At 39.6% G+C, this 144179-nt stretch overlaps 4 protein-coding genes across 14 annotated transcripts; all 4 read left to right on the top strand.

Annotated features, from left to right (window-relative positions):
• The first annotated feature begins 1751 nt into the window (after nt 1–1751).
• IL1RL1 (interleukin 1 receptor like 1) lies at nt 1752–45826 on the top strand. 7 transcript variants are annotated; one of them, XM_054056358.1, is made up of 13 exons: nt 1752–1909; nt 17186–17315; nt 21638–21751; nt 22611–22686; nt 25376–25577; nt 25873–26041; nt 26129–26291; nt 28887–28955; nt 30554–30686; nt 30772–30929; nt 39469–39612; nt 41425–41583; nt 45104–45826. In XM_054056358.1, exons 4-13 carry the CDS (start codon nt 22620–22622, stop codon nt 45448–45450), a joined length of 1611 nt encoding a protein of 536 aa, XP_053912333.1. In that variant the 5' UTR covers nt 1752–1909; nt 17186–17315; nt 21638–21751; nt 22611–22619; the 3' UTR covers nt 45451–45826. The 7 variants fall into 7 exon arrangements, with proteins under 7 accessions (XP_053912333.1, XP_053912336.1, XP_053912337.1 ...); XM_054056359.1 differs by lacking the exon at nt 1752–1909 and adding an exon at nt 9205–9273; XM_054056361.1 differs by lacking the exon at nt 39469–39612.
• Nucleotides 45827–53803: 7977 nt separating this feature from the next.
• IL18R1 (interleukin 18 receptor 1) lies at nt 53804–74628 on the top strand. 5 transcript variants are annotated; one of them, XM_054079849.1, is made up of 12 exons: nt 53804–53987; nt 54850–54935; nt 57512–57624; nt 58654–58889; nt 63949–64126; nt 65801–65954; nt 66431–66493; nt 68818–68974; nt 69146–69279; nt 70645–70806; nt 72395–72553; nt 74212–74628. In XM_054079849.1, exons 4-12 carry the CDS (start codon nt 58825–58827, stop codon nt 74571–74573), a joined length of 1434 nt encoding a protein of 477 aa, XP_053935824.1. In that variant the 5' UTR covers nt 53804–53987; nt 54850–54935; nt 57512–57624; nt 58654–58824; the 3' UTR covers nt 74574–74628. The 5 variants fall into 5 exon arrangements, with proteins under 5 accessions (XP_053935824.1, XP_053935795.1, XP_053935802.1 ...); XM_054079820.1 differs by having other exon boundaries at nt 58649–58889; XM_054079827.1 differs by having other exon boundaries at nt 54784–54935; nt 58649–58889.
• An 8365-nt stretch (nt 74629–82993) lies between these two features.
• IL18RAP (interleukin 18 receptor accessory protein) lies at nt 82994–101433 on the top strand. Its single transcript, XM_054084429.1, has 11 exons — nt 82994–83094; nt 86490–86621; nt 87755–88019; nt 88114–88288; nt 89578–89752; nt 91692–91760; nt 92016–92136; nt 94104–94258; nt 95121–95258; nt 99082–99252; nt 100908–101433. Exons 2-11 carry the CDS (start codon nt 86498–86500, stop codon nt 101279–101281), a joined length of 1767 nt encoding a protein of 588 aa, XP_053940404.1. The 5' UTR covers nt 82994–83094; nt 86490–86497; the 3' UTR covers nt 101282–101433.
• A 2089-nt stretch (nt 101434–103522) lies between these two features.
• Nucleotides 103523–134542, top strand: SLC9A4 (solute carrier family 9 member A4). The gene is made up of 10 exons (XM_054076705.1): nt 103523–103890; nt 106962–107425; nt 112684–112943; nt 115720–115937; nt 120195–120397; nt 121361–121447; nt 122802–122872; nt 125153–125314; nt 131528–131624; nt 133595–134542. The coding sequence occupies exons 1-10, from the start codon at nt 103632–103634 to the stop codon at nt 133739–133741; spliced, it is 1968 nt and encodes a 655-aa protein (XP_053932680.1). The 5' UTR covers nt 103523–103631; the 3' UTR covers nt 133742–134542.
• Nucleotides 134543–144179: the final 9637 nt, after the last annotated feature.

Here is a 144179-nt window from a genome sequence, read left to right as displayed (position 1 = left end):
ATTAATGTTTGTCTTAATAATAATGTTATTGTTACTACTGTTAATGTTAATATTAAGAAATACAGCCAAATAAAAAATCCTGCAATGGCTCAGGCAAAATGATTCTGAGTTCCAGAACCAATGGTGAAGATGAGACTTTGCAGAAAGTGATTAGAACAATTAGCACAGGATGGTTGCGGCAGAGTGGTTCATAATGCCATTATCAGCTAAAGAAGCTCTTGACAGTAGTTAAGATTTTGTTGCAAGTTCTGATATGTCAATTCTTGAAGTGCTATAATAGTATATACCTTGGGATACATGGAGATATCTGATGACTGAAGGGTCCAAGAGCAGGCCAAGGCATGCTTTCTCTGTAGGCTGTTATGTACAGTGCTGCCAAAGCTGAAATTTCCTTCTCCAGCTGTGGGAAGGCTAGTCGTCACTAGTGTCCTGAGGGAGGCCAAGAGTTATGGGAGTGAGGATCTTGGTAAGTTTGGTGGAGTGTTGGGAATCTGGGAGTTGGGCCATGCACTTGTTTCTCTTCTTTAGTCTCTCTCTCTCTGTTCCTTGAAACCCACCAACAGAGGCTGCTTCTTGCTGACCTCATACTCAGTGGCACAGAGCTTCTTCTCACAAAACCCAACCACCTTACTCATATGCCTGAGCTTGCAGGTTTGAACAAGTCCTAGCTAGAATTGGTCTAGAGCACTTGGGAAGGGAGTCACTACCTATATTTCTCTCAAGTATATGAACAATACAGGGTAGTGCGAGTTTCTATTTACAGAGTAAGGTCCTGGTGGGTAGTCGGAGATGGTCTTCCATAGGAAATAAAAAAGAAGTCTTGGCTGTATCGTACTGGGTGTTAAATCAAAGTGTATATTTTGCAAAAGAAAACATGCCATTTTAAAAAATATCCATATGACTCCTCTTTGGCAGCTAAATAACATTCCAACTGCCTAAGTGGCTAATTGGGAATGAAAAAAGTCCTTGTTGTGCTTTAAAAGTATATTGCCAATTCAGCCTAGACCTGGCAGCATTATGAAGTCTTTGTGGCCTGGCCTAGGGGAAAAGGAGGAAGGAGATGAGGAGGAGTAAAACCAGCAGCACCCTACATAACTGCTGATTAAGACTATGTGTAGCATTTTGAGCTACTTGTGGGACATATGAAGCAGTAAAGTGCCATTTATCATTTTATCTTTTACCTCTCTCTAACCACAAATGTACTTGCTATGGGCATATTTCACTGCTTTTGGCTTTTCTCTTTGAAGATAATTCCAATCAGCCCGGTGATCTCCTTTTGATTTCCCTAGAGAGGCCACCTCCTTAATCGCCATGTTCCTCTCACAAGACCTGGTGGTGTGGGAATTCCCTTGCCTTGGATGTAGAGCAGATTTTTTTTCTTCCTCTAAAAGCTCCTGGTTTGTTGTCAGCGAAGTATTTTCAAGCAGTGATTACAGAGCACTTTTAAGGGGAGCTGTGGAAGCAATTGTGTTTGACCTACACTGAAACCCTGCACTTTTATTTCATAAGGGAGTGCAGGATGTACCTACCTGCAGGTGATCCTAAATGCTTTGGGGAGGAAAATGAGGCTTTTGGCATGGAATAAATTTTCTTTACAGATGTTGTGAGTCTGTGTTCCTTCGGCCTAGGGCTTGTAAGGGCTGGAGGGAGATGTGCTGGCTGCAATAGCTCCAGCTGACCAATTCCTCATTCCAAGAGCTGTCTCACAGCCAAAGGACCTAGTTTATATAGGAGGGGTGCTGGGAAAAAGAGGAACAACAAATGTTGGAGAAGAGCTTGAGAAATACTCTGTAGAGTCTGGCCAGCAACTGACCAAGTCAGCCATTCTGTCTTCAGCAGCGCAAAAGGAACCGCTGAAAATCTACCAACATCTTAACAGCGGGGAGCTGCCCCAAGCCAGGGCAGGCAGGTAGGTTGCTGCTACCTTCTCCCCTCTCTGCCCAGCCTCAGTGTAACCCCAGCTTTGGGTGACATTTCTGAGGGCTCAGGTGGGTATCCAAGCTGAAGATACCCTTGCTCTGGTTCTACACCTGCAAGGACAGCCTTCCAAGGGTGCTGGCTCCAGCTACACCTTTTGTTGCTGTCAGCTCAAAGCAGGCTGGCTTCCACGCTGTGGCTGTGTCATTTCTGTGCAAAGCCAGGGAATGGTGCCAACAGTGGGCAGGCCCCTAAAAAGAGCCCTTCCTGTAGACGCTCCCACATGAAGTCTCCCTCCTCTTGCTTGACCTCCCCTTACCAAGCTTCTGCAATTGTTGTAGGAACACCTTGCACTGGCAGGGTAATACATTTTGTCCCCACCAGCTGTTAGATAAGACTAGCTGGGATGTTTTAGTGTTGCAAGATTCAGAATGCAGGGGTGCCTGAATAAAAGCAAATGGCATTGTCTGAATTGTCTTCAGTATTTTGCTTTCTATTACCCTCTGTACCAGCAAACAAAATCAAACAGATATGAAACCTGCTGGATTTTCTGTAGTTTGTTTGGCTTGTGTTGCTCCAGCATTTCATGGCATTTTGCCACTGCCTATACAATAGGTTTCAAATGAAGCTGTGTATGTACAGTGAGATACTTTATTGTGCTTACTCAGCAAATAGACTTGGGCAGGCTGTTGACTTTCTCTCCTGAGAGTGAAAAAAGAGTTTTTGCTTTTCTGCACAGTCTGTCGTTACTGGTGGGAAAATAAGTCCCTAGAGTGAAGTATCAAAAGTCAAACACTGTTCTGTAAGCCTTAAAATAACACAGAGCAGAGTTTATTTCCATTCAGATATAATAATGGTGAGTTGGTTTGTTGCTGTTGCCTAACACAATTAACCACATCCCCCCTAGAAAAAAAATAGAACCCTCTTCCCTTATTAAGGTGACTTTGGACCCCGGGAGGTATTGAAACAGTCAACTTTTGTCTTGAAGAAAACAGTGTTCTCCATTGGTTCTTGCTTAGCAAAAACGCAACCTGAAATTACTAGAGAAATATTAGCAGCTGTGTGGCCATCCAGTGCAATTGGATATCAGCAGAGTTATGATGCTTTTTTGCTATTTTTCTGGCACAGTCTGACAGGTGCTTATTCCCCGTCCCTCACTAGTTTGGACTGTCCTACTCCCTCTGTCTGCACACACCCTCTCTGAGGCTGCCCTTTCTGTCACGCCTACCTCTCTGTGAAACCTACCCAAAGAACCAATCCAGCTGAAAAATAACTGTGTTTCTGTTGGTCCTCTTGGCCAGTTATTTCTTAGGCATACCTGTTTTCTGAACTCTTTGCCATGTAGGAACACAAAATATTGAGACAACTGATGAAGCCTTCTTCCCCCAGCTACAGGCAGCTTCGCGCTTGCAAGCTCTCATCCTACTCAGGGTCTTCAACCACCCAGACATATGCTGGAGAAGTAGCACAGCAAGCTGTAGGCAATCCAGGACACTCCTGGAGTGCATCAATGATAATTTCTTAGTCCAGCTGATAAAGACCCTCACCTGAGGAGAAGAATTACTGAATCTTATGGTCATCAATACAAGTGAACTCATCAGTGATGTTAGGATTGGTGGCAGCCTGGGCTGCAGTGATCATGCACTGGTGGAAGTCAAGGTCCAGAGGGATATGGGACAGGTGAGGAGTAAAGTCAGCACACTAAATTTTAGGAAAGCAGACTTCCAGCTCTTCAAGAAATTACTCGGTAGGACCCCCTGGGACATGGTCCTCCGAGACAAGGGAGCGGAACAGAGCTGGAAAATATTTAAGGAAGCTTTCCAAGGGTGCAAGAGCACTCAGTCCCCATATATAGAAAATCAGGCAGGAAAGGGAAGAGACCGGCATGGCTGAGTTGAGACCCGCTGATCAAACTAAAAAAGAAAAAGAAACTGCACAGGCAGTGCAAGCAGGGACAGGGAACCTGGGATGTCTATAGAGATGCTGCCTGGTTGTGTAGGGATGAAGTCAGGAAGGCCAAGGTGGAGCTGGAGCTGAACTTGACAAGGGAAGTGAAGACCAACAAGAAGGGCTTTTATGGGTACATCAATCAAAAGAGGAAGATCAAAAAGAATGTATCCCCACTGATGCCTGGAAATGGGGATCATGTATCAACAGATGAGGAGAAGGCTGAGGTATTCAACTATTTTTGCCTCAGTCTTCACTGATAACTGCTCTCCTCTTCCCTCCTGCATCATGGGACAGCAAGATGGTGACCAACGGGGTAAAGCCCCTCCCACAGTAGAGGAGGATAAGGTTCGTGAACACCTGAGGAACCTGAACATATGTAAGTCCATGGGACCTGATGAAATGCATCCCAGAGTCCTGAGGGAATTGGCAGATGTGGTTGCCAAGCCACTCTCCATGATATTTGGAAAGTCGTGGCAGTCAGGAGAAGTCCCTGGTGACCAGAAGAAGGGTAACATTATGCTCATTTTTAAAAAGGGTAGAAAAGATGACCTGTCAGCCTCACCTCTGTGCCTGGGAAGATCATGGAACAGATCATCCTAGAAGCTATGCTAAAGCACATGGAGGACAAAGAGGTGACTAATGGCAGCCAGCATGGCTTCACCAAGGGCAAGTCCTGTTTGACCAACTTGGTGGCTTTCTATGATGGAGTAACCACAGCAGTGGACACAGGTAACCCGATGGATGTGATCTATCTAGACTTCTGTAAAGCCTTTGACACAATCTCCCACAACATTCTTCTCTCTAGATTGGAGAGATCTGGATTTGATGGGTGGGCAGTTCAGTGGATAAGAAACTGGTCGGATGGTCATATTCAAAGAGTAGTGGTCAATGGCTCACAGTCCAGATGGCAGCCCTGTGTAACTCCTTGCCAGTAGACACTGCCTAAGTGGGAAATCCACATGTGTTTCTGGGGAGACCAGACTTGGAAGTGAGATCCAATAGGATTAGACAAAAAAGGCAAAACATAACAGACTCAGGAAATCCCTGGCACCAAGAGTAATTGGAGACTAGGAGTAGGTGGAGTTACAGTGTATTTTAGCTATGATCTTACTCTTTTTTTTCTTCATAGTCCTTAATTTAGAAAAAGTACTGAGCTAGATGGTCTGAACCAGCACAGTTGTTGTTCTGTTTCTATGACTTGAACTATAAATGCATTACAAGGATGGAGGTATTCCATCGAAATTTGCCACATCTGCCTTTTAGAAACGTACTTTCATGTCATTTTTTGATGGTTTATTTCCATAAATGGCAAGCCTTGGAGAGAATCATCTTGCCTGAATTGTAGACTCTACAAAATCCATAATTGTTTTTTCTTTTGTCTATTACTGCCTGTTCCTTCATGTCAGTAAAATTTGCCATTGTCTATTACATTGGATCCACAATTACTTTTTAGGCTTGTGAAAATTTGTCATTTTTCCAAGATTTCAGTAACCCCAACTTGAACCAAACAGTTTATTCAAGATCTGAGATTAACAGCGTTTGTAGCAGTATATTTATTCTTTTTCTTTTCAAGATTTAATGCTCTATCTGAAGGGACTCTGTTGGTGAAAACTAGCTGGGAATATTTTGCTAGAGCAGATTCTAATTCTTTTGTCATCACTATTCTTTTGCCTTAGTATTTGGAATATAAATATTTATTTTCCGATCTTGATGCAGATGATGCTTTTACTGCTTCCTATTGAATATTACATTTTGACTGAAAATTCTGGATGCTTCTTCCTTCTTATTAATTTACCTAGTCATAAGAAGTCAGCTTGTTATTTCCAGATACTCTTTGACTCAAATGAGCAAAACACAAAAACCATGAGGTAGTAATAATTGAGTATAATTGAGCACATTGACCTCCAGTGAGTTGAGTTGAGTCTGGAATATATAAAGAAAAGGAAAAAAGGGTTTGTGTAACTTCACAGACTTTTCTGCCTGTGTGTTTCTGGGAAATGCATGGACTACCCAGAAGTGCAGTTGTAACTATGTATTTGGAGAGTAACTTCTCTTAGAGCCAGTTTTTAGTCTCTGAATAGTTATGGCAAATACTACTTACGGCCTTCTTTTTAGCTATGACGAAAGGTGAAACTGTCTATAATAATGATGTGCAGATGTTATTGAATGGTAGGATTTTAATTCTAGGCTCTCTGTTCTTCAGCTCAAATCAGCAACAAACCCAACAATGCATCCAAAAAAAAAAAAAGGAAAAAAGAGAAAAAGAGAATCAGAATTTTTCATTTCCATTTTAGCTGGAACAACACTAGAAATATTTACTGGCAAATAGAATTTCCAATAGGGAGTCAGAAGTGACGTTGATGGAAAAAAAATTACAGATGGAAAACTGGTTGAACTGATTGATTTTTTTGACTGATTGACTGAAAGGAAATGTAGCTGGAGTGTACTCAAGTGTACAATCTCAGGAGTTTTTCTTGCACACAATCTCATTCCTCTTCATGCTGGCTAGTAAAGGTTATAGTAACATTTGTTACAATATTCAGTTTTGCATTTGGAACTTTCTTCTGAAATCTGCAGGGCAGAGATATGTCCCTACTTTTTAATGCTGTTTCTTGAAAATGTAGCTGATACGAATTCTGTTATGCTGGGTTGATATGCTAATCTTCTGTTATGATGAATATGCTGGAAAACGTGCCAGCATATTGTTAATTTTGTACTTCTTTTGCTAAGTGTACGTAGTTGAGATGTAGATTTAAAGCATTATCACAGAATTAATTTTGCTTTGATCTAGATTTTCTCATCAGACACTTTCTTGTAGTGTAACTCAGTATTTTCTGAAACTTCATAATAAACTTTTCCAAAAAGACAACACAAGCCGAACAGGATATTTTGATTAATAACTCAAGGTCTTAGTGTCTCCCAGCTATTTTTCAAGGAGTTTGTAATTCAGCAATTGCTTTACAGATATGTTTCCTTCATTGGCTTATCAGTCACAGAGTTGCTGTTCTAGTAATGACTACTTTTAAATAGTGTCTTTCCATCCTTTAGCATATGAATTCATAGAAAAAGAGTGCTTTTGCTAGTGATGTGCAGAGAGATTAAACTTGTTTTCTGGTTTCGTTTAGTATGATAGACTGCTGTTTCTGCTGAGCTTTTAAATTTCAAACTTTGTGGCTACCCAAAGGTCAGATCTGATGCCTGAGGTTTTACTGGGGCAGGAAACCAACCTGACAGAAACTTTATGCTGACTTTACAGTATTGATGAGCTTTGTGATAAAAGCAGGAGGGAAGTCTGTAGAAAGAGCTCTCCACAAAAGCAGTGTCATTCAGAAAACTTCTGGTTGTCTGAGCAAATTAGGAGAAATTAATTTGCATGAAGGTAGGATTGCTTCTGTAATATCCTGCAGAGCTTATGGGCAACGTCCTTGCTTGAATTTAGACATGCGGCCCTCCCCTCCTTTCCTGAAGGGAAAAGGATGGTCTAATATGCTTATCTGGTTAGTGGCAGAAGGGCCTCTAAGCCCTGCAAAGGGAGCTCTACTCCCTAAGCTGGCTATTCTTGACCCTTGCTGTTGACTTTAGAGAGAACTATTAGGAAATGCTTACTTCCATGATGTAAGCTGGCTATCTCTCCTCCAAGATAGAGATGCTAACAGAGCAGAAATAGCTCTGATAATACAAAAAATCTGAATGCCTGGTGTGTCCCTGCTCAGTTCTTCATTCCCGTACTAATCTTGTGGTCAGAGCGGTCATCAGGAAACTGGTGAACTCTTGCCCTGAAGGACAGTCTGCTCTCTGAACTCCTCCTAGGACACTTTCTGCTTTTCCTGAGGTAACTGGGCCAATTTGTACCAGGTAGAGCAGTTTTGCTTCTTGAAAGAAAATGTGAGGGATGTCAACACACTCAAGGGGATTCAGAGCCTCAGAATACAAATTTCTTATTGATGTCATATCCCACATGGCTAGATTCAAATTTAGTTTTGTCTGTTCTCTGTCTTCCCCATGATTTATAATCCCCAATCTGAGTCATCCCAATTTCAGTGGGCAGCTTGAAGGGTGCTTGTTGTGATGTAGAAGCTACTAGATACCTTCGAAGCTGGGTCTTCTGGTTTCTGGATAAGTGTTCTGACTGCAAGTCTTGTCTGGGCTTTGTGAATTGTCAGTCTGGGTTGTAAATTGTAAATCGTTTTATGTTGGTGAGAAATCTTTGTCCTTTCCAGAGGATGGGTCCTGAGTGTGTAGAGCTCAGTGCAGTGCTACTTAAGTGGCGAGTGAAACCAAAGAAGAGATCTGTGCCATAAAGTCTGTTTTCCCAAAAGGGCTTTTGACACTTCATTGAAACTGGGATTTGGAACATAAAATAATCTCTTGGCATAAAATAATAGGTTTCTTTGCTCAGAAATGCAAAATCTTGTCACCTCACATTTATTCTCAGTGCTCAAAATCATATCTCTTCTCTGGAGGAACTTTTTTTCCCATATTTCTGCATTTCTCTATATGAGAAAAGAATTTTGACAAAGATTGGAAATTTGTTATTGTGTGCTCCTTTTTTTTTTTTTTTTTTTTTTTTACTTTACCCCCCCGCATGTTTTCTGCTCCAAAGCAAAAACAAAGGGGAGGAAAGGAACAAGCTTTTTTAAAAAGCACAACTTGAGACTTTATGGGAACAGATCCCCAAGCTCTGCAGAAATTCCTGATTTCAGGGAAGAAAAATTACTCTTTTGCCTCTTAGCAGAATTACTAATCACGGTATTTGTGAGATGAAATAAAATAACTGATGAAATAGGGAATTTAAACTCAAGAGAGTAACCTCCACTTTTGTGTTTCTTCTGTTTCTCTATTAATGTAAGAAAATAAGAACTATCATACCAGCTTGCACAACCTCCCCTACCCCCAGGTCTTTATCCTATCGCTAACCAAAACCATGATCAGAAACAGGCAAAGGAGAGGATGATGAACCCTGTCAGTGTCAGTCATGTGGTATGGACATCCTCAGTTTAAAGCAACTTGTCACAAACGGTAATCGAAGTATTTCTTCTTCCTAAGTTCGAGTCACACCTTTTGAACCCATTTGTGCATCTACTTTTGACAACTAGTTTCTGTTTCTACTTGAAAGCATACTGTTGTATACATGCCTTGTAGCAAAGGTCCTCTCTACCTCTGCTGTTCTTACTGCTCTTTCTAGTAATTTTTTTTTGTTATTATTACTCGCTTTCCGTCACTGGCAACCAGAATTACATCCAGTGCTCAAGATAAGAATTTGTTGCATCGGTATAACAACATTTCCTGTTTTGTTCTCTGTTCTTTTGCTGTAACTCCTCAGAATCTATTTGCCCTCTTAGCAGCTGCGGAACAACAGGCTGTTTTCAGAGAAAATTCGAAATGACCCCAAGATGTCCTTAGCAGGTAGGGAAAGCTGATCACTTTCCATGTGTTTGTAAGATTATTTCTCTGAGAATAGTGTTTTGTGTAGATCAGGGTCTAGCAGTATCAAACCAAATAAAGCTAGAGGACATCTGATCTCATGGGATTTCCCATGAAAATTCATCAATTGTCCAAAGGCAATCGTTCTGCTACAGAACTTACTAACAGGGTGGCCTTTGTATTTAAATTATTTACACAGGAACTATGAAACTTCCAACATTTTTGTTGTGTCCTAAAGCCTAAGTCCTGGACTGGTGTGCCTAGGAGCACCAGGGGGTAGTTAGTATGGCTGTCAGGCTCTGGCACATGATGAGGCTGCATTGTGTTGGGGAGAGAGACATCTCTGCTCATGCCATAGAATGCTGAGCATACTCTTCACTGCTAGTGTGGGAGGTCTTGAGCAAATTTGCTTCTGAATCCTATTAACTGTAGAGCAAAAAGTCTAGGAACAGTTTGGCCTCTGGTCATGGACTCTGAGAGCAATCAGGCTGGAGTGCTTGAAACGTGTAGCTCTGGAAGGCACTGAGGTCCTCAGAAGCTGCTAGGAGACCATGCAAGTTCTGCTGCTGGCTGTGGAAATGAGCTGGGACAGAAATGTTTCTTATCAAACACTTCTGGATAAAAAACTAGACATGAACTGACCTCTGATTTCTGGCTGAATCCATGCTGAGGACTTGTATTTCCAGAGCAGGCATTGATTAGCTGTGGGTCAACCTCCTCACAGAGGCTCTGGGGGAGCTTGTGTTCCAGTGTCTCTGAGAGCTGCTCCCCAGAAGTCATTGATGGACCAAAAGTCTAAAGAATAAAAGGCTTTGAAAAATGTTTGCCTAATGTGGAAGAACTCCACTGTTCAGCACTGAATTCCTGTGTTGCTCCTGTTATGCTGCCTTACTCTCTACAGGGAAAGCAGGTGAGGTATGGCTTCTCCTGTATCTTCCCAGCAACTGCAGCTTTTTATAGGCATCTGTCAGATCACGTCATTGTATGCAAAGACCTCTCAAACCTGTGAAGTAGCCCTGGTGAAGACCTGCTTGTGATTAGTACAAGCCATGGTTGCACAACACGTTGTTTTCCATGTAGAATCCTATGAAAATTAGGAGTTTGGCCTGGGAGTGAATAGAAAGGTGAACAATGAATACACCAAGATTGTCTCATGCAGGAAGAGTAGGCATGGTGACCATGGATGAGAAGAAATATCTCCTGTTTAGACTCATGGGAAAAGAAGCATGTTTCCTGGAACAGCTCATCTCCCAAGTCTCACACGAAATTCTGTGGAAAGCTGCAGGAAGGTTTTGCATACACAGAGGAGTTTTGGTTAGTGAGGAGAGAGAAAAAGTGTATTAAGTTTTTACTTAATGAAAAAAAGCAAACCTGAAACATCACATAATAAGTGCTGAAAGGAACTCTGTGGGCAGTTTAGTGTCTTCACCGCATACTGTCTATATTCTCAATATTTCACAAGCTGGTCAAACTGGGTGCATACAGTGTTAGAATAAACAGCCCAATTGCTGCCACATTTTGTCCTAGTTTCCACATAACCAGCTGCTGAGAGCCAAGAACAGAGAACATGTTCGTGCTCATAGCCCTGCCTGCTTTGACAAGTGCTCTAAGGCCTAAGGATTAAGGATCTCTGCACTCTAGGAGAGGACTCCATGCGGTCTGGACATCTGGCTGATTCAACGATAGAAAAACTAACAAAAACATTGATTCTTTTTATTCTAGAAAAAAGAAATTGGGTGACATTTTCAGAGGAAAAGTTTGGAAGTTCTAGTTTTTGTGAGAAGCTTGAAGACAAGGCTGAGATACTTAATGCCTACTTTGCCTCAGTCTTTAATAGTAAGGGAGGTTGTGCCCTCTGTGTACAAACCCAGGAGTTAGAGGAGCAGAATGAGCCTCCCATGATCCAATAGGAGGTGGTTAGAGACTTGCTTGCCCAGCTACACACCTACAAGTCTATGGGGCCGGATGGGATCCACCCAAGAGTATTAAAGGAGCTGGTGGATGTCCTCTCGAAATCCCTTTCCATCATCTTCCAGCGGTCCTGGCTGACTGAGGAAGTTCCACTGGACTGGAGGCTGGCTGATGTTGTGCCCGTCTACAAGAAGGGTTGCAGGGAGGATCCAGGGAACTACAGGCCTGTCAGTCTGACCTCAGTGCTGGGGAAAGTCATGGAACAGGTGATCTTGAGCGCTATCATGAAGCACACGCAAGAGAACCGAGTGATCGGGCCCAGTCAACATGGGTTTACGAAAGGCAGATCTTGCCAAACTAACCTGATTGCCTTCTATGAGAAAATGACTCGACTGCTGGATGAGGGAAAGGCTGTGGATGTAGTCTTCTTGGACCTCAGTAAAGCCTTTGACACAGTTTCTCACACCATTCTGCTTCAGAAACTGTCATCATCTGGCCTGGACAGGCGCACACTCTCCTGGGTTGAAAACTGGTTGGATGGCCGGGCCCAGAGAGTGGTGGTCAATGGAGTTAACTCCAGCTGGAGGCCAGTCACAAGTGGGGTTCCTCAGGGCTCAGTACTGGGTCCAGCCCTGTTCAATGTCTTTATCAATGACCTGGATGAAGGCATTGAGTGCACCCTTAGCAAGTTTGCGGATGACACTAAGCTGGGAGGAAGTGTGGATCTGCTGGAGGGTAGGGAGGCTCTGCAAAGGGATCTGAACAGGCTGGACCGGTGGGCCGAGACCAGTGGCATGAGGTTTAACAAGGCCAAATGCCGGGTCCTGCACTTGGGGCACAACAACCCTATGCAGTGCTACAGACTGGGGGAAGTCTGGCTAGAAAGCTCCCTGGAAGAGAAGGACCATGGGGTGTTGGTTGACAGCTGACTGACCATGAGCCATCAGTGTACCCAGGTGGCCAAGAAGGCCAATGGCATCTTGGCTTGTATCAGAAACAGTGTGACCAGCAGGTCCAGGGAGGTTATTCTCCCTCTGTACTCAGCACTGGTGAGAGTGCACCTTGAGTACTGTGTTCAGTTCTGGGCCCCTCACCACAAGAAGGATGTTGAGGCTCTGGAGTGTGTCCAGAGAAGAGCAACGAAGCTGTTGAGGGGGTTGGAAAACAAGTCTTATGAGGAGCAGCTGGGAGAGCTGGGGTTGTTTAGCCTGGAGAAGAGAAGGCTGAGAGGAGACTTTATTGCTCTCTACAACTACCTGAAAGGAGGTTGTGGAGAGGAGGGAGCTGGCCTTTTCTCTCAAGTGACAGAGGACAGGACAAGGGGTAATGGCCTCAAGCTCTGCCAGGGGAGGTTCAGGCTTAACATCAGGAAAGAAATTTTCACAGAAAGGGTCATTGGGCACTGGAATAGGCTGCCCAGGGAGGTGGTTGAGTCGCCTTCCCTGGAGGTGTTTAAGGGACAGGTGGACGAGGTGCTGAGGGGCATGGTTTAGGGAGTGTTAGGAATGGTTGGACTCGATGACCCAGTGGGTCCCTTCCAACCTAGTGATTCTATGATTCTATGATTATTTCTAAAATATTTTAAACTTTCAGGGAATGCAAGCTCCAAGTTGCAGCCAGATCTGTTAGTAAATATAATGAGATAATGATCACAGAAACTGTTCTTCTAAAACCCAGTCCATAGCCTATAGATAAACCAAGACATTTTCTTAAATAGTGATTTTATCAAAAATATAAATACTTTTTACAACTAAAGCTCTGCTCATGCATGCTGTCAGTACGTCATGACTCTTCTTTCATCAGTAAGACATTAACTTGAGTTACTAACTACATTAAGAAATAAACACCATTGTTTAGCAAGATGTTATTGCGAACAATATCTTTTATCAGCAAATTATCCTTAATAACTGGAAAAATAGCCTTGCTATTTCCAGAAAATCCCAACTCATTTTAGTTGTGTAAATCAGTCAGAACTCTGTCTTTAGCATCTGACACGATTTCCAGAATGTCATGCATTTGTAGAAATTTCTTCCTAAGAAATTGTGTAAAAAAAACCCAACTTAATCTCAGGAAAGACATTAGATAAGAACAATAGTGATGCGCTGAATAATCCTCTGCTCCACAGTAATGGGAAATGGAGTGGTTGCTGCATAGGAGGAGGGGAGAGTTAGCTGTAAGGTCTGGGCCTTCTGGAATTAGTCTTTGCTGTCGCACCAAACAATGACCTCTTGGATCTAATGGTCTTTGACTTAAAATTTGGAATATTTCACTTAGACACATCTTGTCTGTGCCCTGAAGTTATTTGAACACAGGAGGAGTGGTTTATTGAGCTATTCTTTTATGACTAAGCTTTGGATAGGTTTCTTGCCTGAAGATACTTGACTGTTTAGACTCACTTTCAACTCTGTACTGTAAAGCACTCTGACATCCCAGGACAGGGCCATCTGTGGGAATGGACAATCCTAGAGGCTCAGCAGAGTATTTTTATTTCCATAAGAGCAAGAGATGTACTGCACCGATACTCTTTCTGGTGGGCTTTGTGTTGACCCCATGGGAATCTAGCTGTTGGCCTGGTGACATTCAGAACAGCTGCTGTTATTTTAATTCTGACTGTATTGAGCCTCTATGGGATGGCAGTACAGCTGCTTTCTTTTTGTGGCAAGGTGTGGAGCAGACCAATTGAGAACTTCTTTAGAAAAGGAATGTGGTTTTAAGATAAAAATGGCTTTGGTGGTGGTATTAAGATTTTTGTCTGAGTATTGTCCTTAACCTGTCAAGGATAACTATCATTGTTAAGACCTTTTATAAACTAGTACTGATCAAATAGCTTCACAAGTAATATACTAATATATGACTCAAAGGTAAATGCATACCAGACACACTAAAAAGGGCAAATATCATTATTGTTACTTTAGCCAATTGCTTCCTTCAAGATACTCTCACCTCCATTTCGTATCCTCTGAACGTTAATACACTAGTTGGCAATGACACTGGAGCTAAAAAACAGATAAGAGACTTAATAGCTCTGTCTTAGTGTGATGAAGATAAAAGATGAGTATGATGAAAATATTGATGGCTTTGTAACACTTACATTCTTATCAATCCTTTCCTGTCCACAGACATACCCTCACCTAACTTTGTCTGCGACCCTGCCCTAACAGTTGACTGTTAGGCCAGCGGGCTTCACCATTCTCTCTATCACTCCCCCTTCAGGTGGAAGGAAGTACTATTAAAGTACTGTGTCTTCTTGGAATAACTGTCTTAATCCGGTCAATAAAAGGAACCAGCAGAGCTATCTGGGGACCAGTCCATTTGTCTTTATCATGATGTCAGTGGTAACAGGACTGCCTGATTACTGATAAGGATCAGGGACAAATCTTACCTTGAAAGGAGAGGAGTCCATCCTCTGCAGAACATTATAACCCCTGAAAAAAATCTAATTTCCCTTTTGCAAAAAGTATGAGGTGCCTATGCAAGTAAGGCACCACAAATAGAGGACCAGGAAAGACACCGTGACCTCAAGTAGGATGGATCCTCACCAGCTGAAACACATTAGACCTACCATGGTATGGACACACCCCACAACAACTTCCCTTGCCATCTGACCATTTGCTAACTCCACCAGTGTTCCCTAGGTTAGCCTCAACAAATGTGGGTAGTGAAACATTCCCTGCCAGGGTCACTTCTATCTTGGTGTGCCTTAGCGTGTGTAATGACTGCCTGTGAGTAGGGTGCAGAAAATGTGCACAGCGATAATTTTCTGGCTAGTAGAGGCAGGTATTATACAGCCAAGGATAATATGCCACTAGGCTAAGTACTGTTTCTAGGAGTAGAGTGAATCTGGATATTGCTGAGTTGCTGTTTTCCTATCTCTGCTTTTTATCTCAGGATTTTATCTTTTTTCTTTGTGTTCATCATCATTTTTCTTCTTGCATGCTTGAACCCCTAACTCTTACAATCTCAATAACTTAATTTGATCTGGATTTTTACTTTCTGTATCTAGCATGGCTTTAATTGCATACTTCTTACAGCTCAGGAATAATTTTGCCAACACAGTTGACTTAAGTTCATACAGCCATGGGGCGCCAAAACCATCCATTGAAACACAGACAGCTCAGTCTCTGGCCCATTCCCTCCTAGGACTAGTAAGCTGTCTACGACATCTCCTAGTACTGGAACCATCTATAGCATCTTTATTCCAACACCAGGCTTTTCCCTTGAAGTCTAACACCTAGTGGCAGCTCCACTGAGTTCCCAGCAAGGTCTTCCTGTGCTTCACTACCTTTCCTGTTAGAAAATTTTTCCTTCTTCCTGCCTAACGATACCCCGTTTCAGTTTAAGACCATTACTTCGTGATCTCTTAGCTTGGAGAACAGATGATTCTCTTGCTTGGTGGAATACTATGCATACGGGTTGTCAAGGGGACATAGGGCATCTAAATTATCAAATTTCTTGATGTATTTCTGTAAGCATAATTTTCCATATAATTTTTGATAGAATTTTTGTAGAAGCTGAGCCAAAAGTTATGAAGCATTCAACATTGATTGTAGCTTCTCAAGAGAGCTGCAAAATGTTTTTTACTCAGCTGGTAACTCACCTTTAGCCAGGACCTCATTTTCTCATCTGCATCCTGATCGGGGAACAATTTTGGCGTGGAGAACAGACTAAGGTGTGAAGTCCTCTTCTGAGGTAGGGAACAACACAATGAGCATCTCTGATTTAAGATTTAGTGCGCTTTATGGTAGAGGAACTAATTTTGTATCCAGGCAATGGAAGTTAGCTCAACCTGAATGGATTTTACATTTCTCTGAAGTAACCTGTCACATTGTAGTAAGAGGATGCTGAATCTAGCACTGAACACACATAGTTACTGCAGACTTTTTGCTTCAATCTCTAATGAATTGTGTCTGAAGTGACAAATGCTTTGATTTCAATGAAAATACACGAACCTGAGGAGGGTTTGTGAGTGAGTTTGTGAGTTTAATGACTACATCTTTGTGTACTGATGTGGAGTTTCTGCGTACTGACAGAAAGGTCCCAGGAACACAGGAAATGATAAATGGTATTCATAACACTGCCAGGGAAAGATAAGGGTTTGAATGACCATGGTATAAAATTTTCTTGCTAGGTTAAAGAAAGAATGAATAGTTGGTTCTCAAAATATCTTTTATGGGTTGCTCCATTAGGATGATTTGTCCTCTGGAATTTGGCTGATTTAGTACCAAAATTACCCCTTTAGACTGGCTGCTGCACAAGAAGGGGACAGTTTGGGACCTTTGGTCTCATGGGTCTAGGTCTAGTGCTGATGCTGGAAAGACTGCTCAACTATCTCGAGCACTGCTGACTAAAACTGTGTTTTCTGACATCCAGTCAACCGTATGGTCTCCTGAATACCTGTTCCTGTGGATCACTCTACGCTGTGTCATCTCTATCACTGCCTCTTGCTCTTGCAAGAGTGTCTCCCTCTCTCTCTTGCTTTCCCAGAGCTGCTTCTGGATTTTCCATAGAACTGCTCTGCCCCTCCAGCCTTCTTTTCACCAGAGACTTAATTTAGCTGCTGATGCAGCAGCCTTTTTTTTATTTATCAGTTCAACTTCAGTGCAGCAGTTTCCTTCACTAAAAACTGTTCCTGGTGCTCCAGGGACTTTTAGATCTGTTGCTCCGGAAGGCAAAACTTGTCACTTGTTTAGAAAAAAAATCTGTTTCAAAGCACCCTCTGTCGGCTGAGTTACCCTTCTTTGTTCTTCCCAGGCATGTGAGAAAGCCCATAACCAGCCAGCAGATTTACTGCAATACAATCATGCTAAAATGGAATAATTTGTCATTAAAGGAAAATTTTTGTTATTGGTAATAGATGTCTGATTAATCAGAACTATAAGATGTCAACTTTGATAGGTACCTGAGGTTACTACAGTAATTTGCCCGTTCTGCTCTGTTCAGTGGGAGGTGTCTCAAAATAAACCTGTTTATCTTGCCTCTACAGATATGAACTGCACACGCCAGATCAAATTAGTTCCCAGTAATATCTGGTACAAGCCACAGCAGAGAAATCAGTGTAAAGAACCCAGACGCAGAAAACAAGCCACTTCTCTGCTTTCTGAATTTTACAGATGGTAGGTTGAATTTTTATACTATCATTTAACCAAAAATAACTGGTGCTACTGGAAACAGTATGAAATATTTTATGAAGTTTATTTCTGTTCATTTATACTTCTTTATCTTAAGAAAAAGTATTATATTAAAATAAGATGTACACTTATGGTATAGAGAAATAATTTTGGAACTGGCATAAAAACTTATAATGAAGTGTATTTGGAAATGGATTTGTCCTCAGTCTTCTGGCTGAGAAGTTCAGTAATTTTTCAAAGACAGAGAAAATGCCACTGTGAAATGGATTTTTCAGAGTTTAGTATATTTATCTAGATTTTTTGCTTTAAAATATTTTATAAGAAGTAAGTGTATATAAATTCTAGTCTTTCTATACTTAAATATTGAAATTCCTAAATTTTCACTTACAGCTGTAACTATGTTATCTACCATGAGTGCTACTTCTGGGGTAAATTCAAAGTTACTTCTGTTATTTTAATAGCTTGTTTTAAGTCAGAATTGGCTTTCTAATGAAAGTAACTTTCAACATGTGAATGAATGAATTCTATGTCTTAGTAAACAAATTTCAAACAACTGCTATTTAACAGTCTGTCTATATTGTAAAGTGTGTTAAGCTTTTTAAAGTAGAAATTAGAATAACATTCCGAGTTTCGTTAGTATGCAAGGTATGGTAATTCTATAGTGTTTGTTCACTTACAGAAACAGTAATATAAACAGTTTGTTAACAAATAAAATTTTGGATAAGAAATCACAAATACGTTACATTGTGTTGCTTTTGGAGAAGCAAGGAGTTAAGCCCTATAGACTACTACTTCTGCAACAGATGTAGGAGGTTCCCAGTTCGTTCATCTTCCTTTGATAGTGGATCATTAGGGGCTAAGTTTTAACATAATCAGGTAGTTATACCAAATCTCTGTGTTTGTAGCTAATGCTTTTCCAGCATCATACTGAAATTTTCCTTCAGAACTTAGAATTAAGCTCATAACATACAGTTATTGTGAGCTACAGGAAGACAGAGATATATGGAAGATGTTTACTTTTTTTTTTTCCCCTGAATATTAGCAATTTAAATTTATTATATACTGAGGACCCAAACATCTATTATTATGCAAATTTTACTTCAGACAGGTATAATAAAGCATAAGTTCTAAATAAATCTGCAAAAGCAGAAAGAAAACTAAACTATTTCCAGAAATTATGGCCTTTGTCTCTCAGTGCTTCAAGCTATGGGAACTTCTTCCTTTGGACTGTGGGATGTGAGGTGTCTTAGCGCCTTTGCCTTGTGCCTCATAATACCCTTTTTAGTTGACATAAGAAACACAGATGTGTGAATACTTTAGTTTTGTTTTATGCAGAGTAATGCCGCAAGCTGTAAGACACTACTGAACCAGTCCTTCTCTTGCTATTTGCAGTCTAAAACTGCAAACTCTGACTCATTTTTTTTTATTGAGATAATTTTGCAATTTTCTGCTGGCTTTGGAAAATGCAAACAGAATCACAGTGTTCTTTTAATTGCCTACGCTCTTTGTATTTTCAGGAAACATTCCTCTTTAATTAGAGTCCCATATATTGCATGTATTTGCATGCACAAGCCAATTTGCTGCCAATACATGGTAACTTTAACATGTGGGGAAAAATCAATGAAGAAATCATCAAAGTTAGGTGGAAAGAATCTGTCTATTCAGCACAACTATTTTGCACAATTTTGGTGTAGTACACATACTGGTAGGCCAGTATGTGTAAGGTCCCTCAAAGACATACTTTTCCAAGAAATAGAAGGCTAAATACAACAACTGGCAAGTGCGATGACAGACAAATACAAATTTCTCACTCCTTGATCATTCTGGCACTTGTTTGAAGAGTTGGTGAGGGCGGGTAATGAGAGGCAGTTGTCTCTTGCTGGAAAAAGCTTTATCTCAAAAATGGAGAAAGCACATCTTCCAACATTTTATTAATCACCTGCATTCCCTCTTGGGCTGCAATAGAATTTGCAATAAGGGACTCACCAGTGTCTCCAATAATGGTATCAGTTGTTGCTAAATACAAAATAGACATGTACAAATAAAATATACAATAAGAAATAATTTCAGATAATCTGTATATCTTGTTTATGAAACTGATTTTCCTTTAAAAATCAATCATTTTACTTTTTGTCATCCTGTTGAATTATCTGCTTGCTTAAACAAAATAGCTCTAAAAAGTAGGAGGACAGTTAGTATAACTGCTGTTGTACCTTGTTGGGGGCAAATAAGTTCATGGACAGAACAAACACTTGGAGCGAAAAGGTTCCCAGCAGAGAAGGAATATTCAGAATACTTTTTGCTTGTATTTGATTAGTTAAATACTGTAATGATAATAAATTCTATTTCTTATTCAGCTTACAGATCTTCACTTAGCCCATTCTTAGGGTTGGTTTGGAGACTTCACCGTGGATGTTTAGTTGATATAGATGTCAGATATATTTCAATTGTATGAACTAGACCTGCTGCAGCTAGAGTTTTGCATATCACTTTAACTCATGTGTGTACACCTACATATATTTTCCATACTGTGGCATCAGACGCTGAATGCCTACAGGGCTCTGGAAGGCTGCATAAATACCCTTTGGAGGGATTCATCATCCCTTGCTACACCAGTAGTTCTGACTATGTATATCCCCTGCTGCATTCCCAGATGTATCAGGCAATCCCAGATGTATCAGGCAGCCCTTCTCCAGAAAAAGTGAGCCATTCTAAGCATATGTGGATGGACAGAGGACCTTTTAGGAAGAAATGCCAATGCTAAGTAGCAGAGTCAGAAGAATCTAGGAATGGTGAGCTAGTGGGAATGATCAATAGTGGCTCTTGTGAGCTGCAAGTGAAAAAAGTAATTTTGTTAAAAAAAGAAAAAGTGAGACATAGGCTAACCAAAGCTGAGTTGAAGCAGTAACACATAGTGAAAGACAGTTAACTGTGAAAATAAGTGGGGAGTATGAAGTGGTGTTTCAGAGTAGATCTATATCATAACAAACCTAAGTGAAAACAAGTCAAGGAAAATCAGTTCTCAGAAAGATCAGAGATAGACGATGTTTTTTCAGTTTTACCCAGAAAGACAAAAATGGAACGGGTAGATATTTCATGGATTATGGAAATGAGGTGTTCACTGCAGCGTGCCAAAGGAACTTTCACCGCTTGCTCCTGATGGTGCTGTTCAAGAAATTGAGAGACCATGTATCTATCAAATGTTGCCTATATCAGCTGAATAATGATCTTGTTTCCAAATATGTGCAGGACATTTGCTCTTTACTCTTCTTTCTCAGGACAATGTTGACCCACAAGTCCCCAGGTAGTTTTTCAACTGTGACTGAAGTATACATTAGCTGATGAATGAAGTCAACAGGGCTACTGGCAAATACACATATGTTTAGGTCCTGTTTTGGATTCAAGCCTCTGATAATCAGGATATGTGAAACTGCTTCCCATTCCCATCTGCCAGTCTAGTTTGCTCCCTGGTAATGTCAGAAGAGAAGTTCTAGGAACAATCTTTCTTCTATAAATGATAAACAGTGTTGGTGCTGTGGATTTTGTTTTGTGTTCTTTTGCTCTTTATCTTTCTTCCCTGAGGGCCTACCCTGTCCCAGGTCACTCCTGAAACTTCTCCTGGGCCAGCTCATCCTGGGCAAAACTCCTGATGCTTGTTGTGCTGAAAAGTGCCTTCTAAAAATCTATTAATCTGGCCTAAGATTTCCTTAAAATTAAAGAAGTTGTTAGAATGAATATGCTTCTATGTGGTGCTTTTCTCCAGCTCTGGGAAAGAGAGCAGCTACACATTGTTTCTAGGGGCTCCTGTCTGGTCACGCACTTCCCGTAAAAGGTATGGCATCAGCCTTGTGTTGACATTAATGCTGGAATGCTGGTTTTTTTAGTCTAAACCTCATCTTTTCTCTGATTTGTGAATATCCCTGTAGAATACCTACACTGAAATTCTCACACTTTTCCAACACTAAATTTTGTTTTTATTAATAAGAGTTTAAGAAGAAATTCCTGCATTTTATTAACACTTCTACAAGAAGAAACTTTCCATATCAATACAAAGCTGATGTCATTTCTGGAAGTTCAAAATTGGGTTTGTTCTGAATTTCAGACTTAGCAAAAACATAGGTCTTGATAAGGCCTGTCCATGTTTGTTTAGTCTGGAAATCTTGGCACTGAAATAAAGATTCCTTGCAGGAAGTATGACGACAGTACTTACCCTGCCTGTACATTTCTTGCCTGTTTTTCATTTCTCCTCGTGTTCACTATCTGAGAGATAAACTAGAATTTGTTTCTAACTTGATTTCTCTTGAAAGCATATCTGCCATCTGTAGTACCACGGAACCACTTCTTCCTCATACGCAATAGTAGAAGGCACCACTCTGTGATCTACAGTGAAGGACAGCATTCAAGAGAAGGGTTTATTAATAGTAAGTAGAATCCCTACATCTGGATTGCATGTCTGCTGTCTCCTGAGATATTCCTACATGAGGTCAATCTAATGTCCACAGAAAAATAGCCTGTTTCTTCAATAAAGGGCTTTGCTGGAGAGCATGTGAGCCACACTGTAAGGTGTTAATTATAGCAGTTGCATATCAATTAGACACAAATGAAAGCTTCAGTGAGGCATGGAATCTACCTAACTGCTGTTACACGGGTATAACATACATTCCTTTACCCATTTTTCCAGTCCATTTCTTCAGTAGCCCTTTGGGTTAACTTTGCTGATGCCATTCACCTGCTTTAGTTATTACTGATTAACACTTACCTAGAGAAGTTTTGTCACTGAAGAACCCTCCAATTCCATAGAAAGGCAAAAAGCTGTTATGCACCTAGGCAGTTGGTTAGATGTGAGGTTAATTCAAAGCCAAAGTATATATTTCCAAATCTCAGATCTATCCTTTTATGAATCAAAGTAGAATTTTTCCACACTTGACTATGAAGAGAAATCCAAACTACATTTAGCTTCCTCAAAAAAATAAGCAACCAAGCAAGAAGAGGCTTCTACCACGGCAGAGTAATTCCCCCACCCCCTTTAAACTAAGTCATAACAGTAGTTTCCATGGAACATCAACTATTGCATTGATTGTAGGACAAGGACCATCATCTCAAAGCTGCAAAACCACTGCTAAACACACATACACACAGTCTATACAGAGCAGCTCACATGATGCATATTATAGTATATGAATACGGTTTTCTGTTAGTAGATGTGCATCAGTACCACAGCAGTAGCATAACTGATGCAGTCAGAGTATACTCTGAGATACTATTTTCTTTTCCTTTTAGTTTAGAAATATGATGGGGCATGTACATTTGATCTTCCTGTCCGCCTTCCTCCTGGTTTCCGTGACATCTGAAACATGTAAGTTACATTTTAAAAATACTTTCTGCTGAGGTTTATACTATAGAAATGTGTAGGCTGTTTCTAAATTGGTAATTTCTTAAAAACCTAAACTACAAACCCACATCAAACTACAAATCACAGCTTAAAAACTAGCTTTATGTGTTTTCTCTGTATATTAAAATGCTCTGACTGCTGTCCATTTCTGTGACATTGAATCTAGGTTGTACTTCTACTCCTTGACATCTCTGCAAGCAGAAGGAGAACAGTCTTTTTCAAAGGATTCGAGAGTAGCTGTTGTTCCAGGCCCCAGCTGGGCAAAGTCTCCAAGAGCATGCCTAAATTGCACTGAACAGGGCATATATGTATGCACCCTGCTGGACATGGGACATAACTGGACACTTTGCTCACTAAAAATGCTGGGTTTGGGGGAGTTAATACACAAGTGCAATGTAACAACATTTCCCGGTACGCAGGGGATATTCAAAACAGTAAGCTCTTTCTGATGAGTTACCTCTGCTGGCTCAGCTATATAATGCTGACCAGTGCTAATGAGTGACACGGCATTGCATAGCTGTCACGCGATTCTAGTCCCCAGCTGAGCTGCTTATTTGCCTGAAGAATGCTGTAAGATATGATCTTTACAGTATGAACACTAAGTTTCAAACAGGTAAGATTTACTAAGAGGACAAATTCTGCTGAAGAATTTGCCAAGATAATTTTCACTGATGTCGCTGAGTTTAGATAATGCCTTTCATTTTCTGTGTACCCTCTCCTCATCTATTTTTCTCTGAAGAAAGCTGTGTTTCCAATGTGTTCCTCCTTTGGTGGGACAATGCCTTCTTTCCTGACACCCCTCATATGTCCCACTGTATTTGCAAGGCTTCTAGGTGGGAACGCTGTTAAAATGCCGGGCTTGAGCATACTCATAGCTGATGTGGGTAATTTAATTACCTGAACTAGTAAGTGAGGCAACATGTAATGTCAACAGAGAAAGACCACATTTTTAGAAAGAACCTGACCAGAAGCCAAGTGTGCACCATGTAGAGAGTCTCACCACCTGATTTGTGCACCAGTGTGTCTAAAGCCAGAAGGTGGTAATAATCCCACAAACTGTCACTTTGATAGAGATTATCTGTTTTGTTTAGCTGTTTGGTTACCTGCTCTCATTTTCATTCTCCCTTAGGTACTGTAACTCTTCTTCTGGTCTCTCTCTTTGTCTAGACTCCTTCCTTGATTATTTTCTCATCTTTCTCTTCTCCAAAATGCAGTCTAATTTTCAGATTAGTGTTTCTGTTATAGAATCATAGAGAATCATGGAATCATAGAATAGTTTGGGTTGGAAGGGACCAAAAAGATCATCTAGTTCAACCCCCCTGCCATGGGCAGGGACACCTCCCACCAGATCAGGCTGCCCAAGGCCCCATCCAACCTGGCCTTGAACACCTCCAGGGATGGGTCATCCACAGCTTCCCTGGGCAACCTGTGCCAGTGCCTCCCCGCTCTCATGGTGAAGAAATTCTTCCTTATGTCTAGTCTGAATCTGCCCCTCTCCAGCTTATACCCGTTCCCACTCGTCCTGTTACTAGAAGCCTTTGTAAAAAGCCCCTCCACAGCTTTCTTGTAGCCCCTTCAGGCACTGGAATGTTGCTATAAGATCTCTCCAGAGCCTTCTCTTCTCCAGGCTGAACAAGCCCAACTTTCTCAGCCTGTCCTCGTATGGGAGGTGCTTTTGCCCTCTGATCATCTTTGTATCCCTTAAATCAGCTGTCAGTTCACTATTCAGGTGCCTGGGCACTTAAATATCTGTCAGAACTGCTTCATCCAAGCTTCTCTGGCCCAGTTTCAGTACTCAAAAGTAGAAATATTCTCAGTTAAAAAAAAAAATAAAAATGACTTGCTCCCAACACTTTCCTTTTTCCCCCTTTTGTGTGACTGTGTGTAGTTTATCTTCCTACGCTTCTTATTTGCCTCATTCCTTTCTGTCATCTTCTCACCTTCCCATCAGATTCTTTGTTTCAGTCTGTTAACATTTCTTTTTTTTTTCTTTCACATTTTTGTGATCTTAGGAGAGAAACTGTCCTTCCTTCCTTCCTTCCTTCCTTCCTTCCTTCCTTCCTTCCTTCCTTCCTTCCTTCCTTCCTTCCTTCCTTCCTTCCCATATGATCTTATCTAGAGGCTGCCTCCTTTTCCTATTTCTCTTTTCTATATTAAAAGGCATTTCAGGAGCTCTTTTCTGTTGTATAAATAAATATTAATTATACTGAAGGAAGGAAAGCTAAGTTCATTGAACAGCATAAAAACCAGTGCTTTTCTTTGTATTTAAATTCCTGTTTTGAATAAACCCAGGATTTCAAGCAAGATTTGCATGAAAAGTTCATTTCAAGAAATCACTGTTTTTCAAAAAAGAACTTACTTTTTAGTGCATCTTTGGTTTGAATATAGAGAATTTTTTATTTTTTTTTCCCCTTCTGTCCCACACATCAGTTACTTTTTTTGTGAACAAATGGCTCCATAACTCAAGGTAAACAAAAATTTTTTTTGAGAAGTATCCATTGAGAATATTTGCTCTATGTAGTATCTGAAAATTCAAGAAAGGTAGTTAGAGGAAGATGATTGACCTAACGATCCAGGAATGCCAAGTTCTCAGCTGTCTTAGTGGGGCTAAGGTTTAATTAATCTGAGATATTTGTCTTTTAATCATTTGCAGTTGATGCAATGGAAGGTGAGGCTTTTACTATAAAATGTCCACGATGGAGTCCATCTGTGAAAATCACCTGGTATCACACCGTTACAAACAAAATGATTCCTACGGAAGAAGAGGGATCACAAATATTTTCCTTAAACCAATTTCTTTGGTTTTTGCCAACTTCTAGAGAGCATTCTGGAGACTACACTTGTGTTATACATTTGTAAGTGCAACATTGAAAAGTGAAAGGCGTGAGACTGGAAAAAAACCCTCATATTTTAATAATACAGTCTAATGTTTGTCTGTGGGAATGATGCCATTATTTTCATGTACAGTAATTGATGTAACTTTTAATTCTGCCATTGTTGTTTTCATGACAGGCTGTTAAAAATCAATCTGTGACTGAACTACAATAACCATTCATATGTTTATAAACCAAACCCCACATTTGTAGCAAATATTTTGTCCATTCCATATACAAATACTGTCATTGACATACCTTTATTCCATTTTTAAAGTTCAAACAATAGCACAAAGTTGTACAACATGAGCGTGCAAGTGCATCCATACAAGCAAGGAGTATGTTTCCCAAGTCAGATTCGTTACCCCAATGACACTGGAAGAGGGAAAATTGTTTGTCCTACAATTGACAATTATAAGAATGCTACTATCATCCAGTGGTATAAGGTAAATAAAACCCTGATTGTGCCAATTGTAGGTCATAATACTCTGAGGATGTATTTGCAGCCAAATAAAGGAAGTTTTCTTTTCCAGAACTGCAAACCTCTTCAGGGAGAGAGATACTTCATGGCAGAAAATTATGTTTATATTAGCAATCCAGGAAAGGAGGATGATGGTTATTATACTTGTCGTTTTACCTACATTCATAAAGGAAATGTATTTAATGTGTCAGCAACAAGGATTTTTATAAGTAAAGGTAAGATGGTCATTTTGTAGCTTGCTAGGATAAAAAGGACTGATGTCTACTCAAAGCAAAAGAAGTTCTTTTTGTATATTAAAGAGAAGAAGAGTTTCTGTTGGTTTGCTTCATCTTCTTAATGAAACTTTAGACCAACTTTTTAAAGTGAATGTGGTGGATGGGAATCCAAATGGAGCAAAATGGTGGTAAAATCAGACCTGGTCAAGTTCAGCTTATTGCAAAAACCCTCTGACAACTCTGGTTACAGAATATGGTTGGTAACACATATTTCTGAAATGAAAGGTCTCCTCAGTGGGGTGCCACAGAGCTTTGCTTTGTATTTGCTCAAGGCAAGAAGAATTTGTAGCTGGTGGGTATCATCTCGTGATTATTGGATCACTGATGTGTTGATAGCCTACAGCTCAATACATTTCGGTTCATCTTGATTATCTAGCATTTATTTGTTAGTAGGGAAGAAAAAATATTTAGATTTGTCTTGAATGAAACAAACTGTGTATATATATATATTTATATACAGAAATGAGTGGACTGTCTTTGTTATTTTAAAGTCAGCCAACATGGCTGAGATGCGTGGAGTTTGGGGTTCCTCTAGGATGCAGTTTTCTCACATAGGCTTTGTATTTGCATGGTGGTCAGGGGAAGAGCATGCAGCTCTTCAATACAGCTGTTCCAGACTGTATTGACTTGCAAGACTTCAAAATGTGTCTTCAAATTCTTCAATCAGATCAGTAGAAAAACAGTGAAAAGAATAGGTGAGGTTTCAGAGGCGGGAAACTTGGGTTTCATTGCTTGATGATTTTGGTTTTGGGTTTGTTTTCCCCCCTAAAAAAATAGATAATGTCAATTTGTGGACTGACGTCAGACCTTTTTGCTGTGGAGAGGCACCAGCTTTGTGGGTAGAATGCAGATTTGGAATGTAGGAGCCTTGGCTCGAGTTTTTGCTGCTGTGTCCAAATCTCAGTAGTGGAGTTTGTTCTTATCGTTCTGCACTGGACAGATTTGAGCTGACCTGAGACCTAGTACAGTAGCTGAGGAAGCATTGTACCTTTCTTCCCCCTCTTCCGTGTATTACTCTGTCTACATGACATATCTCTACCTAACACTTAATTTTTATTTAAATGTACTTTAATCAAAACTTCTCTAAATGGTAAGAATTATTGTTGTCTGTTCTATAATGAAAATTGCTGGATTTTATTTGCCACAAGGGCATCCTACTTTACAAAAGCCTGTGTTACATTTTGAAGTTAATTTGACTTTCTTTTGAAACCACTGCAGAGAGAAGGGATTGCAACATAATATGTGAAATCTGAGCTGGGTCTGTCAAGTTTGCTCCAATTTTTACTGAATTCAAAGTACTTAATTTGAGTCCAAAGTACTCAAAGTACTTCTTTGTGTTTCTATCAGCCCTTAAAATTAGTCTGCAGATGAGTGGAGCTGTTATTTTTTGATAATATTGGCTTAGGATGTACATTCCTGTTGCCTTGTAGATCCACACTGACCCAGAGGACCTTCTGCCTCTGCATGCCAGCAGTTAAGAACATAGCATAGTCAGCTAACTAGAAAGTTACTGACTTTCTCCTGATTTCCTTTTTACTGGATCCAGCTAATGAAAATTAGAAACAGTTAAGATGATTAAAGAGAATTTTTCTTTTGGCAGCCTGGGAAGCAGAGGGTTAAATGAGTTTCTGTAGATTTTTTAGGGAAATATGGTTATGGGTCTCACAGAGATGCCTTAAGATGGAAAAGCTTAATGAGAGAAAGGATAGCATGCCGTGTTTTTGGAGTGGGGAATACGAGACAGTACAATGGCAAGAAGAGCAGAAAAATACATCGAAGAAAAAAAATCTGGAAGATATTAATATCTAATTCAAGTCCAGTGGCTGGATGTAGCTTGGACCTATAAAAATTATTATTTGGGACAGAAAATAAATATGTCAAAGAAAACGTAGTATTCTTTCTAAAAGGTAATGATAAGGGATGCTTAATGTCATGGCAGACTGCTGTAATGAGAAGCATTTGGGTGCAGCAGCCATGTGCAGACAGCAGAAAGAGAAGCTTGGCAACCAGACATGCTCGACCTTCAGGGTGCAGATATGGGCAAAACAAAGGCCAACACAGACAGGCAGCTGTGGACTAGAGGGTCCCCAGTTCAGATACTGAGTGAAAGTACATATTTGCTCATGATTATGAGCAATTTTTTAAATGTCTGAAGGAATGTCTTTATCTCTTGTTAAAAGCAAAATAAGCAACTGAGAAAACACAGACCTGTAACCACATCTGCCCCCCTCACTTACCAGCTAAAGCAGTGCTTGAGAAACCAAAAATTTTCCTTGCTTTTTGTGTACAAATGTGAAAATTAGGTACATGGGGAGAAAATATTCCAACTACTAACGTGTACAGATTCCCCAGGAATATTTGGTCATAGGAATAAAATCAAATGATCCTAAAAGACATATGAAACTCTGTAGTGATAGTTTGCACTTCTGCTTTGGAATCTTAAAATATTAACTGTACAGACAATAATCATCTTACAAAATGTTTTTTTTCACTACTTTCTAATATGTTCTTTCTTTTCCTTTTTAATTTTTGAAGTAAAACACTCGCCTATACGTCCTCAGATTTTAGTTCCAAAAGATAAAGATGTAATAGAAGTGGAGCTTGGTAAGTATGGGTTTTAATTTGGTTTTAAATTAACATTTTGTGATGGCCTAGCGAACACAGGGATCTTCAAGGAGATTTAATGATGGAATTTTTCATTTTTGCATCATAATGTTTAGGAGATTTAATTCACCACAAGCACAGTAATGTGAAGTTCGATATAACTGATGGGTTATTTAGGTATTAAGCAGCAATTTAAGGGGATTTAATTAACCCACTCTATCCTTACTGGGATAGACTAGGATTACTCACACAGTCAATAATTACATCTCAGCTGAAGTGGTGACAGCTTCCATCCACTTCAAAGAGGGCTTTAGCCGAATCCCTCAAAACTGCCTAATGGTATCCCTAAGAGAGGAGGATGGACTATTCTTGCAACTAGAGATGCAGTGATTCAGATACACTGCATAACTTGCAGCATTGCAGCAAGGTGTTTGTGGGAGGACTGAGAGCTATCTAGGGGTTTTGTATGATCAATGGAGAAAAATAGACCTCTCCAAAAAGCAACTGAACCCATCCGAAACATAAATAACTAGCCCACAATAACTGTCTCCAAGGGCAGGTGGAGTGAATCTGGGCCACTTTGTGAAAGGAACTACCACTCCATTGTTTCTGACCTACAGCAAGGTTGCTTTGGTAGCAGACGCTGCTACCCAGGGGCCAGGGACCCTGTTTGAGGTGCCGCAGATTCAGAATTGCCATCTTGAAGTGCATTTCTGTCCTTTTTTTCCTCTTTCCCCTAGCTGCTTTGTCATTTAATTAAATGATATATGCTCCAGGACTACCTTTCTCTAATAAGATGGCCAGTCTCTAGTGCTGCGTGGGCTCTGCCCATCCCTCTGGAACAATCAGTAAACTGGCACTACTTGCAAGAAGCAAATTTAACTTGCACTTAAAAACCATTTCTGTACAGTACTGTCATTTCCTATTTGCAAAACTCCCTAATACCAGTTGAGAATGTAAATCATAAGAATTGTTCATGTTATCTAGGCTCTGCTTAGACGCAGATTTACATGAAAATAGTTTAAAGTGGTTTAATTTTACTTACTTCCAGTGTGATTGTCTCTCTTACTTTGGAATAAATATTTCCCAATGACAAATATTTAATAAATAATTTCCTGTTTGGGTTTTTCTGGGGTTAGTTTACTTTACTTTTGTCCAGCTTGAATAAAATCTAAGAATCTGCACAGAAGTCTTAGGCAAAATATAATGTACTGAAATTAAATAACATTTTGTCCATGTACATTTATTTATAAACCAGCCTTTACTTTCCGTGTTCCTCAATAGTTGATTACATGGCTTAAGCATCACAAGTAAAGTCTACACTGTCTTCATCATAAGAATTATAAATAATACCTATTTTATTCCTTGGTCTTGTACTAGATAATTTGTAAAAATCTCCTCTTGCTATTTCTTTTTGAGTCTCTTCTATGCATCATTTTATCAGCAGAAATTGTTAAAACAATTTTTAACGTAACAAAAATTGTTAAGAAAAAACTCACTGGTGGTATGAAGATCTGTAGAAAAAGATGTTATGGGGAAAATAAATTATACTTGATTTTTCATCAAGGAATGTTTACACTTCTCTGTATCTTGATTAGGTGCTCCTTTGTCTCTGAAATGTCAGGCCCGCCTAGGGATTAAGAAACAGCCGCTGGCTGTTGTCACATGGGATGTGGATAATATCTCAGTGAAATCCTTAGAATTTTCAAGATTTCATGAAAAAACTCGTTCGTAAGTACATGGAATGATCTTTCTTCTGTGCAAACTGTGCCTAGCCATTAAAGCCAATGTTACCAGTTCTTTCTCTCTCTATTAGTTTTGAAGGACGCCATCAAGAATATTACAAAGAGACCACTTTGCATATTTCTGAAATCAAAAATGAAGATCTGCAGGCAAATTTCACATGTGTAGTGGTGAATGAAATGTGCAACACAAGGGCCACGGTGACACTAAAGCTCAAAGCACAATGTGAGGGTAGGATTTTTCATTTTGTTTTCTTACAGTTTGCACTCAGTTGAGTGAAATATGTTGGTGATTTCATTTTATTATTTGTCTCTGTTAGCAAGAAAGTTTCTGATAGAAGAAAAATCAGCCTGTTTCCTTCCTTTGTATTCAAGCCAGTGGCAAAATTCAGTGGCTCATTGGGTCATGACTGTGCTTGGGGTAAATTGTTGGGGGGGAGCATTACACAAATGGTGTTAGTGAGAGATTAAATATGCAGAGCAGGATAGTGTATCAGCCCTGTGACAAGAATATCCTGTTTCTAGGATATTACTGCTTGGTGAAAAATTCCCTGTGCCTTGAAGCCATGTGGTGCACTTGTATTTTCAGTGCACTGGTATAGTGCACTCTGCTCTACAAGATAATCAGGCTGTATAGGATCCCCTGCAGATGAGAGCCAGGCAAGGAACTGACCTCCCCTTTGGTTCATCAACCTTACAGTGCATTGTGGGGAGCAGAGATACATCTTCTTTTGAGAATCAAACTGTTGTTTCTGCTGCAGAACCATGGCAGAAAATAGGGCAACTTTAAAGCAAGAGGCTCAGCTACCAGTTTACCAGTTTGTTAGCCTTCCCTCCCTTCCACACCCCCTCTAGTGCCTTGCGTTTTGACTCAAAGTTAAGTGATGTGACTAACTTCTGTGATGATTGGCTTCCTGTGATGTTTGGTGCTCCCTCTGAGCACCGCTACATTCACTGTGTGCCACACAGAGGTACGAATAACACTTGGAAGTCTTTCCATTGATTTTCTTTTTTAATCAATAATTCTAGCAATTTCTGGCAGAGAAGGGAAATTGAGGTCAGTAAATGGTGAGGACTGGGATGGTCTTTAGATCAAATGAGACTTTTTTTTAAATAGGCATAGCCAGATTCCCGAGAAAGCATTGTCACCAGCACCACCGAGTTTGATTCTTATGGCAGAAAATGTTTTTGTGTATGTGAAGGCACAACAAGAAGCCACAGTCAATAGTTTCCTTTCTTATCCCTCCAGATATGCTGAAACACCAAGGACCTTGGAAAGAAATGTCAAGGGTATTAACAGGGATTAGTTTTCTACGAGCTAATACTGGAAAGTATAAAGTCAAGTGTGTATTGTGATCACAGAGTGTGCGCAGCCCTGTGCCCTGCAGTGTTCTTCACTGTTCATAACTTCCTATAGGGTTATGGCCTCAAAGCATGGACCTATTTTCTTGCCATAGGCTAGACTAGAAGGGATGTAGATGAATTATAACAGAGCATGGGTTATCATCCAGCAGGACAGCACCAATTCCCCCCAGAGGAAGGTGGCAGGAGATGTTTTGGTTGGGTATTGCAAACTGAGTGCAAGCAGAGCTTCACTCAGGAAGCTGAAAACACATCAGTTCTGCATTGAATTGTCTGAGTGTGGAAGTGTACTTCAATGAGAGGGAAGAAAACTGAGTGTTCCTGCTCACTCTAGTTCAAGCAATACAAGTCCTTTATGGGCACCATATTACAAACTTAATGGAGGAACGTGTGTATTTTACTAAATCTGATTTCTGTTGTAGACAACTCTTATTTTGGTTTTTTTTTTGGTTTTGTTTTTTTTTTTTTCATCCATAGGTCTTCAGTAAATGTTCATGAAAGCTCTTGACTGTGACCACTCTTTGCTGCTGCCTGTTTTGTGTGGATGTCCGTCTTCCTCTCCTTGTTGCTGCTGTTGTCAAGATGCCTGCTTCTGCTATTCAGCACTGTCGGTGTAAGCAATGCTACATCTAGAAACGGTTGTGCTCAGCTTTAGTTCTCTTCACTCACTGCTCATATATCTAAGCAATATGTGTGTTAAATCAATGACAGCTTGCCTCTGAGTATAATAAAAGTGCTGTAGGGTTTTCTTGTGCTTCATTGCTTGTAAATGTGTAATAAAAATGTGCACTTTACTTGTTTTTTGTTGTTTGTTTGCTTGTTTGTTTTAAATGGAAAAAAAACCCAGTTTTGCTGTTATTTAAAATATGTGGTTGTTTCTTAGTGTTTCCCACAGCACAAATTGTGTCTGCTAGATACTATCTTGTGAATGTTCTTTTCACACAAGTAACTGCTCTGTATTTTTATTTTTTTTTTCAGGGCATTCAGTATGAATTATGTTATCACTGTTTGTAGCACAGATCTGTGATAGGAATTAAGAGATGAATAGATGTTGTGCCACTTACTACTCAAATCAGTCAATTTTGTGGGCATTTAATAAACTAGCTAAATAGTGCTTAGCTGCACAGGTAACAGATTAAGGGAGGAAGCAAAGATTCTGCAAGCTATTGCATTAGAGTTGTTGTTCAGTCTTACAGAAATAATCTCTGTCTTCAAAAATCTGCTGAATGAATGATTTGGTGCAACACACGGAAATTTTTAATGGGGACCAGGAATTAAATTTACTTTTCTGAGTCATAATCAAATACTTTAAGACTTAGTTCACTGCTGGCAGTATCATTATAATTAACCCTAGCCATTTACTTTGATAACAACTATAATCCACATAAGAATAATGAAAAAAAGCCAGAGAGGACTGAAGAGAAAAGGAAGGGTTTCATTTACAGCAGACAGTGGTGAGACCTGTTTGTTTTTGTCTCCATGGAAAAAAAGTACTCCCTTAATATTGTCAGGAACGTATGTCATTGGCAAAGCTGTTTGACATTTCACAGGGAAAAAAAGTATATTTTCCAGTGTAGGATATGTGCTGTGCACACAGGTGTGTTTTCACATAAGTGAATGAAAAAAGTGCTGTATTGTGAAAAAAGTGTCTGTTCCGAGTGTCTCTTCGAAGTGTCTTTTCACTTATCTTTTTAAATAGGAAATAAAAGCTGCTAAGAGAAGCTGATCAGCTCTTTAGAAATAGGCGACGTGACCTAAACACCCAGTTATCAGAAGTAATGCAATGCAGTCAGCTCCTTTGGGTGCGATTTGGTGGCATCCACACTGTGTGTACTATGTATTTTAGAGACAGAATTCAGGCAAATTCTTCAATTTAATGAGGATTTGGCTATGAATTTTGACAGTCTCTGCTGCTATGTTCTTGCCTCCCTTAATCGGTGCTAAAGTTCCTGGATCTTTCAGCTGCTACTGCTGCTGCGTTCAGAAGCTGCTTCTTCTGCTGAGGAAGATCTTAACCTGTTTTTTTCTCATCCACCCCTTGCCTAGTTTTTGATCACTCCCAGTTAATATAGATTTGCCTTTTTGCCTGAAGCTGTTTGGTATCTTCTGACTCCTTCACCAACATTTGTTCATAAACACATACTTCTTGTCTCATTCTTTATAGTAAATAGGGCTGCCTTATTTTCTCCACATCTTTCAGTCCTGTATCTCCCTTAATTCCAGAGACAGTGATCTTCCCACCGTTTACATTCCCTCTCTGACACAAGACGTGCTCTCATGTGGTCTGAGACCATCTGTGTAACTTGTGTGGTGTGCCTCTGGTCAATGTAAGGTTAAGGAATTTACAACAACTTTTATTTCCCTTTTCCTCTACATTCTGCAACAAAGATGGAGCTAGTCTTGCAGGACACCTGGCAAGAGACAGTGACTCCACCTCCCAAACTAGTCCCAGCTGCTTGGTATCTGTCACATCAGAAGATGCCACCTTTCAAGAGCTGTAAAACTAATTGGCTACACTGTTCACAGCAGTTCAGCTCTTTGATCACCACACTGGATCAATGTTCACAAAAGTAACTCTGCTGACAGAGATGGGGGAAGCTGTTAGCTCCTGAGACAGAGGCAATGTGAAGTAATTGGAAAACCACAGAAAGTGCTAGATCCTAACAGCAAAGCTGGATTAAGACAGGAACTTCCCTTCAGCATCCCCCTTTAACCCGCCTGCTAGGAAATATACGAGCTCTCTGAATACCTTCCAATGCCTTCTCTTTTTATTAATATATAAGCTATCACTGGCTGTCAGTTCCGCATCTTGATTCAGGGCTTGCCAAATAACCAGAGGTGGCTTTTCATGTGTCTGAACCAAAAGCATAGTCTTGTTTCTCCCTAATCTTTCCTCAATTCTCAGTCACGAGAAAGTGTAAAATACTTAGAGGACCACAAATCTGTCTAGTGTGAGCTATCCTCTCTGGAGAATGCCAGAAATTCCAGTCATTCAGAGCACAGATAAAGTTCAGCTCAGAGGATCAGCTTTGTTCTTCCTCAAAGATATTTAATGCCAAACCTAATCTTCTGGCTCATCTCTGGTAGATAAATGTGGACAGGGATTCCAGATCACATCTCCGTTTTTACTGTCTGGAAGCGCATCCACCTCAGAAGACAGAGAAGGTACAAAAAATCTGTTGTTCTTCTGAAGTTCATCAGGAAATCCTTCAAAATTTGCTTTCTGACTTGCTGTCTCTCACGCCTCCAATAGTTTCTTGTGAGCTGCTAGTTCTGTATTCCTGTTGCTCTTGAAGACAAATAAATAATAGTAGAAGACAGTCTACTCATGAACCCTCTGCTGCTAAATGATGCAGCAAAGTAAAGTGGAATAGCAGGATCTGTTCAAACTTGTTCAGGGTCTCCAAAAGTGGCTTCTGGACCTCACACCCATTGTGCTGAACACAGCTCATTTATTCCAGAGAAATTAGAGGCTGAATCACCCTTACTGGGAACGGAATCCACTCATCCAGGAAGAGCCCTGTAGGGTTATTGTCTAATGTTTTACAAGCTCTATAAGCACAGGACATTAAGTGCTTCTTTTCCAGCCATGGTCTAATCAGTGCAAACCTGAATATTAACAGCACTTTTAAGGTTCAGAGTTGCAGAAGTTGTTCAAACCTGTTTCTTCTCTACATGTTTTATAGACGTTTGGTCAATGCACTACAACAGTATTTGTAATCTCATGGCAAGCACAGTCTCAATAAATGAAACAACAGGAATTAACAACATCTCTGGTCCTTGGGTAATCGTTACCAGGTAGTAGAAGGGATTTTTCTGATTTTGTCTCTGCAGATGTGTGACCAAGAAAATAGATCAAATCATAAAATTTGATGGGGTCCACAAGGACAAAGTTCCTCCATGGACGTCACATAACACCGGTAAAACTACAAAATGTCCAAACTTCTCCATGAAAGAACCTGGTTGTTTACTTGCCCACTTCAATTTTATTCATAGAATAATACAATGGTTTGGGTTGGAAGGGTCTTTAAAGATCATCCAGCTCCAAACCCCCTGCCATGGGCAGGGACACCTCCCACTGCATCAGGGTGCCCAAGGCCCCACTCAACCTGGCCTTGAACATTTCCAAGGATGGGGCATCCACAACTTCCCTGGGCAACTTCTTCCAGTGTCTTACCACTCTCATTGTGAAAAATTCCCTCCTAATGTCTAGTCTAAATCTTCCCCCTTCCAATTTATGGCCATTCCCCCTTATCCTATCACTACATGACCTTGTAAAAAGTCCCTCACCAGCTTCCTTTTATGCTCCCTTCAGGTACTGAAAGACAGCTATTAGGTCTCCCTGGAGCTTTCTTTTCTCCAGGCTGAAGAACTCCAACTCTCTCAGCCTGTCCTCATAGCAGAGGTGCTATGGCCCTCTGACCATCTTTGTGGCCCTCCTCTGGACTTGTTCTGACAGTTACATATCCTTCTTATGTGAGAGATTTCAGAACTAGACACAATACTCCAGATGAGGTTTCACAAAAGTGGAATAGTGGGGCAGAATCACCTCCCTTGACCTTCTGCCCATGCTTTTTTTGATGCAGCCCAGGATACAGTTTCTGGGCTGTGAGAGAACACTGCCAGCTCACATTGGGCCTCTCATCAGTTGAAAACCCCAAGTCCTTCTCCACTGGGCTGCGCTCAATCACATCATCCCCCAGCCTATATTGAAGCCATGTATTGCCCTGACCCAGGTGTAGGACCTTGCACTTGGCCTTGTTGAACCTTGGAAGGTGGTTTCCACATATCTAGTTTTGGTGAGGTAGACTTCATCACATGCCTGATGCTTCTTTCTCCCTTTAAACAGCAAAAAAAGAAAAAAGGAAGAGTGTGGAAATCATATCCGATCTACCTCACATCCTACCAGAGGAAAGGAAAAACCTACTCGTAAACTCCTCATTTATACAGCTTTGCAGTGGAATTTCTTAGGCACTAATATTTTTAGGTTGCCTCCATAAGTAGTACTCAATGCACTGCCTTATTCAACACCTCCTGGAGACACCAGGGAACCTGTAAATTTCAATATGAGAGTTTTCACTGTTAAATATTTTATCTCATTTCATTTATTTAGTGCCAAAATCCAAGAGAAAGCTCCAAAATTGCTCTTTGGTGGCAGACATTGGCTTTAGCTAGTAGCTTGCTGGCTGTGTACAATCTGCAGCATTTTCCAATCTGTCTTGCTGCATCTTCTGTAGAGGACATTGAGACTATTCTTCAGCCTGCCATAAGATACACCTCCTCACATGCTGGTGAATGGCTTGCTGCTGTATGTTTTGCAGACAGGGGGAGGAAAAACCCTGAAAGTCTTATCCCTGCTCTGAATGCACAAGGCTTGGTTGGGTGGCGTTGATAACAGTACATGTAATCAACCTCCATAGGTTGAGTTGCTGTGAAGGGTCTCTACAGTGAGGATGCCAGAGCTGATCTCCATGTTGGAATTGCCAGAATGCTTGTATTTAAATTTATAGGTGGCCAACATTCAAAGGAATATTTTTTCCTCAGCTAAGATAATTCTGAATTTGCGGCACATCTCAAATCTCATTGCAACACTGAAGAGATACACGTTTCTAATGATATTTCAAGATAGGGCGTTGTGTATGGCAATTATTATGTTTTCTATAACATAGTAAAATAAAAATATAGGTAGGCCCATCTATACATATGTGATGCACAATCTGGATGTTTTCATGTGCATTTCCGTGGGGGTAAAAGCTCATCATCCAGTCCAACACCTCTGGGCATATATTTTTTGCTACAACTCATTTCAGTGACCTGAATCATAGAAAAGCCCCCAAAGCAGCTGTATTATTACAACTATAGGATGATGAATTGTTATGATAGGCAGGAATAACTAGGTAAAGCAAGTGGACTGCAAATGGAAAGATCTCAATAGATTTAATTGTCAGAGAAAAAAACATATATGGAACCGCCTGAGTCTACAAGTTAAAATCAAGTGGAGTACATTTAGATGCCTTTCATTTGCTTAGGAGGAAATTTCTACTACAAGACAATTGCTGTTAATCTTCCCTCCAAGGGAATAATGAATAGTCTTTGTGTAATTGCTGTATAAAGCCGTTGATATTTTAATTTCCAACTTGGCTATCTGGAATATATAATGTTTTCAATACTGAATCTTTGGTCAATTTAATATGTCCAGGTCATAGGTCAAAAGTTCTATCTTTCTAGTTTGGAGAGAGTACAAAATGACCTTGCTTCAATGTCCCATCACCTATTGCTGAAGCAAACCTAGATATCGTCTAGAGAATGCAGATATCTAGATTGACTTCTGTTCCATGAATTATAGAATGAGTGGAAAAATGGGCTGTTACACAAATGCAGCTCTCTGGGCTGTCACAGAAACACAGTTCTCCCCTGGAAGAGTGATAATTCCAATCTTGTCTTAGACTAGCCCCATGCACATGATATAGCACAGGGCTGGTGACTATAAGCCATCCTTACAGAATCATATAATCACAGGATGGTTTGGGTTGGTAAAGATCTTAAACAGTCATCTAGTCCAACCTCCCTGTAATGAGCAGGGACACCTTCAACTCAATCAGGTTGCTCAGAGCCCAGTCCAGCCTGACCTTGAATATTTCCAGGATGAGATGTCTACCACTTATGTGGGCATCCTGTGTTTCACCACTCTCATCGTAAAAACTGTCTTCCTTATCTCTAGTCTGAGTCTATCCTTGATAAGTCTTCATCAGTGAGGTCAAGGTCAGATTCAAGAGCTCTTCCACGAGAGAAGCTGGAACTAAAGTAGGTGTCTCCTTTCTTTCGCAATCTGCTTACTTATCATTGCTATTTCGTGCTCCTTGACCCTCTTCAAACGAGAAGGCAGAGGAGTACACCATCTGCCTCCATCAGAGTTTGTTTTATTCCTGTAACCAGGATATTTTCTGTTTTCCTTCCTGTTCTGCGTATTTTATTCTTATCTTGCAGATTTCATTATTTGTACACATTTGTACACTGTTTATGCAACTAGACCAGAAGCCTCCGCTTGTCCTTTTGTGGACACTTACGCGTAGGTTTAAATGCCTTACAAAATGATTGAACATTATTGCTGGTTGTATTATTAACAGCTTTTTTTTATACAATGTTAAAAAATACTTAAACATGTTGTCAGCTGTGGTATTTAGTGTAGGTAGGTCTGGATTCAAATGAGGTAAATAATTACATAATGCTTAGAATGCTTCTAGTTTAGGGATGTCTACGTTGGTTATACCAGCTGGGGAAGGAAAAAACTTTGTTGTCTCTGTTGTAAGCTCCTTAAAACTGAAACAGAAGCTGGAGTATGAGAGACTGAGGCTTCAGACCATGGGTTAACTTCTCTATGGCTAACATTATATTCTTCTTCTTTGCAGTGGGTATTCCTAATGTCCTCTTGATTGTAGGATCTCTAGTTCTGCTAATTGCAATAGCAGTTTCTGTTATACTTTATCGGTGCTTCCGAGTTGATATTGTCCTGTTGTATCGGGAGATATTTCAGCCCTATTCAGTCAAGGATGGTGAGTAAGACTTGAGTAAGAAATTTTTAAAAAAGGAAAAAGCCAAATCATATGGAAATTGATTGATTTGACAGTTGCTTACTAATTCATATGACACCTGAGACTGATCCTTCACTGTCTCATACTTTTTGAAATAATTTTGATAGAAGAGGTAGCTCTGGTAGTGCTTTGCATTCCTGTGTTCCCCAGGTTCTGTAGTCATGTATTATATAAAAGAGGGGCTCAGTCCTGGTTTCATATTTTTTTTTCACAAAAATATTTGCCATGAAAAATTTATTGACAGTGAAAATCTGACTTACAGTGCTCTTAACTGTGTGTGTTATGTGCTCTCTACAGCGAAGGAACCAGCCTGCTGGCTAATGTGTTAAGAGGCACATTAGAACAATATAGTTTTATAAGCTAAAGGGATAGATCCTAATATTGTGAAAGACACTTTGGGGGGAATATGTCCCATCCAACTTTAGGGTTGGACTTCAGCTCAAGTTTCAGACATCTAAATTGAGTTCCATTCAAGGAAAGTGCACACATGCAAGTTCCCATGATAGTCAAGAAACCTGGAGATGTGTTCAGCTGCGTAACCATTACAAGCTGGTGCTGTTGGAGCTTCCTTAGGACTTAAGAGAAAACTGAACCCTCTGCAGTGTCAGCTGAAGGGCAGGCAGTGCTTAATGACACATGTGGTACATGTTTTGGATGACCATATCCAGCTGCTCATCAATACAATCAATTGAGATAACCAGGCACTGGGACTGTATGTCAGTTACCTAACTGGCAACATGGGCATCTAGAGTCGTTTGGGATGGCCAAAAAAAATTGGATATGTAATACAGATCTGCTGGATGTTGCAGACTTCTACAGCAGGAGCTGGATATCAGTTAGAGTACCATATACGAAGTCTCAAATGGGAGTAGACGCTTATGTTTGAGCAATTCACCTGGGCCCCTGGCATTTATGTGAGAGTAATCTGAATCACTCAAGAATTCACTCTGCAACGGCCAGTTCTCCACTCATTGTAGCAGGAGTTTAGACACTTAGCATTCATGTAGACACCTAAATTTGTTTCTTAAATATGAAGCTGACTCCTACCAAGGATGTCTGCATGGTAGGTATCTACAGCTGATCTAGTTACTTGTGTTCCACTTAAAGAGGAAAGGAGTATGCTTTTTAGGGCATTAAGTATATTTGATGATTAAATTAATCAGACTCTGAAAATGGCTATTTTTCTACTGTAAAGATGATTTGGACCAGAACCTCGGATAGCAACAGAAGTAGGTATATGATCATCTTCGCTGGAAAGAGATGAAACATTTGGAATTAGAAAATAACTGCTGTAATGGAAAACGTACTTGAGAGAAGTGAAGAAAACAGAGGAAGAAATATTCTACTTTGGACTGTAACACTACTTCCTGAGTAACAGAGCTTTTCACTCAGAAGTATGATATGTTGTGGGAATGATGAATGGAATGATGAATTCTTGAAGCTGGACAAATATAAATGGGGTGTCTTTTCCTGAAATACAAAGTCTGTTAACAGCTGATTGTATCACTGAAATAACAAATGCTGAGCTTCGTCTCTATTTCATGCTAATATGCATTAATCAATTGAATCCTTACTCTGTATACTTTGGGATACAGCCTTCACAATACAAAGATCGGATTCTCCAAAGTTATAAACACACAGGATATAACAATTGAGCATGGAAAACACCAAATATGCACAGTCTCTAATTTCTGAGCATGTGTCTGTTTATATACAATAGACAGCTCTAACTCATGTTAACATGATGCAATTTCCTCTTGTTTTGCATTGCAGATGGGAAGATATATGATGCATATGTTATCTATCCCAAAACCCACACCAATGAAGATGGTTTTGTGGAACATTTTGTTTATCAAGTCATGCCAGATATTCTAGAAAATAAATGTGGATATAAACTGTGCATTTATGGGAGAGATATATATCCTGGAGAAGGTGAGTTTCAGACCAGATAATGCAATGAATGGCTTGTCAAGCTTGAGCAAATTGTGGTTTTAGGACCATTTAGGGGCACAGGAAGTCTCTTTATGTTCCTGAGCTTGCTGCTCATCTCCTCAGCAGCTGTGTGTCTGCTCTTTCAGGCAAAGTGACACAATGGGACTCTGTACTTGCTGGTTTGCTAACAAAAGCCAGCAAGGACAAGGATTTTTTATTATCTTCTTGGGTCATGCAGGAAATGTGACCCCAAGTGTGATCCTTTTAAACATACATCTGCTCTTTGGGTAGTCCAACTCTGTATAGCCATTATCTGGGCAAAGATACAATCAGAGCATGCGTAAGTAAGTCTACAAGACATTGAAGAGGAGAAAACCACAAACTAAGTTGAGGAATTAACCTCGCTGTTATCATTCAGGGTTTTTCAACCTGTTGTAAGGGTGTCACAGGAAGTTCAGCTTCTATTCGCTGACACGACCTACTTTCATGTCACATGATTCCCAGCACTAATTCTTCAGCTTTATTCTTTATTCTCACTTCCTTATTTTCCAGAATGGAATCATGTTAATTAATCTGTGCTAATTTCCATATGGACGTCTCTACACTATCTCTTCTGATTGCTGTCATGTAGGTGCTAGCTGCTTTCCTTCAGAGTTGATTGGTCTGTTTATTTTATGCTCCGTTTTTTCTGTGGACCAGATCTTCCTTCCTTATCAGTAAGCAGACATGAAGCCAAAGCATCCAAATTTTCTGTTACACATTTCTGAAATTGCCTACACTGGGCCAGGTATCATTCACCTAACTACAACTGGGCTGACGTCTTTGATGTCTTTCTCTTCTGGAGAGTAGCACAAGTGCTGACTGGCCTTGGGAAAACCCACAGCAACATCAATGTTGCTGAGCCACACCATCAGCCAGAGTTGCTGAGCCAGACTGTTCCCAGGAGGCCAGATCCAGAAACAAGAACTAACAGTAGCTCACAAAACTGTCAGTGCCAAAAACCTGCTGCCATCTGTTCAGGTGATTAGGAACAGGGAAATGTTTTGTCATGGAACACTGCTCTCAAACCATAGTTTATGGATCGCAATCCTGAAGAAAGCTGAGCTCTGCATGCAACTGAACTTAAGATTGCGGGCTTCATTTCAGAAGACTGTCTGAGAACAAAGACTTTTTCACTGTACAAGGGCATGAATGGGTGCCTGTGACTCATAATGAGTCAGACAGAAGACTCATCAAGCCACCTTGGACAGTGAATAACTTTGGTTTGACTTGTTAGGTCTGATTTAACCAAAACTCTAAAAATGTCCTGAAATTGTCCTTTTTTTCCCTTCTGACCTACTAGTCTCCTGCTTTTCTCTTCCTTGTCCACTTTCATGTCCCAAAATGCTTCCACTTGAGTGGAAAAGCTATTCAGAGTCTGCCGGCCACTGAGAGCACTTAAAAGTCCTCTGCTTCCAAAGAGATGGACTTTATCCAAATGCTCTGATTTATCTTCTGATCCTGAGCCTTTTATTACTAGGTTTCCAAATCCCAAATCTTACAATTAAAATATACTAAGTACAGAGCAAAACAGGAAATGCCACTTCAAGTTACTGTGATCCTTCCTGTGCACATGTCATAGTGTTTAATGAATCATATTTTTCACTGTAAACCTCCATATATTTCTAGGAAAAAAAATCAGTGAGGATAATAAATGGAATTATTATTCCGAGACAAGCTTATGACTCTTATGAGCAAACCTTTGTTACTTGGAACTTGTGCTCTTCCAGTAAAAAGGAAAAATAAACAGAATGATTCAAGTGATAAACAGCACTGAATAGCTGTTGAAATCCCATTATGTTGCCCTAAACTAGCATTCTTTTTGTTTCCTGATCTTACTGATTAATTACATTTTCTACAACCTAAAACTTGCCTGAAGAGGTGCAAAGACATGTATAACCCAGCAGACCAAGAGTTTTCACCAACATCACCTTCTACTCCATTCTTCTCATGGTCTCATTGCTCTGTCAACTGCATTTCTTGCTGTAGAATCTACCCAAACAGTGCCAGAGCTGCTGTATCTGTAATACATAAGAACACGAGCAAATAAAAAAGAAGTGATCATACTTCACTGGAGCAACATTCTGTGTAGCCAAGTGTCCCATCTTCACCAGTGGCCATAGGCAAAGGATTAGAAAAGACTTAAAAACCAGGTCAACTTCCACTAACGTACTCTCCCAGCAGTATCCAGAGACCTTAAACATCATTCAGTTCCAACCCCTTCGCCAGGGACAGGAACACCTTCCACTCCATCAAGTTGCTCAAAGCCTCATCCAACCTGGCCTTTTAGTCCTGAGCACAATGGATTGCACCTCAAAATGAGAAATTTGTTTTTTGTTTGTTTTTTTTTTTTTTTTAAAAACTGTTGCTATTATGGGAAACATAGGGCAGTAAGTGCTTACCTTACTTTTTTCTTACCTTCCAAAGGATTTATTCTCCTAACATCAGGAAAATTTAATAAAGAAAAAAATTAAAGGAGTTAGGATCGGTGAATGTCACAGATAGGCAACTTGTTATCATAGACTATTCTCACAGTCAAGAAACAGGACTGGGAAGTCACTAAAGGGGTCTCTTCCTGATCCAGAAACTGAAATAGCTGGGCCTTTCTGAGCCTGGGAAGATTTGCAGTGATCTGGTAGCCCCTAGTGGAGGAAAAGAAGATGCATAGGCAGCTGGCTGATGACATCTGCACATCAGTGGCTTTGTTATATACTCTCCACACTGAACTTCCCTAGCTCAGCTCCCACCTCCTTTCCTTTGGCCCAGCATAACATGGTCCCACCAAAACAGACCACAGGAAACTCTTCTAACTAGGATGAGCATTTCACTGTACGGGCACCGATCCACAATGTTCCTCCTATAGACATCACAGGAGGTCATTGAGAAAACCAGCATCTGAAGGTTCAATGTGGAACTTTCCAAACTGGCCCAGAAGTTTCTCCCATAGCAGGGTGGATGCCAACCCAATGTACAGGTTAGGGAATAAATTAGCATGCGATAGCTCCCTCTGCTGGTAAGTAAGTCTCTTAAGTCACCCAAAAGTCTCCAAACGAATAATTTTCATTGGTAATGTTGCAGGATCAATTACAGACGGTAAGCACTAAACTCCATAGAACGTGATTCCTTACATGGACACTACCGATCAAGCACAAATTTGATGCAATCCAGATCTACTAAATTTGATTCTAGGTTGTTGGATTAGAACTTCCTAACAACTCTTAAGAGCAGTGAAAATGTTAATGTTTCAGTCAAAGGAAACATTTAAAAGGAAAGCTTTGGGGTTTTGTTGGTTTTTATTTTATTTGTTAGTTTATTTATTTGTTTGTTTGTTGGCTTATTTTAAGCTGTTTGAATAAACTGTAGAATACTGAATTGAGACAGAAGTTATTTTTGGTTAAAAAGCAATGAAAATGAAGTGCTTAAACAGAAAAGAGTTTACAAAGAAATTTCAGGGTTTCAGCATTTTCTTGTACATTTGTAGATACAGCCAGTGCTATTGAGAAGAGGATACAGAGGAGCAGACGATTGATCATCCTTCTAACACACCAGCTGATTAATTGTAAAGAACCTGCTTATGATCAACACATTGCTTTATATAATGCCCTCATTCAAAATGACACAAAAGTGATCCTGCTGGAAATGGAGAAAATTGGGAGTTACGAGAAGCTTCAGGAATCTCTTAGGTTTATTATTAGGCAGCAAGGTACCATCAAATGGAAAGAGCAGCGTGCTGTGCATCCACAGCCATCCAATTCTAAGTTCTGGAAACATGTTAGGTACCATATGCCACTGATACTTAAGTCCTCATACTCAACTAATGCTGGGTGAATGAATAATCTGTGAAAATGCCAGAACACTATAAAGATGGACCACATGTCTGCAAATCTATTTCCTTTTAGTAGGTACCCGATTCTGTAGTTTGGAAGTCTGCCTGTATTTTTGAACATTTTTCAGTCCTCCAATTGAGTAACAACAAGGTTAAGTGATGGAGGAGATCTGGGGAACTGAGGGAATTTTGCATGCCTATGGGAGTTCTGTAAATAAGAAATTCTAGGTTGTGTTCGGAATTTTGCATGTCACAGGAACAAAAATATACCTAGACTCCTTATTTATATGGTTGTACACATAAATGAAATCTTTGATCCTGAATAGCAGAATGTTCTGCAGGCTTGCTTTACCTTTTCTAGTGTAGCCGGTCAAATATAATGCCTTCTGTATTATTCAACAATAAAGCACAATGTGTTTTATTCAACTAGAAAGTATGATGTTGTAATTTTGTTGTTTTTCTCCACCACTTCTTCCTTTTTGATTCATCAGTAATACTCATTTTATTCTTCCTTAGTAAGGATGCCTCACTAAAGGCTCTTTAGAGATTGAAGTGTTAAGGGAAATAAATACACAGTGATATATATAATTCAATGTGGTTTAAATAGTTTATGTATATTAAAATGAATCGCACACAGAGGGGAAATTTAAATCTTTCAAGTACAACAGACCATGATGTTGCTATTGTTCTTATCTCCAGTACCTTTTATTTGTGTATACTGATAGCATGTCTTTATGCTACTGAAAAAAAGAGACTTCCTGCATTTTTATAACCGCTAGTACCCACCTTCCCTTCCCATCCTGCTTTGACCTTATGCCTAGTTAGGCTTTCTTCTGAGAGGGAATGTCTTGCAAAGCCAAGGTCAAAGGCAAATTTCCTCCTAATTCAGGGGTGTATGAACAAAATGCATTCTAGCAGACACAACTTCGTGAAATTTAATCTTTTTAGCTACTTAAAGCCAGTAATTTTCTTACTGTTGGAAAAGGCCTGGTTTTAAGCTTCAGACTTTCTAGAGACATGGGCTTAAAAAATGAAAATAAGATGCAGAACATCTAATATTACCAAGTTTGGTCTTACAAAGCAGGAAAGACCTTTTCTTTCACCACAGGTTTGTGTTGAACGTGAAACTTCACAGTTATGGTTGGCTATCTAGAGTAGGAAAAATGTGTATGCAACAAATGCAAAGATTTTTTTCAACATTAAATTAAAACATCTATGGCAAACTAAACATTTTTTCACTGATAAGTTATATTGTCAAGTGTTCATGCACTCATTGCTTACTATAAAACATTTAATATTATGGTTTATTATTGCCTCATAAGACTGTGTGCAGTGTTGGGTCCTGTTTCTAAAACTCACTGTCTTTGTAGAAGCTCCACAAAATGTATTCATCCCAATGTAAGAACAACTTGGTTTATTACTATAGTACCGTTTCTTCCCACAGAATGAAAGATAAGACTATGGCACATGTAAAGGCAGGAAAGCCTGTTGCTTTTCCCTACGAAGATTTTTCAGAGCAGTTTCTGAAAGAGAGAGTATATTCACTTCCAAGACTACTACAAGAACAATTTTTAATAGAGTTTGAATCCTGGACACTTAACAAGGAAGAAACAATGGTAACCAAGTATCTTGGAAGCAAAAAGTCTAGTATGACTTTTGAAGCTCGAAAGAGAAGAGAAGGTACAGTGAGGAAGCAAACAGGATCAGCAGTGAACCAAATTATTCTGAAATGTACTGATATCTCACTGACTTCTGTTAGCCAGGCATGTAGTCAGCATGGTGAGAACCAAACTCATTAAATGGCTTTTGTGACAACACTCCTTTTGTATCAAGCCTAATGGCCAACCAAGAAAAGTCCCCAGGAAAACAGTAACAAGCAAAACCTGACAACTCCTATTGTTGTTTACCAGCAGTGAACAGCATGGCTTTGACAGAAAGAAAGGGGTAATTTCTGAGAGTGGCAAAAAATTTCCACAGAACTGGGAGGTAAGTATGTGACTATAATAATGAATAAAAATAATGCTGCGGTTTCCAGTTCTTTTTGTATTCCTTGGTGGTCAGTACTGAAACGTGAGCTATGCATTAAAATTAATGGCTTTCTACAGATGTTAACACATCTGTACCATTAAAGAGAAAGCAAGAAAAGAATTATGAAAGAGTTTTACAATATTACTACAACATCAGTACTGGTGAGGCCACATTTGGAGCTGTGTCCAGTTCTGGGTTCTCAATAGAAGAGAGACATGAATATACTAGAAAAAGTCCAGTAAAGGGCCATGAATTTGGTGAAGTAGAGCATCCCTTCTATGAAGAAAAGCTGGTAGAGCTGGGACTCTTCAGCCTGGAGAAAAGAAGGTTCCCAAGTGAAGGGAGGGTGCAAAGAAGATGGTGTTAGGCTCTTCTCAATGATACCCAGTGACAGGACCAGAGGCAGTGGGTACAAACTGAAACATAGTCGGTTCCCTCTGAAAGTCAGAAAACACTTTTTTTCACTGTGAGCGTGATCCAGCAGTGACACAGGTTGCCCAGAGAAGTTGTGGAGTCTGCATTCTTGGAGATACTCAAAAGCTGCCTAGACATGCTGCTGGGCAACCAGGTCTAGGTGGGCCTGCTTGCACAGGAGGGTTGGACTAGACAGACTCCAGAGGTCCCTTTCAACCTCAACCATTCTGCGATGCTGTGACACGTGTCTTATAAGAATCTAAATTTTCAAGAATGTGTTTTGTTTCGAGAACTGTCACTTTTACACACTAGGCAATCTGCCTTACTGGAATAACTTAAGGACAGTCTGTCCTGTGTAAAAACCTCTCACCATAAAAAGCTCTCAGAAGAATCAATTTGGATGTTTAAAGATTAAACTACAGAGAACAAAGGTAATTTTGGTGCTTAATTAAAACTTCGAGGTAGACAATTAAAGCTCAATTTCTGCTCTGTACTTCCTGGGTTTGTTACCTCAAGCTACTCCAGAGAGCAGATTTACTTTGACTTGTCAACTAAGCAGAGTCATTATGCCATCTAGTGGATGAACAGGTATCGAGAGGTTCAGGCCAATTAGATATAAACCCGTTTAAGAACAGCATTACAATGAAACATAGTGAAATTTTCAAGGTATGCATACTGCTGAAACTCATACACAGTAAACAGTAGCTTAGAATCTGGCATTAGGAATACAGTGCTGACTCTCTTAGTATAACATATTTTGGTAGAACAAAAATGTCTCCTTACCATGTAACTGAAGCCATAAAGAGTTGTATGTCTCCGGTTGTAAAATCTTGTCTCTAAGTACTTCATATCTGAAAAGTATATCCTGCATTGCTGACAACAGTGAAATAACAAAGATAGGGGAATAAGCATTGATGTTACTGGCACCAATGTTAGTGTTGAAGCTCCTGGTGACTTCCAAGGTACGAAAAGCAACATCTGCTACTGTGGAGTAGGATAACTGCAGACAGCACTGCTCTCCCACACATGCGTGTAATATATACCAGCCCTTTGTGTGAACATATTTAGTGGTTTGACCCTGAAGTGTCCTGTTCTGTTTAGATTTGCTGTTCCTACAGCTCCATGAACCATGACCCCTGCTGGTTTCTTCTACTGTCCTGAAAAGCCAGCCTAGCTCTTGCTCCTGCCACATGCAGGGAGAGAGTTTTACCAATATTTGTTTCACATGGTTGTGAAGCCTAAGAGACTGACCAGTAGAAAGAATTTTTAGAAATTTTTAGAAGCTTTTTGTAGCAAACTGTTATTTGTAGTGTACGCAACACTGATTTCTTACAGCGTTGGACAAAGTTATGTTTGGAAGATAAATGTAAAATTGATAGCATATTCTATTGAAAAATTGTGTATGTACAACTGTTTGCTCATTACTCTTTCAAGGGCTGAAAACCACAGCTATTGTTTTAGAAATGTGCTCAAGTGTTCCATTTACCCTCTTTAAAGTGTGAACTATATGTCTAATTTTATATGAAAGATAGAATCTGTTGTATGGCAATTTATTCTTTAAAAATGTTTCCTGTCTTTATAGCTCTCCATCCTAGGGAAAGTTATGAACCAATCCTTGAAGCTGTTTCGATGCAGATGAAGGAGAAGAAGGTGACAGGATTAACAAAAGGTATATCATGCATCTCCAGCCATGCTGTGGACAGTGGGAGAATCCTGGATACTGCAGACCTTGAATTGAAAAAGGCCTTTGACACAGTCTCTGTGAGATATAGATAAGTGGACAAAGGTGAGTGGAAGAACAATGTGACTGAAGTCCACATGGGATCAATGTATGGCGATCAGTATACAAACATCAGTTCACAGTAAGTTACTAGTGGCATCCCTCAGGGATTGATATTGGTACCACTACTGTTTGACATCCTTATTAATGACTTTGGCAATGGGATGGACTGCAGAATCAACAGATTTTCGGACAGAAAAACAAACTGACACATTAGAGGGCAAGGCTGCTGTTTCGGATGGAAATAGGCCGGAGAAATGGGCAAGCTTAAAAGGTTTAACCGACACGTGAAATGCTGCAACTGGAACAGAATAAAACCATTTAATAACACATCCTGAAGGTCAACTCAACACAAAGCAGCTTTGCGGAAAGAGACAGGATGTCCTGGTTGATGCTATGGTGAACATGAGTTAGCAGTGTGTCCTTGTTACGAAGGCTAGCTGCACCCTTGTCACACCTCAATGGTGACAGAGTAGGACTCAGAACTGCACTTAAACAGCTTGTTTATTGCCTATAATGTTACACTTCTAAGTCAAGAGTATAAGCTTAGACCAATATTAATATTCTGTAAAGGTATGTGAGGGACTATACAATCTGTCTGGAGTCCAATTACAAAGTCTTTATAGAGTTTTCCATGAGATTGCTGCAGGTGAAGTTTTTGCAGATGTTCCAGTGTTCATAGGGATCAGATCTGTGAAGTGATGTTGAAGTCAGTGGGGGATCCACTGAGAGGGAGCTTTGATTACGACCCGCTCCTCTCATCCTCTTATAGTCCATTCACAAGTGGTCCAGAATGATAATATTTGGGCTGCGAGTTGGCCCAGTTCCTTATCTTGACCTCTCATCTGTGGCACTGCTGATAAGGGATACGGCGGGTTGCTTTGTCCCCCCTGCCAGTGCAACCCCCAACACATAGGGATCTGAAAAAAACTCCAGGGCCACACATCAAATCACCTCTCAACACACAAAGCTTATAGTTCCTATAAGTCATCTAAGTATAATATATATTGGTTTCACTTAATAAATCTTATTAATACTTCTGCTTTCGGGATCACTTCTGATTCTCTGTTCTATGGCACAACTGTTATATGCGCATTCTTGCTTTGAGATACGGGAAGGTGGCCGTGGGCCAGTTTGGTCATCCTGATAGACAAATGAGGGGTGGAGACAAAATGGTTAAATTATTCTTCCCCACTTATCCTCACTGCATACATGGGCTTTGATGTGGCTGCTGGTCCGGAGTGGCCACCAGACCTCTATCGTGCTCCCCTCCACCCTGCAAATCAGCAAAGCAGTAGCCCTCTTCAGCAGCTCAAAGGAGAGTAATATGTCAACTCTGCACCTTACGAGTGAGAATCAGCTGAGGAAAGTAGTAATTATCCTGTGTTCAGCACTTGTGAGATCACCGAGTGCTATGTCATGTTTTGGACTTCCCAGTACAAGTGAGGCACTAACGTTCTGGAGTGAGTCTGGGGAAAGACCTTCAAGAGCACAGTGTGTAGAGGGAGAGAAGAAGAGGCTTTGTTACTGTCTACAAAATTCTAATGGAAAGATAGAGAGGCTGGATAAAGCCAGACTGTTCTCGAGGGGGCATGGCAATGGGACAAAAAAAGCATCTGGCACAAATTGGTGAGATACTGGAACATGTTGCACAGAGAAATTGTGGATGCCCCTCCCTGGAAGTTTTCAAGGCCAGATTGGATGGGGCCTTCAGCAGCCTGATCTAGTGGGAAGTGTCCCTGCCCGCGGCAGGGGGGTTGGAGCTCAATTATTTTTAATGTCACTTCCAACCCAAAACACTCATATGATTCTATGAAATTAGAGCATTGGAAATCTAAATGCTGAGACATGTGCCCTGAGAGGTTGTAGGTTCTCCATCCTTTGAGGTATTTGGGTCTCAGCTGTACATGCCCTGCACAGTAGCTGGACTTGATGACCTCCGGAGATCTCTTCCAACCAGAATTAGTCAGTTATTCTATGATGTGGAGGAAAATTTGAAAATATGCAGCTTGTGTACTTTAAAACTTCTGAGAAACATATGAAACTCTAGCAGACGTGTTATCAGTCTGGAATCTGCTTTTCAACATCAGGGATCGATAACGTAAAAAAAAAATATGGCATGTAACTTAACCTCTGTTAAGAATAAGTGTAACTGCTGTACAAAGATGACGAGTAGTTTAAAAAGGACTATTAGCAGCTAGAAGCAAATAGATTTAGACTGTGGTTATGAGAGCTGGATATATTGCTATTTATGACAGAAATTGTTTCACAATTCAGATTGTCAGTTAGGACCTTTTTGCAGTGTATGTTGGATGGAAAGGAAGATGTGAAAAACTGGGAGAAGTAACTGGTCTTCCCTCGTTGATCAGTCAGGTGTTTTTCAACATTAATGCAAACCTTCGTATTCATCACGGCAGTTTCATAACAAAAATTCAAGCTGTAGTCATTTTCAGTCAGATTATTTCTCTATTATGAGGCTCTGACTTCTCCATTAAAATCATATGAGTCTGAGGACTAAAAAGCATAAACTTTATTCTCTTATCATATATATTCATGTATCAGAGCTAGCTATGACATTACTTGAAAGGACTAATTAAGTGCAGAACTTTCTACACATAGATGAAACTTCAGAAACTTGAGAGTATTTTAAAAAGACATGAAAGCAAATGAATGTGAAAACACCTCACGGAAAATATGGTTATAAAAGAGTGAAAAAAGAAAAGGTATTTCCAAACTGTCATTATCAAGACAGCCTGTCAAAGTAAAAAGCCAGTGACATTTTACTTAAACACTTTATTTGGTGGTGGGTAAACTGCTTTCAGACTCTCATGTAAAATCATTAGAATCTTTATGACATCCACTTTCTTTTAAGTTTTAAAATCAGGCACTGAATCATAAAACCGAAAACCACTGCGAAGAATCTTACATATATTTTTAGAGTAGTTATAGTGGGTGAAATTCTCAGCTAACTTTCCTGAAATTGTGCTGATTTACATTAGGTAGTGGTCTGATTGCTTTTATTCACAATTGTTTCAATCTGCTATGAGGAAATCAAGTAAGGTGAGACAGTAAACTAACTCCAGGGTTTTTTGCTTCACATCAGCAGTAAAATATGCAAAGAAACCACCTTTGTGGAAGCCCTCTTTTTTTTTTTACTGTAAGCTGCTTGTTTTACCTCAAAGTGACACTTGATATTGCTATTGTTGCTTTTGCTTTCCCAGCTGTCCTGGGCAAAAAAATAGGGCAGCTGTCACCAAACAAGTTTCTGGACATGAAAAAGGTGATATGAAAATGAAATAAAATCTGAGCGGATTATTTTGTTTCCTGCTGCTATCAAAATAACTTTATTCAGAAGTGCAGTGAATTGTTGCACAGTACATATTGAATAAATTATTCATGTGAAATAAACAGTGGCAAGCATTCATTTACTCAGGAACCATACTTAAATAGGGAATATGGCTGTCAGAAGTCCCTGTTGGAACTACAGTTCCAACGTATCAACATTTGTATAAAAAGCAGGCAGCTGCTAGCAGGAGGGCTTCTTTAAAATTGAATACATACACTTCCTTGACAGCAATGGACCTATAAAAAGTTTCATATCTTGAAAACCTGCATTACTCTCTTCCCAAAGGTGCTGCTAGCACAGAAAAAACCAGCACTGAAATAGGGATATTTCTCATCAATGTATTTGGTCTTTTTGTACGATCACATATTCATGTATTTCACCGTTTTTCCTGCAGACCATATTTTGTGAGGGGTTATTTTTTATTTCTTTTTTTTTTTTTTCCCTTTTGAGGTCTTTGCAGAATACTGTTTACTTCTTTTTATCAGGATACAGTTTATCTCTTCTCACATCCTCATTCTCAAAACGGTCAGTGAGGGTGGGGGGAAGCTGTAGCAGAGATAAAAGTTGCTGTGATTAGCTTAACATGCATGTTCCTAAATGTCCATCTTACTTCCATCATCTATCTTGGAAAACGGTCCTGCCAGGGGCAGAAAAGGGGAGGAAGAGTGTTTTGACTAAGATAACCAAAGATATCACCTCCTTGCGCCTTTTTTTCCCCCAGAAGGTTGTAAGAAGGCAGAAGAACCCAGTCTCCCCACAAAGCTGATCATCACTCCCTTTGCTCGTGGGAGGTACCGCAGGGTTTCACCCGTGACCCAGTGACAGCACAGCACCCTTCGCTAAGCACAGTTATCTTTCCATCTGCCTTCACCATTCTGGTGTCTTGCCCCAGTTCCTGGGAGCACTTCTTTACACCGAACGCAGTCCAGGTTCCTGCATCCTGGGGTGGTGAGGAGGTGCTGCTGAGCCAGGTAGGACTCGGGGGCAGTGGGTCAGGCGGGAGGAGAGGGGGAAAGGGAGGAGAAGTGAAGGGTAGGGTAGAGCAGGAGGGCTGGGGGTGTCAAGGACCAGGCGCAGACAGCTCCTTCTTCCCTCCCTCAGAGGAGCCTCTAGTGAGAGCATCTCTGCGGGTTTGCATGTGTGCGTGCATGTGTCCCTCGCTTTGCCCCACCATCCCATCCTTCCTCACCCACTCTGTCCCTGTCTGGGGTCATGCCCAACACCAGTATCTGTGACTCCATCTCTAGGAGACCCTGCCTGTCCCCGCAACCTTGCCTGTCTCTCCGACCCTGTCTGTCCCCCCAGCCCCACCTGCCCTCCCAAGCCCATCCACCCCCCCAACCCTGTCTGTCCCCTCAGCTCTGCCTTCCTGTTGTGCTTCTCCTTCTTGCAGTGCTGCATCACGCTCACCCAAGCCACCTCCGGCAACCTTCTTTGACTTTCTGCCAGGCCTGTGGTTATACTTTTTTCCTTATTATGGAGATGTCATAAATAATTTAGCTCTGAAAAAAGCTTATTTAAGTGCACTGTCCCTCACTGGCACTGCAAAGTTACCCTGTCCAGGTAGATGGTAGCAGGAAAAGAGGATTCCTAAAATATTTGTGTCTCAGACCTCAAATACCTCATTTAGAAAAGTTAACACTCATGTCTTACTACTACCTTTCCATTAATGGTAGTAAAAATTAATTTCTTACTTCTACTTTTTTCCATTTTCCTTTCTGCAGTCAAGAGTTTGAAGAGCGCGAATTTTCACTCTTTCTTTTTCAGGAGGTTTTTCAGACTGAGCGTCTATTTATCGACTCACATATTGATAGAGATTACTCTCTGTTTCAGTGATGAATTAGGTTCAGAAAATTTATAAGTGCAAGTTGCAACTCTCCAGAGGTTGGAAGTCTGCCTTTGTGTCTGCTTTCCACCAGGTAAAACTTCCATAGTGAGTAAACAACTTTGCTTGTATTTGAAATTAAGATGTATTTGCATTTTAACCAATAAATAACAACCCTGGCAGAATGCTGATTAGATCTAGTATGGTTAAAGCAGCTCTTTGCTAAATCCTTTTATCTCCTTCATGAATCCTCCATGAATTATGGCAGTGATACTTGAGGAAGACTTAAATTCTGCAAGAAACCATTCATAAACATATAAGATGAGCACTTTCCTCCCTTGACTGAGAAATGTTTGTTGAAATAGTCTGATGTTCAGGAGCACTTTGGTTTTAAAAAATGGAAGTCACAACCCTTTGGAACCAAATCCATGTTTCAAAAATTGTTGATCAAAAGAAGTTACTTGACCAAAATTGATTATCACTTCCATTTGTCAGCCCCCTTTCATTTCAAAATCTTCTGGTAATTTTAAGAAAATGAGGAATAAATATAATGATGCTTAAATACACAAAATTGTCTAGTTCATGAAGTATCATTAGTGCACTTTACATAGCTTAATCCTTCATTTTGTTTAAATATTTTTTGGCTTCACAATGGCACAGTGATTTTTAAGAACCATTTTTTATTGTTAATATTCCATCTGTGGCTTTAAGCATGCATGAAATTTGAAAAACATGCTTAAAGCTATTGTCACTTTGGGTCTTACAGATAATCGATATTTTTTTGTACTTTTTTTTTCATTGAAACTGTCATTCCCCACTATTGCCTTAGCATTTTGCCTGTTGAGTGTTTCTGCACTCCTTTATTAGGCAGAGAATCTTTGCCTTTACTTTAAAATATCTCTCAATTTCTTTCTGAAAATTTTTTTATTCTGTTCCTTGAAGAATCTCTTTATATTAGCTGAGTTTCACCAAAAGCGTTTACATTTTTTTTTCTCCCCCTCTCCCAGTGTTTCATTGAAGAGTGTGCAAACCACATGGATCAAACGTTAGCATCAAGTAGAAAAATTTCAGACAAATTGATCAAGTTCAACAGCAATGTGAGAGTAAGGTTAAGGACCTGTGTTTTGCTTAATAGTAGCCACTAATCTCTAACTAAACTTGGTTATTACTAAGTAACTTGCATTAAACTATATTCTTTAATTCATCTTAAAAGAATGAAGGGCTCTGCTCTGCATGCATTAATACTTGTGCTGTGTGCTGGTGTGCTGATGTGCCAACAAAGAATGGGATTTAGAATTACAAATCTGCTGATAAATTATTTTGTCTTTATGTAGTGTATCACAGTTTCATAGTCTGCAGCAGCTGTATTTCTTCTGGATATAATAGGTTGAAAAAGGAGATTTATTTTCAAGAAATGAAAATAAAGAGAGAGGCACTTCTTTTCTTGTAAAATGTAGCAGTTTGATTCTCTATGTGTAGAAGGGAACTGAAACCAGGTCTGAGGAGTTTAGAGCCTTTAAAGTTTATTGTTGTAGTACTCTGTATCCAGCTTCTTTTAGCTGTTTTCTAAATCTGGATCTGCCTGCCAGTCAATCTGAAAAAGAAGATGTGAAACAGTTCTTTTGTCTCTTTGCATTTATGGGGTGATAGCATACTTGGAATAAGCTGGGGAGAATGGTAAGAGATAAGCCTCCTTCTGCTTTCTATCACTGAAAGTTTCTGACTGTAACTGTCAGGGTAGTGTCTTACGAGAGAGTTACTTTCTTAAATTGTATTCTCAAACTGCAAGAGGGACAGGTAATATAATCAAAGATACGGAATACTAATGAGATTTCTTTTGGTAGCTGTCCATGAAATACATCTCATGTGTGTGTCTGTCTCATTTGTCCATGCATTTTTGGGTCAGTGACTAAGAAAGGTTGTCTGTCTTGACTGCAGATGTTGAACTGAGTTTATTACGCAACTAATCTGTCTGATTTGTAAGCAAAATTGCAGCACAGTCTTAGGACTGGCTCTTCATTTGGTTGTCAGTTAACCTGCTGCTCTGAGGAATCTCAGAGAAGATACTCTATGCTGGTATTATTTAGTGGTGTTTTCCACTTGCCTTTGAAGGCACAGTTGACTACATATGAATCAGGTGCTTATTGGTTCCCTAAGGCAAAATCATAAGACAAAGTTGTAGATCTCATTCTTTTCCAACAGGCTCAAAATTAGCCATCAGGATGTCCAATCTATCATGTTGTTCTCCTTGAAGGCAATGGAAGTTTCTACTGGGTGTTTCTACAAGGTCCAGTCTTGCAAAGTTTATACTGTTTGTAGAGAAAGAAAGCGCTGTCCTGTGGCAGGTGTCTACTGGCTTGGGATCTAAGTTTGAGTGCATCTATAAGATTGTCAGTTTAATCAGAAATGTGAAATAGATGTAATCAACAAGAAAATGGATTTTCTTTCTTTTTCTTTCTTTTTCTTTCTTTTTCTTTCTCAGTTTAAAATAAACTTGCCAAGAAAAATCTAGACACATTACCTGATGTACAAAAATAGCTATTATGATAAAAAAGTGTAACTTTCCATTTGGAAAGCCCTCTTTAGTACCAGGTGATGGTTACACTGCTCACATGGTAAAAGAAGTCTGTTTGCTGCACTTGTGATGAATTGTGAATCTGTTTTTCTTAGGCTTTCAGAACAAGCAAGGACAATTCTGTTTTATTTTTCCGGAAGTGAGAAGTCACTGGAGAAAATGACTCTAATTATTTTTTTTTTAATGTTTATCACTGAATCTGCCACTAGTAAGTATAAATCTTCATTTCAATAGTCGAATATCAAAAATATGTGCTGAATATATAGCATCTTCTTGACAGTTACTTAGAGTGGGGCAAGTTTTGTATTTTGCAGATAAGAAGGCTTTGGCAATTTCAGCCCTGCTCCCCACTTGGGAAAGCTGGTCCAAAATACCAAAAACATAAAATAAAAAAAAGCAGATATCCTGCCTGGAGACACCTGATGATGCTGTATGGGAGCATGTCTGTGTGAAGAGCCACAGCAAGGAAGAAAATGGGTCTGCTTCTTTTAGTGCTGTTCAGAATTGTGCCTGCAGTAGTTACTAAAAACCAATAATCTGTGAGAACCTCAGGAGACATGAAGACCATAAGCTTATTTTATTTTTTACTATTAGAGCTACACCATGATCCCTTATCCATTTTTTATATTTTATATGACTTCTGTAGGCAAAGGTACATTTGGGAAATTTGATTGGAAAAGCAGAGTTTGAGACTAAATTTTGCACACATAATCTCATTCCAAGGCAATTTATCTGAAGTTTTTAGGAAATCTAGACACATAATGATTTAGTTTTCATTAAGAAGATATGAAAATGCCAATGTTAATTCACAGGATCTCTGTTTCTATGGCAGTTGACTACTTGTGAGGATCAGCCATTTTTGTCAAGTTAAACTATATTTTTTCTTTCTGCCTCCATCTGTGGCAGCTGCTTTACTGTTGAGTGAGCCCAGGTTCTGTCATTTGTGCCCATTTGGTTCTGATGCTGTTGGACCTATGTGAAAGAATTTTACGGAAATAGCCTTCCTTTTTTCACTCTCCTTTTTTTCTGGTTTCGCTTGGGTGAAGTAGAAGAAAGACTTAAAAAATTGAGTTCTAAGGCTGAGATAAATGCTACTGCAATAAATAAATATTGCAAAACTACTCTAGTAGTAGAAGAAAAGGCACAGCAAATCACTTCAAAGTCAAGCTAATGTTATTTTCTGAAAGAAGTATTTGGCTTCCTAACGTATTTTTTTTCCTCTTTTTTGGAAGAGAAGCTGTGTCCCCTTCGTGCCACCATCGATGTTCTAGAAGGGGAATATTTTTATCTTTGTTATCTTGAGCCAACGCAAGAACATTTTCAGGAAGATGTATACACAATAAACTGGTACAAAGAAAACAATGGAAAGCAGCAACTGATAAAGGAAACACAGAGAATTGTTCCCCAAATGAATTTTCTGGAGTTTTGGCCAGTTGAACTCAGTGACTCTGGGAATTACTCTGTCACTCACAGGTGAGTACACAAAGCAGTGGGTGAACATCCTGCCTTTGCACTTGTCTATGAAGAAGTTAATTTCTTTGACTTGGTTTGTATTGTTAGTGGCATCTGTATAAAGGAGGGGCAGGAAGCTACATTAACTGTGGTGTCATTTCCCACGTCATTTCACAATAACCATCCAGGCCAACCTATGATATTTACAAGTAGCTATAGGCAGATGCAGCCCTTTAAAGGTTCGGTAAACCTTTTGATAAGGCAGGTAGCATTTCTTCTGGTTCATGATTAATGACCTAAACAAAATGACTGATAGACAACCCTTCTTTCCACTGCCAAGTAAAAGGAAACATTTGCTTGTCTTTGCTACCAGACTTGTTCCTCTCACTGTCTGAGTGGATCTCACACTATGAGGCTTGCCAAGTTGTCTTTTTGTATAGTAAAGTAATAAACAAAGTGTGGCACAACTGAACTCTGGTTTCTGTGCAAATTTCTGCATACTTGGGGCTGCTCAAAAGACAAATGAAATAACTGGATTTGATTCCTTGTCACTGTAGAACATCATGAGTTAAAAAGGGAAGTAAGGATGGGTCTCAATTATTTGGTGATAACCATCATCAGGCCACCAGGAAAGACTATAGGACTAATCAGAGGTCTGCTGTATGGAGGTCTTATGACTAACTTGCAACAAAACTGTAACTCAGCATTTACAGTTGAAACAATAATGAATTTTAAGCAGATTATTTTGTATGTAATGATTTGTACTGCTCTACAGGTAGCATTTTTAAGGTTATTGCCTAGTTTGTAATGTTTATGTGACTAGTTATACTGAAAAATGCTCTACACATTTCTCCAGTAAAATTGCAGACACAAGTTCAGTACTTAGCATTTTAAGCTAGACTTCAGTTGTTAATTTCCAAGTTAACTTTGAAGCTGAAAACTTCATCTTTTATTTTTCCATGTATTGTTATTATTATCATCATACTGATACTATTTTAGAAAGCACTGAGTAGCAGTATCTGACGTGCTAAATATTATAAACGAAAAGTCTGCTGATAGAGTATTTTTTTGGGTTTATGTGATTTCTTTTTACTTCTATGGTAATATTTATCCAAGCAATAGACAAAGCTTGAGAAAAATTTTACTTGTATATGTTGAACCCAATCTTGAAAGAATTGTCCTTAGGGGTAATGAGTATGGTAGTTTGGCTACTTTGTTGTGTAAGGTCATGCAAAGGAATGTACGATTGAGTACCGACATTTATTTGAAGTAGTGCAGGTGAAGCCAGCACTACTGCTACTACTATTACTACTAGTAATTGTTTTCCTGTATTTGTTGGAAAACACAAAAAGTCTGAATCTGTTCTGAGATGTCTCAATATGCTGATTTTCCTAAACAAGAAGCTGGGAAGAAAAGTTTTAATTATGTTAAAGCATAAGAGTTTTGATTTTCTCCTTTATTTGTTTCATTTTCTAATACTATGTTATGCTACTACATTTTTAAAGTTAGTTTTGAAAGAAAGCATTTTTATTTTGCACAAAAATGTTTCTTAATTAAAATAATATATTTTGACTACTTTTTTTTTTGGCAAAAATTATTTTTGTTAGGCACATGCATATATTCATGTTTCTGTTAGAATCATAATGAAGGCACATGCCAGAATCTTGAAGTTGTCTTGCAGGAACCCTTCACAGATCTCAACACTGTATCAATAGGCATAAGGGAATTTTTTTCATGGCACTTTAATGTTAATTTAGAGGCAGGTATTTGTAAACTATATAGGAAATAGTTTTTAGAGTGCTTATAACTGTTTAAGCAGTTTTAGTGAACAAAGTGGCAAAGATCCTGCAGATTATCAAGAAAACACATGTTGACAGATTTTGCAAACTAGTTATATTTAGGGATTTTATTTTCCTGATATGTTATAACTGACAATATACAAGAACTGAGAGGTGGAAATGATGTAACAATGTGTTTATGGTGTATTACTCACTTTTTTTTTAACTTATAAAGGAATCAGAAGTTTCCCAGTTAAAGAAGAAGCATCCTGCTGAGACACAGCATAGATAGCTAAAGTGTATGTCTGTGTGTGTTGATGTGTTCATATTTGTTTGTTAGTACTGTAGACTTAGGATATGAACTCAGGAATTAATAGACATCACCTGTAAGCCTGAGTTCATCCATCTTCAGCAACATTTTTTGAAAAGAAAGGATTTTGTATGCATTTGTAGTGGGAGTGGTAAGCAAAAAAACTGTGTCAGACATGTTTGGCAGGAATTTGTGGGTTTTTTTTCATACCCTATGTCCTGTGGTTATCAAAGAAAAAAACAGAATACAAGAAAGCAGGTTATCCGATTGCTCTGTGTTGGTGATCTTGAAACAGAGGGAAACTATAGGTTCCTGAGAAAAATGAAAGCACAGAGATCCATGATAAACACATGATACATTTTAAATCCTAATACAAACAAAGCAATGGGAACACATACACTTAGAGTTAATATTGTAGTTTGGAAGGCAGTGTCAGTTTCTAGCAGTAGGTTGAAATACTGAGGTAACGCTGGCTTGTTGCAGTGAAATAGCTAAGGGATTAGTTAGTGTTGGTTATGTATCCAGTAACTTGGCTTATAACCTGTAAGGGCTTTCACTTCCCTCTATTTTTTTCCTAAGTCAAGTTATTTTTTGTTGTTCCTCTTCAGGGTTCAGCAGGGGGGAGTTGAAAGGCTGTTAAACCAGAAATGGGTTTGTTCCCTACAAATTATCACTAAAGAATCTCAGCAAGCGAAAACCAGGAGAGAAATATAACAGCTCGGACACGAGGAGTTTAAACAGTACAACTTAAATGCATTTCTTTCTGAAAATCATGTATATGGCAGACAGAAATTATGTAAGACAAATTCATCTTAGTTTGCTTAGATGTGGTTTTGTCACTTTTCGGGGAGCTGCTCCTTGATAGATTTTGGTTTATCAGGTAGAATAACTTGATTCGCTTCAGGTGAAATTGTCATACGTGTTGAAGTGATATCACCAAATATGATCACAGAAGAAAGCCTCTGTGGAGTGATAGCGCTGAGGAGAACATGTGGCTTAATTGTTTTCTTCCATTTGCTGAATAGAGATACTAAAATTATATGTATTTTATGGCTTGATCCGTAATTGCTGCTTTGGCAGTATTTAGATAGTAGTGTGATGTGTGAAGAAGCAGAGAGACTCAGTGGAATGAATTTGAACTAATGTTTCAGTCTACACGTAAGCTTCTTATATTCGGTAACTTCATTGTCAGAGAACTTTCTGGGGCAGATTGTCTTGTCCTAAACAAAACATATAAGACAGGTCAACTAAACTGCACTCTAAGACTGACTATTGCCTCTGGTCCTGCTGCTGACTGTAAGTAGAAGCTCTGATTTAAGTACGTAAATATAATTCTGAAAACTCAAAAGATGATTCACAGAAGAATCACAGGTAAGAGGGCTCCATCCATCATGAATACCCATGAAAGTACATCTCTGATGGAAAAATTTCGATAAAATTTATGACACCATAGTTAACTGATTGAGAAACTGAACCGCTATGTTTTGCTTTAGATAAATTGCGATTATTAGTAATGAGTATCTCAAATGAGTAAGAGAACAAAGAGAACCCATGCACACTGAAAAAGGGTGCCAATGCAATGAGGGTATTCAAAATACATTAAAAAATCTATATGGGGAACTTAAAAAGGGGGGAAAAAAACACACCCCAAAACTTCATCTGATTTAATCAATGACATCCTAACAGTTCTTCTGAATCTCATAAAAGGCACGTCAGTCAAGAATGGTGTTAAAGCTGATACACTCATCAGGCATGTTTCTCCATTTCAACAGCTTTGTTCCCTTAGACCTTCTCATCAAAATGATTCTTTACTAGTTTCAGTTCTCCTGGGACTCATTCCTTTTTCTTTTCTTGGCAACAGAAATTCCCTGTTTCTTTTTCTTTTCTCTTTCAAACATATTTACAAAGATATAAATGACACTAGAGGGAAGTGCTCTGTGATTGCTACTTATTCAGTAAAAAGCAAGAGCTTTAAGCACTAATTTCAAAATCTCACCATTAATTTATTGTACCATAGGACTTTCTCTTAAGACCTAGCTTTGCCAAAGTTAGGCAAATTTTACCAAATCAACCAAAAGTCCTCCAGCTTCTTTTCCCTTGGTAGTCATATAGTTAGACATATCCAGTAATGAAGTGATTCACAGCTGTAATTTGCTTCTTTAAAAGGAGTATGTGGATAGAAGATAGTAGTTATCTGAATGACAACAGTCAGCTCCTAGATCTTCAGATGAGCCATTTGATTATATTCTCCTGATCTTTTATAAATGTTGCATGGGACAGGATGGCTCCACTTTAGAAGAGGTAGTTTTTGGCTCTTCTGGTCAACTGGGGGAGGCCAGCTACTGCATATCTCTGATCAGCGCAGACTGAAAGACATGAATCCTTTCCAAAATGCCTTATTTTGCACTCATACTTAAATCCGTAAGTGATTTTGTAATTCATGAGACTTGTGCAGATTTAGAAATATTTCCAAAATAGCCATGAGTATCTGCACGGTATAAAACAATGAATGATGTTGTTTTATGAACAATAGCAGAGTTGCCCACCTTATTTTTTACATATTTTACAAATATATTTTTCAGTTACTGCCTTAAAACTTAGTGATGCATAGAAGATTAAACCTGCAAAATCACTAGATGATTCAAGGTCCTAGAACTCTTTCATGCTCACCTGTATCTATACACGATGCCATGGATCACTTCATTCTTGTTCTGCTTGATCTGGTTGATCTAGTACATAATGCCATATTTTATAGACACAATAGTGTTGTCAAATGTTCTGTGATAGACTATTTAGTTTAGATAAACTCTTTAGTTATGAGAAATAACACATATTTGGGAGTGGAAAAGCAATAAAAGGGAACATAAATAGTTAGATCACTGTAGACTTACTTTTTGCTTAACAGATGTATCAGAGAATTTATTTATATTTTGTTGTTAATCCACAAAGCTCCTGAAACTGATTTTCCTACTTTTTTTTTTTTTCTTCCTAGCAATGGAAAACCTAATTTCACAATTCAAAAGTGGACCCTGAATGTACTTGAAAAAAATAAAAGCAGCTGTTTCAACAAAAATCATTTGACTACAGAACTTAAAAATGCTGGAACTGGTCATTCACTGAAATGTAGTGATTTATCTGTCAATGGTAATGAAAACATAACATGGTACAAGGTAATTACTGAAACAATGTCACTCAAATAATCTGTTATAGAAGCAAAAATCTGCAGGAAAAATTATTTACCAACAAATTTTTAGAAGCATCTACAAATTTTCTAAAGCTTTAATTTCTCAGGTTATTAGAGGAAAAAGCTTTAGATGGATACACAGAATAAAGCTTTTCTCTGTTCTCAGATGTTTTAGAAAAATGTACATGTAATCCAAGATTATTAATAAGCTGATAACGAGTGAACTTGGAATTGTAAAAGTTCTGATGTGGTTGTGTGTTTGCTGATTTAGCCAGCAGCTGTTTTAGCTAGCTGCTACTTTGCTAATACAGATGTTTTCCTGACACTAAAGGTAGTACCAAGATACTGGTTTTACACTTAGCATGTGCACATAAAGTAATTGGAAACTTTTAAATTTTGCTGTTCCTGAACAATTTTTTCAAAATGTGTAACAGATCCAGTTCTGTTTATTTTAGGCAAAACATTGGTCTTCTCCCTACCAGCTTTGATCAGAGCATAGATGATAGTTTTGTGACCGCTTTTAACTGTTGAGTGTTGTGCACAACCGTTGGATGAAGAACCCTGAATCAGTTTCTTCCACGCTGTCCCTATATATCGCCCTGACCAGCGCTCCTTATTCCTCTCAAGTGCCCTGATTGGAGTAATGGAAGCTGTTCACTACATGTTGAATCAGTTTCAGGAAAGGATTTTGATGGTTTAAGTATGGGCATCTGGATTATGCATGGCAGAATCAGCCACAGCCTTTCTTCCTTATCCTTTCTGGTCTGGGAAGATAGGACCATTTATGTATAAGGCCATAGATGGATATGTTTCCCTCAATAAAGGACCATGCCCCAGGCTGACCACTGTCATGGCTAAGCTGAGTATTCCAGCTGATATTTTAATGCCTAATACTGTGTGAGACAGATGAAGCAACCATCTCTGTGCCTAAATATCATTTAATGGTTGACTGGATGAAAATTTTCAGAGCATTCCTCTCACAGCCTAAGCTGAGATAAAAGAGGGATGGTCACACACGGCTTTTGCATAATAGCCTAGTTTTAAGCATACACATCCAGGAAAGGTCCATTCCCTAGACAATTTACAGCGGTGATCATTTCCTTCCTTAATCGAAGAAATTCAGACCAGAACCAAATATTTCTGAGCTTTCATAGGACATTTTGCTTAGCATGTTCTATAAATTAAAAAGAAACATAAACAGAATCTTATTTGGGGGATAGGGAGGGTAAACTCGTGTGAATCCAACTCTTGCCACCCTCTGAGATGTCACTTTCCCTATTGTTGAGGCACCTTGCTTTAACCAGAAAGCTCCTCATAAGCCTAAACAACTTTTGGCCGCAATGAGGTGACAAAGACCTGTGACATCATTTAGAAAAAAACAAACAGATGAGTGCATTTAAATTCCTGACACAATATTTTTATATGCAAACACATACTTGGAATTGCAGTGCTCTCAACTTCTAATGGGTTAAATTTTCAAATGTTGAATTTAATAACCACGACTGAAAATTTGGCCCTCACCTTGCATGGGTTGGAAAAATGTCATTAAGATAGTGAAAGAGTGATAGTGATGCTTCATTTCAAAAGTCATTTTTATCTTCTTTAAGGTGTTGAATGGATGTTTACTACAGAATAGTATTTTCTGTCCTTGTTGTTGCAGGACTGTAAGAACTATGAAAATGAAACAGAGCGAGAACTGGATTTTAAAACGTTAACAGTACAGCACTCTGGTATATATACCTGCAAAATTTTAATTGGTCATGAAGGAAAGATATACCACAGCACAAATACAATTAAGCTGGTAGTAGAAGAAGGTAAGGAAGCTTCCTAAAATTTAGAAAAATGTTCTTTAGTTCACCACACAATGGAGAATTTTAATTACAGTTCTCACTTGATAAATATATACAAGGGTGATAAAAATCTGGTAATCTGAACTATTTTGCAATCATTTAAAAAAAAAGCAGGTGAAGACATATATGACATATTACCAATTTTGGAAAATTAATTTACTATGTTTTCCCTGCAGTTTTATTTTTTTCAGAATTAGTTGCTGTAAGTCATACAAACTTAATAAGTTTTGGGAAAGAGCCTTTTCAACCATTGTAAATTGTGCATTGTATATTTGTGCATGTGAAAAAAAATCAACAGGATATACTGTGTTTTAAACAACTCAGTAATGCCAGAGTCCAGATATTGTTCTTTGAATTAATTGGAATGCATGTGGTTAGTTTTAGAAAAAAAAGCAAATGTTTAATTTTTACTTCAACAGAAATACTTCTTTCTGTTCTAGATGCACCAGAGGATGTACCTTTAGAGATAGTTGGACGTGATGAAGAAATTGAAACAGAAAAAGGTATCAAATTAGTACAAGAGTCTTTGTGGTAGCTACTGCATGTATATGGTTTTTTTTTTCTGATTTCTTTATGGTTGATAGTCCAGTTAAATGTAATCAACCTAAGCATTGTCTATGCATCCTCCTGGATCTGATCCATCTTCGTATCTGGTTATGTTTTGCTTAGTGTATTCCACGAGTGATATACAAGTACCCTAAATTTACCCTTTTACAGAGAGAGAAGCTGAGGTTGCTGCATTGACCAGCAAGAGAAAGTGTTGATGGTGATAAACCAGCTCTCCACGGCCTTCTTTTGTAGACAGCAAACCCCATAGAGTGATGTGTGAAAGATGTGTAGTTTGTTCAGCCGACAGCAATAAAGAGTAATCCCCTTGGTAGTTGTTGCAGTTGAGAACATAATTCTACATGAAAAGGAGGAATGTGAGGACTGAGTCCTGGCAACAGAAGCATGCAGATCTGTTGCTACTGCAAATAATTGGTTGTATTGTCAAAAGCCAAATACTTGACTGTATTTCTAGCTGAGATTAGTTTAGATAACACGGTCTGCAGGCTTCATACAGTTTTGGGCAGAATGCTGGATTTTGTGACTGATGCTGCAATAAATTTTTAAAAACAGAAATTTACCTGCCTTTCCTTTCATGTGCCTGAGTGCTTCTCCCATCTGGTTACCCAGCCCTTCATTTCCAAGTCTCAAAAATCATGTTTACCTCTTCTGTTTCTCATGCGTGTATCTCATTTACTCATCCAGTACTCAGAGGGTAAATTTCCTTCCTTCCTATAAATACCATTTGATAGGTCCTTTCTCCAAAGGCAGTACCCCAATCCTATGATGCCTAGTGTCTCCCAGCCTCCCACTGCACACTTCCTGTATAGTTTTTCCCCTTACTGTGCTTGTTGCAACTTTTAGAAGGTAGCTGAGTTCAGCATTAAATGTTTATGAATCATCTGGTCTCCACCTCTTATCTGCCTTGATAAGATCATTTAATAAGATCATTTAACTACCTGGTGAATGATGAGACAGACGGAATGATGGAGAGAGAAGGGAATTTTGGACAGCCTTTCAAACCTGTCATTGCTTAGGTGGTATTCTGAAAATACCAGGTATTTCCCTGAAAACACCAGGTATTCCCCTGAAAGCAACTGTTCTATGTGGTGGAAAGTTGCTGATAGTAGAAGTTTAAGTCTATGATTTAATCTGTGCAACTGTGATTTGGATTTCTAAAGTCCAAATCTAAGATGGGCAGATTCTCATCTGGATTCTGCTTTAAATGTTCTTGAGCATCCGCTCTGAAAAATCTCGAGAAGGCAGCTTATAACATGTGCCTTTAGAGAGGATTCTTGGGTATGCCTTGCTTGCTGGAAATCATTTGTGCATAATGGCCAGAAGAGGAACTAACATGCAGCTTTTATGGCTTAATAAAGGGCATTCTGGATGTGTTCATTGGAAATGATGCTGGCATAGCCTAGAAATGGTGTTGCAGCTAGTCTCCGGTCAAGCTTCCTGTGACAATAGTTACTATAAAATGCATTGGAAATCTTCAGATCTCACTCTGCAGAGCTGCAGCCTTCTGCCTTTATTTTCCCAAGTGTAGAGTTGTCTTTCTACTTTTGGTCTTTCTTATAATTAACCAAACTCTAAGGAGTGGTTCCTGCCACTTCCAACTAGTGCTGTGAGATGGTACAAAGTAACTGACTGGCTGAGTGACTTATTCACGCCTTCAGGATTATGCTGATTTCCATGTGTGGAGCTGGGATGGGAATTTCTTCTGTGGGACTTCGGCAGGGGCTTTAACAGTTTTTGGGTTTTGTTTTTTCTTTTTTACTTTGAGTGTAGTGTATACTTTAACTATCATAATCAATTAGGTGTAATTCCCCTTAGCAGTTACTTACTTTTACCTGGCCCTGGGGCACTGGTCATAAGTTGTCCTCTCCTGTTCTCTGCCTGCAGCACAGAGTTTAGTTCACAGAATCATAGAATATCTTGAGTTGGAAAGAAACTGTAAGGGTCATTGAGTCCAATTGCTTTTAGTTCTCTAACATCTGAAATACTCTGACCTATTTAAATTCTTCTAGCTGTGATAGAATTTATCTGAGAGAAAGCAGTGGGTAACTGTCAGTCTGCAAGAGGCTGCACGAGAGCCCTTGTCTGTGGCTGGTGAAATCACCACCAGTATAGGTGGAACGTGTTTGAAGCGTCATGCAGGGGCTACAAAGCTCAGCAAGGAACACAGCTCATTGGATATGTTGCCTGGAAAGCTGACATTTTACTGCACTATGAACATGAATGCTACTTCTGACTACATCTCATGTTATGCTTGGTTTAGGTAAGGAAGAGGTACTCAATTGCACAGGTTTCTTGGGTTATTATATGCGAGAAGATGCCAACCTCTACTGGTTAATTAATCAAAAGTTTCCAGAAAAATGCTCAGATATCCCGGAGGATGAACCTTCAATATGTGAAGAAGACCTCAAAAAATTACAGTAGGTTTCCTGAAAATATATTTGTATGTGATAATGTCCTGCACTTTGTGGACTGCAAATTCAGTAAAATGTCTGATGTTATTTTAGAATGTTTTTTCTCAAAATCTTTGTCTCGGCTGATTCTGTATGTTTCTGTACAGATAGTGTTGCTAACACTATTCCTTGTTGCAGGCTGGGAAATAAGTTCTATGTCACAAGGCTACTACAGATTAGAAAAGTAACAGATGAGGACATGCATCATAATTTCACCTGCATGTTGCAAGCTGATGAGAGAACACAAATCAAAATAGTGAAATTAAAAAAAGGTATGGTATAGTCTATGAATCACCCTCCTCACACATAATTATTAATTGCGTTTACCTTCTCAGTCCTATGGGCAGGGCACACATTTCAGAACATCTTTCCATCCATGTGCTTATGAAGGCCCTGGTCCATCTTGCACTGGACCTAACACTCCTCTGGGCGATTCCTCCTATTCTAAGGCAGTTGCATCAGTTGTTGCTGCTACATCTGCTAGAGCAGCTGTGTGGGGGCTCCATAGTTCAGCTGTGGACACAGTTGGGGAGACTGAGCGATGCTCTGGCTGACAGGTCTACTGACAGCACTTTGTTAAATCCCATGACAGAGTGTTCCCTGCGCTCTCCTATTCATCAGATTGGTGGAATCATTGGGGCTAATCACTCAAAGTTTGGTGCAGTCCAGCAGCTGATGTTTAGATCACCTTGTTATTAATTACATCTTTCTAAAATGAAAATCTGAAGGTTTGTTTGTTTGTTTGTTTTTGTTCTGTTTTAATTTGTTTTTCACGGAAACATCAATCTTTTATGTTCCTGATAATGCCTGGAATGTTCAGGCTGAGGATTTCTATCATGTCAGGGACTCCATCCTTCTAGCTGTGGAAAGTTGACCTCTACTGTATAATAGTAGTTCACATTTATAGTCCAGACAGCCTTGAGATTCATGGCAAATGGGCTTTCCCTTCTTGTTTTCCATCTCTCTCAGATGATTCCAGGCTTTATTGGGAGGAAATATATGAAAATAGACTAGTCGGAAGATATCTATAATAAAGCAAATTACATACAGACTACAATGAGCATGACTTGACAATGCCTTCATAAAGACTTCACAAAGATGTAAGAGTTAAAAATCTGCATTAGGAACTGAAAAGACAAAGCACAGTAAAAAAAAAAAAAGATTATTAAAGCCTTAAAGCAACTAAAGTTTGAAAAAAAAAAAGGAATTAGAGAAATTAAAGGAGACATTAATAAATGCTATGGGTGGACTAATAGAGTGAAAGGTAGAGAATAACAGGAAATAATAAATAACCTGAAGAAAATTCATCATAAAAGTGTGTGACCTACCATTTGGGATGCTATACATCCTATAATGTCAGTCTTGATCACACATACAGTTCATTTATGTGTGTGGAAGCTGTATGGATCTATGCAAGATTACTTCTCCAGTTTTTAGAGTAATCCATATTCTGCAGTTCTTCATCATCTCAGGACAAATGATATGCATGTGTGCTTGAAGTATTAGCAAGAAAGGATTCACATCAATACTGTGATTTTGAAGGGGTGGTTTTAAAATGGTATGGGTACTAAACACAGAGATCTTGTTGTATAATACTCTTTATTAACGCTGTAATTTCTTGTGCATCTGGTTTACAGGGAACACCCGAGATCTGCCTTCACACGTATTTACAACAGGAATGGTCCTTGCTTTACTATTTCCATGTGTTGCTGTAGCTGTGGTAGTTCTCTGTGTGGTGTTTAGAGTCGACTTAGTTCTATTTTACAGGACTATATGCAGAAGAGATGACACTGCTGAAGGTATGACTTGTCTATTGCTGACTGAAATAAATGCATTCATTGAAAAGTATCTTCTGACAGGATCTATAAAACAACTGTCTGTGAGAAAGATGAAATAAATCCAGGAGATCTGTGAGCAGAAACAGCAATCAATATGTAAAAGAGAACTTGATGGTCAGGTGCTAAAGTGAGCTTGTTATGCACACGGGGCAGTAAAAGCGGATAAATACAGTGAAGCAGCCTCTGGAGCAGGTAGTGGAAGGAACGTAATTAGATGCTGTTCCAGAGCACTCTGTTCTGCTGTGCCTTTCATCACAAAAGCTGGAGAATTGTTGGTGAAGGTGGAGAAATTTAAAAGCATTTATCTGTAAAGAGGATGAATGTTCTGGAGTTGTCAGGCAGGCAGATTGACAAAAATCTCTTTTCACCTCAATGACACCATTCTGCTTGAGGTTAAAATGCTTTCTTGACTACAGAGGTCATTGTAGTGTTTATAGGTTTGTCACCAAATGCACTAAAGGAGAGTACACTTGTGCCTGGGAATTTACCAGGCAGTATTGCTGCGATTTCAGCTTAAGGAGCAAGGCTGAAAGAAAGATACCAAAACCGTCCTGCGTATATGCCTCTGATTTTCTAAGCCCTCCTTCATCTCTAAATCAGCTTAAGTAGAGCTTGAATAAACTGTAGTGGTTGGAGATTTCACAGTAACAGGTGGATGTCCTTTATGCCTGTCAGTGTTACATATCTATCAGTTGATGTTAGCTATCGCTGCATACAGTGGCTTACAGGGTCTCCGAGAACCTGGATTAGGCCACTCTAGAATAACTGATTGTCTGATTCCTACTCCTAGACATCTTGCATGTGTAGGGTTTCTTAGGTTTTAGTTTGCTCTGTCTTTTATGAGCTATATGTGGCAAAGTATCTGGAAAGGGAAGCAAAGAAGTACAGCTCAAGATGCAAAGGTGTTATGTGCTGCTCTGTCAATAGGGATAGCTGTTCTGTTGCAAAATTCAATTAGATATTGCTTAGCGTGGTAGATCTGGCCTCTGAATTGGTCTTACTTGCATTTTGTGTTAGTAAATTACTGGCCAAAGCATGACTAGGCATGACATACTATTATAATTAAAATAATAAATCCATTTATTATCTTTTACCAGTACCCACTCTACAAAACTTGATGAGACAGAGTAAAACAAATGTGAAAATTCACAACATAACTTAAACAGCATTCTTATCCAGTTACAGATACATTTTTTCCTCGCTAGTCTTTAATCAGTCCCTTAATTTTCCTGTTCATCTCACATGATGTGATGATATGATATTAAGTTGTTAAATTAATCCGATCTAAAACAAATCAAAAGACCTTAACGTAGAAAATGTATGTTATTTTCAAAGATTTGCCAAATACAATCAGAATAATTTACATCAAATTTAAATTGATTCAGGAATTTTTGATTTTGTTTATAGCCTGTTTGGGGTATCAAAGGAAAGAGCAGGCATTTCTAAAAGCTTTGCTACTGAGACAATAACTTTGAAAATCAGAATCATGGATCAGATACTGTATTTCTAATGGTTGCCAATGAGATAAAAATTGCTGATTTCTTTCCAGATGGAAAAGAATATGATGCTTTTGTGTCTTACCTGAAAGACTGCATTTCCCCTAGTGAGGAAGAGAGAGAATTTGCTTTGAAGACATTACCCATGATATTAGAAGAAAACTTTGGGTACAAGTTATGTATATTTGAGAGAGATGTATCCCCTGGAGGAGGTAAGTGTATTGAGTATTCTTGTTGTTAAGAAGGCACGTTGTTTTCACACAAGGGTAAAAGTCCATAATTAGAAGGAATTCTGTCAAATGTGTTGTGCATTGAAATTCTACATTTTTTATTTAATGTAGACTATGTGCATACAAAGTTTGTATGCAATCATTTTACAGATATTAGGGATGTATTTATGAATTCATATATACCTACACACATAAACACACACATATCTTTAATTACACAGAACCAAGATGAAGCTAGCATGGAGACAGCTATGATGAGAACACAGATCATGTGAGATGTTCTACAGTAATAGTGCTCTAGCTCTGTTTTTGCTGAGGCGAGTTGTCTAAGAATTAACTCTTATTTACTTCACAGAGCAACTGATGTCTCTGGTATTAGTTATTCTGTGGTAAATTGTATATTTGCTGTATCTTCAGTGTGGTGGTTGACAGCATTTTTTTTGAACATAAGAGATGCCATACCAAAATAGAAATGACAACATGGACTTTTGTTTCTCTAAATACCCCATAAATAGATGAACATTTACAGGTGCATGGAAAGAAGATATCGAGGGATTCTACTTCTTCCAAAGATCTAGTTGAGAAATAGACTTTCATTGTTAAAAACACAGAACAATGTAGTCAGTCAGCCTCCTTCAAGGGGCAGAGTATTCTCTCCTTGTATGCATTCCTGACATTTTTCTAACCTGAGAGAGAGATGCTATAACTCTCCCAAGCCATTTTTTTCAGTCATCCTCTCTCCTTAAATATTTTTTAAAAGTGTTCTTTTTTCTGAGTGTTCAGTCTGATTCTTTCAATAGTTTTAGCTTATTTCCTTGCAATAGTTTTAATTTATTTCCTTTTCTCTGGTCTGATCCATTTTCAATATAGAAAGCAAAGTATTTCCTTCTATTTACAGGATCCTTCGGTGTTGTAATACCCTTGTCAGGTTCATTCTTCTTTCAGTTTTCTTCTTTTTAGCTTACTTTTGCATTTGCTTTGCCTTTCCCTACAATGCATATTTTCTAGATCTCTGGTTTCTGTAGATCTTCTTGTCCTATGGTGCTGAAGCAAGCACAGGAAGAGGTGCCTGATAATTCAGTTTAGTGCATGAGCGTTTGAAGAATATCACAATTTGGTTTCATTCATTGCTTGCCATTCCAACATAGTTGGAATTCATTCTGTCATCACATGCTAGTCTTCTCAACATCGGATCACCAGCAATAGATTTGGTTATTCGGTGACCTGAAAGAGTAACCTGATGGTTACTGAATGTTTGGAGAGAGGTTGCTGTTTGTGACTTTCTGCAGAATCACTCCAATGCTATCTATTATGAAAGAGCAGAGAGGTGTCTGGCTGGAGGAAAAATAAATTTTGCTGTCACCTTCTATCTGTGTGACTATTGACAGACAGCTGTATGGGGTAGCTGGAGATTGTATGTATGTTTTTGCTCCAGAGAACAGCCTTTGACTATACCTGAGCTCATTTTCACAGACTCTTAATCTATAGTGCATATTAATCTGTTCTTAGGGACAGAATGCTTACATGTCGTCACTTTACAATGGGACATTTTTGGTACATGTGCAGTTATTAAAGGCTAAGTGGGTACAGTTCCTATCCTTTCAATTTAGTTTAATAACACCTTTATCTTCAATTTGCAGCCGTTGTTGATGATATCCATTCATTCATTGACAAAAGCCGAAGATTAATCGTTATACTGAGCCAGAACTACATTTCTGACAGAACTATATACGAACTTGGGAGTGGATTACATAAAGCCCTAGTTGAAAGGAAAACTGAGATCATATTAATTGAATATATGCCAATAAGTGACTACAATTTCTTGCCAGAATCATTGTCTCTTTTACCATCAAAGAGGGTTGTGAAGTGGAAAAAGGATAAATCTCTTCCTGTGAATTCCAGATTTTGGAAGAACCTTCGCTACCTGATGCCAGCAAAACCTAGCAAGATAAACACCAAAGAGCACTATAATAATCATGACCTAGGCTCAGAAGGAGCTTGACCGTGGACTGAGGACTGTGACTCTAATGCAGTCGTATAACAATTCTGGAGACAGAAGCTGCTGCAGAAAGCTGCACATTTTTCTGATCAATAGAAAGCACAAACTCTATACTTACTTTGGGAAGATAGTATTCATAAGAGGCCAACTCTGAGATCTGAGAATTTAAAACCTGTTACAGTGGCAAGGATGATGTTAACTCCAATGCTAAATGCTATCCCGGAGAGAGTTTCCTCAGCAATCTGCACAAAAAGCAGAACTTTGATTCTGCTTAGGACTTACAACATGGTACGAAGCACAGTGCAGAACATTTTGGTTTCATATTTTCCAGTAACATAGAATTATATTAATTACACTTGCATATTTGTTGAGACTTCCCAATAAATATATCAGTAATTGCAAAGTATTATTATTTAGATACTCTTGGTTTTTTGTTTTGGAACTGCCTAAGGATTCTACTTGGAAGCAGACCCAAAGAGCTCATGCCCTAGAGAGCTTGGCCTGTAGACTTTGGGCAGCTGAGCAGAAAAACCAAGTGAAAACAGACTAAATGGAGGCTAGAAAGAGTAGATTTGGTTGGGTTAACAGTATTCACTACTTAGTTGTATGTGGTCTAGACAAGCCAGATGGATGTAGTTTGAAGGAATGTAAAGACTGCTTCCATCCTCCTGTTTCACTGAGAATACTGTAAAGTCTCATTTTGACAGGGAAAAGAGAGTGATAAGATAGAGACAACAGTATTTTATTCATGGACACCCATATCTACATCATACCCTCAGCTGTCTTCATCTGAAGGATATTGGGGATTTATGTAAAAATGAGATCTGTATGTACATATACTCCTAACCCTCCGGGACATTTGTAGTTAGTATTTTTTAAACAAAAAACAGATGTAGTATTGCCATTCAAAATCATGGTCATTGTCCCTTATTATTAGCTGCCTCACAGAAGATACTAATCTCACATAAATTTCTGGGTAAAATGGAGCTCTATTTCCTCCAAGTATCAATGGGGAGAAATCAATAGAGAATCAGTTTGGAAGATCTTCTGTCAGTTTTCTAGGAGGCCATCAAGGCTCAGCCCACCCTCATCATTGTCTTGCATTCAACTAATGCTAGTTCTCACAAGACACTTCTTTGACACTGACAATTCATGCAGCTGAAGTGGAGGAGCTCAGCTACCTTCTCTGTGCCCATGGGAACATAATTGGAGTGCTGAGTGTCATGGCAGGGTCTCAGGACTTGTTGTCCTTGTAGCTTGTTGTTTGTCAAATATCAGTAATCAAAATATCTTCTGACAGGTGTGCAAATAAAAGTAAAGGCTAAATGTGGATTTACAGAATGGGGACAACGTAGCTGCCATGTTAATACGCAGTGAAATGGAACAGAGGAATAATGCACATCTGTGGTGTCCTTCAGATGAAGTCCAAGAGATCTCCCCTCTTTCTGTCATTCAACCAAACAGCTATTGAAACATGGCCTTAGGCAAAAGACATCCTCTGGCTTAAGCTTTTACCTAAGAGGAATTCTGCTCTATAGATGTGTGTGTCTTTATATTTCTAGATCTTTATCAAGGTTCGCATCTCCACCAGTGTGTTGTGTGATTTGTAATCAAGATCAGCTTTAACATTGTCCTGCAGGACTAATGATTGCCCCCGCTTCAGAAATACAATTGGAGACACTGGGTATATCCATTTCTTGGCCAAACAACTGACAGAATAGTTTTTTACTTTCCTGGTGCTTAACTGAGGTCTCAAATTTTGCTCCTCAGCCATGTGGCTTTTCATACTCTGTCACTGATGTATTTTCTAGCAACATAAAGTGTAAAATGTCTTATACTATGCGCATGAATATGAATAGTGCACATGGTTTGTTAAAAACTCTGGACTGAACCTACCCTCTATGAGAATCAGCTACCCTAAATTGAGATTGAATTTGCCATGAACTCTCTCTCACCTCAGCTTAGAGACATGAGTGACTGCCTATACCTTCATGAAGCTGTACTTTGAAGAGTGTCAGACCATAAGAGAATTTGACTGCACTGAGGTTTTACAGAAAACGAGAGGACTGCACGTAAGGAAGATCAAAAGCTAGTTGGCATTAACTCCAGCAAGCAGACATTCAGATGTAGTACAATGACATACTCAATATCTGTAAAAGTGAAAGGGCAAGTATTTTTTCACACAATAGTACCATGACAGAGTCATTTAATCTTTATAGCTAATCTCCAATGTCCATGCTGTGGTAAAGGGAGACAAGGAAAATAAAGGATATGCATACTCATATTAATACCAGATGCTGTTCTTATTGCTCTTCAATCCTGAATTACCAACTTTAATCAGGGCTTGGAAATGCCTGCTTTCTGTTTCCCAGTCCCAAGTGAAAAGAAGCTGTTAATATTACTTTGTTTGACTGTAGTTGTGCTGATGTGCCTGATCATGTATATGTCAATTTATAAGTGAATTCACCTGATAATTGGTTTGAGGTAATGGGTAATTTCAGTGACTTATATAGCACTTTTTTTTCATTTTTTTACAATTAACAGAACTTTATTTCATCCTTTCCACATCTGTGGCTTCTGGTTTTGTAGCAGTTAGACAGCAGTAAGTGTTAAAAATCAAATCTACAGTAAGAAAAAATTGCAAGAAAAAGCAAGAGTGAGTGTGGTTAGACCTGCCTTCTGCAAGCAATGAATGTCCCTTTTGTAGCACAGAAAAATTCGAACAAAGCCAAATCCAAATAAGTGATTGGAATATGTAATTTCCCAGGGAAGGATGCAGATGGGATCAGTGGGGGGACAGCTGTTTTAAGACATCAGTCTTGAAGATTCTTATCTTTCTTGCACGTACTACAACATGAGAGCATAGTCTGTGTCTGCATTCTTTTATTGTTCCTGGTTGACCACTTTCTGCCACATACAATGTGGGGTGGAAGAAAAGGAGTAACAAAGAAGTCTTCTTGTCTATTGATAGTTTGAAAATAAATGTTGGACAGAGTTGGGACTATTGTGTATAGTATCAGTTTTATAGTGTAGTAGTGTATAAAAGACTGGAAATGTAGAATGTTTGCGGATATATTTTTTCTTCAGCCCTGTCCTATGTGACCGATTTCAGTGTCTGCACTGTAGTACTTAAGAAAGATACAGCAGGTCACTCCATTTCCAAGTTTCAGGACAAATCCTACATTTTTCACCACTTTCCAGACTGTAAAGAAAGCAAGAGATTTGCAGAAGGGCTAGAGAGCAGAAGGAACTGTAAGATTTGCTGGTTTTGTGACAAAGCAATGGAAAACGCATGCAGAAGCAGGTTGGTGGTGGTCTGTTTACTGAGCTACATGTTGAACATAACTGTTGCAGTCAGCACAAAAAGGACATCTCCAATGGGTATGGACCTTGGGCACATGACTACTCTGTGTGCTAAACAAGTTTAGTATACACTGGACATGCCGGACCTAAAGGAAATACACAGTTGATTTGTACAGTATGGTCCAGAATTCTATGTGTCATGTCCAGAAATCAGCAGACTGATGCTCCAGGTCCTTAAAGGTTGTTGAAAAATGTCAAGAAAATAAAGATTAGCAATACGAAGACAGACATCTGAGAATGGTCTGGAACTTTACTCTGGAACTGTGGTTTATATAAAAGTTGTCCTTTTTTATCTTACTTTCTCAGAGAAAGTGAAAAAAAGTTAACTTGCTTTTTGGAGATGACTATGGTCTGGCTTGCACAGAAGAGACAACTTTTAGATCATTATATCCTATATATATTAATTAAAATGCTTGTAATGTAGCCTTTTGTAGTGAGATTCTTGTGATACAGCTGAGAAGCATTCAGTGTTTTGAAGAAGAAAATGTGATTGTATTTTTGGGAAACAGTTTTTTGATTTAGTAGCTGTGATTAGATAAAGTGCCTGAGTGAAACAGTAGTTACCAAGCTTTCTGTAGCAGCCACAAGTTACGTAAAATACAAAGTAGAAAAAAGGCTCTACAAGAATATATTCCGGTTTTGATCAGCTCATGAAAACTCCTTGTGGTTCAACAATCCTAATTTCCTGAACTTCAGTAAAAGCAGCTGCAGAGAGACCACAATAGTCTCATTTTTTAGTTTCGTTGTCAGCAAAATATATGAACAACTCGTCACAGGGATTTGTCTCATATTGCACTGCTTGATCTTCCACCTGGCCTCTGTTGGTGAAATATAGTAAGTACCTCAGCAAGATACACCACAGTCCAGTGTAATATATTTGTTGCTTATTACCTTTTAAATAAAAAAAAATAGGATTCCGTACATTCATGACTTAAGGTATTTATGAAAGATAATCAAATACATTCATGCCTTATTGCTCTAGTTCTTTTGACTACTACCATAGTTAAGCCAATTGCAGTCATGCTGCAATGTCTCATTTCAGTATGTGGCTACAAAACTGTTTCCTGTGCATTGCAGAAAAATAGTAGCTGGTTTTTTGACTATGGTGAAGGAATGCTGTTCCATAAGATGTTCCAAAATCTTTGTAATGCTGTACAAAATGGACCTTTTAGAAACAAATAGGCAAATTCAGAAGTGCCTGTGTCTGTTCATGAAGAGCCGTCTGTACAAACTAGGAATAATCTAAATATCCCTAGCAAAGAGACCTCTTGAGTGACTTCATTAAGGGGTAGCCCTCATTTCTGAATGCAGGTATTCAATTGGAAACTCGAGCATAAATATTTAGCTCAGCTCTGATAGCAATGTCTCTGTCTGGGTACCATGGCTTAATATATATAGTAATAAATATAGTGTATTAAGCATATTTATTTATGTAGTACTTAAGGAAGATACTGCCTTTAAGGACTAGCAGCAAAAATTCACCTCAAGGAAGGAACTCATACTTCAGAAATGAAAACTTGTGAATGAAACCTCAGGATTGTTGCCAGCTGACAGCATGATGAAGAAGAGTTAAATAATACAGGACAAATACCAGTGAAGTGACACCTGGAGACCTGCAAGTTGCAGGCATGAGGATCGGCAAGAGAATCGTTTGAAAGATCCTAGAAGAGTTTAAATTATTCAGACTGGTAAAATGAACAAGGAAAGGAATAGGAGCATTGTCAACAAATGCATACAGGAAAAGTGCTAGAAAGAAGAAAAGCTGTTTAAGCCTTTCACACAAGGACATGTGGCCATGAATAAATCTACAATGGACATTAGAGCCTTTAGAACAATAAGGTCTGCTATGGGAGTAATGAGGAAACTATTCTGACCTAATTCTGTACTTGAGCGTAGTAATTTTTTTGAAAGAAAACCCATAGTACAGCAATGAACATCCTTGTCAGTTTTAAATGGCTTGGCTTGCAGTAAGCAGGCTAGACTATTAAGGAAAGAAAGAAGAGATTGCCATGGAATTTAAGGCAGTAGATGATTTTTTCTAATTCACAAAGCTAAAGACTGTGAGACTGAAAAGATTTTAAAGGCCAGAGTCTTCATTATTTGCTTTGCTCTTTCTCTGCTGGCAAGTGATATGTTCAGTTATTAGTATATCTGAAGTACTTCCATGGCCTTAGTTATATTACACTCTGATGCCCAAGGCAGAATGTGCTGTAGTGCAGCAAATTTGTACTAAAACTCACCACCTTCCCTTATTCAAAGAGGAGTAATAGGTGAATTACCTCACTGTTCCGTAAGCCGCCCTTGACTGTATGCCATTTCACTGACGGTGTAACCTAATGCAAAATGGACAGAGGTTCATGTTTCGATACTGTTCTGACATGACCTGTGACAGCACAACCAACACTACTGACTCAGTGTAGAAGGTAATTGGAGCGGAAAAATTCTTACCCACTTGGTATTAACCATTGCTGGGCAGAGGAGGAGGTGATGTGTAAATGTGTAAAGCCAGAATAATATTGGAATAGTAAAGAGATATAACCCTCCCAGTGCTATAAGACTACGCTATGTACAAACTGAGATGGTGCATTTTTATGCCTGCTTCTTGGCTGGCAAAATGCTTGAGGAAAAGTAAGATGTACAAGGCAAGATATAGACCCCCTACTTTGACTTTCTACAGGGGTGGAGAGGCATAATTTCCCGGAGCAACACCATGAAATATGTAAAATGTGTATGAGAATGAGTGAGGAGGAGGAGAGAGAGGGGAGAGAGAGCGAGCAGGGAGGGCATTCTGGAGTGGTCCTTTACCCTCTCCTTTATAAACTTGTTCTACCAGCCAAGGGTAAATATGAGCCTGGGAGATACTGGGGTGTGAGGCTGCTTTTTAGCACATACATTACTTTTTCAAAACAGGAAGAGGTGAATTAGACCAGAGGCTCAGCCAAATATTTGGTACTATTTAACAATCTTTTCATCCAATGTAGTAACAAGTAGAACACAGTACTCAGTCTTCTGGCAGCATGGCTCTCAAAACTCTATGTGGCCAGTGCTTCTGTTGTATTTCTAACATCTGCTTTAACAGCTGGATTGCTTTACTTCATTTTTTTTATATAAGAAACCTATTACTAGGAGAGTAGGACACTTAGTACTTAAAATGAATGTCTGTAGGACAATGTGTCTGCAAGATGCATCTTTGGAAAAGAACTATCTTCTCTTTCTTATAGTTCGATCAATGGCTTGAAAGCAGCACTGGCTTGACTTTATCTGTATGCACTCTGTAATTCTTTCAGGGGAAGAGGAAAGTAAATGTTTTTTTTCCCTAGTCAGAAAGGGTGCCTTCAAAAAGCTTAACTCTTTATACTGAAATCTGTAGAGATATATTGGAGCTTTTTGTAACTTATAAACTAATCATATGTTTTGTACTGGAGAAAAACAATGAAAATACTTTAGGAGACAATCATCAAGCTTGATCATCAGTGGGCTCTATTCCAGAAAAAGCAGAGTGATAAATACATTGCAGAAACTGAGAATACACATTCTGTATCTCCAAATATTTCTCCAAATGCTTAGAACCTGATATAACATAGTATTAATACTGGCCATCACCTGAAGGTATGTGTAAACAGATGCAAAATTGAAATCACCTCTTATATAGCAAAAAGCCTTTTGTCGTGGAAGTAGAGTGATTGACCCAATCTGCAGAAAAGAATTGAAAGTATATGAAAAAAGGAGGTTCTGCTTCAGCAGATTATAAACTGACCACAGCCCTGAATAAGAGATGACACTATAAATCAACCAAGTAAGAAAACACAAAGATAAGCCCCAAGAGAACAAAGTTTACTGATAAACCAAAGAAAACTATTTGAACTGTGGGTGAACCATCCCAGTTAGCACAGCAGGAAGAGCCCATTACCCACAGAAGCCCTTTTCTCACCAATCACGCACAGTAAGCAGAGAGGATACCGTGACTTTAAGAAGAGACTAATGGGAACAAGGATGACAAAACATAGCTGTAAAATGTACTCATAACTGTTGCTCAGAATGTATAAAATGTCGGTTACATACTAGACAAGGTGTGCTAGCTTTGAGGAGTTACTGCCCTAGAACTCATCTCTGTGTACACATGAGATAAATATCTCGGCTTTGGGTGTGAATCAGCTCTTTGCACACCATGTAAGGACCCTCAGATTTGCGACAACAAATAGAGTGAACTTCGCAAAAGAAAACAAGAAACTGTTCTTGAAATAATTCTGGTACAAACTGATGGACCTGTGTACTTACATGACCTGTATTGAAACAGGGAGAAGTGGGGTCTGAATTGATAACAAGGTGCTCTCGGATGCTTTTATGTAGTCTGAGTCACTGTGCAGCCTCTCTTTTACAAGTGTCACATCCATACAGGAAGCCTGGAAGATGGGCTGGACTCTGGGACTGTATATGCTGAAATGCTCTGCCTGCCCAGCAGGTCCAAGGGGCAAGTCACAGATAGCTCATATTCATCAGGGTTTCTCTTCTTTTTCTGCCAAAGCTGCATTGTGTTAACCAAAAAGGCTTAACTGGAAGGATACAGATAGAAAATATTTATTAGTGTGTCACAGCTCCTTTATAGTGCCCACTTACAATGAGTGTGGAAGGTAGTTAAGGAGATTAAGGCAAGGAGAACTCAATTCCTATAGTGAATATTATTCTGTATTGGGCAGAAATGTGGCTTTCTTGTATATTTCAAATATTACACGCTTTTTTGAACCATCTAGCAGGATTTGGGCAAAAAAGAAATAAACTTTTACCCTCTCTGCTCTTAAATGAAGCATACTAGAGAGTCCAATGCATTTTTGCAAGTAACGCAAATAAAAGTTTTTAGAACCCAAAAGGCTTTGATCTTTTATTGGGGGCAAAGGTTTTCCACTGTTCTTTTTACAAGAAAATGACCTGGAAATTTTGAACCTAATGCAACTGAAATGAGAAAGTGGGGGAGGGATGATGACAGTGAGGTAAAGGAAATTCCTGTAAAGGAAACAGATTCAACACCGTGCACGGCTAGAAATAACCACAAGTCTTATCATGTAGTGTAGGATGTGCAAGTAAGATTTTCAGATAATTGCATTTTCTTAATCATAGGTTTTACCTTCAGGTTTTAGCCCTCCATACCCTATCTGCTTAACAGGTGAGTTGGTTTTATTGGTTCAAATGTGCATTATGAAGTAAATTGGTTTTAATTGCTTGGTCAAACAAAAGAGTAGTGCCTTAGTAAGTAGCTTCATTAGTATTTTTTCTTTTCCTCTATAGGTATGTGAAACTTTTTCTTCTGTGTGACTATTACTAATAGTGTTCTTATAATTAAATTATGTTTGCCTTTTCATTGATGTAAGTCCAATACAAGACATAGGAATTAATAGCTCTGAAGCTGAAGTAATTTTCACCAGAACCAGAAGAGTCATTTCTAAGATTGTGGCATGCCACTCTTTACTAGACTTCAGAGATATCATGAAACTTGTTTTAGCTCTTGAGAACTCAATTCTTATTTCTTTTGCTTATGTTTTATGTGAATACAAAATACTATGTAATAGAGATTTACAGGGTTCTTTTTGCAAGAGTCCTTTAGGAGCTGAAACATAGGCAAAATAATACAGTTCTTACTCTTCTCTCTAACATTTTATTTTACCACAGGAAATTATGTTAAGATCACATTAGTTTCATTTGTATATAAGTTTCCAATTAAATGGCATTCTAAATTTCTAGACTGAGGATATGTTGATATAGGTGTGTATGTGGCCGGAGAACGTGGAAAGACACTTACCCAGTGTAGAGTGCTTTATTTTTCTGACAGATACTGACTGATACAAAATGAATCAGTGAATATATTAAGTCACTGAATCACCTTGAGTCCACCTGCAGTGAAAGTACAACTGAACGGTCAGTTTAAGATTATCCTGTTTCAGATGTCCTCTCCTTTGGTAATTGCTATGTCTTCTGTCTCTCTTCCTGTTAGGCACACTTGCAAGAGGGCACTTAATAATTGCACATGCAACCATACCGTTTAAGCACTATAAATGCAAGCTTTCCAAGGTTCTCTAATAAAAGTATTATCAGTCAGCAGAAAAAATGGCAGTGGTGTATTTTCCCATGGCTAGGGAAAAGACAACAGAAAATTATACAGATTAATAACCTCCCTTTCACCCTTCTTCCCCACTCGTGGTGACCTTTTGAGTTGAAGAGGGTATTGTTAGCATGTCAGTTAGATGGAAAGCAGAGAGATTATAAATCATTGGCATTATTAAATGCTTTGTGGATGGACACTTGCTGTAGTTTCTTTACACATAGCCTGCGTGTCCCTGATTACAAAGAGATGCTCAGAAGTAAATGCATCCACTGCTTAACTTGTGCCAGGTCGGGCACTCCTCAAGTAGCTTCTGATGGCTTAAAGGATTGAATGAGTGACCAGAAAGGACCAGAGCTGCCACAAGAGAGAGGCTGGACCATTTGCCTGGGTTCAAGGGAGAGGACAGTGGGAAGGATGGAGAAGCAGATGAAACCTCCCCCTTGGAACAACAGCGACCCATTACATCAGATCACCTGTTCAAGAGACTGCAGCACTGAATCTCACATAAGGCCCTTGGGTCCTGCTTGCTACCGGCACCCATATGGCTTTGCTACATAGGCTGACAGGTTGCATTGCTCTAAACATCATCCTTTGTTTCGTACACTGTTGACAGGGCTAGGGATGCAGCTCCAATGAATGCCTTGAGAGAAGCTTTTACGATTGTCATAAAGAGTCAGGATCCATTGATCCTTTTACAGTGGATAAGACAGTGTTCTTAAAGTTAACGAGGGCTTTTTCCCAGTGGTGGTAAGAGATTGTCTCTTTATGCAGTTGGAGTTTCAGGATGATTTTAAAAGATATATGGGGCAACAACAGTTGGCAGCGGCAAATCTGTAACAAAGCACTACAGTGGGTTAAGACAAGTGAGTTAACCTACTCCATGTGATCTCTGAGTTTAAAAATAGGACATTCTGTTCACTTGCAAGGAACAGAGACATGCTGAAGAGAATAGCAATTAAAGTGCTCCTCCTTATACAGAAAAGCTACATGAAAAACAGTAGAGTGGGAGTTCTTTTCATCTTTCTTGCTAGCTCAGTGTTCAGTGCATGCTTTCTTGCTGCCTGCCTGTATGAGTCATGTCGGACTTGCATAAGGTGACAACAGACAAGGGACTAGCCTTTGCCGGACCTTTTTTTCCCTTGGACTGACTCAGTACTTCTCTGGCAACTGTACAAATGCAGAGTCACTGTGGCCAAATGGGCAAAGAAAAAGACACCTTGAGGTCTCAGTTGCACAACGTGAACATCAGCAAAGAACATGGCCTTTGGTCACTGAGATCTTGAATCAGACTCTCTAGACATGTCAGTCACAGGTGTTGGATAAGGTCTTACTAAATACCCAGATTAAGCCATAGCTGTTGAATACGTATGCCTGACAGCCTGCCTTCCCTCTAGCCCTGTAGCTGAGAGGGGTGTGGGACACAGATCAAACCTCTTAGTAGGAAAGATAAAACACTTCATACAATAAGGTTTGGGGTTTCACTTTGGGCAGGATACCGTAAAATAGGGGTCTGAGAGCAACTGAGCGTTTTGTGAACCTGCTCCAAGGTCCACCAGGTGTTCCTGATCTCAGCTTACAGATGGCACATCACAAAGTTAATACCTTATGGTGATGTGGACGTTACCCTGTTCAGCAGGTCTCTGCTAGGGTCATTCAAGTAGTGCAGCACAGCATTGTGATGTTGAAGCAAGATCTGATGCTGCACATGCAAGTAAGTCATGGAGGAGTAGAAGGGGTTTTTGGGGTTGCACTGCTGACCCTAATGAACATCTTAGGGTATGTCCATTTTAGCTCTAGTAAAGTGCAATAGGAGCATGTGTCTTAGGTGAAAGAGTTAGAACCAGAGACATGGTGTCCACACAGTATATACTTTGAGTGTTCTATTTCTGTACAATTCTACTCCAGCCCCAAGGCATCAATGTCATTTGAAGCTGAGGCACGTTGTCCGATCTGATTTAATCCTAAAGGAATACAGTTTACACACTTCGGGCCTGTTGGTCTTCAAGATATAGCAGTGCTCCATGGATTTTGGTGCCAGCTATGCCTTTCTCAGTCTTTTGCTAATAGTAGTCATTAATTGCAGATGGATTTTGTAATTTGGTATCTTGTAGCTTACTTCAGAGGACAAGTTCCTCTTCTGACAGGAACAGCTACTGAAAGACCTGCATTTCCACACCAGGTGTTGAGTTCCAATTTGCCATAGGTGTAATTTGGAAACCCATCTCTAAGGAACAATATGCACGATGTATTTAAAGAGACTGTTGCACATTCTTGAATATCATCTCTCCTGTATGAAATAGTATGAGAATGAATACTGCTGCAAACCACATTTCTAAACCCACAATATCTAGGAAATAACTGTGCTAAATTTTATAGAGCTACATAATAAAATACATAAATGCTTTTCTATCTAATTGGAGTATTATTTACGAAAAAGCATATGTTTTCCTCTTTTACAGAAAGTAAGATGATTCCTAAACAAAATATCACAGAAAATAAGCCAAAATTAATAAAGAAGATCATGTTCATTTTGTGCTGGATCCTAGTATTGTTTGTCAGTCAGGTAGAAGTTATAGAGAATAATGTGCCAGGTAAGAGTCTGCTTTGGCACTTTTTGGTGTTTGTGGTGCTTTCTGACAGCTGAGAAAAGTGAATGTATTTTGTCATGCCTTCATGAGTTTTTTCTGCACCTGTTCACGCTTGTGTTGGGCACACTGCTGTTTCTGGCATTTATGGAATCTTTTTAAGTAATAGTAATACAGTTTGCCCTAAATGTGATACAAAATTCAGTTCCCCAATTAAAAGAAAAGGACAAATGTAAAGGAGAATTTCTGAGAACAGAATGGAGCAAATTAATTGCTTCTGTGACTCCTTGAATTCTCCAGCAGCTGGACCAGGCTTGTCAGGATGCGGGGTGGTGGAGGGGAAGAAGGAAGAGAAAGGCTGGCTGAGACTGATATTTCAATGTCTTCCACCCACCACAATTTGTTTGGAGGAGTTTGATCCAATTCAGGCAGCAGAAAGAAACTGAAACTGAGAAGAGTCTCCCAGGTGGGCAGGCAAGGAACTGAAGGACTCATGCTTTCCCTTCTGGTGAAGAGAAATCCTCCCATATTTCCAATAGTTACCACACCCTGACTGGTAGGAGAGGCTACACAACAAGCTCGGTCAGCCTTTAGAAAATTCGTGGTTAGAACGGGTGACCACAGCTTTCATAATACAAAATTTGTCTAATTTTAGTGACAGTAAGTGAAACACAAGAGTGGAAAGGTTTGAAAGCAGTGAGATGACAATACTTGTCACTCTTACCCTCACCCTAAATAGGCAGAGTGATCGCCAGGTTCTGCTTTTTCAAGTTTATGCCAATCTCTTCTTCATTTATATGAGCAGAGCTAGAAGAACTACATCTACTTTTCTACAGGGTTGAGGTTTAATAGGTTAGCAACCATGTGAAAATCTTTAATTCACTAAAAATCTTAAGTAATTTTCACATTAGATTTTTAAAAAAGGACTAATAAACCTTTGGAAAACTTTGAATACACTTTTGAGAGCATTGGTAAATGCCATGCTTAAGGAAAGCAGTTGTCTATTAGCCTAGGATCTTATTTAACATAAATATTTAACATAAAGAAAGGCAAATCTGAATTTTTGTCATTTTGTTTTTAAACATGTTGACTGTGTGTTCTTTCAAGTGGTATTGATATCTTATTGTCCTGCTTTTCAGGATGCTCCCATGTTGAACCTCAAATATGGTATCGTGCTATTAGTGATGAGGAGTTTGTTTTACAATGCGCTTTACCTGATAGAGATGCAACACACATTTATAACTCACTTCTAAAACAACATAGGGTTAAATGGTTCTGGCACCAAAAAGATAAAGAGCCACTGAGAGCTATCAAACAAAGCTCTAATCCTATTCTCCAAGGGGACGCACTTTGGTTTAAACCAGTAACGGACAATGCTTCTGGAGTGTATATATGTGTGATACGGTAGGTAATGGAACAAAAGTCCTGTATTTCTGTGCAACAATTAAGTGTTTTGGTTTTTGCATTAAATTTTTAATGTTTTTTCTGCATCACTCAGGGAAAAAATCCCATGTCTTAAAATTATTCTAGATGTTCAAACAAAGAAGGAAGCAAAATGTTTGAGTTATGATGCAAATATGCTGTATCTTCTTGCTGGCAATGGGAATTCAATAAGTTGTCCGGGGACAAAGTGCTACAGCCATACAAATAAGGCTGATGTAAAATGGTACAAGGTAAGAGTCATTCATCTTAAGTATTCAAAAAGGCTCAGCAGAGGTATATATACCTTTGGGTCTAGTCAGTGTTTATGTGCCTTAGGCTTTTGAACTCTTTGGCAGACAGCACAGCCTGAAAAATTCAACACAAAAGGAGATTCTTGAATTGCTATACACTGAATCTGTAAGTAAGAGTTTTGAAGAACTTTGCCACACACAAAATACTATTCCATAAACCAGAAGCCTAGAAATGCTTTCCCTTCAGCTGAGAATCAAAATAGATTCTTTAGAAATTTGACATATGATTGAAATTTAAAATTATAAGTTTTGTTTTGACGTTTTAAGTTCTGAAAATATCAAATATAGCAAAGAAAAAGTGACTTTGTTAGAAAAAAATATTTTAAGATTAATGTTTCAGATTGTTCTTTTTAAGGCTTGTTTTTTTAATTAGACTCTGTTCCACTGAAACATTATTGACCTAACCTACTCTTTCTCAAATGAACATTAAAATACTTGCAAGCTAAAATTTATTCCTACTTGTTTGTAAAGATTGTAATATGCCATCTAAACCTGCATATCATAAGCAAATGAGAATGACTGAAAGTTCAATTGTGCTTTTTACGACTGTTATTATTTACGTTATTTATTCTATCAAGCAGAATTATGATTTAGTCAAAGTTTTTTTTTTCATTTACTTTCAAATTTTAAGTGAGGTGTATCTTTTCTGACGTCTTGATCTGGAGCCTGCTGAATTTAAAGCAATTCTTTCAGTTTGCATTAGTGGAATTTGACTTAAAGAAAATTCTTAGAAAATGTGTGTACACTGAGCTGAAAATAGGGATGCTTTTAAAACCATTGCTAGTTTTCAACCTTTTGAAAGTAAGTACAGTGTTGTCAATTTCAGACAATCTAACCCACTTTTTATGAAAGAACATAAAAATGTTTACAGAATGATTTACTTACAAAATAAAAAAACCCTCAGTCCAACAAAAAATGTGATTTTTTTTTATGGTCTTTAGTAATAAGAGTTTAATTCACACTAGGTTCATGATTTCACATTTCTCTCAGACATCATAAATTTTAAATACTTTTTTTTTAAAAAAAATGGTATTCACATAATATAGACTACAAATTTTTAATGTGACTGACAAATTTCCTCTGATTCCTAGTAAGTATTTCTGGGAGCTTCAACTTAGCCCTTCTGCCATAGTAAGCCTATCCAAATATCTTAAAATGCAATATAATAACAGCAGAAACAACAACAAAAAACCCCTTCTAATTCCTTGATACTGTTTTCTTTTCATTAGGATGGTTATCAGATAAAAAGCAGGAAAAGCAGACAAAGCCTAAAGCTTAAGCACAATGAAATCTACTTGAATCCAACCTATGATGAAGATGCTGGAATATATATGTGTGATTACACACTATATGACAACACGACCAAATGGATAGTGAGAAGAGCGGTAACAGTAGAAGTCTTTGGTGAGTAATGCAATAACTCAGAAGGATATCCTTCAAATAAAGTATGTTTTCTGTATTCTTTCCTACCCTGATGATGGCTTTTGTTCAGGCCCTCATTCTGAAAAGCCCATAAACCGGTTTAGCTACACATTCATTAAAATCCTTTTCCAAGTATTCTCAGAACAAATCGGGACATTTACTAGAACATTTAATGTTCAGTAATAACAAGTAATACAATGCCATAGTTTTCAAGATTTAATTCCACTTTGGATTCATTGTAGTTCCTGTAGTTCCTGGCAGTGGGGATCAAATCTAGGAGGATTTAGATCTCTTGATCTGAGAGTAGAATGACTGATGCCAATGTTCTCCACGTACTGCATGGGGAGTGTTGGTGCTCTATGGCCCAGTGACGCAGCATGATCTTAAATTCTCCTTCAAATCATGGCGACCTTTTCTGTAATATTTACTATCCTCTGTTGCCCTTTGGGTGAAGACCAGATACTGCTTGACAAAGTGCAAAGTTGGACAATGTCAACATTGTGCAATAGAGCATGTTAGCAGCTTAGGATCAGGAATGAGGGAGACTGTTTAGTGTGCTAAAAGAGAGATGTGGTTACACTTTTCTCCAGATATCTGTGACTGAGTGCTGTAAGACACTCTCATCAGACACTCCAGTTAGTCCAGTCAATCAAAGGTCCCAGAGGAAAGCATCACTACATCTATTCTATATCCTGAGCTGGATGTACCCAGTACACATGTAGTGGGCTGGATGGGTCCAGTGTTATCTGTATGACAGTAGCACAGGACCTATTTTCAGCATTCTGGTGTAGAGTGGGCCACTCTGTGGAAGGGAGAACAAGATTTAAGGATTAAAAGAAAGGTGTTAGATGAGACACCTTGATTCTGTGGTCTAGTAAGAACAGCACTCCTTTGAAATTCCATTGTGAGAAAAACACTCCTATGAAAAACCTGGTCCCATTTTTGCAGATGTTGGATACATTTTGTACCAAGAAGTTATAGGAAAGATACATACATCCCATCAGGATAGAGTCTGGAAACCACATCTCACCAGCTTTTGAGACCTCTATGTGCTGAATTACAGTGTCTGCTGCTCCTTCATTCTTCTTTCCAGCTATCTTCCCACAGCATTTTCCAAGCAGGCATGGATTAGCACTACTTTTAATATGATTTGGCTGAACTTGAGTTAACACATTGTTCTCAGTTCTTTTCTGCCACTTCACAGCACAGTCAAGAAAAAACACTTGAAAGGTGCCATGCTCATATATACCCCCTCTGAATCTCGCATATATTTCTCTGCTGTGGCTTCATTTAAAAAAAAAAAAAAAGTGTGATGTGGCACCAATTTCCTGCAGTAGGGGACTTTCCTAGAATATCAGAGCTGTGGGTTTTAGCCCTCAGGCTGTTTTTCCAGAGCCTGGGTGATTGTTTAGTAGATTGTATGAACTGTGGGTGTCATTATCTGTGCCCTTTGGCAGCCTTTGATTTGAAAAAAAAAAAAAAAGTTATTTTAATGCAAATACTTGTTCTTCTGAATAAGGTTTGCGTGCTGTATGTGTGCTTACTGGGCATGGAATGGGGCTTAGCAGGGAACTAGTATGACTATTGTGTCTTTCAGGGGGTTTTGCAAGGAGGGAGCGTAATTTCTGAATCTTAAACAGCAGTAAGTGCAGGATAGATGCAGAGATCTTCAGCTCATGTAAGATGACAATGCCTCAGAGTAACAGAAATAGCAGGTCTTTAAGTAGCTACATAAGTTTTGTGGTTAAAATTCCCTTATCTGTGCACTCTCAGACATTTCAGCAACCATAAAGTATTCTCTTGGACTTGGGTGTCTAAATTCCACCTAACATCTGAAAAAGAAAATTCTGTAGATATTTTCTCTGATCTTCTGCACTAATGATAGCATTACAGTTATTAACAGTATTCCTGTTAATTGCAGCAAAAAATACTATCCATCCACCAAACTTCTTGTATCCAAATGGTGCAGTGATCCTTGAAGCAGAGCTTGGTAAGTTTCGATTTCTCATCTGAAAGCAAAAGAAAATGTTTCAATGAGCTATTGTTAGATAATGATAGATCTTGATAAAGCAAATGAGGTTTGCTCTCTAGGAGTATGAGAATTTTTTTTTAATTTTTTTTTTCTTGATATACATCTTTGTGAATACTAAAGGAAGCATTACATGTTACGCAGATCCCAAACTATTAAGGAGAAAAATATTCTGGTGACTTCCATGCATGATTTTCCTGTGCTAATTTATTCCAGGAAAGCCACTTCAATTGGAATGCCGTGTACAGTTTGGGTTTGAAAGACTTTCTTTGATGAGAGTAACATGGAAAAGAAACAACAAAGAAAATATAACTGAGCTGTTGAATCAGGAAACAAGGTAAGAAAAAGCCCAATAGACTGATTACTACTACAGTCAACAAGTGTAATTATCCTTCTGCAACAGCTTTAGTGAATACATTTTACTCAAAGAAACTCAGAAGGCTCTGTTCTTCAACATATTAATGTGTATGTCCACAAACATCTGCACTTCACATACAGAAGCGCATATTAATGGACATAAAGACATAGACAAACTTTTTCCGCAATCTTAACTCTCCTTCTTAAAGCTTTAGCTCATGGACAGCTTCAACATGAACGGTGCTTGCCTGCAGCTGTTTTCGAGCATTCCCCTGTTGTGCCTTCTTAGCAAGTCACACAGTCTGTCTTTGGAAGCTGTCTACAAGTGGGAAATAAACCAGATCAGTAAAACAGAACTCTGAACATTGAAAGGAGCTTGAATGTCTCAGATATTGGGGTTATGTTTATTGAGGACGTAAAGCACTGAATTTCAGGACACTGAATTCCAAGAATCTTCCCTAGCAAGAATTAAACAGACTCTGCAGAGAAGCAACACGTAGAAAAAAAGTTTACTGTGACTTGAAGGCAACCAAAATAATTCCTATGCTTCTCATTCTATCATGTATTTCCCCATCTCATTCACTTATGCCGTGTCCAACTTGGGCAAGAAATACAGTGGAGGCAACACAGGCAAATGTGTTTTCAGTCCACAGCCCTGAGTCATCTTTATGGGAAAACTTTCCTGTACACCAGGAGAAGGGAAGCCCTTCTGTCACTGCTAAAATTAAGTTCTTAATAGGAGTCATAGGGGAAAAAATAACAAATGAATATGACACACATACACATACGCACACAAGTACACATACACTCACGCATGAGATAGATCTGAAATTGGATTTTCTTAACTTTTGACTCTTTAGCTTTGCAATTTTTTTTTAACAAGTTTTTAGCTTTTTTTTTTGCATGCATACAATTTCTGTTGCTTATTTTTTAAAAACTCAAAAGAATGAAACATTCCCAACAGACTACTTGAAAGGAGGTTATAAAGAGGAGGGATCTGGCTTCTTCTCCCAGGTGTCAGGAGACAGGACAAGGGGGAATGGCCTCAAGCTCTGCCAGGGGAAGTTCAGGCTGGACATCAGAAAAAAAAATTTCACAGAAAGGGTCATTGGGCTCTGGCAGAGGCTGCCCAGGGAGGTGATTGAGTCACCATCCCTGGAGGTATTTAAAAGACGGGTGGATGAGATACTCAGGGGCATGGTTTAGTGGTTGATAGGAATGGTTGGACTCGATGATCCAAGAAGTCTTTTGCAACCTAGTGATTCTGTGACTTTCAGTACAGGTTCAATCTTTGCCTGTGCACGTGCCTGTATATCCTGAGTTAGCAGAGGCAAGACCATGGCAGACTGTCATTTTATGGTGACATGCTGTGAAGTGCCTTTGGGACCACCCATAGATGCCTGTGCTTGCGGCTTTCAAAGATGAATGCTGAGACTCAGAAACCCTGAGTATTCTTGAGTGGTTGCAGACGCAGATCTGTTCCCCACAACCCTTGCTCAGCCTCAAAGGGTTCCTCTGTTACCTCTTCCTTTCTTATACTTCCGTCACCTAAATCTGTCTTATTCTGTTTGCTTATCACGTCCTTGGGCTTTTCACCCCTGTGCTGCTCAGCCTTTTCACCTAGCTAGGCCTTCTTTTGAAGTTTACTTTCCCATAGGGGAATTTTTTACATCTTAGAAAAACACAAATACAGAAGTCAAAGGGGGATATATATTTGAAACTAGGCAAGTGCTTAAGTATTTTGCCGAGTTGATGAATTAAAAATAAACCTTTCAGTTGTGCAGACTTTCGATGTCAGTTCCAAACTGGAATATTGCATTTCTGTTAAAAGTTCAAGCTGAATGTTAAGAAGTTGCAAGCCACTCTTTCTTTGTAATTAAGACATTTGGAGATTGCGTGAATGAACAGCAAAGGTATCATGCAAATACCTTATTTTTTTTTCTTTAGAGTTTATCCAAAAGGTTTAAAGGGGCACACACTTCTTCATATTGTGAAACTGAAAAAAGTTACTGAAAGGGACCTCAGAAGCAACTTCACATGCTTTGCTGAGAATTCGGTGGGGAATGCCACTGCAGTGATCAGGCTGAAAACAAAGCAGAAAGGTAAAACCAAAGTTTTACTATTTGCCCTTGAAGACATATTTTGATTTACTCAGTGCTACAGATTCGTTGTCCACTGACACTAGCTTTTTAAGCAGCTGCAGAAGTTTGTTGAAGCTGGATGGGAAAAGTTTGATTTGTCAGATGTATAGAAAAGCATATTATTCTGAGGACTCCACAGAAAGATAGGGGTCCCAGATTGGGACTTAATGCAAGCAGGCAGGCCAAGTGGAAGCTAGAGAGCAATTAGGAGGAAGAAGAGGAGAGTAGCACCTCTGAACACTAAATTGAACCAGAACAGCTGCTGAAAGCAATAGCATTCCTTGTTTTTCATAGGATATTTCTGTTCATTTTCCCAGTCCTTAGCATGCATGTTTCTGAGAAGTTACAGTAACAGTTACGAATGTGGCAGTCTTTCAAGCAAAGGCTAAAACTACAATCAGTGTGCAAGTTAAACCTTTGAACCATAGTTCCTGATGGACATTCATTATTGGAATGGCACAGGAAGTCTCCAGGAGGGCACTGCGTGCAGCTGTGTGTTCTAATGTGACTTTTTCCATCTCAAGCAATGACTACTTTCTCCCCTGCACAGTGTACCACAGGTCAGTTTCTCTGTGCCTTCCATCACTGATTGGCTTTTCATACCATCAAGGAGATGCCATTCAAAAAATGTCCCTGATGGTAGACTGGAACTCTCTGTTAAGGTCTGCAGATGAATGAATTCCTGTCTTCCCTAAAGTTTGCCAGGAGGGCAAGAATGAATACTGTGAGATGGTTTGCCCTTATTTTGGGACTGAATTTTTCATCTAAGCATCAACAATATTTTAGAAAACCTGAGTTATTATGGACTCCTTTCTTTCTACAGTGTTCCTCCTATACATACTATGCACTGCCATTTCTGCATTATTTGCCTTCTTTTTGTGCACTGCCTTTATTTACCACCACTGGATTGAAATAGTGCTGATGTACCGAAGTTATCTGGTCCACAATGAAACTACAGGAGGTAAGAAACATTGTATAATATTAATTTTCTCCAGTTTTTCTACTGCCTATTGCCATGTGGGTTAATCCACTCTGAATTAACCACTTAATTAAGTTTCCTTAACGACCCTGTTCTCTTTGAGCCAATACAAAGGCCTTTAAAGCTAGCAAGATGCATGGATTCAGGTGGAAGAAAGCCAGGCAGTATGAAGGAAATATCTAACACCAACTGAAATGTTGCAGTTAGCCTTTTACAAGATCACTAATTTAACGATGGAAGATTAGAGTAGGAAGTTGAATTTTGGAAGTCCTTTTGCATGGAATAATAGAGCACCTCCAACATTCTAAACTCTTCTTCCCTAAGTATTCAACAGAGCCTGTGGACTACAGTCAAAAGTCCTTGCAGTGAAGGACTCCAGAGCCTGTTATATTTTTCACTCAAAGCCAATAATTTCTCAGAAGAATAAAAACCAAGGAGAAAATAAGATGATATAAGGCACCAAGCGTGAAGCGTACCTTTGGGAAATATTAATATTTTCTTCCTAAAAATTATGTTGACCATCTTGATATCTACACCAGACTGATCATCTTCCCATATTTCAAATCTCTGTAGCAACTTCAACCCATCATTTTAGCTAAAATGGGCCTCCAACAAAATAAGCAGTGTAAAAATGTGTCAAAAATGACAGTGCCTACTTCAAAGAATTTAACATATAATTTTCTTACATGTGTTGAAAGAAATGCAGTAGTATGTGCCCAAGGAAATCTTTCTAAATTTTTTTGAATCTTGATGCAGCTTGAGATGTAGGTATCTGAGCCCGCTTTTGTGTTTGCATGTGCATACGTAGAATATATGTGAAATAACTGTATCTAGATATTTATACATACATACATACATAGTGAGACAATTAACTGCCCTTTGGAAAGTATTTTTGTGAACCCTAAGGCAGGTGGCAAAAGTGATTTGGGAAATCACTGCAAATTTCCCCTCTATTGGTAACAAATTGATTTAAGAACCTCTGGAAAGTCCCCTTAGAGCTCACCTCATATGTCAGTAGGACAAAGACAGACCTTCCAAGATTTGTGCTTTGAAGTTGGAGATACCATTAGGTTCCACCATGGCAGCCTCTGTTCTGCCCCCTACTCTCATGTACTGCATGTACACAACACCATTTGTGGTGTGTGGGCATAGAATGTGCAGACTAACTGTGCCTAGCCGGGCAGTTTTCTGCCTAAAGTGATTGGCCACAAAATATGTTCTCACTTGCAGGATTATGTCCTTCTCACTTCATGTGGGTGCATATCAAGTCACCTGAGGTCTGAAAGGGCTTGCTCATAGAGCAGCAAAGCAGCAGTTATGACTCCATTTTGCCTTTTCTTCCTTTCCATCACTTCTTCTCCCCCATCCTTCTTAGCACAGAATCAGAGAGTTGCAGAATCCCACAAGGCAGGAAGGGACCCCAAGGAGTCATCTGACCCACACCCTACTCAAAGCAGAACCAACCTGTCCCAGATTACTCAGGACCTTACGGACAGAGAATCCACAGCTTTTCTGGGCAGCATGCTTCAGCGTTTGATCACCCTCACCGTGCAAACACTTTCACTAACATCTAATGAAAATTTCCCTTGTTGCCACTTGCATCTGTTGCCCCATTTTCTGTTACTGTGCATCTCAAAGAAGAGTCCGTCTCCATCATCTCTGTACCTTGCCATTTGATAGCTGAAGACAGCAGTAAGGTCACTTTTTTTTTCTCATGCCCCTCTAATCCTTGGGCTTACACCTTAGCCAATCACATATATCTTTTAAAAATCTTGCCTTCTTCCACAAGGAGAGAGAAACAATACCGACACATATTAACATGTACAGACTACCTATGAGGTCACTTTGCTTAAGTCGGGTATTGTCAGTTTCTTACTCTTTGGGCATCTTAAATGTTTATGCCAGAATTTCCTCAGGTTGTGACTGTCCTGTACAACTCTGGAAAAAAAAAAAAATCTTAATCATGTTTAATGCATATTTGTTTTTTAACTTGGCATTGCAATGGTAATAATATTAAAAAGGAAAATGGTGATGTAGCTATCAATGAGGGTTGTCTGGTAAGACTGCAGTGACCTCTGTGGGTGAGATGAGGAATATCTGGGTTGTAGCTCAATTTACTGTCATTCACAAACTGTTCTGAAAAGAGCTTTACTTCCGGGTGAGAAGAATTGCATTTCAGAAAAAAACAGCCCTAGTTCTGTGTGCCTGCTGCTGGTGACTCACTCTTTTGAGCCTAAATTGTCTCAGCTTGGCAGAAAAAAATCCTCAGTAAAAGACCCTGAGTAATTAGCAAAGTGACTCATCGTCCTCCCTTCCCACAAGAGCTTCACCACCAGTAGAAGGAAGTGGTGGAAGTTTGTGGCCAGAAGCAGAGGGGAGGAGCGGAGATGTAATGTGTGCTATCTAATCACATTCTTGGCCTTCAAGCCTAACCTGCACACCTATGTTTTGTTTTGATCACATACTTTCTTGCCATGTGATGGTTCTGAATGTAGGTGTTAAACCTCAGCTTATGCATGTTGTTAGTCTTTCGTGTCTATTTGCTTTGTTCACTGGAATCCCTATGGGCTCTTCTAGATCCTGAGACCTGAGCTCTAGCTCAGATTTGTGATCCTAATCTTCCATTTAGGGATAGAAATCAGGAGTTAACACTAAAGCATGAACACCATTACTTATAAGGTGTCTCTGCTGGAGGTAAGTGTCTTAGTTCCCGTGCAGTGGAGGTGTAGTCACTACGGTGAAATCTAGAGATCTTCTTGGCTCACCCTGCAGCCACACGCTGCAGTAGGATCTTGTGCTGAACAGCAGAATTTTTCTCTGGTTTCTATTAACTGTACTGACAGTATCAAAATACAACTCAGCTGATTGAACATAGGTGTCTTACATTATTTGGGTTGCCCAAGGATGTCCTGCCATTCCAAAAGATTTGAGCCTCCAGTAGTTCCCACATCAAATTTGGCAGCCCTGTCAACCTTAGGACAATTTAAATGGCATCAAACAACTATATATGGGGACCTGGACCGACTCCACTGTGCCTTTTGCTTTCACCAGAAATTCTTTTTCTTTTTTACTTCTTCCTCCCTCGAGTATAATTCAAATTTTACTCAAAAAATAGAAAAGATTTACTTTTGTGTTGTTGTAAAGAATAGGCCTATCTCAGATCATTGATACCAGGTGTTTCAAAGCTGAGAAAAGCTCCTTATATATTTTTTATTTGCATCTCACAAACATAGTCTTTTAATGAGACTGAAACAAAGTTCAGGAACTGATCAGTACCGGTCTGAGCTGATACTTGGATCAGAATTAGGCTTTACTACTTGCATCAGCCTCTGATTAGAAACATAACAGTGTATGAAAATAGCAAATCTTCTGCAAGCAGCTAATATTTAAGAATTTTATTCCTTTAAAGTTCACTATATTTTCAAAGTAGTTTGTGTGTCAATGAATATTTTTGGAATCAGCATTTATGCAAATGAGAGAAAAGACAGGGAATCTTTCCATGGATTTTGCCTGAAAGGGGCACTGTTAATGAAAATACAGAAAAATGCCTGGTTTAGACTTCCTTGCACTAGTCATCTGTAGCTCCCTCATTTGCTTTGGTACTGTATGTCTACAAAATTCGCAGGACAGTAGGATGTAAATGTTGACTTTGGATAACTGGACAGCTGTGCTTCATTAATAGGTTTGTGTTGTGCCAACTTCTATAGATATAAAAGGAAACTGAGCATTAAGGAACAAGATGAATGTTTCAGATAGACTTGTTAATGTATACGGTCTTACATATTTATTTATTTATCTATTTTAGATGGTAAAGAATTTGATGCGTTTGTGTCCTATGCAAAACTAGACTTTTCTGAAAGTGATTCTACTTTGATTAGTGAGGAAAAATTTGCCCTGGAGCTTCTTCCAGATATGCTGGAAAATAAATATGGATACAAGCTATGCATTCTTGAAAGAGATATTCTTCCAGGAGGAGGTAAGGTCCCTGTGAATGGTAGAAAATCTTCAGTTCTTCATAAATTTGTTTTTCACTTTCCAACAAACCTTATGCACCATATCAGCAATATATTTTGTATATATTTGTATATATTTGTTTCTGCTCAAATCTCATCATGTTTTGACCTTTATATCTGACTCTTGCATCTGAGCCATACCTGTGTTTAAATACGGTTGCAGGGAGCTAGTGGGCTGAGATAAAGCTTGTCCAAGAAATTCTTTGCAAGCAGGCTCTGTTACATGAAATTAATAGAACCATAGTATGGCTTGAATTGGAAGGGAACTTAAGGATCATCTGGTTTCAATTGCCCTGCCATTGGCAGGGACACCTTCCACTAGATCAGGTTGCTCAAAGCCTCATCCCGCCTGGCCTTCAACACCACCAGGGATGGGACATCCCCAACTTCTTGTGCAACCTGCTCCATTGCCTCAATATTCTCACATTACAACATTTCTTCCTAATATCCAGTCTGAATCTCCCCTCTTTCAGCTTATAACTGTTATCTCACGTCCTATCACTGCACTCCCTAATAAAGAGCTCCTCTCCAGCTTTCCCCTTTAAGTACTGGAAGGCTACTACTGGAAGGCTCCCTGCAGCCTTCCCTTCTCCAGGCTGAACAACTCCAACTCTTTCGCTCTGTCCTTATAACGGAGGTGCTCCAGCCCCCAGATATTTCAGTAGTTACTTTCCAAGCAACTTCTACCTTTCAGTAATTAGAAAGCCCTCACTACCTGCTCCTGGGAGAGAGAGAAGCCGAGTCCAAGCATCTGCAACAAAGTATGTTGAAGTCTCAGCTGTGCCCTACACCTCTTAAGCAGCTAGTTGTGTTCTCCATACTGCATAAGAATGGCTGTCATACTGTCTGACAGCAGGCACATTTCTAGGGGCTACATGATTGCTCAGCGTATTTGAGCCAGCAGTGTGCCCAGGTGGCCAAGAAGGCCAACGGCATCTTGGCTTGTATCAGAAATGGGGTCACCAGCAGGTCCAGGGAGGTTATTCTCCCTCCGCACTCAGCACTGGTGAGACCGCACCTCGAATACTGTGTTCAGTTCTGGACCCCTCACCACAAGAAGGATGTTGAGGCTCTGGAGCGTGTCCAGAGAAGAGCAACGAAGCTGGTGGAGAGGCTGGAGAACAAGTCTTATGAGGAGCGGCTGAGAGAGCTGGGGTTGTTTAGCCTGGAGAAGAGGAGGCTGAGGGGAGACCTTATTACTCTCTACAACTACCTGAAAGGAGGTTGTGGAGAGGAGGGAGCTGGCCTCTTCTCCCGTGTGACAGGGGACAGGACAAGAGGGAATGGCCTGAAGCTCCGCCAGGGGAGGTTCAGGTTGGATATCAGAAAAAATTTCTTCACAGAAAGAGTCATCGGGCACTGGAACAGGCTGCCCAGGGAGGTGGTCGAGTCGCCTTCCCTGGAGGTGTTTAAGGAACGGGTGGATGAAGTGCTTAGGGACATGGTTTAGGGAGTGTTAGGAATGGTTGGACTCGATGATCCAATGGGTCCTTTCCAACCTGGTGATTCTGTGATTCTGTGATTCTGTTTTTCTCCGTTTCTGAGGTTTAGCTATTAATAAAGGAACTGATAAAAAGTCCATTATAGAATGCAGTAATGATCACCGTTTCTTCCCCAGCATACACAGATGAAGTTGTTACAGCTATTAAACAGAGCAGACGAGCAATAATTATTTTGAGCCCAGCCTATGTCAGTGGACCAAGCATCTTTGAACTGCAGGCAGCAGTGAACTGTGCATTGGAAGACAAAACAATCAAACTGGTGTTAATAAAATTCCAGACTTTTCAAGAGCCAGAGACTTTGCCTCCAGTAGTGAAGAAAGCTCTTCGGATTTTACCAGTAGTTACTTGGAAGTCTTCTATTTCTGCTACTCCAAACAAGAAGTTCTGGAAATATATGCATTACCATATGCCAGTGAAAACAACTAAGATGTTGGGAAATTGCAGTTTAAAGGGCTTTTTCCAGAGACTATTCAGTCTGGTATATCGATAGCAGAAAATTCATAGAGAGACAACACCAAAATCAGGAATGGTGACGTGATTGTAGAAGACCTTTTCTATAATGCACTGGCTCACCACTGTGGACTATTACTGCAGTCAGCAACAGCTCACTCCAAAACAGTGAGAAGGACTGCAGTGTAGCAGTGCCGGAGCCCACAGTAAAACTAAGTGCACTGTGGCACTGCACACACAACTGTGAGCTATCTGCATAAATTATTTTATTATTATTTTTATTCTATTTATTATATTCTTTTGCTATGATGTTGAGACACAAATGTGAATGTTTTGTTCTTTGCACTGTATTTCTTCTGGAATATTTTTATACTTGTTTTCTAGAAAATGATTAAAAATGGAACTCCAGAGGAAGCTTGCAGTATGATTTTCCTGTGTAGTCCAGTGGGACAAATCCAGACTCTTTAAATGAGTTATCTCCTTCTGTGGGAGTACCAAGGAAAGAAAGCTCTGTGAGACTGCCACAACTGGGTATGACAACGGGGTTGAGAAAAGAAGCAGAATGGTGTGAGGGCCAACCCCAGGCATCTCCATCCTTCCTGCAATGGGAGAAAGAATTTCTACCAGTAGGGAAATATTTCATACTCACAGATAATTGCACACTGCTGCTCCTATCTGGTGATGGTCACTAATGGGTCCCACGGAACCTGTTGGTATTATGGGTGTGTTGTGATTGTAAATCAAAGTCCTGGTTGTCACACCTAGTAGACTTGCAGGGATTCTGAAATCTTTCCCTTGCAATCCTCTGGCTGCTAACTCTCCAGGGTTACCCCAACACAGTTTGCAGTCTGTACGTGTGTATGGCTGTAGCTAAGTCAAATGCAATGCTTAGTGTTAAAGAAAATCTGAGCAGGAGAGCCACTGATCTGGTGTTCTGCTGGCTTCATTTGGCCTTCAAGTTAATGAAAACTTGTTTTATAATGTTAATTGAATATCTCATCCACAGGTTCCTTGTTGGAAAGGAACTCCAAGAAATACTGCTGCTAATAGGAACAGCATACTGAAAAAAAGAGCTATTCTTTTGCAAGCAGGTTGAGCACTATCTACCTAATTTTGTATTGTTATCAAAGTTCAGCAGGCCAGCTGTGGTAGTGCTGTTGAGGCAGAAGCAGAAGAAAGTGTCTCATGTAGAAACAAAACATCGAACAGCATCACTGTCTAGACCAGTGAAGATTTTCTCACTACAGTTGTACCTGCATTGGTATTTAAGTTCAAATCATGATAAGCTTTTGAAGCAAATTTCCCAATTGTCACCACTTGTTGCCTTGTGCTTTGCACTGCAGAGCGTCTTGGAGTGCACCCACTGGATCCCTAACATGGAGGTAACCTGACATTGCTTTCCAACACAACCAGATACATGGGTAGCTTGAATAATTTGTCAGTAAATTAAATTTAGTCATTTCTAAGGGATGTAAGACAGGCTTTAGCAATTTCCAACCAACATTACTATGTTTGCACACTTTGTTATCCTAACACATTTTTTGTGGAAGAGAGAAGAAGCTGACCTTTTATAAAACTATTCCAAAATGGTGCATGTGTTGTTGGAGGAGGATAAACAATAAACAAATGTTAAATACAAGACAAGTAAACATCCATTTTTAGGCATGTCATATAACTCCATATAACTCAGACATTTCTCTTTTTATAACGTGCTAAAATACATACATGCAATTAAGAGAGAACACTTTCCTAAAGGAGAATGTAATTTATGTGGTCTTCCACCAGATGTCCCTATAGTCAGCCTTGTAGAGTACATTTATTTACACACCAAACAGTTTTGTTATCAGGAGAGACGGGACCAGCGAGCAGTGCCAAGTGTGGTACCTGAGGTTCCAGTTGTGCTGGGAGGCAAACGGGGAGTGAGGGTAGGAGAGGAAGGTATGGAGCAAACTCTCCTGCCTGTTCAGAATGCCACTGTCTTTCCCACCTGATGCTACTTACTCGTGCTGTGCTTATGGCCTGAATGGCGTGCATTGTGCTTTTTTAATTTTTTTGACAGTGAGGAAAAAAAAATCAGAGTGGCTCTAAAAGTAATGTAGTTGGAAAGGGTTTTTTGTTCCTTAACAGGGTGATGCTGTAGCTGGGGTTTATCTGGGTTGGAGGAACCTGCAGAACTGGTATCTTCATACAAACTCCAGGTCTGTCTGAAACACAAGGAACAGGACAGGCACACTAGGGCTTTTGAAATGACCTCTACTAGGCAAATGAAGCAGCCCTGAAGAAGAAGCTGTCGTGTCTGTGAGCAGCGCGAATCAACGGGAGTGAGTGTGGCATACCTTCACGTACCTACTATATGCTACATCTGTAATAAAAGAGTCACTGTCCCAGACATGGGCTCTACCACGCTTGCACATGCAAACCTTTGGAACTGTTTGCTGCTGTTGAGCCTGGTATGCTGTCCTTCCACTGCTTATTTGGATGAGCCAAATCTGAGTGAGAGTTTCTTACCTCGATATGAACCTGACAATGGGGATGCTGTTGACTCTTCACAAGATACGAGACTACATGTTTTCACAGTGGACTATGACTATGTACAAATTCCCTATGAAGTTACTCTTTGGATACTCTTTGCTTCTCTTGCAAAAATAGGTAAGTAGAAAATGGGATATTGTTTCTTTCTACCTGGTCACGAAGTCAAAAATGTACCTTGTAATCAAGTAACTTCCACAATTTTTTGTACTTGGGATGGTTTTTACAGGTGCTGTCCTCAGATGAACGGAGGACCATGACACTAACAAAATTCCACCTCTGAATGCTTCCAGCTTACTTAAGTAAATATACGACCTCTAACCCTCAGTCTCTTGGTTTGTCCATGCTAGTGAGCAGTAATGGAGGTCCCCTACACAGCGCTGTCCATCCCATTTTCTAATATTTAAGCATCACAAGATATTAGAATTTATGACTTATCACAGCTATAGAAATCAGAAACTGACCAAGACTTCAAGCATATTGAATTTGGAGCAGAAAAGAGACAAGAATTCTTCCATTCTCTGAATAATAGGAAACATTTCCCTGTAAGTCTTTCTTTCACACATTTGCTATTCAAAGGTTCTCAGAAAGTAATGCAAGAAGAAAGGGATTGAGAGTCTAAAATGGTTTAGTTCATCAGAGATGTAGGATAACTGCTTTTGAACACGTAACGACTCATCTAGCTTCTATTAGAGATCCATGTAGGTTTCTGAATAAAGAAAGACAACTCATGGAGAAGTAGGGACTGCAATTAACATAGCAAAAATGGCAGACCATGTGTCTTATAAGTTTACATGGCTGGGATAAAATTATTTTGACCACTCAGATGCCAAATCAATATCAAATATCAAATATCAAATATCAAATATCAAATATCAATGAAGAAGATGGTAATAAAGTAAAGAGCTGCACACATGTGACCTCTCTGCTATTTTTGTCCTTCCATGGGATTTTCAAACATTCCTGTAGAATAGGCTGGCAGGTGGGACTGATGATTTTCTGGAGATGGCCTGAAGAGAAACATTTTTCATGTCAAAGCCACACAGTTGTCAAAGATTGTTATCACTGACAATGACTTGCCCATTTTATAACAGCTGATGGTCTCAATCCACCTCCTATAAATAAATGTCTTTGCTGCTAAAACAGTAATAATAAAAGTTTTCACAAATCAAATTTCTTGTTATTGCATTAACAGAGTTTGTTGGCAGTGAGCATATTGACCAATTTCTTCATTCAACATCTATAAAAGCACTGGGCTTGCCATATGGCCCATTTACTCTATATTCTTGTTTTGAGCAAGAAGTAGATAATTTAGAAGAACTCTCCTGTTCCCTAGCTGAGCGTTTTCCAATAATATTATTTTTCATGAAATATGCTGACTTCAAATCTATTTGGAAGAAAGAATTAGTCTGCATAATCTGGGTAGTCGAGGAAGATTTCCAAACTGTTAACAATTCTCAGTCTATCTTCTTTCCTAATTTCAGGATGGGCAGCGATTCTCTTATTCTGTAAAACTGACAGGATCTGGGATTTCTTTTTCCCTAATAAAAAAGGAGATGAGTACATGCTCTTTTTTTTTTTTTTTTTTTTTTTTGTAAAAACAAATAGTCTGCTAAATATATTATTTAAAATTTCCTTAAAAAATTCTTTTCCTTTACTTTTGAATATTGATAATTCAAGGGTCACAGAAATGCGGTCATGTCATTAGTCGCTAGAGTCATGGGATGAAGGCTGAAGCAGCTTCAGGCATGAAGACACACCCGTTGGATTTATAGGTTTCTTAGTCCGCCTCATTCTCATTCTTGTAAATTCTGAATCACAAGTTACATTTCTAGTTGAGACACCTCTCATTCACAATATGATCACACAGTTCCTGGTACAGCAACTAGATGAGCCATTGATAGGCATTATCTTCGTATTTGTATCATTATTAGTCTCAAATAGGAACATTTCTATGACCACACTTGCAGTAGCAATACATGAAGGTGGGCAAGAGGAGATTCCCACCCACAACATCTATATAGCAAGTGCAGCCCTTTCTCTGTCAAACAGCTTTGTTACCTCTGTGTTTGCACACTAACAAGCACCCTCACAGGAAGCTGTGTGTGTCTGTCCATACCGTATCACTGTTGGCGTACTCCTTCTCAGCTCTGACCAGTTTTGACAAGCCTTCTTCCAGGCTGTCTGGAAAGACTTCAAGCCAGGGTCTATTCCCTTTGGCAGTTTAGATGTGAACGCTGCTTTGTAGGGTAGGGAAGGGAATTTGCCAGTATGGATGCAAGCTGAACCCTTCTGGCTGGCAGTCTTTGGCCTGCTTCATTTGTTAGTGTAGACTCAGCCTCTGTTATAGTGAGGAAACAAAAGATCCCTCAGGATGTTTGGATTTTGTTTTTTTGTTTTTTTGTTTTTTCCCCACAGTGATTTGATAGCTTCTGGCAGTTCTTTCATGTCTGCTGAAATCACTGGTAAACTAACTCATAAGGTTCTTCACAAAATGTTGTTGTCCTTAAGTAGGAACAGCAGTTTACCCAGAAAAAAAAAAGAGCAATCAGCTGGTACAGTGTCTTATTTTATTGTGATTTGATTCTTTTTAGTACTTGAGATAATTTGTACATTTCAGTGTTCATGAGTACTCACTACCTCAGTCTGTGGATCACCTGAAGTCCATGCAGTGATTCAGGGGAGTGCTGGAAGAAGAAGGAGCTGAGCAGACCATGCCATCCAGTGGGAGTTCTGCATCCAGGGACCCTTTCAGCTCTGGGGGGAGCTGTCCTCAAACCTGCAGCCAGGGATGGGGGATCTCTTTGGGGAACAATATTGTGCCTCAAAGGCTTAGCAGTAGCAGCTGGGCAGCAAGGATTCTTGAAGAATATTTTGTTTTCAAATTGTGAAATACCTTTTCAAATAGGATTCTGCATTCCTAGAAGTGAAGCTTAGACTCAGGAGCATTTGGTCAGAAATTGAGAGCTGGGGAGTGGGAATAGATTCATGGCCAGACTCTTTTTCTGCATTAGTGGTATAAGTCTGGGAATGGTTAACTTTGAAGGGAACAGTACTGTCTGTGTATTTATGTTCATAACACTAAGAGCAAAACCTGGATATCTGAAGACAAAGTATTCAAAGGCAAGCAAAACATCTGTCTGACATCAAATTAGTTTAAGCTTGAATAATAACCTAATATTTTATTCAAGGTTTCCATCTCTATCATCGATTACCAAAACTCATGCCTGAAAGCTGCATTCTGATTGCCATTGGAGCACTAGTTGGAACAATCATCTTTGTTTCTGATCACAAATCTCCACCAGTGATGAATACAAGTATTTACTTTTTGTATCTCCTGCCACCCATCATCCTGGAGGAAGGTTATTTCATGCCAACTCGTCCATTTTTTGAAAACTTTGGATCCATCCTCTGGTGGTCTGTGCTGGGATCTCTGCTAAACTCATTTGGAATTGGTCTCTCCCTCTATGGAATCTGCCAGATTGAAGCCTTTGGCCTGACTGACCTGAACCTGCTGCAGAACCTGCTCTTTGGCAGCATGATTTCGGCTGTGGATCCTGCGGCAGCTCTGGTAGTTTTTGAAGAAGCCTCTGTTAATGAGCAGCTTTACATGATGATCTTTGGAGAGTCATTGCTAAATGACGGCATAACTGTGGTGAGTTTCTTTCCATTCCTTGTATTCCTCTCTTTCGGCTCTTGTAGCTTGTGTCTTTATCGGATACAGGGCAAGAGCAGTTCTAAGGAGATTGTAGATAAATTATTTATAGTATGGATATTCCCCTGGCAACACACAAGTAATTTTTATGTATGCAAAAATTGCATCTTACATTCACTCTTTCAAAAACATATTGTTTTAGAGCTGCTGAAAGAGGGAAGCATACAGATATAAATTACACATCACATCTTGCTCTTGCAAGTGAATGGGTAAACTACAGCTGATTTTGCTGGTAGAATCAGTGTAAGACTTAGGAACATTCTCAACATTGTGTAAACAAACAAATAGAAAACAGGACTGCTTAAAGACAGAAGTCAGCAGGGGTAGCGATACAGGAGACCCTGTCTTGTCACATGCTTTAGAAAGCCCTCTACCAAAATTAAAAAAAGCCAGATATGGACAACCTGTAGAGATTGCACTGCTTCCTCCTTCTGCTTATAGGAAGTTCCCCAGACACCTTAGACAGGAATTCTAAAATCCACTAATAACTCTTTCTATCAGTAAAAGAAGTGACATGTGACAAATGTTCACCTTCTTGGCCGTCTTATCGCAAGTGTCTGGAAACAATGCTTCTGGAATAAGACGGATTTTGCTTGTTGATTTTTTTTTAATAGCAAAAGAATGTTTTCACAGACCTGCTTTTGCTAATAGTTTCCCCCTTCTCTCATTAGTTCTACTAAAACTAGGAGCAACCTGAAATTCTAGCTGTAAACCACAACCGACAAAACCACTTAGAACACATGTTTTTCAAACAAGAAATTTCAAGCAGGAAATTCTTTGCTCAGAAACCAACAGGACTGCTCATGTGCTGCAAGTTAATGATTTTTGCAAGATAAGATCTTTACAGAAGTTAAATCACAGGAATCTACACCGCATAAAAACTATTCAGATACTGTTATACACGAGACACAGCACAACTTGGACTTGTAAAATCTACACAAAGTTCATTGCTGAAAGGTTTCGTGGGAGGAGTGCAGTTTATGAGTAAAGTGAAAAGGAAAAGGGGTGAAATAATTTCTTGAAGCCACAGCCTATAGTCATAAGTCCTTCCTCTTGGTGAATCAGATGCTGGGCTGATGTAGAACCCAGTGACAAATGTTATTTAATTTTACATGCAAACTGTTTATATGTTAGAGTTTTAACCAAACAAACAAAAAAATCTTCAATGCATCTATCAATTCCACTTGTCTTTTTGGTTCCTTCGAATGCAGGCCTCAAAAAGTAGCACCTCTTACTTACCCTGGAAGAGCTTGTTCCATCACTTTTTTTTTGGCTGGCTCTCTAACTTGCCTTCTCCTTGTTCCCAGCAGTTATTTATGATGTGGGTGCAACTCACGATGTTATTTACATGAGCTTTCAGTCCAGATCCTGTTACTGCATAAATGTGTAGTGACGGAAAGCCTTTAAAAACAGTGGTACTAAGGCATTCCTCAGCAGCACTAGGTGCATTAGCAAAAAAAAGATGAAAAAGCTATACATGTGGAATGTTGGCTAAAGTACTGTGAGTTCCCTTTGTCCCACGTGCCCTCATCTTTGGGGCTGTTCTCACAGCAGCTATGTTGCAATCAACTTGTCAGCTCCTGCTGATGCATTCCTGCTTCATCCATCACTTATCCATTTTCTGTGTGTTCAAGTTTTCCAGACCTCTACCTGACTTCATGTTTGAGAACGCTGAACTATTTGTCACCTGGATGGAGCCCAACAGTTAGCTTTCTCCTCTCTGATACCTCACTTTCTTCTTTAAAGTCTTTAAAACCATTTATCTCAGGTCTCTTATCTTCCCCCCCCATTTCTCTCTTAACAGTTTCCTTTCAGTTAACTCTATGTGTTTAAGAAGATAATATCAGCAAGATATATTACACATACATATTTTTTGATTGTTTAAAGACAAATATCCTCTGGTTCTCTCCAGTCTGCTTATCAGCTTGAACATTTTTTTTTCTCCAACAGGAAAAACCTGTATGAATTTTGCTGAACTTTTGTATTAGCTTCCTCTCCTACATTTAGTTCAATATCCTGGTATAAAAGAAATAAAAAAATAACAGTACTTTTCCCCATTATCCTCTGTAGGGTCAAGCCTGTGGATGGAACAAGAGGGCTCCAGGTCTTGTTAATTGCTTCTTTTTCCCAGTTGTCTCTGAGTGGACTGTTAGCATTAGAGTAGCACAGACAGTAATAGGACTGGTCCTAAAATATATCATTCATTAGTGGCGTTTCAAAGCCTTGTTGTGAATGCAGATGTTAGTGAAACCAGCAGCTTTCATTCAAACCTGAACACAGGTGGAGGACCCTGATTTTGTTGCTCCTGCACATATCCAGGCTGGTTCTCTCTCAAATTGGAGCTGAGAACCTGTGTCCATTAAGAAACTTTTTCCCCTGACTACTGAGGTTTGATTTTAGAAACACTGAGAACCCCTACACCTTATGCTGTACTCAAAATGAAGCAGCAGTTGACTTCTTTCTCTAATGGTGCCCTCTCTTCCTTGTATGTAGTAGCAGAGCAGTTAAAGGAATCTACAGCACGACAGAGACCCAAGTAATATTAATTTATTTATTTGAGAGGATTTAAATCTATGTCTCCGATGTTGCTGAAAGAGGCTTTGACCACTGGCATGTATGGGTGCTAGGAGAGAGGATGGAGATAGTCTCTGCTCCTGCTGTGGAAGCTGACCCAGATTAGGCTAAACTTAAATGCATGTGTTTCAAAAGAGTTATCAGAGTGGAAAGGAAGATTTGTCAAGTCTTCCTGTGTTGACCGTTACTGAAAATCTTTTTTCTGATGCTTATGATACGGATGGTGTGTGCAATATTTCTATCATACAGACAGCAGAAGCAGGGACCAGTCCCCCAGGAGGTCCCCTGTGGGTGACTGTGTCACCATCTCTCTTCCTCTCCCTGACTAACAGTCACCCAATGGTGCACCACTACATGGCAATGTTCACTCAAAAACCCGAAACATGATGTTCTCAGAGTTGTTAAATGAGGCCAGCTATCAGTCCATCCCTTCTTTTTTCAGTGAACAAAGGCACCCTAAGCTGATTCAGGCTTTCCTACTGTATAAAGAATTATAGTACTCCATTTACTGGCACAGACACTGCAATGTAACCTAGATGAGCAGCATTCACATGGAACCTTACTTCCATGATGCAGAGCGGGATGCTGTATGGAACAGTTTACTCCTACAAAGCATGTTACCAAAAAAATGGAAATAATGTCATATTTTCATTTTAATGCCAATTCAGTTATATCATATAGACACTTAAGGAACTAGAAAAAGATAGAAAAACTTACTAAGTCATTTGCTGAGGATAATTTGCTTTATTCATAAGCTAGCATAGATTCATGCCTTGGTATTGTTTATAAGAGTCATAAGTCTTAGGAAAAGGTTTAAATCTCCAAGAAAAGGGGAAAGGAAAGAAAACAAAGGAAAGGAAAGAAAACGAGATTTATAATTAAAAGCTATGTGGTAAATAGAGTAAGGTTTACCCACTGTAGAGATATGAACTGTCTTTTCCCTATCTGCCACTCACTGAAGAGATTGATTTCATATGTGGTCGTCAGGAAAGCAGCTCTGGGTATTTTCTCACGTGAAACTTTTTGTTGTTTTTGTCCCCCAGAAATATCAACAATGAGCCTCCTGGAGAACAGGCTGTGTGACAGCTCAAGGTCATATGTTTCCAGCAGCAATTTAAGATTAGATACTAGCTGGGGAATAATTATTATCCTAATGAGCTTGACTCTTCTACCTGCAAATATCTGCTTTAATCTTCTTAACAGCCTTTTGGAATTAACTATATGAAGAAGAAAGACCAAAGAAAATGAGATAAGGCAAATGATTTTTGTTCATTTTTCAGTTTTGAACTGATGCATTGGTGCAACAGCTTTAAAGAGACCGTTTCTTTAGGTATTCCTCAAATTCTCTTAAAAACTGAAAGGTGACTTTCATGTGTTACACACTTCCTGTACACAGTTCTGACAGGACTTAGCGTTAACTGACTGTCAGCAACCTCTAAGATGTTTTTATTACTGCACAACTCATTACTGTGAAAACTCTATTAAGTTCTAAAAGATGGATGAAAGTGGAACATATTGAAGATTTTTCATATGGATTTCTGAAGAAAATAAATTATTGATAATAGAAATATGGGAAATTTATCTGCTCTAAACTAATTGAAATTATCTTTACAGACCAAATTATATAATGTAGCAAATTCAATCTTTCTTTTAATTTGATGTTGTTTTCATTTCATTTTGTCATTTCAAACTTTGTGGTCAAAATATATGTGTGAAGGTTCTTTAGGCTATTTAGAACGCCACAGCTTTGGGTTCCCACTTTGAGACTGACACAAAGTTGCTGGGAAGGAGTGTAATGATAGCGTCAGTTTCATATTATCTCTAGCTAGGTAAATACAGACTGTATCTTCGCATGTTTTGGGTTTGATTCCAAGGACTTTAAATGGAATCAAACCCAAAATATGCGAGGATACAGAGTGTGTATTTATTTAGCTAGAGATAACATGAAACTGACACTACCACTTTCCCTTCCTTTCCCTTTCATTCCCTTCTCTCCCCTTCCTCCATTTCCCTCCCTTCCTCCCCCCTTCCCTTCTCTTCCCTTCCCTTCTTTCTTCTACTTCCTCTCCCACTCCCAGTGATGTTTCATGATTTTTATACATCAAGTACTATTGAAAAACATATAACATGCCAGAGTCCATCTTATGAAGCGTGTCTAGTCTACTGATCATATAGATGACCTAAACAAGATTTAAGTCAAGAGTGTAATTCTTAGTTGCTGCCCTGTCCCAACCTAAGTCAGAAAGAGAACGTGGAGGGTAGCACCTGGGGTTGGTAAGGTACCCAGCTGGGTTTTCAACATTCGCTACAAAGACCAATAATTAAGTTTACTTTCAGAAAACAAACACATATTAATATTTTTCTGTTGCTTCAATTGCTTTTGATCTCCCAGAGTTTTTGCTCTTATTACATAAATATCTACCCTTCCTTTTTTGCTATTTTTCAGAATACTTAACAGACCCTTAATTATGGGAGTCATTAAGAACCAGCTGAGATTTCAATTGTTACTTTGCCGAGCTGTCTAAAGCAATTTCAGTCATATATCTACCCCTGCCAAATGAAATGAGTAAGCCTGCCAGGTTCAGAAAGATGCCTGACCACTGTCTCCTTGTTTTTACATGTAGGTTTTATATAATATCTTCATCGCATTCACCCAGATGCACAGGTATGAAGAAATTGAATCCATCGATGTCTTTGCTGGCTTCGCTCGCTTCTTCGTGGTGGGGCTGGGTGGTGTGTTGTTTGGCATCGTCTTTGGATTTGTTTCAGCGCTCATGACTCGTTTCACCCACAACGTTTCTGCTATTGAACCTCTGCTCGTCTTCATGTTCAGCTACTTGTCATACTTGTCTGCTGAAACCCTTTACATCTCAGGCATTTTGGCGTGAGTATCCCTTACAGCTGTTTGGAAATCCTCTCAAAGGAAGAGGCATTGTTTTCAGTTTGTCCAAGCCTGGTTCGATAAAGACATTTTCGGTGTCTGGCCTAGAGGTCTGCAGTGAGCGGCTTCTAAGGAGTTTGCTAAGGAAAAGCAAATGCACAGTCTGTGTAGGAATAGATGTTCTGCCAAGTAATGGATATCTGCTCTGAATTTTTTTAGATTTTTTTCCCATTGGAAAAATACTGCAAGCTGTGGGTAAAATGACTAGTGGTGCCTCCATCTGGCTGCTGCCTCTGATAAGTTGAATGGGAGGATGATTTGATAACACATCCGGTACATGCATTTATAAGCTGTATTTGTCTACTATTTGTAAGCAGCATCACCATGAGATTGCAAGAGGGTTGAAAAGTGGAAAACATAAAAAAGAACATCTGAGTTCTTGGTTTTGTAGACATCTGTGACAGTCAGCTCTGATGTGGTTTAGTGGAATTACATTACGTTTGAACAGCATTACTGGAACTGAAATTGGGTAAAGCCCATAAACTGAGAACATCAAGCATATATGCACTTATAGTGCACGTATTAATGTGTACATACGTATATAAATATTGAAGATCATAATTTGATGTGATCAAGACAGCTTGTTACTCCTGAAATGCTGGGGACTGTTTTCTTAAAGTGCTGTGATGGAGTGGGTGCCAACTGCAGAGAGAAAGCTGGCAGGTCTGTCGATTGCAGTAGCTGTGGAGAGAATGAGTAAGGGAACATTGTGGGAAGGAAAGAGGATGGCAGCAGGAAAGGGGTCAGATGAGAAGGCAAGGAGTAGGGGTGAAAGTGAGAGACTTCATGCTAAGACTGCTGTAGGTGAATTTGAAATACATCACACCAAAAAAAGAAAAAAAAAAAGTAAAGAAATGGAAATCTGATGATGATAAAGGCTCCAGCTAGTGCTGCTGGCAGCTGCGGGCTCAGTGTCCAGCTGGTGGGTGGCAGCAGCCTGCGTGGCCTGTGTAAGCTCTGAGTTTGCATGCTGAAAGGTAGCAGGGGCTTGTGGGCTCTGGTGGTCCAGAAAAGAGTTCTCCTTATTGAGGTCAAACTGGTTTAAATCTAGCAAATATACGTGTGTGGTTGTTGATGTCCAGACAGGTGTATTTGCTTACCTCTACTTGTCCAACCCTGATTTGTTTAGGTTCAGAGTAGAATTGGCTTTGTAAAAACAACCTTTGCGTGATTGCTTTGGGAAACAATATCTGAATATTTAAACATATTAAATAAGTACTTATGCAGCATACATATATATTTCTGATCAATGACAAAGATGACAAATCTTGTACTATGTTTTACACATCTAACACATTTGCTCTGATTAATGTGACTGGCAACATTAGTTGAGCAGGGTTAGACATACTCCACAGTGAGCACTGATACCATGCAGATCAGTTCCTACCTGCACTATCGAAAATAATGCTTCCCTGCCAATTCATTACACTAGATTCTATAGCTTTTTTCTTTTGCTTCTTATTTTCAGTAGAGTGCTGAAATTATTAGCAATAAAAGAATGTTAATATAATTGAGATTTATTATTCTTACTGCTTCATTAAGGAAATTATTGCTTGTTTTAGGGATGGGAACTCTTCTGAATTATTGAGGAATTCATTCATTTTTCACTTGGATCATGAAAGTCTATTATGCGTGTGTCTCTGAAAGTCAACAGTATTAAACATTAATACCTAATGGCCTTGTCTTAGAGTGTCCTTGGACCTGCTAAATGTCTCAGCTCCACTGGAATACCCTTGAGATTTCTTCAGTGGAAATTCAATGAGCAGAAACTAGATGAAGGGTTATTTAATGAACAGTCAGAGTTCTCTGAATTTCCAACTTTGGAAACATATCATCACAAGAAGCCCCCAAAGATTAAAATAATATCAGGAAAAAATAGATAGATGATGGCATATATTACTAACACAGTATTCAATCTATCTATTCATCTACAACTGTGGAAAATGAAGGAGGGGAAGCTGAACCCCCCCTCAGTAAGGTTTCTTGAAGACTACTTCTCTATGTGTTTGCTACCAGCGTCTGTGCTGGGTGGCTGCTGGTGCAGGATCTAGTTTGCATCAACAGCTAAGAGGTGGAAAACTTCCCTTTGCTTCCTTAGGTACATTCCCCACACCTATGGCAAATAAAAGGAGAGAAGGAGACGTCTGTAGGATAACTCAGTTTGCTACTGCTGTACAACAATGAGCTACAGTGCAATGGAGAGTCACTGAAGCTCACTCTGACTCTGCTGATTTCACAGACGGGGGGGACGGGAAGGTGCTGGGAGCCTTGGCCCCAGCATGCAATTACCACCATGTTCTCCCACCACTTCAAAGGAGAAGATCACTAAGAGGCAGGTTATGTCCCTCTAACCAATCCACCCTTAGGCTGGTACAAAATTGATTTGCCCCTTGTTTGAGACTCAAATATTTGGTGCTTGGTGGGTGTGTGCTAGGCATTCAGGATAAAACGGACTTTGAACTAGAACAGGATACCCTCACTTCCTTGTCAGGAAGGCTGACTGGTTTGCTTCCTTTTTCCTGTACGCAAAATGGATTTATAAAACTAAATGAAGATGCCCTTCTATCAAACGAAATAGCTAATGTTATTGAAAAAATGAAACATTTCCTCATGTTAGGAAGGTCAGAGGCTGGTGAAGGAGAGTTCGAGGAATGAAGGTTGAGGTCTTTCTTAACTGAAAAGAAGTTATGGCTGATCTCTTATGTTTTGCTTTGTACAGAATGACAGCATGTGCAGTGACAATGAAAAAATATGTGGAGGAGAATGTTTCCCAGAATTCCTATACCACAATAAAATATTTCATGAAGATGCTGAGCAGCGTCAGTGAGACCCTGATTTTCATGTTCATGGGAGTGTCTACAGTGGGGAAAAACCACGAGTGGAACTGGGCCTTCATTTGCTTCACTCTTCTCTTCTGCCTCATTTGGCGGACACTGAGTAAGTCAGCTTCTGGGGGCAACCTGCTCTCCATCTCTGAGAGAAACCTTTCAGTGCAAATGTATGTTAAAAGAAAAGTCTGTGCAGACTGGTATCACTGGTTTCACAATGAATTTACTAGGGTTATGTTACTGACAAGTTAATTTCAAAAATCTACATGTGTAGAAAAAGGGGAAACCCCCCCCCAAACCTGAACGCCACTCTCTAAGCACAGACTTTATCCTTAGGTGAGAATGGAATATTTTAAGCAAAATCAAAATATAACATGATTATGCCTATATAGATGCTGATATCTTAGTTAACTATATGACCTTGGGTAAGTGGGCTTAATGATTTCACTGCACACTGTACTTAACTTAATAATTAGATAATGTATGTCAACACACTTCTGGTTCTATAACACTACAGGTCCTGGGCCAGGAGTGCCGGAGGCACTGAAAAAGAGGGAAGTTGAAAATTAGCACTGATGGATAACCAAGCGGAGACTCTGCTTCATTCCTTATACCACATCTAGGCCAATCACTATGGTACTGCTCCTCACAAGTCAACTCTGAAATTTTAAACTGCTAGAAAAGAGTGCCTATTTGAAATTACTCCATTTCTACACACAGTATCTCCCCATTCCTGCAAAGGTCTCGTATACTCCCTAATCTGCAAGACTGGAATTCTTCCAGACTGGGCAGGGGAGTGTGTAGATGATGTCACACAAGCTAAGGACCACAATTTCTTATCTTCTCCTAATATCCAATTAGTTGACAGTAATGTTAAAAAATGTAAATGAGTAAGGAAGCTGATGGTGTTCTTGAGGCAGCAGTAGCCCTGGCAGACTGCTTGTATCGGCTGCTCTTGTGCCTGTTAGACAGTTTACTGCAGACATGGACATGGACTGGATCGGCAACACATTGCCATGTTCTCCCTCATCTACTAGTACCACCCAGCCAAACACTCTAGCTGACATAAGAAAAGCAAGAATGACTTACTGGGTCATCATGACTTACTGGTGTCTTCAACAGAGCCTGCAGGGGATGCTAATTAGGCAAAGCTCGCAAGCCTAGCCACTTTTTCAGCTATGTTCACCTCCTACTTCCTCAGCATCTACAATCACTTTGTTAAGGATGTGAGCGGTTATACTCCCTGTCTGTGCTATATAAGGGTCTGATTTGGAGCTGTTGCCTATGAATTATGCCATCCTTTTTTTGAACCTGAATAATCTATTCCGCATCAGGTTAAGTCACAACTACTCAACAGAAAGCAAATGCATTTACTCCTTGAGAGGTAATGAATTATGGAACACACCCTAATCAGCCACTGCTATCTGTCACTTAAATTTAAAGTAGTCAAATATATGAGTGAATGATGCTTTTGTAATGAAAGGTGTTTTGGAAGTAGCACACATGAGAGAGCCAAAAATACATTTATGCAGGTGACCTTATTTCTGACATTTTTTAACTTATGAGTGGCCATTTTAGTAACATTTTTTTTTTTAGTTTCAGTAGGGTTTTTAGAGCAATTCATACTTTTAAAGAAAATGAAAAATCCAAATATTCTATCCAGTGGCCTTGGAGGAGATATTCTGAGCACTGAAATTCAGGTACTCACCTTGGCTAACTTGGCTAACTATGCATCCTTCAGGCATAATCAAAGAGGGTTTCTCTGGAGCATCCTATGGAGCAGAAATTTGGATTGGACACCTGCCATCACCTCCTCCCGCTTTCAGCCCTTGTCTGTATTCCCTTGACATATGGAGCACAGGCTTGAGCTCTGGGCATTGGCCCTGCATAATCTGCTACTGTATTGAGGAGGAACAAGACCTGTCAGGTGATTCATTTGGGCCAGCTGTGCCCTCAAGGGGATGGCAAAAAAAAGGATTGAGAGCAAAAGGCAAGTGCCAGTTGCTGATGATTGATTGATAAATCAACTGGAGAATCTGTCTTCTTAATGTCACAAAGAAGGAAGAAATGGCTGAAGATGTGAAGACTGAGGGTACCCTTAACTGCAGTGGCCATGATACTGTGGATGCTAAGATCCTGAGAGGAGTAAGCAAGCCAAAAAACAGCAGAATTACAACCTTGTACCCCAAAGAGCAGATTTTGTCCAACTGAATTGATTGATAATGTGGGAAGGGAATTGGCTGAACTGCTGGGCTCAAAATGCTGGTCTAGCTGGTGGCTAATGACATCCCTCAGGACTCAGTATAAGGACTAATATTATTTTAATGTTTTTGTTAATAACCTGGAGGATGGAATGGATTGCAAACTGAGTAAGTTTGTGGCTGACACCAAATTGCAGAGAGCAGTCAATATTCTGGATGGCTTCTATTCAAAGGGACCTGGACAGACTGGAGAAATGGACTGACAGAAAGCTCCAGAAGTTCAAGAAAAGCACATGCAAGGATTTACACATGGGTTGAAATAACTCCATGCACTAGTAAAGGCTTGGAATCTAGTATGCAACTCTGCAGTAAGGACCTGGCCTTGTAGACAACAGGCTGAACACAAGCCAGAATTGTCCTTGTGCCATGGGCAATATTAACAAGTGTGTAGCCAGGAGATCCAGTGAAGTGTTCCTCCCCTTCTCTTCATCATTGATGGAATTGTGTGCTGTCTGCAGAATGCTCTCTCCAGTTCTGGGTTCCCCAGTATAGGAAGAATATGGAGGTTCTGGATCAAGTGCAATAGAAGCCCTCAACCAGTTCAGAGGCTGGAGCATTGGACATGAGGAGAGTCTGAGAGTGATCTAGATCTATGCAGCCTGAGGAAGATACTGCACAGGAGATGCCTTATTGCTTTCTAGAAGTATCCTGTTAGAGAGAGAGAAGATGTAGCCAGACCATTGGTGCACATCCCAGAGGTGCACATCAATAGGACAAGAGGCAATAGACACAAAGTGGAACACAGGAAATTCTGATTAGACAGTAAGAACCCATTTCTTAACGTGAGGGTGATCCAATACTTTAACAGTGGCTCAGCTTTCAGTTCTTAAAGGTTTTAAAAACTTGACTGGAGCTTTGAGCAATTATCTCTGCTTTGAGTAAAGACTTGGACTAGATGACCTCCAAAAGCCCTTTACATCCTACAGTACTTTAAGACTAACATATGAGACCAGCTAAGTTTTGGCATCAAACATCTGAGATTAAGGTGCTATTTATTAAATCTCTTGGGTGGCTCATCCCTCAGTTAAAAACAATATCAGAGCAGGAAGAAGATATTGACTTGACCCTCAGAGCCCATACACACATCAAGACCTTTGACTTTTAAGCCTGGGAGCCCTAGAGGAAGCATTTAACTAGAGGAAAAAAAGAGGAAAAGGCAGAAAAAACCAACAGCAGTGAAGGTTCAAGTACGTGCATCTGAACAACCCTATTATACAGGGATGACACGAGTACTCAACTGTAGAGGTGATACGATTCTTGTGGGTTGACAGCAAAAAGAAGTAAATATTTTCCTCCTAATGCTAGGCCAAGCATAGCCTCTAAGTTTTTAAAGGCACACTTTCAGAGTTTATATTGCAAGATCCTTCCAATCAAGACAGAAGAAGTACCCTTCTGATACAAAAACTATTTTGCTGAGACATGTCCATCCTTCTCTCAGACACCAAGGGGAGTGCTAGAGCTTTCCAGAGGAAGGATGAAATATTTTCCACTAAATTTGTTTGCTGAAATGATTATATCATTTACTCTGAAGCTTGAATAAAGAGAGTTGGCCTGAGGGTGATACCTCACATTTGCAGTTTCAGTCTGGGTAGCTGATGTCTAGCGTAGTTATAAGTAGCCAAAAAAAGCAGTATCCAGCAACCTACATAACAGGATGCTGTTACTGGCCTTACTTCTAATAATCCACTTAGTTTACCAGTGACAGCTGTGTAAAAATAGCAACAGTAATTATCAGTATTTGTCAGCTTTTACTTCAGTAACTGAACAGTTTCCATACAAACATACGATATATGTTTCTTATTGCAGATGAAGAAGACTAGGAGTAAAGCTTCAATCCTTACACAGCTACAGAGTGTCTGATTAATTTTAACTTTCATTCAAAGCAAAATGAAATTCGAGAAATAAACAGAGAATTAGAGACACAATAAGCCAAAGTCTTTTCTAGGAGATTATTTCTCACAAAATAGATTCAGCAGTTGGTAAAAGAGAAATTACAAGGACTGAAAATCAAAAAGAAAGATCTGTCAATAGCTACCTGTGCCAAATGTTTTGCTTACAATATTTTCGTTTTCTCCTTGCTTAATAATAGTTGTGGTCTTTCCTAGGTGTATTTGCTCTCTTCTACATCAGTAACAAGTTCCGAACATATCCCTTTACCCTCAAAGACCAACTCATTATTTCCTACAGTGGCCTTCGAGGAGCCAGCAGCTTCTCTCTTGCATTCTTGCTTCCGGTGAATCTCTTCCCAAGAAAAAACTTGTTCATTACTGCTACTCTTGTAGTTATATATTTCACTGTTTTCATCCAAGTAAGTGTATTTCTTAATGGATTGCTTTTGTGTAATAGAGGTTACTGAAAGCTTCATAATGAAGATTGCATTAGATTTACTCTTAAACTAGGATAAACTATCGTGTTTTACAGCCACATTCAGCACTGCACTGTGTAATTACCTTTTCAGTGCTTTTTAGGTACTATTGAATAACTTTTTCAGAAAACCTGTATTAATAACCTATGTATTTAAATTATTCAGTGAAAAGAACACTTTCTGCTCAAAATCTTCTCTATTAATGTCACATGCACTTTCTAATGTTTGCAAAATTTCTTTATTAATATTGGAGAACAAATGAGAGTTTGAAATAATTTGTAAAAGAATACTAAGAAAAATAGAGTGAATAATTCAGATTTATAAGAATAGGCTACTTCAGACGTTTGAGTTATTCCACTTGGCTTACACTACTATAGTAGGAAGAATTGGATCTCCTGGAGGTATTGCCTCCCATGTTCTGTATTTTTGCATACAGGTATCTCAGATACTCTAGGGTGCTTATGGGACACGACACACTTGTGGTTAGGCATTTGGATTCCACCAGAATGTTGCAGAAAAAAACTATTTTTTTTTTCTATTTCCCTTTTTTAGACACTATTCTGTAGCATTACAGTAAAAAACTGGGAACAGCTGAAAATGGTTTCTAAGTGAAAAAAACCCCAAAATAATTAATTCTGATATTGTTGAAATAAGAGGTTTCTAGATCATAAGACCCTCACAAAGATAATGTTTTCTTTCAAGTGAGTGCTGTTTTGAGGAAGGCTTGCAATGAGTCAGTTACTTTACACAGTTAAAATGAGTTCATAAACAAAATCTTGCTTTAAAAAACCACTGGTACATAATTTTTAAAAAATTTTTAGTTAATTTAATACTCTTTCGTAGCTCTGCATGCAAGTAATAGATGTCTCCTATTACTTACTTTTCAACTCATTGTTCCACATGCAGGGAATCACAATTGGACCATTGGTCAGATATCTAGATGTTAAAAAGACCAACAAAAAGGAGTCCATCAATGAAGAAATTCATGTGCGAGTAAGTTGGGGTTTTTTTTATGTCAGTAGCTGATAGCCTAAAAAGAAGAGAAATGGTATTCCAAAAGAGCCAGACAGAGGGAGGCAGTGATATTTGTGGATTCAAACCCTGTATGCTTTTAACAACATTTGCAGGAAATTCTAAGCAATCTCATTTGTATTCATAGTGATTGTCATATTATAACGTACCGCACTTGTCATGGTGTTGCAAGGCCCTTACATCTTGATACTTGTGACCATGAAATATATATAGAAATATATAGAAATATATAGAATATATATAGAAATATATAGAATATATATAGAAATATAAAGACAGTGTTAACAAAATGCACTTGCCATCTTTCCCAGCCAGATTTGTCAGATACCTTTGTTGCCATGTGATGACTGGTCCTAGACACACTGGCAACTTATGAGCCTTTAATCAAGTTTTATTGAACTGAAATGAGTTGAACTATTGGTCTTCAAATTTAGTTTGAAATTATTCTTTTCCCCTTTCAAACATTTGCTTTAATTCTCAAATTACCATTGTATAAAAAATAACAGAAAGATGCTTAAACTGACAACACTATAAAAAATGTAAGTACATGCTTTCATACTTACAAGAGGAAATAGACTTTAAAGTAACAGAAACATTGTGCCTTAAAATTAAGCACTTCCAAAGGCATTCATAAGATTAAAATTAAAATTAAATTTCAACTGATTTGAATTTGAAGTGCATTTAATTCTTACTATTTCAATCTTTACACTTAACCTTGAAAGAAATTTCTAGTGTAAAAGCACTGCTTATAATAATATGTGCATTAGAACTGGCCATTTTTTCTGTCTTTTTCTATGATATCGGAAACACACAGATAAGATAACTGAAAATTCTGGTAGTTAGCAGTGATGAACTCACTACTCTCATGACAGTCTGCAAAATCCTCAGAGGACTTGTTGGTCAAGGCAAAAGTTAAGGTGTGGGCTACACAGGCAGAAGGACAACGTGGTTGACAGAACCAATAATTTAGTTTGTGGTCTCAGTAGACAAAGAAAACCAGATAATTTAGATCCTCAGTACCATCCTCCATTCAATACAGGCCTTTACTTGGGCCTATATATTAATGAGTGATGGTAAGATGATAGTAGACCGACAGGCTTGTCACCTCCATCAAAATATTGCCACTACAGTCAAGCACTGGAGCTGCCACAGTGGGGTCTTTGCCTTGATTTTTTAGAGAAATGCAGAAGCTTTCAAAATTAACTTGCAACCCCCAATTAAAAAAATCTCAAAATCCTGTCAACAATTACATATTTATGGTGACATTATTTTCTCATAATGGCCACTTAAAATTTTTCCGTGTTTGTTTCTCTAGTTGATGGATCACTTGAAGGCTGGTATTGAAGACATATGTGGACACTGGAGTCATTATCAGCTGAGAGATAAGTAAGATTCTCTTATTGCAGACTACTATAATATAAGAACCTATCTATCATGTAAAATACAATAGGTAAACAGAATAGGAAAACAATCTTGTGTCCTATAAAGCTAAAATAGCATGAAAAAAATTGGGGATGTGTGCAATACCTCTTTTTAAAATGAACTCCTGAGTAACCATTATCTCTTGGGAGTGCAGTGCTTGTATATTGCCTGTTAAATTGCTTCTGCACAAACAAGCAGAAAATAAGCCTTCTGAAAGGAAAACGTACCACGTGAATTCATGCTGCAGGCATCAGCCTGTGCACATAGCTTTGGCATAAACCTTAGATCCATGACAGTGATCCTTTAGGTCTGGATTTAGAACAGAAGCTATGTATAGCGTCAATGTCTCACTGACTTTGCTATAAGCCTCCACAGCAAATATGATCCCTCGTTGGTGAATACAGATTCAATAATAATTGGTCCTTGCAGATACTCAGTAATGTTTAAAAAAGAGTACTGAAGGGAATGCTTGAATTTAGATATCCAGTAGCATAAACAAACACTTTCATTCTGCTCTTCACTTAGACGTGCAAGGACCTGTGTTGTGTCTTCTATAAGCAGGATGAGACTGTGAAGCTTTGTGGCTCATTTGGCACTGCCCAGAAGAGATGGACTTGCCATTCTGAGCTGCCATTCACCTTACCTTTTGCCTAAGGGAGTTCTGTGGCCATGTAGGCCACTACCTCAGCATGTGAAAGGTGGTGTGGGCAGAGACTAACCTTCCTTTTCCACAAACATCGTATCATGATGCTGTGGACTAAAACTTAGGTTATGCCTAGACTTCTGTACTGGAGTCCTCTGTCTCGCCTTTCAGCATTGGACCCAAGTAATCCAGCTGGGGGTCAGCTGGGGCATGCAGCAACGCCTTCCATGACTGGATTTCTCTCTATGGAAATCATGAATTGAGTCTGGGAAGAGGCAGCTGGTTGGTACCCAGTTCTTGTCACAACAGGTAATAATGATGTATCTAGGATGTATACCTGGAGTCAGCAGCTAAAACATCCTCTTGGCTTTAGCAGTACAGAGATAGCTTTAGGATACCCATCAAGACCACACCACTGTCTGTGCAGCCGATAAGCTAAATAAATCCTTTTAGGACCAGTAATTCCATTGAAATTGCTGGATTTTCACCTGTCAGTGAGAAAATGTGATTTCCCTTTATATCTTATCTACTTCATAGCTATGAAAAGATAGTTTTGTCCAAACTAGCCAAAAATGTAGTGTTTCAGCTCAGGGGCAGATTCAAACAACACACTGTAAAGTGAAGATATTTAATGTAAGAAAATTTTATTAAACAACAAAAACATAGACTTTTCTGGGCAACTTTAAAGACATTTAGCATATTTATACCAGAATTAATTATCTAAGTGATGACACTCCAGGAGACTTTCTGTTATACAGAAAAACATAAAGACCTCTAATCCCAGTGGAAACATTTGTGTACCTCTCTGTATAAAAACTAGCCTTTGTTAACAAAAAAAAGTACAAACTCTGTAGTGCTTTTCCTAGCGTTGTGGAGCACATTACCTTGCTGTGGTAAACCATTTCTTTTGAAAGAAACTTATCAGAAGATCTGCTGCTGTTCTGCTAAACATCTGCCTGAAAGAACATACCTGTTCCAAAGCACACATTCACATTCAAATTGTGCCACACATTAGCAATATTTTACAATCTGCAGTGTGCAAGCACATGGTATTTTTGTGGTCCATTCAATTTCTCTGTTACTCAGAATGCAAAGAAATATATTTTCTCCACTCTAATTGTCAGGATTCAAAATTGCCAGCAACATAATGGGCCCAAACTACTGTAACTGCTGGACCATTTAGAGTCTTTTTGGTGTCTGGATGAATAGGCCAGGATTACTGTAAGAGCAGCTGCTGCTGTTATGCCCTACTAAAATACAAAATTTATACAAAAGCATGGAGACTAGCTGTATTATTTTCTGACAAATGCGGCGGTGTTACACGCAAACACACACCCAGCCCTCTTTTGTGCTCTGATTGCAGCTTGTTTCTTTCTTTTGTCTGGTGGGCTTTGCAATCTCTGTGGACCAGTAGACCATGCCAAATGTCCACCTAAAGGTCTCCACTCACAGGCCTTCAGGAGTCCACAGGTGCCTCCAATTTGGATTCATTTGCTACTGCTGAATTATAAACGTACACATTTATATGAAGATCAGCTTGTACCATGGAAACAAAAATAAACTTCCATTTTTTACATTTTTATTTAATTTCTCTTTTGCAGATTTAAAAAGTTTGACAATAAGTATTTGAAGAAAATCTTAATTCGAGAACACCAGCCCAAATCCAGTCTTGTGTCATTGTACAAAAAGATGGAGATAAAACTGGCCATTGAGATGGCTGAGAGTGGCATGCAAATTTCAAAATCATCCACAGCTTCTTTACAGTAAGTACTGACATCTTGACCCTCTACAGAGTAGGGATAGGAAGGAAGGGGGGAAAAATGAGGAAACACCCAGGGGATTTTATGACTTTAATAGAAATTTAGGAAAAAAAAAAGAGAATTATGAGAAGTTGTTGTTTTGTGCTGACATTTTGGTACTCATCATATTTGCACTTTGGCTCTTTGTTCACAGACTGAAAATTAAAACCAGGGGCATTTTCTCTGTTTTTCTTCAATGATGGGCAGTTCTGAACAGGAATCATGAGTCAAGTGCAGAAGCCACTCTGGCATCTTTAAATCACAGCAGTGGTTCAAGGTGGCAGTACTTATCACTTTGCTGACCTGTAGGTATTGGTTATCAATGCTAGGTGCTAAGATACCCATGGTATAGTTTAGAACACAAGTCCCAGCTTGATTACACTAACCACAAATGTTTTAGTTGACAGTAGATTTCTTTGCAATTATTTTTCTTCAGTTTGCAGTCGCTCAAACCATCTTGCTATATTTTGGTACTTCCATACCAAATTTGTCCATAACATTGAAAGCAGCACTGTAGAGAAGGACTCCGGGATACTTGGGCTGCATAACAAGAAGTATGGACAGCAGGTCAAGGGAGGTCATTCAATTGCACTCTATTGAGACCCCACCTGGAGTGCCGCTTCCAGCTCTGAAGCCCTAAGCACAGGAAGGATATGGACCTGTTGGAGTGGGTCCAGAGGAGGGCCACAAAAATGATCGGAGGGATGAAATACCTATTATGAGGAAAGACTGAGACAGTGGGCTTGTTCAGCCTGGAGAAGAGACAGCTTCAGGGAAACCTTATCGCAGCCTTTCAGTACTTAAAGGGGGCAGAAAAGATAGCGAAAACCTTTTTAGCAGAGTCTGTTGCAATAGGACAAGGGACTATGGTTTTAAACTAAAAAAGAGTAGATTCAGACTAGATATAAGGAAGAAATGTTTTACAGTGTGGGTGGTGAAACACTGGAACAGGTTTCCCAGGGATGTTGTGGATGCCTCATCAGTGGAAACTTTCAAGGCCAGGTTAGATGGGGCTCTGAGCAACCTGAATGAGTTGAAGAAGTTGCTGCTTTTGCAGAGAGTTGGACTAAATGACCCTTAAAGGTCTTCTCCAACCCAAACCATTCTGTGATTCTGTGAAATCATATAATAATATAACTTGGTATCAGACAGACCAGGGGAGAAAACTGCTGTGATCTCCAGAGCCATCACTATGGAAAGCACTCTCTAGAAGAGAAGCCTGTACAAATCTTCACTCCTGCATACTTTAACTCTTGTGCATGTATTTATGCTTACTTTGCAACCCACTATCCTAATAATCACTTGCCCCACACAAACTCTTTCCTGGGCTCCTGCTGGCCACTGTTGTTGCTACTGCCTCGAGCCTGCTGGTGCATACTTCAACCTCTCTCCTTTTTCCCCTCTGCCTCTGACAGGGCTCAGCGCATTTTCTTTTCTTGAATGTTCATCTCAACCCACACCAGAAAGTTCAAATACCAACTGGATGTTAAATAAAAATCTCTTTTGAAACTCTTTATCTTAATCAAGTCAAGATTCTTTCTTTAAACTGACGTCAACATGCAGCATAAGACCTAGCCCTTACCTTTCAAAATCATTCTTTGCTGAACTGATTGTATTAAAAAAAGATTGTGTGTCTGTCAGGCTCCTTTCTGTCTACTGTATTCCCTTAACTGTTCTGAGCCAAGAGAAAACGTGCAAGTTTTGTAGACAATCTATGGCAATCAAAACACATTTCTCTTCTTTTCTTGAGGAAAAGAGAATATAAGACAAATTGCTTTATTGTAGTTCAGAAGTTGTCTCCTGAGCTGAGAATTTTGATTGAAAATTATTCTATAATAAACAGCTGGTATGACAGACTAATTTTTGCCAGTTGTACTCCAGCTGTAATTAAATTTTACTATGCCTCAACCTCTGATTCACAGGTTCTCCTACTGAAACAAAATTTTTAAAAATCAAATGTAAATTTCAAAAAACAAAGTACAACCTGTGGCTCAGGAACATTCTGATACTTGGAGGATGTGAGAGTGTTAATAATAATTAATATTTCCCTAGCTCTGTTCTTCAATAGGTATATGTTGTTGAGCACTGGAAGAAATAGGAAAGTGAACTTGTGAGATCTTTGATCTGAGCCAATGCAGCCGTTCTCACATCTCCATTCTCCTGATCAATGAAGTGAACCTACTTAAGACTGAAAGGTTTCTAAATGGAAGCATTTGTAAATCATTTTATTGTTATGATTTAAATGGGTTATAACTTAAGTCTCTGTCCTCAACAAGGATACAAAAATCTGGCCAAAAGCAAGTGGAGATTTGAAATCAAATTCCAGCAATATTTGCAGTGACGCAGTAGTAAGAAAACTCTCCCATTAGCATTTCTGATCAGTTTAGTAGCCGTTAAGCACATGAGGCAGAAGTGCTCTGCAACAATTAAGGTAGATCTCTGTTAGTGTGAATTAGCATTATTCTCAGATACTGTATTCATGCTGGTGGGATTCCTGCAGGTGGAGTAGGTGTCCAATGTGAGTAAGTATTTCCAGTGTAGACTGGAGAAAATTGCCCATGGACTGCACAACAAAGAACTCACATTTGAATGAAAATAGAGCATTTTGTTATGATGTTTTGCAGAATGTAAGCCTTAGAAACAGGGATTTGAAAGCCCCCAAAAGCCTAGCAGGTATTATCAAAACCATGTTTGTATATTTTATTTGTGCAGGGAGGGGTGGGGGGGAAAATGCCCACTAGACAGAGATGGTTTGACTCTGAGCTTACCTAATGTTGGTGTCATATTACTACAATACTGACTTTGGTAAGAGTAAATCTTAGAATGTGTCAGTACAGGACAAAAAAAATAAAGTGCCATGTTGTCATTTGTAGTGGTGCAGTTGTGCAAGACGTGTGCCTGATGAATATTACTTCCTTCACAGGACTGGTGAAAATTAGTGGAGAGTTTGCAAAGTTCAAAACTTTAGATATAATATATAAAAATAATCTTACAAGGTTTGCGGAAGGCATTTTGTCTCCTTCATGTATCAACTATCCTCATGTCTAAAGAAGAAAGGGATACTAATTCCAGAGACACAGTCAGTTTTCATGGCATATTATCATCTAAATTTTTTCTTTGCAAATATTATCTCCTGTGCTGTGCTTTGCTGTAACATGCTGAAAGTTTCAAAGAGAACAAAGAAATAAGTTTCAATAAGGATAGCTTTATGAGTTTGGCAGCCTACCAAACTTGTTTGGCATTTTTTTAAAGTCCTTTTTCGTGTATATTGCAAAATGTACAAACAATCTGTTCTTTACTACCATGCCTGTGCATTGTTATCAGTTGGGTAGGTTAATATCTAATCCCATGAAAACAATACACATTTTTTTATTTGTGCTCAAGAACAATACAGACTATATTTATGCTCTTTGTTCTCTTGCTATCCCAGCTCAGCTGAAACTCAGGGAATTTTATTTAAGTCACTTTAAGAGCAAAACAATAAGCCTTTAAATGACTTAGAACCACTTCTGTGCTGGTATGTGGAGGGAGTCAGGTATGCAACTGGAAAAGTAAAGAGATGATGTCTTCCCATCAAGTTCTTCTCGCTGTTTCCCCTATTTATTCCAATGGTAAGGCATAAAGACCCTGTGGAGACATTCAGTGAAGTGCAGACCACACAGACAGTTATTCCCTGTGATGTCAAAGTCACTTGTATCAATGGTGGCAGTTTGATTTGCATTACACAAATAAGCTAACCCTGCATTTTATAGATGAGTACCTGTTGACAGGCTAGATTACCACCAGTCCCCAGGGCCTGTGCTGGTGTTTGCTTTCCTAGGTGTACTTAGGGTTTGTCTGTTGTCCAAAGGGACAGCAGCCAGGGGCTGCTGACAGCAGAAAGACTTGTTTCCCTGCTGTGGGAATTAGCATACATAGGCTGTCCCACAGCCTGCAACATGACAAATCCAGTATGGAATAAAGGCACATTACACCTAAAACTGGAAAGTTGGTGGGATCTGTGGATCCTCTCAGTGTTATCCAGAGGGCTGAAAGCACATGGTACACCAGCCAACAAACCAGCCAGCCAATGAAACCACCCAGCTGGCCTGGAATTGGGTGATGATGATAGTCCTTTTTCCCCTGCAGGTAGACACCTAACTTTGTTGTTGTTGCTGCTGTTGAGAATTGATTAACATCAATTACACATTTGTTAGGAAGGATTTGTCAGAGGCAAATAAAATTTCTGGTCAAACCCAGAAATGGAGTCCTTTTCTTTCACTCTGGCTTGCCAGTCGTTTAGTGGCAGCCTCATGGGTCTTTCATGCCTCAGGCAGATTCTTAATCTGTTACCCCAGCCCTATGCATTGATCTCTTCTCTCTGGGAACCAGTGATAGGACCTGAGGGAATGGCAGGAAGATGTGCCAGGAGAAATTTAGATTGGATATTAAGAAAACATTCTTCAGTCAGGGTGGTGAAACACTGGAACAGCCTTCCCAGGGAACTAGTCATGGCATCAGGATGTTTTCAAGAAGCATTTGGACAACACCCTCAGACACATGATGTGAATGTTGGGGTTGTCCTATGCAGGAACAAGAGTTAAACTTGATAATCCTCTGGGTGCCTTCCAACTCAGGATATTCTATGACTCTATGATTTCTACTTTATGAAAAAAATGGCAAATTTGGTCTGATGCAGAATGAAAACACATTCCAAAACCTTGAAATATATTAAGGATTAATTATTATATTCCAGGGACTTCGGGTAGAGCCAGGCCATCAGTGCCCACAGTTCACTTGATAGTAGGAAGCAGTAAAATGTATAATCCAGGCAGCTCGTGATGTTCCTACAATTATAGCAAAAAAAAAGGTGGTAATCTTCTTAAACTAGCTGCAATTGCAAATTCCAACCTTTTCTCTGTTTTTACAGCATAATCTTAGTTTATCTTGAATCTACTTTCTTTTGCCCTTAAAATTTTAAAATTTATTTTAGAGGTAGTACAAATAAATGCACACAAAGTTCTGGCAATACTGTACATTGGTCATAATCAGTTCTTTAGTCACACAATTAACAGGTAACACCTTAAGGACATTGCTTAGCTGAGAACAGTGATTTTTTTTTTTTTTTTAAAAAAAGAAACAAGAAAGCAAAATGGAGAAAGGCAAAAACCAGCAACAACAAGATGAACTCAGACTGATTCATCGTGGATGATTACTATCTGATTCCCTTTCTTTTCTTGGGAATTAAGCTGAATGCTAACTCTCACACATTTGGACTGATCTAGCAAAACCAGCTAACATTTCACAGCAGTCCTTGTCCATTGTTTTGCTGGTGAAGAGGTCAGGCAGCTACAAGTGTCTGTGAGCTTCTTGTCCCAGTTTGTTAAAAATACAAAGATGACTATCTCTTTTAGGCAGTTCTTTTATTTTAAGTGGAGAAACAAGCTTAGTACCTAGGAAACCCTGTACATTCTCCTAACCACAGTGCAAATATCCCAAGCTCCTGAATCAATACGTGCTTTATTTCTTAAGGATTTGTTGCATTTTCTCAAAGGAGTTAAACCCAGTAGGACTGCAAGGCCCAGACTATCAGACCATGCTGAATCACAGAATCACAGAATCATAGAATCACTAGGTTGGAAAAGACCCACTGGATCATCGAGTCCAACCATTGCTAACACTCCCTAAACCATGCCCCTCAGCACCTCATCCACCCGTCCCTTAAACCCTCCAGGGAAGGTGACTCAACCACCTCCCTGGGCAGCCTGTGCCAGTGCCCAATGACCCTTTCTGTGAAAAATTTCTTCCTGATGTCCAGAAGAAGAACATATTCAGACAGAGGCAGAAAATTTCAGTACCTCCCGAACATAGAGCTGCTTGCTAACCAAACTAATCCTTAAATATGAACTTCCTGATGCAGCTTTGAGAAAGAAATGGAGAATTTCTGCTGTCAGCTGTATGAAGGCTTAGGGCCCATTATTGACTAGGTAGTATGTGAATAAAGCCCAGGAAAGAGCAAAATCTGTCTTTTTTTTTTTTTTTTAATTCATCTTTCCATGGTTTCATGGTGTCACTTGTGACTGAAAAGTTCTTTATAGTCTTCCGTCCCTAACAGTAAAAATAGATCATGCATCATTTCATGCGAATAGTATTTATCAACTCATTAATATCCTATTTAAACTTCTCTTTTATTTACAGAACTGGCAGCAATCAGCGTGAGCACAGGCTGTCCCCTGCAGAGCTGGAGTCCATGAGAGATGTCCTGGCACATAATCTATATCAAGTGCGACAAAGGGTGCGTAAGTGACCCGCTATCGCACGCTATTTGCAGACCGAAAGCTCTTGTTTGCCCTCCCCATATCGCAGCCACGGTGGGTGGTAGCACCAAGACCAGCCCTGGGCTCACACCGATGGGGTTTATCACAGGAGCTGCACAGGGAAGGAAAGAGGGTGAGGGAGGGGAAAGAGCCCTGGCGTGGAGCTCGCTCCTGGGTGGAAAAATAGCAGTGCAGGGTTTTTTTTCCAGCCTGACGGCAGCGGGGAAAGCCAGGAAAATCCGTGACTGAGCTGTAGAGGTCAGGCTTCCCTCGTTACACAGCTCCTGTGGCTCCGAAACTGCCTTCCCTTGGCTGCCGAGCACCCCGGGGCGGAGGGAGGCTGAGGTCCCGGCTCCCCTCCCGGGGACAGCGGATCCTAGCGGCGTGGGTGGCTTGGGAGAGGCTGGGGGCAAGGATGCGGGGCTTAGTGGGGCTGCCAAGCGCCCATCAGGAGTGAAACACCCCGGTGGAGGTGGGTGGACCAGCCACGGTAAACACTGCGTGGCCCAAAGTCAGCTGAGAGTTGGGCTGCTAAATCCTGGGTCTGTGTGGGAGTCGCAGTTTGCCCTTGTCACAGGAGGAGAAAGGACGAAACAAACAAAAAAAAACAAAACCAAAACCAACTTCCTCCAGAGCTTCACTTTACAGGGTTTTGAGTTTTGTTTTCTTTCTTATTTTCCTCTCCTAAAATGAGGGTGATAAACCCTCAGCGGGGATTTGTTTTGCAGAAGTTTGTACTGATTCTGATGCAGCTCGGTGTATAATATCTACTTAATCTGATCTTGATCTCCAAATATACATCTGAGTGGTAAAGGATATATTGCAGTAACCTTGAAATTCTGCAGATAAGTGGAGATAACTCACATAACACACATTTGCTAGAAAATGCTAGGCCCTACTCTTTTAAATGTGTCATTATTAATATGATATTCATTCCTAATATTGTTTGATTTGCCATAGCCAATTATCCTTATGACATTAATTTCTTATCTTACCAGCAACAACTTGCATATATGGCTGGGTCTCGGGTTACTGAAATGAACTCTGTCTCTTCAGAATCAATTACAGTAACGACTGTTTGCACCAGTCACTTCCTATGTGGTATTGAGAAATGTGCACTGTTGGAAATGAAAAATTGCAAGTAAAATAATGCCGCTTCTAATACTTCACTTTCAACTCTGAAGGCCTGGTAATGCTCTTGCTCACCAGACCAACTTTACAAGGACCCTTACAAGTGAGACTGAGATCAGATTCTGCTTTTTTAAGAGGGCTTGTAAACCAATTTTTGTTCTATAAGGCGGATAATTATTTCCCTCATTTCACATCATGTATGCAATAGATTAGTAATCTTGTCCTTAAAGATGCTCACTTATAGGGTAATGTTAAGGTGTAGTTTGTCCAAGTGTGGAAAGGAAAGAGCTCTGCATCTTGTTCTGGAGATGCACTCTTTTTAACGTAGTCTTCTGCTCTCTGATATATCTGCACCTTGCTTCTTGGATCAGTAATTAGTACCGAGACTCAGTGGTGGGTTACCTCTCTCTTGGGACCTTCCCCAGATCTGTAGCTACCACTTATAGTATGATAATGAGAAGATGAGATGATGAGAAGAGGGATGACCAAGGGAGGACAAGCCCAGAGATACTAACAGCCTTGTAGGTAGTTATATTTTTATGGTGTACTTTGAGAAGGCAAGAGTCTATTAAAAAAGGCATCAAAATGCAGCCCTTGAGGCCCAAAGCTTACAGCTGTGTTTGTGCTTCCTCCCGTCTTGCTTTGTGGCGATGAGGTGAGTGTAAGGCTGCGTTTTTCCATGTGATACCAAAGAGACCTGCAGTGAGTCAGTGGCCACGTTGGGGCAGATATTCCCTTGGCCCCATAACCGACCAGATTATGGTTTATTAACATTGAAAGCACAAAGAACATCAGCTGGGTGTATTTTCTGTTTCAGGCACCAGCATACAACCGACACAATCTGCCTTCCAACACGAATGAGAAACAAGCCCAAGAAATCCTCATCCGTCGGCAGCACAGCCTGCGGCAGAGTTGCAGGAAGGGAAATAGCTTACCTTGGGGTGGACCGGTATCTGTTATGTAAACTACTATTCATGTCAAAAATGACTCTGCTTCTCTGTAAATAAGGAAAGAGACACACACCCATTATTATATGCTTTTTGCAATAATTACAATGGATACTTTCCCCAGTGTCCTCATGGAACGTCTAAGAAGAAAGAGCTTCACGTAGCATGTGGAGAGCAATATTTTTATGTCCTACCTCTATACATTGGTCAGAAATCAGCAACTATGTTTGTAATTAGTAAGATAATGTAACTTGCCTTGTTTTGGCATGTGCAAAACATAGTGTATTGACAAAAGGCCTGATGCAAAGCCCTTGACACTGACAATTTGGGCTCTTGATCAGTAAAAGTAAGATTTGTCTGACCTAAAGTAGGTGTTAGATAGCACAGATATTTACAGCTGAGATAATCACAGTTAAGGAAGAGAAATAAGTTCTTGCTGGGTATGTTGATTTTGTTTAAAGTTGTCATCTGAAATAAGAAAGGTGAATCTTAGAAGAACGTATTTCTCTCCACTGACTCTAAAAAGCTGCTATGGGTGTTATATCAGATACAGATATTTTCACTGGAGCTGGTGTTGAGTTCAACCATCCAAGCTAAGCATTGATCTTATTCACACCTCTCTAAATTTGTCTGTAAAGATGCAGAGGCACAGCAGAAAAAGCATATGACCACCCCTTTTTCTCATCCCACCAAATAAGTGCAAATTGTGGAGGCAATCACGGGCACTGAACATGTTTCTGTCTCCATACACAGGCTAGCACAACAAGTGTACGCTACCTCTCTTTGCCTCAGGGCCCCAGCCAGCCCATCAGACGAAAATCCAGGTAACAAAAGTGCTTTACTCTGTATCCTGCTAAAGCAGTGAAAGTAACTTGGACAGGTGCTCAGTGGATTTAGCACTGCTAAATGAATAGGAGGTGATTCTGCCCCTTTGCTTTGCTCTGATGAGACCCCACTGGGAGTGCTGCTTCTGGCTTTCAAGCTCTCAGCACAGGAAGGACAAGGTCCAGAGGAGGGCCACAGAAATGATCAGAGTGGGTGGAACAGCTCTTCTATGAGGAAAGGCTGAGAGAATTGCAGTTGTTCGGCCTCAAGAAGAGAAGGCTCCAGGGAGACCTTATTGTGGCCTTTCAATGCTGAAAGGGGATTTATAATTAAAATAGAAATTAACTTTTTAGCAGGGCCTGTTGTGATAGGACAAGGGGAAGTGGTTTTAAAACTAACAGAGGGTAGATATAGGGTAGATTCAGACTAGATATAAGGAAGACATTTTTTATGATGAGAGTGGTGAAACACGGGAACAAGCTGCCCAGAGAGGTTGTAGATGCTTCATCACTAGAAACCTTTGAGGCCAGGTTGGGCAAGGCTTTGAGCAACCTGAGCGAGTTGAAGATGTTCCTGCTCATTTCAGGGGGTTGGACTAGATGACCTCTAAAGACCTTGGATCTTCCAATCCAATTTATTCTATGAGTCTATGAGTCTATGAATAGTCCCATGGAAGTCCCTGGGCTCTTTAAATGAGCTACAACCTTCTCTCCTATCTTTTTTTATCTAAGTTGTTCACTATGTTGTTTTATCTATGTCATTACTGCAGCAGTTTCTATGTCATTACTGCAGCAGTTTCCATGTCATTCCAGCACTGCCTCATTTTCTGTTTTTCCCTCTCGCACAAATATTTCTGTGATCCTTGCTGTGGATCACATTCTATTTATCCTGGCCATGAGGGCATTCATGTAAGCCCAAGAAAACAAACTATTTGTTCCCTGCAGTCCCAAAGACACATTTGCATGTGAAATTGTTAAGAGTTGCTGAACCCAAGTCTGCTGCAGCTCATGCCCCCGGGTCCTGCCAGTAGTGAGGCTGAGCAGGTATTCCCAAAAGTAAAGGGACTCTGTGCAGACTACTCTCCATGCCCAGCTCTCTGCAGAGGATGCCTCTCCATGGGACAACTCTACACAGCCGCCTCTCCACAGGGACAATACTGCATAGGGAGGTTAAAGTGAGGGTTGTGGTTGCAGTTAGGGTTACGGTTAGGAGGATTGTCCTGGCAAAAAGTTGAGTGTGGAGAGTTGCTGCAGAGAGTTGTCCTAGACCCTTACCAGTAGGCACCCTGCACCATAATTCAGTGCACACACACACACGGTCAGACACACAGAGAAGCACAGATAAGGCACAGCACTGACGCAAATGCAAACAGCAGTAATGGCCTCATCCTGGCCTCCTTTCTGGCTGGCTGGTGTGATAATCTGTTAGAGGAAAATTATATATATATACACAATATTTGAATTCCCCAGTGGCTGGCCTTAGACACACACTTTGCCCTGTAGCTAGCCCTGGACCTTCCTTCCATCTACCCATTTGGTGGCACTTGTGTGTGTGAGTCCCTGGGAACACAGCCCCACAGCAGTTGCTGGTACTCAGACCTACACAGCTGCACACGTACACATGCACATGCCCATGGCCAGCCACTCTTCAGCCCCAGCCCATGCACTGTAGATCCTTCCAGTAGCTGGTCTTGGACACCCCATTTTCCTCGTATTGGGCTTCTGGATCCCCTGGTCTCCCCTTGCCTTGCACACAGGGACACATTTGTGACAATAGGTCTCTCTGGTACCTGCTCCAGATTATGGCCTTATGAGTAGGCAAACACAGACCCAATGGTCTCTTCAGTCACTGGTCTGGGCCTCCTGACTCCCCTAGCAGTCAACCCGCAGACCCTCTGTTCCAGATGCTCAGTCACTTTAATGCTTGGGTCTTAAGCCTCTTACCCTACTTGATGGCTATGCTGGTTTGATGGTTGCTAGTGACTTTGCAATGACATATGCACCCACACAATATGCATACAGCCCAGTCCCTCCAGATGCTGGCATTCAGGCCTCCATACATGCAGGCACACAGTTTGGGGAGCTGTTCACCCAAGAAAGCAGTCAGAAGGGCAGTTTAATGAGGAAGTAGGAAAGAATGCACTGATGAGGCACAGGGCATTCCTAGACACATGTACTGACCAGCCCCTTTTTACATGAGACCAGCACTTTTTATCCCTTTTTTTCCTCTATTTTCTTGTACTTGTCACTCCCCAAACTATCCTGATCCCTTTAATTCCCTGTCTTTGATTCCTGCCCTAAATATCCCCTCATAAGCTGTGTGTGATCCCAAAATGCTCTCCCCAGACATCTGAATAATGAGTCTTGTACTCTGCCACCTCACTCCATGAGGTGCCCCAGGGAAAGCCTCTCTGTTGGCTCATCATCACGGGTCTCGTCCTACCCATGGGGTTGATCACCCTATGATGGATCAGGAGAGAAGCTCAGGCTCATTCCTCTGGCTAGGGTACTGGGGGCTCTTGTTGTTGCCCTTGTGCCTTGAGGCTCCTCTGTGTTTGTCGAAGTTAGTCTGTAATCATATAACGTAACAAAAAATCCTGTCAGAGTCTGTCACCCTGCAGATGGTCTCTTCTCTCCTACTCCCAGCTTGTTCTCTGTGGACATTTCTGTAGTAATATTTGTATTACTGCATAAAGTTATCAGTCAGTCTCAGGTTTTCATATCTACACAGTAAAATGCAGACCCATCCTCACACACCAAACAAGGAGGCAGAGGTTAGGGATGAAGAAATACTGAAGGAAATGTAGCAGAACATTGTCACAGAAAGCATAGAATTTGGGACACTGGAATGTTTTGCAGGTGCAAAATTATTTTCTTTCTTCCATTTCACTGTGAAGGAGATGAAAGCAAAAGAGATCTGTGCAGGCAAACCACACACCCCCCCCCCCTCCCCCGAGGCTGGGCACTCACAGCTGATGAAGGCAAAACAGAAACCCATAGGATATATTCAGAGGGGAAAAACAGTTATTCAAGGGGATTTTTTTTTCTCTCCCCCCTCCCTTCTCCTCCCCCCTGCTCCATATAGCTGGTTCTTTTATTTTCTGTTTATCAGGACATCATGATGGGGGGGGGGGTGTCTTTCTAAAAGACTAAAGTTTTTCTACGCAGTAGCCTTAGACCTAAAAGCATTTCAGGCACTTCCAAGGGAGCAAGTCCTGCTGTACCAAAGGCACATTATTCCAGTGGGGACAAGAGTGAATCCAGAAGCAGTGAAGGCAGCTACCTTTTTAGTGATAGTTAGGTTTGAATTTTGGCCTCACCTTGTGATTAATCCAAATACACTTCTTGATCCAGCATCTGGCACCATCTTAGGTCCATTGTGTAGCATTCAGACTGCTTTGTACATCTGCAGCAGGAGGAAGCCGCCCTAAACTCCTCTCATAAACTGTGCTAGGGTGAGACGAATTGCACTTGCCAGGAAGTTTGGTTTAGCTTTTATATATAGCATGTGCAGAAAGTTAGTCACTAAGAGGTCAGAAGTGACTACAAATAGATCCTTAAACTGCCTGTCAGCTGTTTCTGCCATTTATACAAATGAATTATTTCTTTGACAGTATATATCATTCATATGTTGTAGCAGTGATGCCCCCAGAGGGCTAAGTAGAAGCCGTTCAAGTGTGAGAATGCCTTTCATATTTTATTTGCTGGTGGTGTGGTATGCCCATATAGCTTAACAGAAGCAGGTTCAACTGTTAAAGAAACCTGTGGCCTTGTACAGTAAAGGCAAGTGCTGGTGCACACTCTTTTACTTTGCACAAACTGTGAAGTAAACATTAGTTTGAATTAATCTAGAAGTTATTTATCTGCAATAACCTGATAAATTTTGACTGGGTGACTATACCGAATACACATGTGCTTTAATTGCAGCAGGATATAGTCTAATTTCATTATTCACGGACCTTTGTGTTTCTCTTCTAAAACCTCCTAGCTTGTTAGGAGCTGTTTCTTGAATTAACTTATTTACTACTGCAGAGTCAGACTACACATGGCTTTAAGGAAAGTAAAGAAGTATATTCTGTATACTGAAGAGAACAAGACAGCCAGTTACTGGCCTATTGCAGGCAAATTTATATTGTGTACTTGTTGCAAAGAAAGCTGGTAGGAGCAGGTCTGACACACCCAATGTAATCAAAGCGCCCTACAGTCAGACTCCTGGTTTCAGGTGAAACTGTTTTCTTCCCAGGTGTTAATCCCAGGTGACTGGTAAACTTGACTTTCGGTGGCATTATAGTCTTCTCCTTGGTCAATTTTTTGTCTCCTGCTGTGGATTTCACAATGCTTTTCAGCCATGGGGCTAGGTAGACTGGATAAATTTTTAGAAAATTGAGAGCTATTATACATAAAGCAGCAATGTGAAGGCTTTGAAGCAGCTCTGTGAGGCACTAAAAGATAGCTGAATGTGAATAATCGCTGGAGTTTCAGGGTGGAGACAAGATCAATAAAATCTTTCAAACATCAGCTTTGGAATGAAAATAAAAATTCAGAGTTATTTTTAGTTCTTGACTGCCCTCTTATTCTATACAAATTGTTTAAAATGCAGTTCCAGGGTTTAAAACCATAATGCATTTTTGTATTGAATATCCTTTAACTCACCTTTACAATAACATGGTGTTTCTCTTTTCTTAAAAATGTCAATTATTTGTCTATTTTCCTTCAGATCACCACAGAGGTGGCTCTGATGCTGCCTTCCCAACCATGTTGAGAACCCATCCCCAGCTACAGCCACTCAAAGAAAGGCACCACTGGGAAGAGCTGATTCCAATGGCACACATGGATAGACAAACGGGCCCATCCAATCTGTCAGGTCGAAGAGGAAACTCAGTCAGCCGGCATCGTTTCACTCGAGCAGGCAATCTATCTGTAAAGCCAAAATCTCGCTTCACTGTGCGAGAAGTAGAGGAGTATGAGTCAGAAGAAGAGACAGAAACGATGGCACCAGCCAGGCCATTAGACATATGAGGAGAAGAGAAGAGCGATGTTTGCATCTCTAGGGCTCTTTGTGCACTGCTGCAGAGAAAATAACAAGGCTCTTATATGAACCAAACCGCAATTTTCCTTTTGGGACCAATGCACTCATTCTTGTATCACTTTCAACTGCTCTATCAAGGTACTTAGTGGTTCGGAGAAGACTCAGATTCTTATCTGTTTATATTAAGCTTTCTTTCCAACAGAACACTGCAGAAAAGAGGGGAACATGATCTTTGTAGAGGTTTGGATGTGAATTTAAATGACAGTAGTAAGGCACATGCAATGCTACATTGCATTGCAGGTGGAATCTGATATTGCCTTCCTGTGTTCTGTACTATGGCCTAAATCCAGAAGAAAGAAACACTGAAGAAACACTTGACACATGAGTGCCCAGACTGGTAACTTCAACCAACTGTCTAGAGCTTTTTGACCTTAGAGTGGTTGAGATATTCCAGGGAAGTGTTAAAAAAAAGGGCATGTTTAGGGCATATAAATGTGACTGAAGATGCCTAACATGGTACTTAAGTCAAAAGGATTCTTCGGTGGTCAATTTCAGCACTTGAGAATCTCTTGGCATCTCAGGTTTTGGCTCTGTAGAAGTGGCTAAATTCAGTTAATGTGATGCTCCATAACTTATGCTACTTCAGACAGTTTCAGCATGTAGACACGTAGCATTCACCTGCAGTTGTTTTGGATGGATACAGGAGGCATACTGGTATGTACAATCCAGAGAGGACTCTTCAGGCAGGAGCGCTGTCAGGATGCCTTATATTTGAAAATGTGGGATGGCAAGAATGTACACAATGTTCTTGTAGTTTAGCAAGTGGGAAGCTTTATTGTAGATTATCTAAACTCTGTTTCCAACTCCCACCTTGCCAGAGGCTGTCCAAATCAGTGGACCACTCATCACACTGGAGTTGGACTAACACTGCAGATAGGGAACAAGAAATTAGAACAAAAGGTAAAGGAAACCCAACTTCATAGCCTACTTGCTAGCATGAAAGAGGGGCCCTCTGTTTTGCTTCCAGCTTTTTGTAGAGCATCTGCCTATATGTTGTACAGAAAAGCATTTGACAAAAAAAAACAACAAACAAACCAAGAAATAATGAGGGAGACATGGATTGGAGCACATGACATCCCAGCCCTCATACTGAGCTGCTTTCCAATTGTCTCTGTGCACCCATACTCCAGTCTCAACAGCGGGTCTCTCTAGTGGTAGGAGAAGCAACAAGTTGTCATCTTGAGTCATTTTGGATGAAGTCTGAAATCACAGACACCTAGTTCCTCTGATGGAGCTCTGCAAAATGGAAGCAGCATTGCCACTGTCATCTGTATCTTGAAACTATAGGTGAGCAGATTTTGTCCAAAGGCATGATTTGAGTCAAAAAAAGTGCATAAACCCATCCTTACAAATATACTGAACTCAAATACAAAGCTGAGAAATGCACCAAGTTAAGTCATGTTTTCAAGTTTCCCTCTCTCTCCTCCACTTAGAGCTTGCTCAACTGTCCATCTCCAGCTCTGTAAATGATGCTGTAAGATTCAGAAATGTAAGAATTAGCCATAGCAGTGCCACGTTTCTATTTATCTTTTTTTATATTACTGTTAAGTGCTTGTACGTCGTTGTCCAGACTTTTAAGTGTAAGTTATGACTTCATCTAGGACAGGTAGCATCTAAATTGACAAATTTGAAACTGCCACCAGAGGAAAAATCAAAAAAGCCCTTTCCCCACCTTTTCTTCTCTTTGCAGCTTTTGTGTTTAGCAGGTCATAATGAATGATCTGTACTGAAATTGTACAAAGCATTATAGAACTTCAGCTCTGTTTCCATTTCCTCATTGTACCACACAAATTATACAATTTCCTTTTATGAAAGCAGTGGCACATTATTAAAAGAGGGTAGTAGCTGGTCTTTGTACTGACACTGAATAAGTAATGAAATACAGTTCTGTACCCGAAAATCAACAAATAAACTCAGTTCCACCAAAAAAAGGAAGTTTAGTTTATAAACAAAAGCCCTGTGCCAGATCTCATTCCTATAGTGAGTTATATTGACATACCATAAATCATAATGAAAACATCATTTTAAGTAAAAGACATCATACAAAATCAGATCTGAGATTGCACTCTAAGCCACCCAGTTGCACGTGAAATTTCATTGAGGGCAGAATCAGTGCCCATGTGATATAGTCCTAAAGGCCACAGAGCTGACATGAGTGCACGAAGCAGGGTGATGGTGGTGTGGGATCTGCTTCTGCATTACAGAGTCTTGAGAGGGTGGGGTCTCCAAAACTGACTGATGAATGCTATGAACTAGAGGCAATCCTTGGGGACAGCAATGAAGAGAAAGTGGAAATCTATGAGGAGGGTAAAAAAGGGATACTGTCTTATCCTCAAAGGGAGGGTCAGAAGAGAGAGATTAAACAGAGAAATTACTGTGAGCTGCAAATTCAGCATTTCCTCTTTAAGAAGATTTAGTCCATGTTGTTTGGGGGAGTTGGGCAGATACAAACTGTGTGAGAGGAGGAAAATTTATGGGATGTCTGAAGTGCCAGGGAAAGGGACTAGATATACAACATGAAAAAGTGGAGTCCATGCAGTTTGGTCCAGGTATGTTCAAAAGGCATGCTTAAAATTGACTCCTAAAGTTTTTATTAAATATTACAAAAGTCTTGGAGCATTTATAAAATTGCCCATTATAAGTAGGAAGTAAAGAGTTCAATTTAATTAAAATAAAAAACCAAGAAAAATAATTCAGTCTTTCTAAAATACAAATAAAATTAGGGCATGGTCACAGTCAAATCTCTCACTTTGATTTCACTCCTAATCTTTCCTCTGATGAAATCATTGAGCCAGATCTTCAGAGAGTGTAAAGCCATAGAAAATCTAGAAGTTAATAGAGCTCTCTCAGCTTTTGCAGTCTATCCCTTCAACCTGTAAAGTCTATTTTTAGTTTTCTTTCCTAGCAATTAGAAAATAGGACCGGAAGAAAATTTCCTTCTGTGCTGTTAGTTGCTCTTAATGGTTTTGCTGGCCATTAGCCAACTAGCAATGCTGCAGATGCCTCTATAAAATACATTCTAATATATGAAGTTGCACTGTTTGTTTTTTTTTCATGGGTATTTCATACTTATGAACAAAAGAGTTCTCCTTAAAGAAGCACATGTGCTATGTTTTACATAGCAATAACTACAGCAATATTTCATTACAAGTAACTTACACTGTGTCTGTAGGCTCTCAGACCTGGTCCATAAAGAAAACTAAAGTGGTTTAGGGCATGAATTTAAATCTACTGTCTCTGTGCACGCTTAAACTTTTCAATTTGGGTCATATTCAAGAACCCTGCGACAATAATTTGTAAAGGTAAGTTAGTTCAAAATCTCCTTTTTTCATTTTAGAGTGGTACAGTGATATTTACTCAGGAATTGTACTCTGGTTTAAGGTGTACTCTGGTTTAAATTGTACTCTGGTTTAAGGTGAATTGGCACAGGAAACTCATGAAGAATTATTATTCAAATTCCAGAGAGAAAATAGGGAGTTTAGACTCCTAGAAGGAAGGAGAACTGTGCAGGACAAGTGAGTTTCTGGAAGGAATAATAAAGAATAGCCTGTATCTTCGACAGCAGAAATAAAACAGAAAATGCACTTGAACAGAACTTGCTAACAAATGAGAAAAATAAGACAATAATAATAACAGTGATATCAAGAAAATATTTTAATAGTAGAAGCAATAATGGTCAAACACATATTGCAGAGAAAGGGAGGAGTCATCAATGGCAATAGCACATTTCGAGCAACCAAAAATACTTTCATGTTTATTGCACAGTGTGATTAACTGTTAGATCCTGTTGTACTTGCTGCAGCTGTTACTCTTCAACGAATATCCCAGGCAAGCAGAAACATGTAGTCAAAGGAGGATCTCTTCCTCAGAGAGTTTACCATCAGGGATGCAGCAGCGAGGGGAGCACCAGCAATCAGGTCATGATAGCAGCTAGCTCAGGAAGTACCCAGGCTGTGACCTCCAGAAATACCATTTGGCAGAGTGCACAGAAAGAAGACATCACTGTAGTCCCTCTTCCAGGTGGTATTGTGCCCACTGGGAATGTCTGCAACTGCGTAATCAGGGCTGCTGCCCTCTGTACAGCACCTCGGGAAACAACATGCTGGCTATGTGTTAATGCCAGCAAGCAGGACTGGGAAGGATGCTACAAAGGACCTAAAAGTAGTTCGTATGTCACATCAGGGGACAACAACCAGGGAAGGAGTGCAGAAGTAGGGGGGCGATTCTTCTCAAACCATTGCTTGAAACTCAAGTGAGTGGAGCAAGCATCTGTCCATCAAAGCCAGAGAGGAGAAGCTGTAATAGTTGGAAAAGAACCAACGCCCTGCCCTGGCAGTAGCTGTAGATTAACTGATTTACCCCTGTGCATGTGAGCCAAGAAAATAGGTGAACTTAAAAGACAAAAGTTAGTTCATTTGTTTTTAGAATAATTAAGGAGGGTTATATGAGATTCAAAAAAGTAGGCCAGGGTTTCAGACTGGAGAGACTGGTAGAGAACCAGTAACTGTGACCACCTTCAGCATAAGAGGGATAGCTCCATGC

The sequence above is a fragment of the Cuculus canorus genome, chromosome 1 (assembly GCF_017976375.1).
Source record: "Cuculus canorus isolate bCucCan1 chromosome 1, bCucCan1.pri, whole genome shotgun sequence".
Classification (NCBI taxonomy): domain Eukaryota; kingdom Metazoa; phylum Chordata; class Aves; order Cuculiformes; family Cuculidae; genus Cuculus; species Cuculus canorus.
Note: the sequence above shows the minus strand (reverse complement) of the source record. Positions and strands in the feature narration are given on the sequence as shown.

Coding starts and splice junctions, on each gene's coding strand:
- SLC9A4 (XM_054076705.1), top strand. CDS start 103,632: ATGGGCTCTACCACGCTTGCACATGCAAACCTTTGGAACTGTTTGCTG. Junction 103,891..106,961: donor TGCTTCTCTTGCAAAAATAG/GTAAGTAGAAAA, acceptor ATTTTATTCAAG/GTTTCCATCTCTATCATCGA. Junction 122,873..125,152: donor CATTATCAGCTGAGAGATAA/GTAAGATTCTCT, acceptor TCTCTTTTGCAG/ATTTAAAAAGTTTGACAATA.
- IL1RL1 (XM_054056358.1), top strand. CDS start 22,620: ATGATGGGGCATGTACATTTGATCTTCCTGTCCGCCTTCCTCCTGGTT. Junction 26,292..28,886: donor AAGGATTTTTATAAGTAAAG/GTAAGATGGTCA, acceptor TAATTTTTGAAG/TAAAACACTCGCCTATACGT. Junction 28,956..30,553: donor TGTAATAGAAGTGGAGCTTG/GTAAGTATGGGT, acceptor TATCTTGATTAG/GTGCTCCTTTGTCTCTGAAA.
- IL18RAP (XM_054084429.1), top strand. CDS start 86,498: ATGATTCCTAAACAAAATATCACAGAAAATAAGCCAAAATTAATAAAG. Junction 92,137..94,103: donor CTGTTGAATCAGGAAACAAG/GTAAGAAAAAGC, acceptor TTTTTTCTTTAG/AGTTTATCCAAAAGGTTTAA. Junction 94,259..95,120: donor GCTGAAAACAAAGCAGAAAG/GTAAAACCAAAG, acceptor TTCTTTCTACAG/TGTTCCTCCTATACATACTA.
- IL18R1 (XM_054079820.1), top strand. CDS start 57,576: ATGACTCTAATTATTTTTTTTTTAATGTTTATCACTGAATCTGCCACT. Junction 65,955..66,430: donor TAAGCTGGTAGTAGAAGAAG/GTAAGGAAGCTT, acceptor TTTCTGTTCTAG/ATGCACCAGAGGATGTACCT. Junction 70,807..72,394: donor AAGAGATGACACTGCTGAAG/GTATGACTTGTC, acceptor ATTTCTTTCCAG/ATGGAAAAGAATATGATGCT.